Source organism: Xenopus laevis, chromosome 2S, assembly GCF_017654675.1.
Source record: "Xenopus laevis strain J_2021 chromosome 2S, Xenopus_laevis_v10.1, whole genome shotgun sequence".
Taxonomy (NCBI): Eukaryota; Metazoa; Chordata; class Amphibia; order Anura; family Pipidae; genus Xenopus; species Xenopus laevis.
In genome coordinates, this window is record NC_054374.1 from 143,275,910 (window position 1) to 143,420,088 (window position 144,179).

The 144,179-nt window shown below is 37.1% G+C and overlaps 1 protein-coding gene across 21 annotated transcripts; it reads left to right on the forward strand.

Annotated features, from left to right (window-relative positions):
* The first annotated feature begins 3,922 nt into the window (after window positions 1–3,922).
* On the forward strand, window positions 3,923–58,093 carry postn.S (periostin, osteoblast specific factor S homeolog). Of its 21 annotated transcripts, XM_018250219.2 has the most exons (30): window positions 3,925–4,174; window positions 6,937–7,035; window positions 22,229–22,293; window positions 26,200–26,357; window positions 26,977–27,141; window positions 27,726–27,872; window positions 28,182–28,323; window positions 30,098–30,310; window positions 31,084–31,218; window positions 31,428–31,576; window positions 33,379–33,515; window positions 36,616–36,746; window positions 37,651–37,781; window positions 39,064–39,166; window positions 39,417–39,484; window positions 40,109–40,154; window positions 41,585–41,605; window positions 41,785–41,877; window positions 43,514–43,612; window positions 48,245–48,343; window positions 49,422–49,517; window positions 50,357–50,455; window positions 51,083–51,181; window positions 51,340–51,438; window positions 51,560–51,658; window positions 52,243–52,320; window positions 53,823–53,903; window positions 55,598–55,675; window positions 55,769–55,810; window positions 57,221–58,093. In XM_018250219.2, exons 1-30 carry the CDS (start codon window positions 4,050–4,052, stop codon window positions 57,256–57,258), a joined length of 3,135 nt encoding a protein of 1,044 aa, XP_018105708.1. In that variant the 5' UTR covers window positions 3,925–4,049; the 3' UTR covers window positions 57,259–58,093. The 21 variants fall into 21 exon arrangements, with proteins under 21 accessions (XP_018105709.1, XP_018105715.1, XP_018105714.1 ...); XM_018250220.2 differs by lacking the exon at window positions 55,598–55,675 and having other exon boundaries at window positions 3,923–4,174; XM_018250226.2 differs by lacking the exon at window positions 51,340–51,438 and having other exon boundaries at window positions 3,924–4,174.
* The last annotated feature ends 86,086 nt before the right edge of the window (window positions 58,094–144,179 follow it).

Sequence of the window (144,179 nt, forward strand, 5' to 3'; positions counted from 1 at the left end):
GGCGCATTTTCGCCAACAAAAATGGACGCCGGCATCAAAAAACGGACGCCGGCATAAAAAATTGATGCCGGTGTCAAAAACGAGACATCAAATTCACCCATCACTATGTATAATACGTATCTGTGCTGTGGAGTAGCTGCAATACAGAAGACCCCACAGATGTAGGGTGGGGGCCAGGGCCAGATTTAAATAGTGGGCGTCCCTAGGCCCACTGCCATTTGTCGCCCCTGACCCTCCCCTTTATTTGTGCAAATTTTCATCATCTGGATTGGAGCAATGGGGATTGGTGCACTGGAAATTTAAAAAATTTATGTATCCCCAGTGTTTTGAACCAATGTGGGTGTGGTTGGACAGAATGGTTGGACAGAATGCCGCCCTCCTAAAATCCTGCCACCCTAGGCCCCGGCCTAGGTGGCCTTTCCACAAATCCGGCCTTGTGGGGGCCCAGGAGGCAGAGGAAGCCAGATTGCAAGATCTGCTGAATAGCAGTCCCCCATACCCTATCCTACCTCAAAGTTTGCTGTCCACCCTAAACTACCACCAGTGGGCAGGCACAGCAGGACATGGGGTGGCTATAAAGAGGGACATTGTATACCAGGACACCCTCAGAGTTTTTTTTCCAGGGGCCTGGTGCTGTCAAGTTTTTTCACTGTATCTCTGATTATAGAACAAATATTGGAAAATTCAATAAATACTATAATATGGCATCTGTTATCCAGAAAGCTCCAAAATACAGAAAGGCTGTCTCTTATGGACTCCATTTAATCAAAATAATTCACATTTTTTTTAAATTGATTCCACTTTTCTCTAATATTTAATAATAATAAAATAATACCTTGTAGTTGATCTAAACTAAGATATAATCATCCTTATTGGAGGAAAACCCAACCTAATGGTTATTTAAAGTTCAAATTATTTTCTAGTATACTTAAGGTATGAAGCTCCAAATTACAGAAAGAAAACCATTATCCAGAAAACCCCAGGTCCGAGCATTCTGGATAACAGGTTCCGTACCTGTATAGAACTTTCAACTATTTAAAGCAAGAAGATACTACTTAATTTCACTAAAGCCTTTATCCAACTTGCCCGTGTGCCCTGCAACTTGTATTTGCTCTTTTAAGTTATCAAGACCCATTATCCGGAAACCCTCAGGTCCTGAGTATTCTGAATAACAGGAGACATACCTGTAAATGAAACTGACAATTCATGCCGCGAGAATGGTCATGACCAGCTACAATTTCTCGGCAAGCCTGCCATTTGCAAAACGATTCTTCTCAGGGCCGGATTTACATATCAGGCGCCCCTAGGCCTGCTGTTGTTTGTCACCCTGTCCCCTCCCCATCCCTTTATTTGCACAAATTTTCGGAGCAATGAGGATTGGTGCACAGGAATTTTAAAAATATTATCATATCTCCTGCGCATTCCCAGTGTTTTTAAACCAATGTGGGTGTGGTTGGACAGCATGCCGCCCCCTAAAATCCTGCCGATTTAGGCCCAGGCCTTGGTGGCCTCTCCACAAATCTGGGCCTGATTCTTCTTGCTTTGTTGAAAGTTCTATACAGGTATGGTACCTGCTATCCAGAATGATCAGGACCTGGGGTTTTCTGGATAATGGTTCTTTCTGTAATTTGCATCTTCATGCCTTAAGCCTACTAGAAAATCATTTAAACATTAAATAAACCCATAAGGATTAATTATATCTTAGTTGGGATCAAGTACAAGATACTGTTTTATTATTACAGAGAAAAAGGAAATCATTTTTTTAAAATCTGGATTATTTGGATAAAATGAAGTACATGGGAGACGGCCATTCCGTAACTTGGAGCTTTCTGGATAATGGGTTTCCGAATAAAGGATCCCAAACCTGTACCAGAATTGTAATGTGACAACAGACCCTTGCAATGTGCAATATTTGCCAGGAATGGTTGTGAAGGTGGGGGATGTGCACCATGGGTTTAGGATGGCAGAATTAGTGAGTGGGGTGCGGTGCCCCTGAGATGGCAGCCCAGGTGGGCTGCGAAAACCTCAGTTTGAAGTTGCACGCTCTTTGCACTTCCATAATGCAACACTAAGTGCATTGTGTCCTACCTTTCTTTTCTGCTGAATTGTACACAGCAAAGCCTATTGCCACTGGAGAACCCGGCAGCTACTGGCGCCCTGAATGTGGCAGCGGCAGCAAAAGAATCACATGCTAATGCTGTTTTAAGTGACATAATCCACACTCCGAAAATGCCAGCCAACTTGCATCTGAATGCATTTGCACATGCAGTTGCATTTGTTTTGATGCATCGGCCACAACTGCAGTGGATACAACTCCCAATGGGTTAGCGTAAAACACACTGGGGTTCATTTATAAAGTTTGTGCATCGCAAAATGATTTTCACAGTGAACTTATTTGCCCTACACATGGTTATATTTATAAAGCTGGAAAAGAGTGGTTTATTTGATGTGCAAACAGAATTGCACATTTTCGTTTGCACTGCGAATATCCTTAAGGGCTTTTTAAATATGGCATAATCACAAATTGCATATATTTCTGCGAACTAGGGATGCACCGAATCCAGGATTCGGTTCGGGATTTGGCCAGGATTTAATCTTTTTCAGCAGGATTCGGATTCGGCCGAATCCTTCTGCCCTGCCGAACCGAATCCTTACCCTAATTTGCATATGCAAATTAGGGGCGGGAGGGAAGTTGCATGACTTTTGTCATAAAACAAGGAAGTTAAAAATGTTTCCCTTCCGACCCCAAATTTGCATATGCAAATTAGAATTCGGATTCGATATCCGGCCAAATCTTTCGCTAAGGATTTGGGGGTTCGGCCGAATCCAAAATAGTGGATTCGGTGCATCCCTACTGCGAACACTCTGCGTTTGAGTTACGCCACAACTTTGGTGCCGGAGAAAATCTTCTCAAGTTGCTAATTTAATTCCTATCAATGCTGTTTTAACACACAACGACCTACCACTGTGCCTGCACTCACGCAAACACCCATCTCCTTCGAGATTATTTTTGCGCAATGCGAATGCACAAAAACACGGCAAGATGGGCACAGCAGTGTAATATTTTAGCATTCAAGAAAAAACATGAGCAATACAACCGTTTACGGAAAAAATATGCCCTGCACGAACTTTATAAATTACCCCTTTTGAGATTCATGTCCTAAATTTGCCTTTGCCCTCTACATTGTGTTCATAAGTGACCAAGTTTCCAAGCAACTAGCATCTGGATACAGATCCATTTAGAAGCCTACGGATGCTAGTTATGTGCCATGTTTTTAAGCAAACTAAATTGAAGCAAATTATTGTAGTTTTTTTGGTTGCTTAATGTTGTAGTCAGTCTAAATGCCTTCCTTGCAGCTGGGGAAAAATGCCTACTTTGCAGTTGCAGGTGCAGCAAATAATAACTAACCACCCTGCCCACACCAGTTCCAGTATTTTTGCAAGTAGGATACAACTTTTCATTGTAGTATCCTACTTCATTTTTATGATATGGTTAAGGACAACAAACGATAATCTCCCAGTGGCAGCCACAGTGATCGCTTGTGTGAATAGATGCATAGAGAAGCATGGAATCTGTTTCACAAGAATTGTGCAGCTACAAGAAACTCTGTAGGTTGAATAAGCTCCACTTGATAATGTTTGCTCTGCATGCAGCTGTCTGTCTCTTATTAAAGAAAAATGGATGAAAAAAATGAACTAAAATAACTTTAAGGTGTCTGAATTTATTTTTAGCTCAAACGTTCGCAAATCCTTGACTCACAATTAAAAAAATCCTCTAAAGTAACTCTCCCCCCCCTCATGTCATTATCAGTTTATTTAAGCACAAACTCTATTTCCTGTGAAAGTCAGACGCTCACAAATACACACACTAATAGTGAGCAAGAAAAAGATCGGAGCAGCTGCTGAACTTGTACAGAGGGTGGTACATGCACCTCAAGTTGATGCTCAGCTTCCCTCCCACAGAATTCCAAGCTGTATATAAACCCTGTGCACTTCTATACTAATTGGCAGTCCTCCCTTTTCATAAGCAAGGAGCAGTCTGGAGCAGGATGATGAAGGGCTTATTTTTATGCGTGTTTGCTACTTTTTTGCTGTCTGCTATTGAGCAGGCAGAGAGTAATGCTTACTATGACAAGATCTTGACCCACAGTCGCATAAGGGCAAGGCAGCAAGGGTAAGTTCCCCTTTATTTTAAGAAGATATGCTCAATAACTTGTTCCTTCAAAGTGGCATTGCTAATTCTAATTATCAAGGAAAATATTTTATTCTTACTTTCCTTTCTTTTGTATTTCACACTATATATATTATGGGGCAGATTTATCAAGGGTCAAATTTCCAGGATTAAAAAACCCTCGAATTCGACCCTCGAAGTAAAATCATTCAAATTCGAATATAGAATTCCAAGGATTTTAGTGCAAAAGCTTCAATTGAACAATCAAATAAAAATCTTCGATCGAACTATGAAATTGTTCGAATCGAACGATTCAAACGATGTTAAGCGATCGATCGAAGGATTTTTATTTGACCAAAAAAAACTTAGAAAAGTGCTAGGGAAGGTCCCCATTGGACCTCGGTAGGTTTAAAGTGGCGAAGTATGAAGTCGAAGTATTTTTTTAAAGAGACAGTACTTCAATTATTGAATGGTCGAATAGTCGAACGATTTTTACTTCAAATCGTTCGAATCATTCGATTTGATCGAATTCGACCAATTCGATGGTCGAAATACCCACAAAAATACTTTGAAATTTGTATTTTTTTCCATTCGAATTATTCACTCGAGGTTAGTAAATCTGCCCCTATGTGTGTGACATGCATAACACAGACATTAGTTGGGAAAACTGTCCTGGGAAAAAGGATATAGTGCCATGATGCCAGCTTTCTAGGGACAGTGCCATGTTTTCATTATCTGCCTCTTAAAAAATGTCTGACTGGTAAGTTCCCAGTTTTTATATTTTTTACAATTGACCTACTGCCCAGATATATCCACATTTTGTCCTGCTAAGAATACATCCATGCACTCTAACTCTTAAAAGTCAGTACAATAGCACTGTAATAATCGCTTCTAGTATTGATGTCATGGATGAACATCTTGTATTTAATGCAGTTGTTGTATAGCTGTTAGGAACCAAGCTTATACTACTGTACAATAAATGTAAAGTACCATATATCAGAAGCAATATGACAGAGCGTATTTAAAACAACAGCGGTTATTACATGGATTACAATAAACCTAAAGCAGTTCTTTTGATGAGGGTAAAGTAAGGGCTGTACAATGCAGCCTGTAACTTCTTTGTCCAGTGGAGCAACTGCACATAACATTGCTCCGCTTTGTAGAGAAATATCTATCGCTGGGTGCTCTTTGGTAAATCCACCAGAAGATGTCACTTATGCTATAGATTGTTGTACAAGAGCACCAGGGGGTTATGGTGTGTGTTCAGCTTATTTTACATAAGTTATAGAGTAACACAAAGTGCCGAAAGAGTTTAATGCTCTCTGTTGCATATTGTACATCCCCCTCCATTGGCATTTCTTTAGCCGTAATGCACTGAATATAGTGGCACCAGAACAAGCTGTAACATGAGGAATTCCTATATCTGGGACTACCTACTATGCTCCTACACACCAGGGGTCTTCTTTCAATGAACATAAATCATCAGCATCAAATTTCTCTGAATTTATTTCCCCTATATGCTGAATACAGATAAAGCTTTTTTTCCAGGATATGGTTTTCTTTTTGCTTCAGATAATCTAAATATAATTTCTTTTAAATGGAAAGATTCACCATTTCAGGTAGAAAAGATGAGGGGGGATAGGGGGATGGGAGAAAGGCAGGGGCCCATACTATGGGGGAAATAATAGAAATTTCCATAGAATTATAAGTACAACAATAATTATGAGTCCCTCCAAAAACAGTCAAGATTATCAAAAATACAAAAAGTATATATTTAGGATATAGTAAAAAAAAATGGCCTAACACGTTTCGTGCCTGTTGGGGGCACTCATAGGCTGTTGTTCTGTGACTCTCTAGCTGTTGTTGAACTACAGAACCCGTCAGTTTTTAGTATCTTTTTTTTAAACCATTTTGCTATTCTTGGGTGCATGGGACCCAGGCCACTTGTTCTCTCTGCTCATTTTTTCCAGGATATGATTTTCTTTTTGCTTCAGATAATCTAAATATAATTGTTTTTAAATGGAAAGATTCACAATTTCAGGTAGAAAAGATGGATAGGGGAAGGGCAAAAGCCAGGGGCCCATACTATGGGGGAAATAATAGAAATTAGGGACACCCAATCTGTGACTCTCTAGCTGTTGTTGAACTCCAGACCCCGTCACTTTTCAGTATTTTTTTTAACCATTTTGCTATTCTTTGGTGCATGGGACCCAGGCCAGTTGTTCTCTCTGCACATTATGTGCTTTAAGTAGTTATTTATGCTGCATTACTTTAAAGCTTTGTCAGCAGAATTAGCCTTGTAGTTCTGCTGAATGCCAGTTAAACCAACATTCTGAAACGACAGTTAGCCACTATTTCTGGGGCTGTTTTGATCATGTTTGTTTAGCTGTGTTTGCCTCGCCATGCCATCAAAGACCACAGAACAGAAAACAGGTAATTGCCGTTCAAAGAAATTACCCCTTCAGCTTCCAGATAACAAAAGATAAAGTCATAACAAATGAAGTGGTTTAGTGCCCCAGTGAAAATGGGCGAGGGCTCCTTTTAAAGTTCTTTAAATCCCTGCCTTATACATTGCAGTGGTGCTGGCAGCCCCTGTAAAACATAGTGCTCATAAAGATCCCTTTGTCTCCCCCGTGTTAGTGAAACAGGATAGGGGAAGGCTAGTGAAGTGTTTATAGCAATTTAAATATGTCTTGCTGGTGTGTGTCAAGAAACTAAACACAGAGAGGAAACACATTTATTCTCTTTCTCTCTCTCCTTTTCAGCCCAAATGTCTGTGCTTTGCAACAAGTTCTGGGAACCAAGAAAAAATATTTCAGCACCTGCAAAAATTGGTACCAAGGGGCAATCTGTGGCAAGAAAGCGTAAGTTGAAGTTCATTTCCCTTTTCTGTGTGTTTGGACAACCTCCTATAAATCATAATCCCTTTATATATGTCAATTTGGGTATATGTATTCATATAAAGAGGAACAAAGGAACACAAGGACATGAGGGAGAAATCAGTGCCTCTCTAAGAAAATATCAATGATAAGTTCTTATTGGTTGGTTTCCTGTGGGTTGTGCTATAAGGAGAAAGTGATTTGCATGGAGAAGGCAGTAATAGTGATACTGTATATATAAATATATACAGGTATGGGACCTATTATCCAGAATGCTCAGGACCTGGGGTTTTCCGGATAACAGATTTTTCTGTAATTTGGGTCTTCATGCCTTATGTCTACCAGAAATTCATTTAAACATTAAATAAACACAATAGGCTGGTTTTGCCTCCAATAAAGATTAATTATATCTTAGTTGGGATCAAGTACAAGGTACTGTTTTATTATTACAGAGAAAAGGGAAATCATTTTTAAAAATTTGGATTATTTGGATAAATTAGGGTCTATGGGAGACAGCCATTCCGTAATTCGGAGCTTTCTGGATATTGGGTATCTGGATAAGGGATCCTATACCTGTATATATAAATATATTGATTATAAACGTAAGCCCATTATTTAGTTTCCCCGATAGCAAAAACACAACGTAAGCTTAAAGGAGAACTAAACTCTAAAAAGGAATATGGCTAAAAATGTTATATTTTATATACTGAACTGATTGCACCACCCAAAAGTTTCAGCTTGTCAATAGCAGCAATGATCCAGGATTTCAAACTTGTCACAGGGGGTCACCATCTTGGAAAGTGTCTGTGACACTCACATGCTCAGTGTGGCTCTGAGCAGCTGTTGAGAAGCTAAGCTTAGGGGTCGTCACTAGGTATCAAACAGAAAATGAGGTTGGTCTGTAATATAAGCTGATGATACTGGACTGATTATTAAATTCTCATGCTAGTTGCACGGGTTTTTTGTCCTGCCATGTAGTAATTATCTGTATTAATTACTAATCAGCCTTATATTGTGACATTTCTATTCTATGTGTACTGTATATTGTGAGTGGGTCCCTAAGCTCAGTGACAGCAGCACAGAGCATGTGCAGTGAATCAGCAGAAAAGAAGATGGGGAGCTACTGGGGCATCTTTGGAGACACAGATCTTTACTGCTAAAGTGCTGTGGTTGCCTTGGGCTGGTACAGAAGCACAAAACATAATGTACAACATTTCCAGCTACTTCTTTAGTTTAACTTTCCTTGTCCTTTAATGACTACAGCATCTTCATGAAGCTAACAGCATATCAAGAGTCGGTTAAAAAGGAAATTCTCATCACAATGTTTATAAAGACAATCAAATTGTCTATTTGAGAAGGAAAAAAAAACGTGGGAACTTTTTTGGGAGGATTGTCTTTTTATGACCATATTTTATATTTCATTATTTTATTTTCGTGACCTATAATTACTGCTCCACGTGTCACAACAGGTGTTGTTCTTCATCTACTAATCATAAAAAAGAAGTGTTCACCTACAATGGCATATGGCATTCCTGTATTTCTGAGCTATCTGTATAATAGGTTTCAGGACAAGAGATCCAACATATTTCTCACTTTCCATGTAATGCACGTAACACGGTCATGTCCGTAATTGTCCACTTAGCAACCTCTAACCAAATCTCACACGGAGGGTATATTTATTTATGACACCCTCTGTCTATAAGTGTTTGTGCACTAAGAGGCCAATTCAGTGTAAAGATTAATGGTCCTCGGCTGTAAGGCTTCTTCCCCCTCAGCTTGAAACATCTGTGCAAGCTTGTCCCTTGCCTACAGCAGTCTCGCTGTGATTTATAGCTGAGTGTGTATCAGTGGAGACCTTCCCTTTATGCCTACGTTTAACAGATGTTAAGCAGAAAGCTTTGAAGCCATGTGTTTTTAGCATAGCATGGGGCATATTTATAAAGCTAGGAAGTTCATTTGATGCCAAAAACAGCCATAGGTTCCCCTTACATTTCATATAGAAAAACTCTGGTTTAATATTATAATACTGTATGTTGTGAAATTTACACCACAATTTTATACAGTACTTCACTAGACTTGGTGAAGTTCATTGACAATTATGGGATCAAAGGTAGTAAACTTGTTAACAGAATGGTGTAAAAAGTGTGTTTACTATTTAAGCCTGTTTTAACACATTTTTACAAGACGTTAGTGACTTTTTATACAAATTTTTGCTTGCTGATTTACATATAAATACACCGTTTTTTTAGACTACTGTTGTAAAATTTTATTTTTGTGCTACATTTCTATACAGATTTTATTGTGACCCTCCTTTTCTGCCCCAGCCTTTGAACAGTCCCATCAAAATGGAAGTGAGCAGTGAAAGGAGTCATAGTGGATATTTATGGGGTGTTTCTGCCAAAAGATTGAACTAATGATTGGGATCAATGAACCACTTAAGACACAACACACACACTGTTATCATTACAACCCACTTCATTTTAAAGACTTTATGGGTGATGGGTGAGCTGTATGGCTTTATGGGACTTCTAACTTTTTAGTTATTGAAGCCCATAAAGTCATTTTTGGAATCCTTTTTACTGTCCTTAGTATAAGGATTGCTTGAACTAGATATTGTGTTATTGTCAATTTGATAAATGTTTCCTACAGGTACTGTATATATGGCATGAATGGTTTCTTTGACTCTGGCTAAGGTTCCCATTCACCATGTCTTTTTGGCAATGTTTTTGGCTCCTTATTGGAGGCAAAACAATCCTATCGGGTTTATTTCATTTTAAAAAGATTCTTAGTAGACTTTATAATTAAAGGAGAAGGAAAGTATTCTTCCACTTGGGGGTGCCAAATGTTAGGCACCCCGAGTGGAAGTATATACTTACCTGAAACCCCAGGCCGGTGCTCTTATCAGCAGAAAACTGCACCTGCCCGGGGTTCTTCCAGCGAGCACCATGGAGTAATCCTCTTCCGACTTCTTCTTTCTTCTCGAGGCTGTGCGTGCACAGTAGAGTGAAAAGCTGAACTTTAACTAAGAAGTCAGCCATTTCGTTCTACTGCACATGCATCTGCCCCAGGAAATTTGAAGAAAGAAGAAGTCGGAAGAGGATTGATCCGTGGTGCTCGCTGGAAGAACCCGGGCCAGTGCAACTTTCTGTTGATAGGAGCACAGGCCCGGGGTTTCAGGTAAGTAAATACAATCACTTGGGGTGCCTAACATTTGGCACCCCCAAGTGGATGACAACTTTCCTTCTCCTTAAAGGTACAGAGATCCAAATGACGGAAAAAACCCATATACGTAAAAAAAACCCCCAGGTCCTGAGCATTCTGGATAACAGCTACCATAACTGTTATGAGCAAAAAAAGGGAGGTACCCTCCTACCTATTAATGCCCGAAAGTATTGAAATTTAACTTTTTGAAGAACCAACTCTGTCTTGCCAAATCTAAATAGACCTGTTCTTCATTAATCCTAAGATCCCTATTTACCACCAGCAAATCACACACAAAAGGAATATGTATTAAATCATCACTTTAGGCTAATCCAGGAAAATCACATGCTTGAAAATAGCACAAGACAAAATGCAAAAAACATACTGTTTCATTTAAAGCAGTTTCTTATTTGAATTTCTTTTCATTCCTGGCCTGGACTTGCTGTAATTTTTTTTTCTTTTCCTTGAAGACATTTTGCTAGTCATGCCACTGGCTTTCTCAATTCAGAATGACCTGAATTATAAAAATAATTATGGTTATATACCCTGGAATCTTGCTCTAATCAGATATAATAAACACTGCACCCCTGTTTGCTTTAAACCCAGCAACACACTGAGGCAGCAACTGGTTCATCCAAAAGACCCAATACCAAAGCATAAGACATTGTGTATGCAGTGCAGTGCAGAGAGGAGTGCTCAGACTTATATGTGGGAGAAACTAAACAACTGTTACACAAATGTATGGTGCAGTATAGAAGAGTCAGCTCCTCTGGTCAGAATTCAGCTGTGTACCTACATCTAAAGGAAACACGAAACTTCTTTGAAGACTGCCAAGTTCACATTCTGGACAGGGAGGAGGATTAGTTCAAAAGAGGTGTCATAATTTGTATGGGAAAACAGAACAACCAATTTTGAACAGAGGAGGGGGTTTATGGTTTCGTAACACATCATAGCTTTAATCATACAATAAATACCTTATCTCCATGTGATCTCTTACCCCAAGCTGGTTATACTAAACAAATAATACTGATTGGAGTAATATTCCAAGGTATAGAACCACAAATATTGTTTTACAGATCTTTATAAATTCAGAATGCCAGTTAGATGACTAGCAAAACGTCTGATAGAAAAAAAATACAGCAAGTCCAATAGATTTGACTTATTACTATTGATATAATTGAATTGATCTCTTTATTGCCATTGATCATGTTAATATTATGTCACAGCCACTAGAGGGCGTTCCAAACGAATCCCCCTTATTAACAAACAATGGTGTAAACTGCAAAAAAAACTTAAAATGCAGTAAAACTCACATTTACAGGGATACGCAAAGGTTTTTAAGGAAAATAGAGTACAATTATTATGAAAATGTAGGAAAACGTACTTACTTAATTTGAGAAATGCTCCTATTGAATTGCATTAAACATTAAATCTGGGGATACCATTTTTATTTAATAAAAACCTCAGTACTGTAAGGAAGCTTTGGAACACAAAGAGATATAAGGGGTCAGGCATGGTGTTTGGGGAACACCCAGTCACAATCTTCTTGGTGGAGCACAGACCTACTAATCAAAAATCTACGGCTGAAGGTAGTGAAAGGCATCTGATTATTTTGCAGACTCTACCCAGATAAGTTGAGGCTTGTTTAAAGGAGAACAAAACCCCCAAACTAATGAACTACCCCCTACCCTCCATAGTCCCCCCCCTCCCTGTTCCCCCCGCACAGGTGTTAATACGTAAATGCCCCATAGTCTTTAATTGCAGAGTTGCCGCAGCGGAGCTTACGGTCGCCATCTTCACCACTTCGGGAGTCTTCGAGTCCCTTCAGCAATCTCCATGGCGGTGCATGCGCAGTTGTTTGGTACCACAAAATTGCTACAACTGCACATGCGCCAATACTTTGCTTACTTACTGAAGACTCCCGAAGCGGTGTAGATGGCGCCCGTGAGCTCCACCGCACTGACTCTGCATCGAGGGGTAATGAAAGACTTAGGTGCATTTACAGGTATTAACACCTGTGCGAGGGGGGGGCAGGGAGGATGGACTATGGAGGGTAGGGTTTTTCATTAGTTTGGAGGTTTAGTTCTCTTTTAATGCACTTTTATTGTCAGAACAGAACCCAAGCTGTGCACCCCTTGATCACCTCCCTGAGAGATTTCTGACAAAAATCAGGGTTATATCTATTGGGCAGGTTTCAAAATCCTGTGGGTATGGACCACATCAACCGCTTGATGGGGTTGTCTCCTGACAGCCTGGAAAGGTGTCCAAAATCAGATCAGTCTGATGGCCCAGCAACCCAGCGACCTTGCAAAAAGAGTCAATCATAACATGCAAGGTCAGCTTTACAGATGTATTTGACAATATTCCATCCAGTATATTTCAGAGGAATACACATATGTTTAAAGTAGTTTAATGTTCATTACTATATTATTCCCCCATAGAAATGTAAAAACAATCTCAAATAATAAAAAATGTGGATGAAATTATATCCTATGTGCTTCCCTGTAATGCAGTCACGATAAATCGAAGCAATAACTACTCAAATAAACAAACCTATAGCCACACTATACTGTATGGAAATGATGTAAGTGAAAGATTTACATAAACAACTTCCATCCGTTGACATCTGTGGTCCTATGACATTTGAGATATATTTTCATATACCAAATAGCCAAAGGGGAAATAAACACAATGGTCAAATTGAATAAGTGCCTGTGGTTGCGAAACGCGTAAGGTGGAGCATCAATTGGTCTGTATGCCTACTTTTTAATATTTATGCTAAATAAAGAGTGATTTTTTAACTTTGAGAGAATTGACTTGGAATATATTTTTGGACTTCAGGTCCTATATTGGCCCCGAACAAAAAAAAATTGTGCATTGCAGTGTGCTCGCCATTAGCACATGCGTGCGGTGGGTCTGTCTTTTGTGCATGCATGTGGTACATCTACCATGCGCAAGGCACACTGACTTTTGTGCATGCGCGCAGGGGCTCCAGAGGTTCAGAACCCAGTGGGCCCCAACTGCACCAGTCAGATGCTGGTCAGACGCTGGGTGCTCAGCTTGAAGACCAGTTAGGGACAGATTTGGGGAGAATGCCTCTATTCCACAAAAAATGGGAACTGAGGTCACCAAAAAATGTTACAAACAAAAAAACGGTATTTGAACAACATCTCTATTGCCTTCTGCATTTCATGCTCACTGAGCATGTAGTCATGAGCCAGGAGTGTGCATCAATTTGAAGAAGAATAAGAAGAACGGTGGGAGGGGAGTTTTTAGAGAAAGTTGACCCCATGGTGTGACCCTCCCTGCCCCCTGGAATCTGCTTCCTCTATAGTAACGTCGCTGTCCTTAAGTCTACTACAAAAACACTGTTTTGTTTTTACAAGAAAATCATTTTTAATTGTTTGCTTAAAATGGGATCTATGGGAGATGGCCTTTCTAGAATTTGGAGCTTTTGGATAATTGTGTTTTGGGTAATGGATGCCATACTCGTAGTAGTAAATTGCTTGTAGTATTAAATTGGTAATTGCCTGTAATTTAAAAGTTCCTGAAATTCTTTGTCAGTATAACTGTCCCTCATGTGCGACACAAGAGGCAATGTGAAATTTTAATTCCATACATGATGAATTTCTCTCAAATGTATACACTTTGCCAATTGTACCCCTTTATAAATTTGTTTCAATGCAAGACCTGTAGCAACATCTTCATTCTAGTTCATTGTGTTTTAAAGAGAAAATGTGATGCATTTATTTTGACAGTATTGTATAACGCCTAAAGTGGCTGAATCCATAAAATCTACCATAGCCCATCTGTGTGTGCTGGAATTATCAGTAGGCTTCAATCATTCATTCATTCAATCATAAATTCCCTTAGGCAGTAATCAGACAGATAGTTTATATTTGGTTTTTCCTTTGTTAAATGATTTGCCCCAAATAAAACATTCACAGAGCTGCTTACATGTTCTGACATACTTGTCTATTTCCTTAACCAAAATATCCATCTTCTAGTTACAGCATGTCTAGCCTCTCTCCCTCTTTAAGTCATGGTGACTTGTCAACTTCAATGAACTTCTAGCTGTGCCTTTGATACATAATTAAATAACATAAATGTTTAGATTGACTATGATTACCCTTACATGGACTTTTTGTTTCATACATAGCCAAATTTGATCGCAGTGAGGTGGCTAAACATTACAGGCAATTAAACCTGTAAGCTAATGCTGATGCCATTTGACAAAGAGACTGCACGTACATTCACGTCACTATGATAACAAATAGAACACCCATTTATAAGTTGCATTATAAACATGTCAGATCTTTATCATACCTTCATGCCTGTCTAAATAGGTCATATATAGTGATTGGCAAATAAATTCGGTAGGTGCAAATTTGCGGCGAATTTCCGCGTTTCACCAACGGAGAATAAATTTACCAAGATTCACTGGTGAAAATTTGTCAGCATCATAATTTTTTGGATGCGCGTCGGAAAAGTCGCTCAGGTCAAAACTGGCACTCGTCACATTATTCGGACGCCCATGGACTTTAACACCGGCGTCAAAATTGCGTGAGCGTCAGAATTGAGGCAGGTGCCAAAATTCGTGGTTCACTAATTTTTTGCAGTTTCGCAAATTTCGCTGGAAAGTCACAAAACGGGACAAATTGGCCCATCACTAGTCATATAACAAAAATTATAAGGAATCATTTAAGAGCCCTGATGCACTGCGCACATTTTTACCCTGTGTGTTCATACATTTTTCTGTACTACAATTTATATAGGTTGCCATTACTCATTACTAATGAAGGTAATATCAAATATTCCTCAAAAAATGCCCCAATAGGAAGCTCTTCCTGACAACTATGGCAAGACCCTGACAGCACTGCAATCCACTAATTCACATTGCTAGCTTTTATTATCTGGAAAAGGGAGGAAAGATAAAAGAAAACAAAATGCTTAAATAAAGGACTGTGAGGCTTAAAGCATAAATATTTGAGAACTGCAGATAAGAAATGACTCATAAGAACTCACTAGGACCTTGATAAATTGCAGTTCATGTTTGTGCTGAAACTTTATCTGCTCTCTTACTTCCTTGGGTTAAATATCTCAGGGGGATCAGATAAACACTTTCCAATGGGTTTGGAGAAAAAGAAGAAAGAAGAGCAATAAAAAGAAGAGAGAAATATGGGCTTTAATTATTTCAAGTTCAAAAAGAAGAAAAGAAAAAATTATGAACTTCAAATATTTAAGAGTTCCCAACATCAATTCTGACACAGTAAAGTAGTTGTTTGAATAGTAATGGAAATGTGGTCAAATGTTGTCAAAGCAGTAAAATATAATTGCAGCACAATTATTTGAATGGCTGGGCTACATCTTCAATGAAAATTATCACTAGTTGGCTAGAGATGACTTATTTTCTGACTTTTGCAAATGCAAAGCCTTACACATTTCATGCTCAAAGCATAATCATAGGGGTAAATTCACTAACGAGCGAAGTTTCACCAGGGTTAGCATCGAACATCTCGTACCACTTTACTTTACACTTTACTTTACTTTACTTTACACCAATTTACTAGTATGCAAAGTTTCATCCTGTTTAATCCTGCAAATTAAATCAAAGCAGTTCCGTAGATTTACATTTTGGAGGCAACAATGTATGTACTGTTGTATGTAGGGCACGTGGTTGTGACCAAGCGTGCATACCCCTGGTCACCAAGAAAACACCTTTGAGTCTAATGACAATATTATTTTAGAGATTTTTAGAGATTTTTTAGAGATAATAATGTGTTTGGGAAATGTACTGTTCTAGACCCTGAGCTGTATTGGTAAAAAGGCGATTTTTTATTAGCCCACAGTCTTCTGACCAATCCATAGACTTTGTGACATGACATCATAGTTTCACAATAGTTAGGTAGTTTTCAACAGAATTGTAGTATGGGATATGATAATCCCACTACATGCGTAACATTTCATAGCACTAATTTAAGTCAATGCTTGTTGGCATTTTAAGGTTCAATTCCTCTTGGAGGACCAACCTTTGTTCAGGGACCCACCTTAGTTTATAACAGTGCGGGAAAATTTACTATCAACAGTTCACTGATATCTCCAATAATATCCAGGGAAATAAATTATCTCACCCTAAATGGCCATCTAGCTGGGATTTCTGGGCAATATAGAAGAGCAAATAGATATTATCCCCAGACTACATCGTTAATGGTCCTTAGACTGAGCCTGTCCTGTAACTGTTCTTGACGCCCCACGCCACCACCACCAAAGTTTGGAAACCAGTAGCTCTGTATGAAACCTGCATGCACATTTAATTTGACCAATGTAAACAAAGTTGGAAAATAATTTTGCCATGTTATTCAGTTGAAAAGAGGGAAAAACTCAGGTAAGAAAACAAAACAAAAGTAAATGTAATATCTTTATTGGTTAAATATATTGGAAGTTTAAAAAGCCACCTATTATCCATGTCATTTTGCTCATCACGCAATTTGTCAGCCTGAAAAAATAATTTCAGAGTGGAAAACATGCAAAAACAATGGAAAAAAAAATATTTTGTTGAATGCTAGAATAACATATTCTAAATTTATGTCTCTTAGAGTTTAAGTCTGTGCAGTTTGTTGTAACTAAGTACCAAAACGTCTCTTGTATCTCAATAAAGTATAATTTCCTAATATTACTTAAGCTCCCCTTAAATCCCCTTGAGTCTTTGTCACAAACCATTCACTTGGCACTCCTGAAGCTGCAAAAACTACAGAAGAATCAAAATTCAAAGCTTATTTGATTTCAATAAATGTAGCTCTCGGGCTGGGGAATAGGTATTAGCTCTCAGGCTGGGGAATAAGGTTCATATTTCCAAAAACTACCTTGTAATGTATTTGTGGGCCACTAGCTATAGTCAGGTGATCCTAATGGTGACTAATAAAAGGGCAACATTTTACTTTGAAAGTACTTGAACTTAGTCCTCATGTAAAATTTTTAAAGAATTCTTAATGAACCGGATGAAATTTAGCATAGGGCTGGCCAGATATGAAATGACTTTGACGTAGTTGGCCAGCTTAAATATATTGCAATATATGGACAAACAATCCCTGTTTTATTTAAAGAGTAAGACATTTGTTGGTAGCTTAAGGCACAAAATGTCTCAATTTCTTAAATGTATTCATAAAGGGTCGAGTGCATACATTTGTCTATATGTATTTGTGGGCCATTAACATGCCATCAATGCTAACGACTTTGTATAAATCAGGCATAGAAATCTATAAATTTAGTCAACTGGGCTTATTTTTAGATTTTTTATTTTTATCAATCAACACCGATTACAACATTTTGTTATGGAAGTAGACACACGTTTGACTTTTTAGGAAGTATTTATACACAGGGAAAATTATAGTATTACATTGTTGTATCACAGTATTACATTGTTTGTATAGAAGATAAGTGAACATAAAATCCAAACATGTTTTGTATAAGCAAATAAAAAGTTGATTTAGAAAAATAGTTTGCTATGTACATTATAAAGCTTTCAATTATAGGGTAAAGTGATGTGTGCCTGGGGCTTAGGAAGACATAGAAGTAATAGGAAAATAAGCCCTACGACTACCACTGTATTTTTACACGTATTTAGTGCAAACATTTGGAAAGCTGCAGTACATTATAATGATCTCACCATTAATCTACTGCAAATTAGAGGTTTTCCAGACTTCAGTCTTTGAATGGTTGCCAAACTGTATTCCCAGTGCTCCAAAGTAGACTGTGTTCTTTTGTTTCAGAGTTTAAAAAAATAGACCTTTTTGTTTTATACATTTTTGATACTTCATCACACCATTTTCACTTAAGAAGAACATATGGTTTGGGATGGTTACTGTGAATGTGGGCTAGACATATACCCTCGAGACAAAGAAATTTGCAAACTTCAGGAATATTCAGGAAGCTACAAAGCAGCTTGTGGGTTCAGTATCTCTATAATTAGAACCCACACTAATATGATAAACTACAATAACTATTCAACATCGGTTTAAAAGGAAATAGACACAATATTGCTGATGCTTGATTGGAAGCATCTTAATTCCCATGTGAACTTGTCATTCTTGCAACACAAGATTCAGGTCTAAGGGGACACAATGTGTTTCCTGGATTTGTAATCATTATTAGAGGTCATTTTTCTCCTTTCACACACACATAAGTGCATTTCTTTAATGGAAACTTGCCAAGACTTGGAGAAGGACCAGGATGTTGAGGATCCGGTCAGTTAAATTAAGCCTGATGGTCTTTCCTTAGGCTAAATGTTTTAGTAAGTTCATTATTTGAATAATAAATATACATTCAACATTACAATTATGTAGCATGAGAAATAATAATTTCTTCTGCAGACTAATATCCTCAGATTCTTGAAGCATAACTAGAAATGTAAAGGTGTCACCAAAATGTGTCACCATTTGATAGACAGATATCAGACAGATATAAGGACGAAAGACCTACAGCTTATAAAGGGTGACAGTGCATATTGTTATTATGTATATTACTAGGCACCTTGACTGTGTCCTATAGTCCTAATGTAGAAAAAACAACCTTCTGAACTGGAATAAAAAAAAAGTAAGATATACAACATTAGACAGCAATTTTGGTCAATCCAGTGCCCCCTTTTATTAAGAAAAGGGCACATTCAGCCAAGTACAAATATTTTTCTGCTATGCTTCTTGCACATCTATTGGTTATTTCCATTTAAAATCTATTTTGGTTACTATGGGTTTTTTTCCCACTTGATCTTTGACTGAATGCACATAAAGATAAAGAAATCTGCCTTTTATAAAAGAAGATGATGAGCTCATGAGCCAGATATCCATATAGGAGGAGGCATATGGAATGTAACTTATCTCAGTGTTCATTTTTATTCTCGTCAACAGTTAATTATAATGGCATTCATCGTTCAGCACATAAGAAATATTGTGAAAAAAATCATTTAAACTTACTTTGGTTTCTGTTTATGAACAATTAACAGGCCCCTGACCTTGCCCTTATGATAAATGAGTAGGATGATTCCATATGCATGTACATTGTTACAAAAAAAGAAATATTGCTGCGGGTCCTGGGTCCCCATAGTTACATCACTGACTGCAGTCACACATGGCCACAATCAGTGGGGGAGAGGTGGTACACCGGTAAAGGGTTCACATGGCAGAGGCGGCCACTGGGTACATCATTCAACACAAAGAGGTGGTACTTGTGGGCAGTGGGCATAATTTGGGGTGATTGTGGGAAACATTTTAGCATCATGGGACAGGGTCAGAGTGGAATAGAGGACTGGCCATGCATATAGGGGCATTTTTTCTCATTAGAGCCCCTATGAACTTGTTGGAATAATTGAGGTATTAGTGATCCTTTTTTCAGTGATCTAACAGTATACTGTATATAATGTGCCTTTCCAGCTTTCATTTGTATTTTGCCTGACAAAGGTGTCTGCATGCTCCGAAAGCTTGCAATTGTTACTAATTCAGTTAGCCAATAAAAAGTATCACCAAACTTTACATTTTCTGCATTTTTTCAATGGCTAACACAGTACAACATCTTAAAACTGTTGAGGTGTCATTAATCCTGTTTGTTGTTTTGGTAGTGTTTAACACTAAACTGCACCGCACCACGCCAAAATCGCCCGTGGAGTTCTACCCTGAGATAATATTTTTACGGAAAAAAATTAAGTATCTACTACAGTTTTGGTGCATGAAAAAAATCAGTTCCCCTTTAGTTAGCCTGTCTAACATAAATGTCCTTTGTATAAAACTGTATTGATGGCCCTGTTAAGCGAGAGATTGTGCAAATATTAAACCCCAAATATAATATTAGATGCTCTGTAAACACGGATTGATAATCAGCCTCTGGAGGGCTGAAAACTTAATTATTTTCCGTAATCTTACCTTAACTGGCTTTTGGAAAGAAGAAAAACTTTGGCAACTCAGTTTATTTAGCAGAACAATCCACATAGGAGTTTATAACCATTGATAGAACATAGACCACCAAAAGAATAGTGTAAACTCACAATACTAAAAACAACTGTCCCTGAAAGCAAACGAAACACACAGTAAGACAGCAACTGGAAGGTATGTCCAGCTTTCAGCCTTTCTCTTAGTGGAACCCAGGGGAATATCTACATCCCTGAGTCTATGCATTTAGTCCCTACTTTTGGGTCATTAGCACCCAGGATCTTAATCCCTCTGACTCACCTTGTCGGAGCCTGGAACTGCTCAACTACATAACCTATCTATCACTCCTAGAGTGATCTGTGAAAGAGTATAACTACCCACTTTACTAAGGGCAAATCTTGGGTTCGACTACCCCTTCCCTTCCTAATGAACAGGGAAGTGCTCAAGCTAAAATGGACCCTGAGCACATTGTCACAACCCTTTTTATACTATTGCACAGTGCCATCTACTGGTCACTGTAGAAACAAAAGGGCATAATCAGAAAATAGGTTGATTGAATAGGTTGAGGATTTGCCTGCCAGTATTAGCTAGGGGTGGCTATTGTACATATCCCTACATTTGTCACCCAGAATCATATTTATAATACACAATGGCTTCTTGCTCTTTTGTATAGGCTCCTTGCACAGGACACTTTGAGCCTACTAGAAGTAATGCAGTGGATCAAATAGTGCCCACACTCCATAGTATCTTGCATCATCATTAGTGACAAAGGACATGTAATCCCCCCATATATTTTGGCTGTTGGCTACGTAGCATGCTTAGGTCTTCTCAACTCCTGATTAATAAACATCGCTGGTGTCCATGAAAACTCTGCCCTAGCTGTCTGCTTTTATTTTTTCTCCAAACCATCTCTCCTTAAACATTACAGGGATTAATCCAAGCAGGACTTTTGGTGAAAGTATGTTGTTTCTGTACAATGCTGCATTCTTGATTGCACAAACTTTACAGCATACATGTGTTGTTTGTTGAAGTAAATATCATAGATGTTGTGTCAGAAGGAAAATAGCTGCCTGGTGAAAGCAGCTATTTGTTTTAGGAAAATGCAATGTGACTATCAAATGGAGGGGTTATATGCAGGGCTGCTCCTGCCATGAGGCAAGGTTTGAACCTTGCCTCAGGTGGCAGTGAGCAGGCAGTAACAAGGGGTGGCTTTTGTAAATTTAAGAGCCAAATGAACGGGTTTCAACCCAGAAATAGGGCTACACTAGAGTGCTATTACCACCCACTGACTCTTTCCGACTCTCCAGTGCGGGAGAGGGGGTTGGCATCGGGGTTGCTGCTTCAGGCGGCATCAGCTCCAGGATCGCTGCTGGTTATATGCTGTACAAAATGTGCCATTTGGGTTGAGCATATGTGCTCAATTTAGATACATAATATGAAAATGTAAATGTCCTTTATGGCAAAAACAATGGAACTTACACTGTACATTTCTCTGTGCTACACAATACAAAATTATGTCTCCTACTCTACAGTATATATTCATGGCATGATGGTTTATTCCTCTTAATACTAATGCTTTAATGACCATTAAGAAATGTGTGTATTTTTCTTTGTCCAGAAAATAACATTACTTGCACGTATACAAATAATGTTAAATGTCACTGTGAAAAATAGAGGCAAAGGACCATTTACATATAAGAAGAATAACAACTGGGAAATTACTTTTGCCCCTTTACTGCCACATTCCTCCTCGATTACTGTCTCAGCATAACCCCAAAGTTTATAGCAAACTGTCATTCCAGAACATTCTGGCCTTTTTCAAGGCAATGTGTTTATTATGGTTAGTATTTTCCTGCTGCAATGGCCTCTGTCCCCAGGGCATAGTGTGGTTTGGGCAATACCGATAACTATAAAGAGATTGTGTTGAAAAGCCCTGATGTTTTAACTAGATACGTATACAGTATATACATATACCACTGAATTGAACTGTCCTTCAGTTTCTTGAACTTATTCCCACATGTGCAGTGTCACTTTATTCATTGTAACATTCTGTTTAACAGAACCATTTTATATGAATGTTGCCCAGGCTACATGAAAATAAACGGTGAAGCTGGATGTCCTGCAGGTATTGTTTTATAAATGGTATTCCTTGCTTATTAATGTGATTATATACTGTGGAATTTACAGTCTGCACATTCATGTTTTATCTTGTGCCAATATGTAAAGTTTGTAGGATTTTCTTATAAAATTATAAGGCTTGACATTATAAATGCTACTTCAAATGAGTCTTCCTTTGAATGATTTGCCTTCTTTTTATCAGGACTTTGTTAATTACTTTACTGGTCCATATGTTTCTGATTCTCTACAAATTCAGCATGTTTTTTTAAAATATCTATTCATACAGAAATGGTTCTCTATTTTATTTAAAAAATAAATAAACATTATAAAAACAAAGAAAGAATAACATGTTCGTTAGGTAATTGCAATGTTAGTCTATGACGGGTTGTTATGCTCAATTTAATGTGCCTGTGTGATCATCTTGAATTTTTTTAACAGAAACAGAACTAATGCAAAAAGAAGTTCTTTACGCAATAGCAGGCTGATACATTTAAGTATACTTACATGTCTATTTGGCACATTGGCTATAGTTTTGCTTCATATATGGTGTAATCAAAGGGTAAAAGAGGCTCTGAAGCCTTAGGAGAGAACTTGTAACATTAGAAGTTGGGCATAACCATTGTACTATATCAGCATCTGTGTATTCAGGGCCGCCATTAGAAATCACGGGGCCCCGTACAAAAAAATTTTTGGGGCCCCCTGGGCCCCGCCCACACTGACGACCAAGCTCCACCCCATATCCCGCCCACTCCACATCGCAGTTAAAAGACCACACAGACATCAGCGCTAAAAAAGTAACCCCCCCACACAAGTTGTAAAAAGCTATTGATGGTCAGGGCCCCCTTATAAAAAATTGGGGCCCCAAAAAAAAAAAATTTTTTTTTTTTTTTTTTAAAAACATTGGTGGCAGGGGCCCCCTTATAAGTTAAAAAAAACTTGGGGCCCCAACAAAAATTTTTTAAAAAACTAAAAAATAAACAAACATTGGTGGCAGGGGCCCCCTTATAAGTTAAAAACAAATTGGGGCCCCAAAAAAAATTTGAAAAAAAAAAAATTTTTTTTTTGAAAAAAAAAACCATTGGCGGCAGGGGCCCCCTTATAAGTTAAAAACAAATTGGGGCCCCAAAAAAAATTTTGAAAAAAAAATTTTTTTTTGAAAAAAAAAAAAAACTGGTGGCAACTTTTTTTTACAAGTTAAAAAAATTAAAAAAATTAAAAAAAAAAAAAAAAACAATGGTGGCAAGGGGCCCCTTATGAGTTAAAAAAAAAATTGGGGCCCCAAAAAAAAAGTTTTAAAAAAAAGATTGGAGGCAGGGGCCTATAGAATATTAAAATAATACATTGGTGGCCAGGTGATTAAAAAAAAAAAACAAACACAAACTGGTGTTCAGTAGGATTGAACTCATGGCTTCAGTACTTCCACTTCGCCTCCTTTCGTGACTTCGGGTCTTTTCACCGCTTCAGGACTTCAATTTCGGCTCTTTTCGTGACTTCGGGTCTTTGCGCTGCTTCAGGACTTCGGCTGTTTTCGTGACTTCGGTTCTTTTCGGCGCTTCGTGACATCGGCTTTTTCCGTGACTTCGGGTCTTTTCGGCGCATCGGCTTCGGCTTTTCGGCACTTCCGCATTCGGCACGCAAGAGGCAAGACGTACGGCTCGGGCGCTCGTAAGGGGGGCCCGGATCTTCAAAAAATGCAGCGCTGCCGGGCCCCCCTTCATGCCCGGGCCCGGTACGCTTGTCCCCCCTGTCCCCCCCTGATGGCGGCCCTGTGTGTATTGTCCAATGTTGTTTTTTAACTCATAATACTGTATTTGTAAGGCTTCATGCTAATGACCTGATTACTTTTTGTTATCTTTCCCCTGTTTTGGCTTTAATACGTGTGGCCACATGAACTTGGGGGTGAATAGAAATGTTAGGGGCAAAACAGAATGTCCAGAATGCCTAGATCTCAGGAGGAAAAACTCTGCCATTTGCCAGATGCATTTTAATTTAAGTTTAGCAGCTGTGTATATTTATTTTATGCATGTATTAATTACATATAGATGCTCCCATGAAATTTGGAGGCATCTGAACAAATTACTTAATCCTGTACTGGATGAACATTGTCAGTACTTCCCTTATCTTTCTCTGCTGACAATGACAAGTAGGGACCTATGTATTAAAACTCAATTTTTTTTGTTGAGTTTTTAAAGGGGAAAAACTTGAATATTTACAGGGAAAAAACTCTAATTACTTAAGATTTATTATGTTTTGAAGCTGCTAAAAATTTACATCGAAAATACTCCAGCTAAATCCTGTCAAAATCATGTAGAAGTCAATGACAGATGGTCCCTTTAACAACTGGAACATGTTTTTTACCTTCAGGATTCTCCACAGTTTCAGGCTCTTTTCACTGGTTTTTGTTAGAAAATCCAATAAATTCAAGTTTCCCAGGTGTTTTTGGAGCAAAAATGTGAAAAATTATACTATTCAAATTGACACTCAATTTTGTTGCGACTTTTTGTCACACTGATTTTTGCAAGAAGTTTTATTGGTAAATTAAGGGGATTCAGGTTTGGGAGTTTGGTCGCAATCTTTTTCTTTGAATTTCTATCTATTTTTTGGGTACTTCGACCATCGAATAGGCCTAAATTCGACTTCGACTTCGATTCAAAGTAAAAAGTTTGACTTCGAAAATCGAAGTACTGTCTCTTTAAAAAAGTTCGACTTCGACACTTCGCATCTTAAACCTGCCGAATTGCTATGTTAGCCTATGGGGACCTCCTAGAACCCATAGGCAACATTTGGCTAAGTCTTTAGAAGTCGAAAGAAATCGTAGATTGATCAAATAAATCATTCGATTCGAAGGATTTCATCGTACGATCGAACGATTTTCGTTCATCCAAAAATGTAATCCAATTCGATGTTCGATGATCTGCCCCATAATGTATCTTGAGATTTGGAAATGAAACCCAAATGGGGAAACATTTCAGATCAAAGAAGCGTTCAGCTTAGAACCTGACAACTTAGAATACACGTGATATATACTCTTCCCTTTAAAATCATTACAGGGCTTTAATATCAACAGGCAAAAATGACATCAAATTGGATAAATTAGAAATAGCAGAGCCCGAGGCCCCACTGAGCAATGTTATTAGTAACCTTCCCTGTTCAAAACCTACTTAAGTAAGTTTAAGTAAAGGTGTTCATAGACAAACAGGTTTTATTATACTAAACTATGTTTCGTATGATATTCAGTGCATGTAAGGTGGGACATGAGCCAACCAATATCAGCAAAAGACTGATACTGATCAGCTCTCTGATTGGACCGTTCGGAAAATGTGCTAGTGTTTGTTGCTGAATCGTCAGCTAGAGGTAGAATTCTATTGTTTCTACCTTTATAGCTGAAAAATTCAGGTTTAAATGTCTGCATTGAAAATTAAAGATCTTTCCTGTGACCAATGGTTGCAGGAAAGATCGTAACTGTACCGTCTATGGCAACCTTGAGGCATGCAAAAGTATTTGATCTAATATATTTCCAGTGTTGTGTCCTTTCTTATTACAAAAAAATGTAATCATACCTTCCTAATAAATGAATGCTGACCATGGTCTGCTAATTTATTATCTACATGGTCTTGGGAACTCATCAAGTACCAAGGGAATTGAGGTTCAAGCTGTAACTTTGCATGCAATTTGAAATGAGCGTCAAAAGTGAAAATGTACAAATTTTGAAAAAAAATTAGTTTTTGAGAACAACTTTCACAGGTTCTGTTTGTACAGAGTTTTTTGTTAAAAAACAGCGGACAAGCAATACCAAAATGCTCATACATTCTACTAAAATTTCAACTTTAATCATCATACAGTAAGCTAATCTAAAAGAAATCTGTCCCTCTTGCAATGAGTTTGATCTATTTTTCCTGTTTCATCTTACTAGTTGCTCCCATTGACAATGTGTATGGCACCCTTGGAATTGTGGGAGCCACAGCAACGCAGGATTATTCTGATAGATCTGAACTGAGAAAGGAAATAGAAGGAGTTGGCTCCTTTACTTTCTTTGCACCCAGCAATGATGCTTGGCAGCTGTTGGATTCTGTAAGTTTGTATTATTGTGTTTAAAGTTTAAACTTTCTGCTTAAGAAACCCCTTTATACAAGCATTAACAAATCATCTAGCTCTTAGCTTTTTCTTTCTAAACGTCTGCATTGTTTGTTTGTTTTTTACTTACCATACGTGGTAATAATGCTTGGCAGCTGTTGTATTCTAGAAGTATGTAATTTTATTATTTATATAGACTTTCTGCTTCAGGAAATTCAGAAAGAAATCAGCATATAACTTTTCCTTTTTACAAGTCTGCATTGTGTTTTCTATATATAAATATATTCATTGTTATCATTGGCATAACTAAGAGCTACCTCTTTGGTAAATGTAACATTATACAGTATAAAGCATTTCCTACCTCTCAGCTGAATTGAAGAAACTTTAGGGACAAACAGTGAATTATATTCAATATTACTCTGAAATTCCAGTTGCTTAAGACTTATTATCATTACAAGATACTTTATATAAAACTGGATATTTGGAAAAATATCTCCTTTAACAACCTGACAAAATGTAGTTTAAGGTATTAAGAAAATACCTTTATAACAGAATTTAAAAAATGATGGAAAAAATGGTGCTAATGAAGTGTTTATTTCCTTAATATTGTTATTAGGAAGTGCGTGATTCATTGCTAAGCAATGTGAATATTGAACTGCTCAATGCTCTTCATTATCATATGATTAACAAAAGGATGTTGACAAAAGATCTGAAAAATGGATTATCTGTGACATCTATGTTCAATAATCAAGAACTAGTAATAAACCACTACCCAAATGGGGTAAGTACCAATCAGTATGATTTTCTTCATTAAATCAGGTACAAATCTGCATTCCTGTTATTTACAGTTGTTTTCCAAAGAGTATGCTGAACAACAACAGCAGTTCCCCCTTTAAGCTAAAATGATGTATGTTATCTTTTACTACAACTATAAAAAACGTTTCCTTATTTAAAGACTCAGGGGTGTCTATTATGCAAGAGAATATTGAGGGAGGTGTCTTCTAAAGTCAAGCAATTTTTAAATTTGGGCTTTTTAAACAATTTTGACTTTTTGCATACTAGAATGCAGCTTTACTGGGATCAAGTTATTTCACTTAAGTTAACAGGTTTTTCTGATTTCAGCCCATTTTGTAGATTGGAACTCTAGAAAAACCTGTGTTTAAGTTAAGTTTTTCCAAAATTTTAAAAGAGTTTGAAAAGTTCCAATTTAGTAAATCTAATGCCCCATATTTCTCCATTCATATTTTTTCTTGCTAAATGCAAAATGTATACTTGGCTCAAATCATTTTCATCTTTCAGTCCTAACAAAACTAATTTTAAGATTTAAATTGACATGTGATTAATTTCTAGTGTTGATCAAAACAGGTTGTCACAGTTAACTGTGCAAGAATTATCCATGGAAACCAAATCGCAACAAATGGTGTTGTTCATGTCATTGACCGTGTTGTGACAGCAGTTGGAAATACCATCGAAGATTTCATTGATTCTGAAGATGAATTATCATCCTTCAGAGTAAGTGTGCAAGGGCAACGAAAACAAATACTGTCAGTTAAATCTATAGATGTATTTGCCAGATGTAGCAATATCACTAGTTTACAATATCCTTTGTGCTTTAGTAGTAAATTAGTAAATATATATTTTTGTTTAGGCTCAATACCCCTTAACTGGCATGAATTCCTATAGCATAAGTGGATAGACATAAATAAATTAAATTATATTTAATTTATTAATAGGATGCACTTAAATAGTCTTAACAAAAGAAACATCAGAATAATTTATGCCAAAATGAACTATATATATATATGTGTGTGTGTTTTGTAGGAGGCTGGAGTTGCTGCAGAGGTATTGGAACAGCTTGGCAAGTCAGGTCACTATACCCTTTTTGCCCCAACTAATGATGCTTTTGAAAAACTTCCAAAAGGTGTTCTTGACAGAATTATGGGAGACAAACAGGCAGTTAAAGGTATGGCTGGGATTTATGATGGAGTAGCTATAATTGTAAAGATTAATTCATGTTATAAGAGCAATTGTTCAATTATAAGCTTTATGTAGTGATTATCACTTACCCTGGTGGTCCAGTGGTGGCATCTTGGGTGCCTAAGGACCCGCGCGCCTCGACGTCATTTAAAGGCGCAGGCGCGCTGGCGTGGTGACGCCAGCGCGTCATGGCGCCGAATTTGAATTGTATAAAAAAGCTCATTAGGGCTGTGAGACCTTGCCCGTGATAGGATCTTGTTCCTGGTGCTTTGTTAGCGATTCTGATTTCTGATTCTGGTTTTGACCCCTGCCTGGCTTTACGATTATCCTGACTTCTATATCTGACCCTTGCCTGAATATCGACTATCCTTCTGCTGAACCCTCCTGTCTGATCAGTGTCGGACTGGGCCGGCGGGACACCGGGAAAAACCCCGGTGGGCTCCGGGCTCTTGTGGGCCCCGCCGGCCCAGATCCGCTACTTAGTGGGGTGGCGCGACCCCACTTTGTTTGGGGTCGCGGTAGAATAGAATGGCTGCGCATGCGCACAAACGCGTTTGTGCGCATGCGCACTAGCCCCCTGCAGCACTCCGGAGCGGCAGTGGCGGCTGGAGGGGGCCCTGGGGCAGTAGCCCCGGTGGGCCCCATGCCTCCCAGTCCGACCCTGTGTCTGATTGATTACCCGGTTTTGACCTTGGCCTGCCTGATTACGATTGACTTCTGCCTGCCCCGACCCGGCCTGTACTGACTACGATTCTGTTTCCTGTTTTGTACCGTGACCTTCGGCCCAAAAGACTCTGCTACCTGCCGTGCCCCTTTGCCAGCCAGAACATCTTGCCTTGTACCCCTCGTTAAGTCCAGGCGGCACCCAAGTAAGCTGAGGGCTCCTCCCGAAGCCCAACGGTGGTCACACTACTGGTGAAGCCGAGCCGAGACCAGGGTACTTGGCACTTGTTTTGGTATTGGGTGCCGGCCGTGACATTTTAAAAATAAATTGAAAAGGATACATAAAAGGGGACGGAGAATAAAAAGGGGAATTACTGTGCACAGCTGTTACATAACTATATAATCATCTTTGCGTACTTCACCCCATGGACCACCTCACAGTTAGTGTCAGTAATTCTGTCTGTACACAAAGGAAACTTTGCATGGCAGTCATTGTCCTATTTTGTATAAAAAAAAAAGGATTTAATTGTACAGTTCTGTAGAGAGCCAGTAATTGCATTAATTCTCTGTTCATCTTTCAAATGAGGGGCACTGCCATAAGGCAGGTCGAGAGATTTGTCGCAGCAAACCGCAAGTTACCTGGGGTGGCAAAAAGCCACTACTGGTGACTTTAAAAGCCAAAATTCTGATTCTTAAATTGGAATTCTGGCTCCTCTAGTGCAGAAACCACAATTGCACTCTCCACACTAGTGATACCCCCTCAACTCGTGACAAAGCTTCTGAAGGTAAGTGCAGGGCTGATGGGGGACAGCAAAGGAAAGGCTGCCTCAGGGTAGCAATGGGTATAAAATGTCCCTGCTGCGTTCAGCCATTCTATTCTACACAGGTTCTTTGTTATCTTCTAAGTATTTATTGAACCTGTTTTGTATTGTTCTATACAAAAATAATGTTGCTATTGTGTGTTGGTCTAAGGTTAATAATTTCATGCAAAACCCTTTTATCTTTTGATGTTACTGGTCCTTTGAAGAACATATGGACTTAAATATGACTTTGAAATTACATTGTACTAAAATTGCTTTCTTTTAAATTACTTTCAGCTCTTGTGAATTACCACATCCTCAATACTGTCCAGTGTTCAGAAGCCATAATGGGTGGGGCAGCATTAGAAACTCTGGAGGGAAGTTCACTGCAAATAGGATGTGATGGTGACAGTTTGACAGTGAATGGCATTAAGATGGTAAATCGTAAAGATATTGTTACAACTAATGGAGTCATTCACTTGATTGACCAGGTCCTGATTCCTGACTCTGGTGAGTAATTAACATTTTATTTTTTGTTAAGCATAAGCAACTGAGGTTTATAAGGATTTATAACTTGACTGTTTTCATTTACTTCTGTTACAGAATTGTAATGCAAATAGAAATTATTATTTTTTTTGCATTTATGGTCGCAGCTTAACAAAATTGTTTTAAATAAAGACACTATTGCTCATATACATAGGAGTAGGAAGTAGGAGGTGCAAAGTTTAAACACTGGTGTTAGGGGCCATGTTTTTGTCCCACAATCCTTTTTTGCTCATGAACAACTCTTTGCCCCACCAATATGCAGTGAAAAGAGTTGAACCCAACTGTGAATGCTTGTAAATGCTTACCATTGAAAAGGCAGAACATAAGCATCATGTAGGCATCCACTTCAATAACCTTTATCTGAGCTGCATTTACAAGTCGCATATGTTAAGTGTCTTTTACCAAAGCCCTTAAAAGGAATTCAGAATAGAGCACTATTTACCTTGCACATTGGCAGAGAGCAGAAGCTACATTAGGTGGATTCACCCCCTCTTGAAGAGCAGATTTTCAATTTGGAGCTTAGTGCAATATTCCTTGTGCACATTGCTTGTTAGGTGAGCACTAAGGACCCCTTAATGTGCTAGCATTTATACCAGGAAAGTAAATAACCAATGCTTACTAACTGCTACCTTTTGGAATAAGCAAAGAAGCTGCTGTAACCAATTATATATTTGGTCTCAATTATAAAGCAAAATAAATTGCAAGAAAATGTAAAACATTTTTGTTTATTATTACAGCAAAACAAGTCTTGGAGCTTGCAGGAAGTCAACAAACTACTTTTACTGATCTTATGGCACAGATGGGTCTTGCAGCATCTTTTAGACAAGATGCAGAATACACACTCCTTGCACCTGTAAATAATGCTTTCTCTGGTAAGCTTATATTATCGAGTCGCATCTAATATAGCTTTATGAAAGCAAAGGATAATGTAAAAAAATAGTTTTGATTAAGATTATGCTTCTACCTGACAGTGCACATTTTCTTTTCACATAACTTTAAAATAATTTAATATATATTATCTTGAAAGAGAGAAGATATGTTATAGAGTAATTGTCATGTCACCCATGTTATTTTTCTACAGATCAAACCTTAAAAATGGATCAGCGTCTTCTTAAATTGATCCTACAAAACCATATTCTCAAGACAAAGTTTGTTCTTAATGAACTGTACAATGGACAGACATTGGAGACATGGGGTGGAAAGATCCTTAGAGTGTTTGTCTATCGTACTGTAAGTTCACTTGCTGTCTCTCTGTAATGGTTAGCAATACATATTATTAAATCCATTAGGATAAACAACTTTTGTTAAAAAATGAACATGCCAACACAGTTAGCAATATTATTTATTTGTTGCCAATAGAATAAGTTTAAATAGTTAGAAGATGAAGAAAAAAATCTCTTCCACTGATTTTGAAAGTCCAAAGTTTGGCCTTCCAGAACTAATAATTTCATCTTTTGTGTTTCCACCAGAAGTGGCGCAAAAGTCATGCTTCAAGCTCAGTAAAAAAAATATGCTTTGTTGAACAAAATGATCATTATAACTCATATGGTCCTTCATTTAATGTAACTGAATGGAATCTCAAGTGGTTGCTTGGCTCTAGTAACAAATTTCAACAAAACACATAGCTGGTTTTGCCTAAAATTATTGCACAAATAATACAATTTCTGAAATCTACCATTGCAATATTCTTCCATTTTTATTTGTTTCTGGAAATATGTCAAGGTTTAACACATTGGATATTTAAATACTTTAGAAATTTTCCATATTTATTCACACATAAATTAAACATTAATTTATTTTATGTATATTAATGTTGCATGAATTTCATTCATTGAAACGAAAATACCCTCAAGCAACATTTGTCAGTTTAGTTATTTCTGAATATGATCAGGAGGTGTCTGAAGATAATTGTGGTGTTACATGCTGTAACAAGATAAAATAATCCTGGAGCCTAATGTAATGTAAGATAAATGTGACTGATATGTACATGTTTTCAGTCTGCACATTTACAGTGTTTAATGAATACTCAATCAATGATCAATATTTAGGGGCAGATTTACTAAGGGTCGAATTTCGATGTACAAAAAACGTTGAAATTCGACAATCGAATTAAAAAACTTTGAATTCGAATATCGAATTCAAAGTTTTTTCGGCATATTTTGTAATCCTGCAATCGAATAAAAATTTTATTCGATGTGTAAAGATTTAGAAAATGGTTGTAGAAGGTCCCCATAGGCTAACATAGCACTTCGGCAGGTTTAACTTGGCGAAGTATTGAAGTCGAAGTTTTATTAAAGAGACAGTACTTCGGTTATCGTATGGTCGAATATTCGAACGATTTATACTTCGAATCTAAGTCATAGTATACTATTTGATGGTCGAAGTATCCAAAAAATTACTTTGAATTTCAAATTTTTTTACTTCAAAAATCCCCTCGAATTCACTTCGACCCTTAGTAAATCTGCCCAATAATTTCCTTTAACAGAAACACACCTTCAAGCAAAAATATTTTACTATTTTGAAAATAAATTCTCCGGAACAATATTATTAATATTTGTTATTTTTTCATATGTTATTGAATAATGTATTCAAAATTTAAGAATCATAATAATCCCATAAATTTAACATTTATCAAATGGCATCTAAAGCTTAGTGAACATAGTCAAATTTGTAAAAATGAATGGAACAAGGCAAATATTTGTTGCTATCAATTCTCTTTTACAATTTAATTTGAACAAGTTCTTCTGATTTGAGTTTTGTGCGTATGCTAGTGATCAAGAAAAAAATCATAATTCTGTTAAATTTAATTACATTATATTTGTGATTTTTTTTCAAGTTTTGACAAAACGCAAATTCAAAAATAAATAATTCTACCTTTATGTCTTCAGTATTAAATTTAAGTTTCCTACTGAGAATCCGTGTAAAAAAAAACCTCAGTATGCTGGTTTTACTAAACAAAGTGAATTTGTATTATTGAGGCTAAGCAGGGAATGATGAAAAATAAAGTCAAATAAAATGTTTTTGTACCACAGGCTGTCTGCATTGAAAATTCCTGCATGCTTCGTGGAAGCAAAGAAGGAAGGAATGGTGCAATCCATATGTTTAGTGAACTTATCAAGCCAGCAGAAAAGTCATTATATGACCTCTTAAGCCTTGACAAACGGTTCAGGTAACTTTTTTTAATCATATTAGAACAAAGAAGTTGGATAACAATAATCTCAAAGAACTACAGAATGAATTCAATTAATTTTAAAAGCAATGTACATAGAGTTTTCTAGGCTCACTAAGCCACTACCATTTAGAGCTTATTCAAGTTTTAAGGACGGAAAAAGAGGGACCTAAGTGGATGTCGTATCATCAAAAGGAGGCACCACTAAAATACATTGGCTTTCCTTACTCAGAGTCCAGTTATAAACCTAATTGACTGTTTTATATAAAAAGTTGAGAACAGAACCAAAAACTGGTCAAGGTGATGGTCAGTAGAACACTCCATGAGCTATAAAGTTAAAAAGAGATTTATGATCGTATCCACATACGTGGGTTCTCTAAAATAAATGCAAAGGAGAGTACATATTAACACAATTCATGAAGGTACTTGTGTCCAAACATGCTCCTGGTTGTCAGTGTGTTCCTTCTGCCTCTTATGATAAATGATGGACAACTGCACCCATTGATGCTAGGGACTGTAGCTACCACCACCCTGGAAGTGACTGTAGCTCCAAGTCTCCAACAGCATGTTCTATCAAGAATGCAGTTGAAGCATGCACCACTGAGAGCATGGCCAATATTACACTGGACTTAGGGGGAAATGCTGCATTATAGGTAAAAAAAACAAATTATGGCATTTTGTGTCCAAAATATCCCTTTGCACACAACACTAGTGGTTGTAAATGAGCCCTGTAGTATAAAACAAAGTCCACAAGTTCAGCAAAAATGTGGATAGAATTTGCCATGTTTCTACACACAATTTTTTACCTTGGGTATGCAATTTAATATCTGAAAAACTATTAACCAAAAAAGCAATTTTTGTTTTAAGTAGCCTTAAGGCATAGTACTGCACATTAGAAAATAATGTGAAGTACAGTACTATCTAAAAACTCTCAAGGGTTCTGCATAAAGGATTCATACTTATACTAAGATCAGGTCCCTTCTAGATTTTTCTTTTGAGCATAAATTGGCTAGATTCTGGTTATCACAGGATTACAATCACATGTAATGTTTTATTTATATATTTCTCCATAGGAAGGAATACTACCCATTATTTAGGGACACATTTACCTAGGGTCGAAGTAAAATCCTTCAACTTCGAATATCGAAGTCGAAGGACTTTGATCGAACGATTAAATCCTTCAAATCGAACGATTCGAAGGATTTTAATCCATCGATCAAAGGATATTCCTTCGATCAGAAAATTGTTAGGAAGCCTATGGGGACCTTCCCCATAGGCTAACATTGGCCTCGGTAGGTTTTAGGTGGCGAACTAGGGGGTCGAAGAATTTTTTAAAGAGACAGTACTTCGACTATCGAATGGTCGAATAGTCAAACGATTTTAGTTCGAATCGTTCTATTTGAAGTCGAGGGTCGTAATCGAAAGTCCAAGTAACCCATTCGATGGTAGAAGTAGCCATATTCGACCCTTCGAAATTCAAACTAATTTTCCTCTATTCCTTCACTCGAGCTAAGTAAATGGGCCCCTCAGTTTCACAAAATATGAATCTTTAAAGCTAAAATTCACAGTAGTTTGTCTGGTCCTGTCTGATGTTTATGTTATACAAATACAAATTTATGGCTTATACGCATTTGTTTCTGGAATAGCAAAATGTCTAACTTGCAAAACCATATCCCATGTAACTCATTACTGGCTACAAAAAGAGACAGCGGTTAATTGTTTGGGGAAAAATCGTTGATCAAAATGGAGATTTATAATAATCTATGTGTGCTCAGCAAAATGGAAATGCTAGAACATGATAATGTTGAAAAGAGCAAAAGGAGTGCCTTGAGTCATTTGTTGGACATGAAACCCGCTGAACAGGCATTTTCCAAAATATATTCCTAGAGAACTGGTTAACATGACACCATATGAAAAGTCTGAATAATTAACCACTTTTGGCCTAAGGTTTCTGGATTCTATACAGACTATGATACATTTCTTGGAGAGAGATTTTTATATTTTGGTTTGGCTGAGCTTATTTAGGCAGTCAGATTTTTGGTTTATCTTATACCTTTAACAGATGACCAGTCTGACATCTGTAACCACTCCAGGCAGTGTTAAAATGACTGCGTTCAGATAGATGAATTATACAGTACCACTGACCTAATCCCACTTAACCACACATTTCATACATGACATAGTGTCTATGAAAAATAGTTATATCATGTGTGAATTCAAATGAATACTGCATGCTTGATTCCTATTTCAGATGCTTGTTGATTCAACTAAATTGATCATTCTTCCCATACTCCAAGCCCTGAAATTACATTTAAAACTCAAGAGGCACAAAATTAACTGTGTCTGGAAAAAAAACATTTGCAGAACTAGATACGAATAACAGCTATATATTATACCTGAACTGACTATTAGGGGCCAATTCATTAACTTCGAGTGAAGGAATAGAAGAAAAAAAAAATTCGAATTTCAAGTGTTTTTTTGGCTACTTCGACCATCGAATGGGCTACTTCGACCTTCGACTATGACTTCGATTTTGAATCGAAGGATTCGAACTAAAAATCGTTCGTCTATTCGACCATTTGAAAGTCGAAGTACTGTCTCTTTAAGAAAAAACTTCAACCCCCTAGTTCGCCACCTAAAAGCTACCGAACCCAATGTTAAAAAAATCGTTAGACTATTCGACCATTTGAAAGTCGAAGTACTGTCCCTTTAAGAAAAAACTTCGACCCCCTAGTTCGCCACCTAAAAGCTACCGAACCCAATGTTAGCCTATGGGGAAGGTCCCCATAGGCTTGGCTACGTTTTTTTGGTCGAAGGATAATCCTTCGATCGTTGGATTAAAATCGTTCGATTCGAAGGATTTAATTGTTCGATCAAACGATTATTCCTTCGATCGTTCGGTCGCAGTATTTGCACAAAATCCTTCGACTTCGATTTTCGAAGTCGAAGGATTTTCATTCCAAGTCGAATATCGAGGGTTAATTAACCCTCGATATTCGACCCTTGATGAATTTGCCCCTAAGTATTTGAATGCTTAAGGGACTTGCACAGAAGTTAAACTTTACACGGTCACTTACCTCTTTTCTTTCAATGTTCACAGCATTTTCCTGAACCTGATTGAATATGCCGGCTTGAAAGAACTTCTCTTGCAACCAGGAGCTTGGACTTGGTTTATTCCAACTAATGATGCCTTTAAAGGACTTAGCGAGGAAGAATTGGAAATCTTAAAACGTAAGTGGTTCTTAGAGGGTTGTATAATAAAAAATGCTATGGCTCTGATGTATCAAGATTCAAAATCTGCAATTCAAGGGGGTAGCTTTTTTGCACTAAATCCCACAACCTTAATTTATAGCTTTAAATCAAGTATTTTTTAAGCTTAAAAAACTCAAATACTTGAAGAAAAATCCATCTAAAAGGTTACAAGGTTAATAGGAGCTATCCTATGAAATATTTATTTATTGGATTGTTTTTGATTTTTTTTTAATCTTGTAAGATCACAGATTCAAGATTTTTATAATAAATACACAAATACTCCAGTTTATTCACAGTAGAAAAAAAACCTTTAAAAGTACACAAATTAAAATTTTGATAAATAGGTTGCCTAGTAACTCATAGCATCCACTCAGGAGGTAGTATTTATTGGTTGCTATGGGTTACATCTCCTGGGGAAACTTAGTTCCTTTCATTACATGAGGATGAAACATCTACTTGAAAATGTTTAAAACTATTTTGATTCAGGTTAATACATCAGTAGACATGATTCATCTGTTAACTTAAAAGCCTCCATCCAGTCTCAGATTCAGGTTCATTGGAACCCTGGTGCCTTAAAGGGCCAGTAACACCTTTTTTCATATATTCCCCATGCAGTGAGTATACCCCACCACATTCATACAAGGTGCTGGGTGATGATTACCATTTGTGGAAGGATGGAAAGAAAATGTACTGATTCTTTGTTGGTGTTATAGTGTATCTATGTGTCTTACTTGCTTCTTTCAGAGTCCTCTTCATTTCTATGTGTGCCCTGCAACATACATACAAGCACTTTAAAATGTGATTGGGTGATTTGATGCCTTTAGTAAAATATAACAAAAGTAGAATTTTTAATTTTATGTGTTATTTTATTTTCATATATCAGGAGACAAAGTTGCTCTTCAGAACATCCTTCTGTATCACTTGGCACCAGAAGTGTTCATTGGTGGGGGATTTGAGCAGGGTGTGACAAATATTCTTAAATCTCTTCAAGGAAGTAAAATCATGGTTAAAGCAGTAAGTACATTACGTATGATCTATTACAATACTGTGAACTGGTAACTGGAAAACAGTTTGAAGGGAGTACAGTCTCACTTGGGAAATAATTAGCATTACTGCCCAGAAAGAGGGTGTCCCAGTATGAAATTGAACTATACGCTGAGAGGGTTGAGACCTTGGATCTGGGTGAAACAGTTTGGAATGCTGCAGATTAAAAGAAAAAGACCCTGTGAAGTTGTACTTTTATATTTTGGCCTAGAATCCCAATAGGGAACCAGTATTAGAGAAAAATACCCTGTGTATTCATTAAAGCCCAAGTGCGGTAAGGGTTTTGTTTTATTTTTGTACCAGTTAGATCACAGAGTCTGGAAATGTAAATAGTAAATGGATTTTAATCTGCTAAAAACTGTCTGTTCGTCTGATCCTGCTCATAATACCCAGTGAGCATAGTTTTATTGGATACAATGGTTAAAGTATTTTGAGTAGAAATAAATTTGCAATCATTCTCTGACACTCACAGCTGACTTTTCTTTGAATCTGTAATTCCCTAATTTACCTACAGTACGTCTACATGTTTCTGGCTTGAAAAAACTACAAAAGGTTTTTAGAGTCTTAAACATGTAGAGGTCTTAAGTCCCCTGGAAGAGTTATGCAGAAGACATGACTCAAGTTTCTTGCTTATCATTCTGGAGGACCTTTATTGGTGCTACACATTTTCAATGTTTCAGGTTTAATTCTTTTTCTGGGTTTTTTAATACTAAAACTACAGGATTTAGACTGATATATATAATCACCTTCTTTTCTCATTGGCAGTAAATGGATGGGTATTTCAGACGTTAAAGGTGTTATAAGGTCAGGTGTAAGAGCTACCAGACACACATCTGTTGGTCTCATTTGAATTAACATGTTACATTTAATACTGCTTTACTTATTCAACTATTATACTTTTGAATATCAGAATTACAGTCTACAGATCTGTAATATCTTTACACCATATACTGTAATAACCATAATGCATCTCAGTAACTTGTCTTGACTTGCCTTTAAATGTAAATGAATTTCCTTACTGTCAAATTATCATAAGCGAATTCCTGTTTGGCTTGAGTCCCTATTAGCTACAGTAAAAAAAAGGAAAGCAATGTTTATTTCAACTGTATAATAGCACATTTAAAGCAGCTGCAATGTAACTAGATTGTAGGTGGTAGGATATCTAGTTTGACTTTGATGATCATATTTAATAGAATGAACCTTCTTTGGAACGTTTGAGGTGCATTCAATAATTTAATATTTAATCTTGTAGATAAATAATACTCTTTCTGTGAACGGCGTGGTCTCAAAGGAACCAGATGTTATGACAACCAATGGAGTATTTCATGTTATAGATAAACTACTTTTCCCTGCAGGTTAGTACAGTAAAATATTCTATTAAGGATATGGCATAGTGGTTATAAATAAGAAGAGTCTTGTTTATAAAGAAGAAATGCATCAATGGAAATGAAGGGGGCACGGGAGTAGAAGTGAAAAAAAAAACATGAAAAACTTGTAGAAAAGATTTCAAATGGAAAAGCATGAATAGCAGTAGTAAACTGCAATAAATACCAGCCATCTATGTAAAGTATAACAAGATTTAATTTCCTTTTTGTTTATTTACAGATGTTTCCCTTGGTAATGAACAACTTATGACCATTCTTAATAAAATAATCAAGTATTTTACAATTAAGGTATGTGACTACAAATAGCCATTTTGATTGATACAGTTGTATTATCTCTATAATTCAAGAAAATGTTATTACCACTAGAGGTTTTGATCTAGTGCTGTCTATGCAAGATTTCTCAGTTGACCCAAATAATATGGCAGCAGTAATTAAAATGGAATGCAAAGATGCATGAAATGTCTATGTACAGTATATTTTTTTATGTTCACAATCATACTCTCTTGTTATGGTACAATAAAAGACATCTGACATATGAATGAAACCTTATAATGCATTATCATAAAGCATGCCACATGTATCCCATGTTGTTTGCACCTATGATTTAATTTACAAGTTTGTCTAAACCCCCCCAAGATATTTTCTTTGGATGTTTTCTAGTTTACGTAGAGCACTTCAGTCTGCATAATTCGAAATTGTTTTAAATATTTTTATTTCTAATCTAATGATATTCTCCAAATAACTAGGAGAATGAAAGGAGGGGCATGTACATACAGTATTTTAATCTCTTTTGATATTATTTACTTACTTTATAGCATTTACATTTGTAGATTTTCCAATATAGTTATTGCTCTTGATATGGTGGATTACTCTTTAGTGATGAAAAGTAATGTATGTCATGCTTTTATCTAGTTTTCTAGGGGAAGCAAATTCAGTGAAATTCCTCTCACTAAATACAGTAAGTAACATTTTCGTAAACAATATGAGATTAGTAGGTTTAGTCAAATAAACCCATACTGAACTGAAAATGAATAATACAGATAACTTTCTAGACATTGTCTTTCTTTGTAAAGTAGCCAATATCCTATACTTGTATTTAGACAAAGAGTCCTTGTTAAACATTACTGAAAATTTCACCCAGAAAATAAAAACTGCAATGTAGATCAATCAAGTATAAACTGAGGATGGAAGTGTTATTAAGCATCAAAAACAGAAAAATACGAAAGGGAGACACCAAATCAAGGAATTTGCACTTCAAGGGAAAAGGGAAAAACACAACTCCAACTAGATAAAAGGATAATGGGTGTAACGGGTAGTTCAAGTCAATGATTTTTTTTAGATATCTTGAATATGTTGACTGGTAAGAAATAGTGTAGGTAATAGTAGACACTAGGTAGGAAGAATAAACATAAAGACTTGGTAGGAAAACAGAGTTCATAAATCAGTAATGAAATAGCCGAGGACTTTTGTGTTGCATTGAAAAAGGGCAAGACAAGACAAGTAAGTGACAGAAAATAACAAGTACATCAACTGGAGGCTTTCACTTGTAAGTGCTATAAACCAAATCAAACAACATGTTAGTACTCCAAAGCACATACAGTAATTTAAACTTGATTTTAAATATAATGAGGAACAGCCCATGAAAGATGCATGGAATTATGAGAAAACAAAGGTGGTTCTGTTAAAAGCAGATGAGTTATCCAGGAGTGAAACTGAAATTTGCATACAATTATATCAGATTATGTCACAATAGAATCCAGTTTATTTTGGAAGTAACCATCATGAAGAATCTGCAATGTTATTATGGAACAGCTGTTTTTCATTTGTGTTAGATCATTCAAAACGATGAGGCTTATTTATTAAAGGTCGGATTTTTGTGGTTTTAGAGATTTTTGAAACCACAACTAAACTCACAAACTCTTAAACTACGATTGTCATTTAATTTATTATATAAAAATATAAAAAGAGAGAACGGAAAAAAAGATGAGCAAATTGTTAAAAAATACCAAAACATCAAAACTCTCTAAAATTTAGATTTTTCCAGGCCAATTTCTAGCAAAGAAAAAATCCAAAAGCCTCTAAAAGTACGAACTGGTTTAAAGTGGTCTAATAGGATCAGTGCAGCTCTTATTGACTTCTGTAGTACCTCAACAACTTTCACTTGGGAAGTTTTGCCTTAGAGGTTTTTGTGGTTTTTACATTTAATAAATCAACTTTTTAGAGCTTTTTGAAATTATAGGAAACCACAAATTCACTGTGGAAAAAAAATATTTGATTGTTTGTAAATGGGCCCCTATATGATTAATGTAACTTTGCAAAGATTGTTAGATGTGAATGCATTTTAAGAAATGGCAAAATTTAATGTATATTTTTTTTTCTTTCCTTTAGTTAAAAGAATCATCATTGGAGGTAAGAGCATAGCTTTCAAAATCCTCATTACCCAAAGCTTCATTTTGTCATAGTATAAAAATTGTAGGCATCAACTTTATATATCTAAAGTAAAATTATGATTTTTCCATTGGTCTCTATAAAACAGAACAAAGTGATATTGTTTATTAAAATTTCTAAATTTTGCTGCTTAATTTCAGAGCCAATTGTTACAACAGTCACAAGGATAATCGAAATAAAGCCAGAAATTAGAGTAGTTGGAGGTGAAACCATTACTAAAGTTATACGTGGAGGTAATTTAATTTTTTTTTATCCCTATTAAAACAGCAACAAAATCACATTGGATATTAAACATACGGTACATATAACAATGCTTATGCATTCCTGCATGTTGTGTGCATTAGCTACTCAGGGCCAAACTTCAGGTAAGCAGAAGACTACTCCCTTTCGTTGCCCCCGACCTGTCAACCCATTCTGCTCTCTTGTCATAATTGGGCAGAGGCTTGCCAGGGGGACCACCCCTTAAGCCAAGCACTGTTGTTTGTCAACAGTGTCAATTTTGTGTTTTAAAACCTTATAAAATAAGTAATACAATAACTCCTAGCTCCCAAGACCAGAGTATTATATAATTTTCCTAATGAAGACCATCTCATCTGAAAATTATATTTACACCACTATCAACAGTTTCCCATCCACATTTAGGGGAAGATCAAAAACAGACCTATTCGACCAAAAAAAACTTCAAATTAATTTCAGTTGGTCTTTTGAATTCAAATTTCGAAGTTTTTTCAATTTGAAATTCGACGCTTGATACATACGCCCCTTAACATCATTCATTACTTCTAATTTGATTCCATTAATCACTCCAAATGTCTCTTACTCCTACAACAGATTTTATATTTTCTTTAAATGATGCATGTGCATTTCTTTCTTCGTGAACTGTATATTCTAAAGATTTATTAGAAAAAATAAAAAATGTATTAGCTATTATAGGAGATGGAAAGTTATAATAACTGATATGTGCCAGTGCCACCCCCAGTGATTATAATTGCTTGCAATATAATCGCCACTACTCCTATTATCTGAAAACTGCACTGGCCTGGGGTACTTCTGTAGATCAGTACATTGCAATCTTCTCAAATTTTTCCTTCTTCACATCAGGTGTACATGAACAGTAGAATGAAAAGGTGTACTTTAAATAAAAATTTGACCTGGGGCTGCTGAGGAATAAATAAGGAATGTAGAAGGAAGTAGAAGAATTACAACATGGTGCTTGTACAAAAGTAACACTTGGCACAAACCAGTGATTTTAAAGGGATCCTGTCTCAGGAAAACATGTTTTTTTTTTCAAAATGCATCAGATAATAGTGCTACCCCAGCAGAATTCTGCACTGAATCCATTTTTCAAAAGAGCCAACAGATTTTTTTTATATTTCATTTTGAAATCTAGCATGGGGCTAGACATGTCAGTTTCCAAGGTGCCCTCAGTCATGTGACTTGTGCTATAATAAGCTTCAGTCACTCTTTACTGCTGTACTGCAAGGTGTAGTGATATCACGCCCCCCCCCCCAGTTTCAATAGAACATGTGAAGGCAACCAAATAACAGCTCCCTGGTAGATATGAATATCACTCAAAGGTATGATACATGTCCCATTGAAACTCCTCCAGCTACATAGGAGAAACAATAGGTTTTCTAAAAGCAGATCCATTGTACAGCTCTGGCTCATTCGGAAAGAACATGACCAGGCACATTGACCTGAGATGGCTGCCTACACACCAATATTATAGTTAAAAAATAAAGGAATACAATTTTATATGGTAGAGTGAATTATTTATAATATAATTTAGAAAAACAAACTACACTATAAAAATCACGGCAGAATCCCTTATCTTTCCTTGTTTTTATTAAATTTTTTTGAATTTACCAGATCCCTCGATTACTAAGATCACTAAAGTGATCGAAGGTGAGCCTGAATTTAAACTGATAAAGGAAGGAGAAACACGTGTAACAAAAGTGATCCAAGGAGGTAAAGTAACTAGCAGACAATTTTGTGCTGAACCCATTAAATACTCTGATTCATATTTATGTCACATTGATTGAAAAAAATTGAATTGCTATTTATTAACGCAACTCTTTAAAGGAGCACCCCCATATGCAATAAAAACCAATACGTTTGCCCAGGAGCAGTAACCCATAGCAACCTATAGGATCTTTGCTTTTGAACAGATGACCAGTGATTTCTACCTTCTGATTGGTTGCTATGGGTTACTGCTCCTGGGCAAACTTAGTGCCTTTTATTACATCACCTCTTGTATGTGTTCTAAATGAAACCTAACCAAGAGATCATTTATATCCTTAAATGTGACCTATCAAATAATATTATGAAATTGGTAAAGACATGTCTAATATTACCTTTTTACATGTTTTACCTTGATCCACCATTTTGTTATGTATTGTGTGTCTTTTACTGAACAAGAAGAAGAAGTGTTGGAGTAGTAGACTCCCTGTCTTTTCATTGACCAATGACACCTAGCATGCATATGTACCCTTTACAGAGCCTCATATAAGCCATATGGTCATTAAAATAGTAGAGTTTCATTATAACATTATCCAGGCTACATATTATAGGAAAAGTATCGTTTTCATACATATGTAGTGTTTTACATATACTGTAGGTGGTAGGTACTTTAGTTTTTGTAATTTTGTTTTACAAAAACAACAACCAATCCCGGGAGAAAAGGCCAACAAACAACATAGAGACTCAAACAAAGGTATCTATTTTAACATCAGAGTATTTTCATATAAGAATATAGAAAAATTGTTTTTATTGGAGTAAAGTGGAAGTGTGGGTAAAAATTTGCCAGCTCCACAATGATTTATTTCAACATTTTCTTTAGACATGACTATACTAGTTATAAAAAAATATTCCACAAGTAAAATACTTCCCATTGCAGTATACAGTATTATGGTAGAAACCACACAAGCAGTTTAGACTATTTTTTTTCTAATGAAAGCTTACAGCTTCTATGGTATTTGAGCACACTATATCTGAACCAGAAAAAGTGTCAGAAGAACAAGACATTCTATTTCCCAAAAAATCCAGTCCAAGCCTGGCATGGCTAAAATGTCACATGCTACTTCTACTTTTTTAATATCTTTGTTCATTTGAACAAATTTGGTTTTGAATTTGGTTAGATGTTTAATACACAATATATATACCAAATACTAGTTCTTCAGCATTGTTTCGGAGTTGTTCTTAAAAGTGTGTGTAAGTTCAGTTTGGAGGCACTTTATCTCTACTATTCTACTATGGGCCCATCTTAGAGAGCCAGTCATATTTCCTTCCATTTATATGCTTTATATGTGCATACGTGAGGTGCAAGAGAAACTGGCTTTTGCAGACTGTGAGATCTTGCTCATAACATGCAAAAAATGTATTTCATTCCACAAGGCACTATCCCAATTAAATGATTGTAAACCAGTTGTGTACCAGAAGCCATCCCTTCAGACTAGAAGAAAAGAACTTTCATTTGAAGCAGCATAGGTGGTTCTTCACTGTAAGAGCAGTGAGGTTGTGGAATGTACTGCCAGATGTTGTTGTGATGGCTGATTCTGTTAATGCTTTTGGATTGGATGATTTTTTGGACAAGCATAATATCCAAGGCAATTGTGATGCTAAAATCTATATGTATGTGAGTGTATAAAAGGGTCAGTGTCAGTGTGTGTGGATGTATGAATGCTGGATTTCATTTGGAGTGGTTGAACTTGATGGACGTTGATCTTTTTTCAACCCAATTTAACTATGTAATTTTAAGGAACCCAACAAATTACTCAAAATTAACAGAATGCAAAAATAAAAATAAAATATTTTCAGTCAGTTTCTGTTCATTCCATTGGCATTTTTAGAGGCATATTTGTCATCAAATAGTGAAAGTTAGAGTTCAATAAATCCTTTAGGCCTCAAAATATGTATGTATATTGCAATGCATTTCACTGCATTTTCATGCTCTTAATTCTGAAAAATCCATCCTGGCTTCATTATAATCTAAAAAGGAACTAGATTTTTCTTAAAAATTGCTATGGTTAACATCTTAATCCCTTTTTCTATTTTTAATTTTAAAAGTTTTACCCTGTGACATACTATTGAATATATCAATATATGGAGGCACCTGGCACTGCCCTCTTAGTATGAGCCAATACATATCAACACCTTTTGCTTCTGCTACGGATCCTTCTAACACATGTTTATCAACTAGTAACTTTATGAATTTGAGGAAGCAGCTATGCAGATTGGTTGGACACTAAAGTGACAATCATCTCCAAAAACCTAATAGATATGTTTCAAAGTTGTAAATTTAATGTAATTATATGCTGGAAAAAGCTTGTGGAGGCAGAGCAATATCACAAAAATCTATAACATGTCAATAAATAATTATACATCCTAACTATTACATTAAACTGTTTTATTATATTGGCTTTGTATTTCATTCACTTAATAATTCAGGAATAAAAGCAAATACTTGAATTTCCTAAAACGAATAAACGTTTTTAAAAAGCCATAAGATACAAATTGTTTTGCAGTAATTGTTGCAGAGATAATCAAATAATGGGGTTTATGTAATAAGAGGCCTACTTTTGCCCAGGTATAGTAACCCATAGCAACCAATCACCAGGTAGCATTTACTGGTCACATCTTATTGGTTGCTTTGGATAACTGCTCCTGGGCAAACATAGTGCCTTTTATTACATATGGGGGAAAATGTTTATAAAAAGATTTTTAAACTTACATAATAATGAATTAATATGGTGTTAACAATTAAACTATTTTATCAAGTTCTTCTAACCTTTTTACCCTTTAAACTCAAATTTTATCAGAACCTACAATAACTAAAAAGTTTACTAGAGTGGTTGAAGGGGAACAAGATTTGAAACTGATAAAGGAAGGTGAAACTCGAGTGACTAAAGTCATACAAGGAGGTTAAGTTATTTAGAATGTGGTTTTGATTTTGATTTATTTTGAAAAGTTAGTACTATGTATTTTTAAAAGACGTTTTTATGATCTTCACATACTTTATACTAAAGGTATACAAAAATACAAATAAAAAGATAAAACGTTAATAAACAGTTTATAAAATATATTAAACAAATCACACTATTTGAAACAGACTATTATTTTTTTTTATTTATCATAACAACAAACTGTTAAAAGTAAAAAATACTAACATGACCTACACATCGTCACTTTTTGTTATCAATTTAAACTCATCAGAACCAATAACAAGAATCACTAAAGTGATTGAAGGGAAACCAGTTTTTCAACTGATAAAGGAAGGTGAAACTCAAGTAACTAAAGTAATACATGGGAGTAAATCACTTCTTCTGGTACTACAATTTTTAATATGTTGCCTTAAGCATAGTATTAAAGTGGACCTGTCACCTAGACATAAAAAGCTGTATAATAAAAGTCCTTTTCAAATTAAACATGATCTCCAAATTCTTTTATTATTAAAGCATTCATAGTCAATGAGTAAACTCATTTAAAAATCTCAGCTGTCAACCAAATATTGCCTGCCCCTCCTCTATGCCTTGGGCAATTACTTTCACTTTACATTCAGCACTTCCTAGATGTCACTGCTCTCTCCACATTCCCCCAGGTCTCTTAATCATTTAATTGTGTAGCCAGTGCATGGGGATGGACATCAGGTCCCCCATTCTGGTGCAAAAACAAGATTCTGAGATGATGCAAGGCTTGTCTTAATACCAGTGTCCACAAAATGGCTCCTGCCTGCTTGCTATAATTCTGAATTCCCAGACTGAAGGAAACAAGATTCAAATAATTTATATAGTGTAATTAAAGTTCATTTTGCTTGGCTAACATGATAAAATAGGATTAGGAATATTTGTTTTGGGTGACTGGTCCCCTTTAACAAAGATGCAAAATGTTATTAATCAAGGTATAATGCCTTAAATGTTTTCCTAAATTTAAATCCAACACTATTTTGACAAGAAACAATCTAGAAAATTATCTTATAATCCTTTTTATCTCACCTACCAGAAAGTTTCTGGTTCTCACAATTATTATACTATTTGTTCCTTTTAACATTTTAAAGGAGAAGGAAAGGTTAAAATTAAGTAAGTCTATATAAATATACCAGTAAACCCTCAAAGTAATGCTGCTCTGAGTCCTCTGTCAAAAGAAACACAGCATTTCTTTCCTTCTATTGTGTATACATGGACTTCTGTATCAGACTTCCTGTTTTCAGCATAAACCTCCAGGACAGGGCTTGAGCATGCTCAGTTTGCTCCTCTCCCGCTTCCTTTCCCCCCTCCCTGCTGTAATCTGAGCCCAGAGCTATGAGTGAGCAGGGAGAGACAGGCAGGAAGTGATGTCACACCAAGCCAATATGGCAGCTGCTATCCTAAACAAACAGAGAGCTTCTAGAGCTGTTTACTCAGGTATGGTAAAGCATTCTGCAGAATAAATATAGTGTTATAGCTTGCACTATTGTGGCTAATTTATTGGCAGTAAACTGTCTCTGTAGCTTTCCTTCTCCTTTAAAGTTGGCAAAAGCATTTAATAAGATGCAAACACATGCTATGTTCATGTCCCCTACCTGTAAAAATTGGTATTGATGTTTTATTTTTTTTAATTTATCAGAACCCACAATAACTAAGATTACTAGAGTGATTGAAGGGGAACCAGATTTTAAATTGATAAAGGAAGGCGAAACTCGAGTTACTAAAGTAATACAAGGAGGTAAAACTATTTCTAATGGCACTTTCATACATCTGAATGTTAAAGATAAACTTTGTTGTTTAGTTATTTGCAATAAATTGTAATACACTAATACTTTATAAAAAGTTTATAAACAGTATATAAAATATATTAAACAAAATTCAACATTGCTTTGATAAGTCACACTTTTTGACATAGAACTATTTATTCTATTATCACATAATCTGATAGAAAGCAAATTATGTTTACAGATCATTCACCTTATCACTTTGGGCCACATTTATTAAGGTTCGAATAGTACATTTGAATTTTAATTAGAATTTTCAAAAAAAAATTGGTGTCAAAATTCACACATTCTAATTTTAATCCCCCTGTTCCAATGTAAATTTGAATGTGAGATTTATCACAACTCGACCATGGAAACATAATGTAATTATTCAACACCTAAAATCTGTCGAGTTCATGTACAAGTCAATGTTTTTCAGAGTTTTAAGCCTTTTGGAGATGTTAATAGCCTTTCTGACATTCAAGTTTTTTTTTGGGGAGAAAAACTTGATTCGTACGAATCAAATATGATTCGAATTTTTGGGTCGGAACCATTTGATCGAATATTAGTCATTTTAATTTTTTCTTAAATAACTTCCCAGTCAAAGTGTGAGTATATTCGAATTAAAAAAAATTCACATGAATTTGAAATTCGACCTTTGATAAATGGCGCTCCCCACGATTTTAAATTTGTCAAAACCTACATTAACTAGGATCACTAAGGTGATTGAAGGGGAACCAGATTTACATCTGGTAAAAGAAGGCAAAACTCGAGTCAATAAAGTAATACAAGGAGGTAAAGTAATTTTTTCTGTTACTACAAAATCTAATATGTTGTCTAAAATAAAGATATACAAAAGTGCACATAAAGCACTGTAAAAAGTTGATAAACTGTGTATAAATGATATTAAACAAAGTTCAACCTTTCTTTAACAAGTGACACTATTTGAAATAGAACTTTACTTTTTATTATCACAATGATGAAACCATTAAAAAGCAAAACATACTTACATGACCTTCATCTCATCAATAATTATCACTTTAAACTCATCAGAACCAATAACTAGGATCACCAAAATGATTGAAGGAGAACCAGATTTTCGCCTGGTAAAGGAAGGCGAAACTCGAGTCACTAAAGTAATACAAGGAGGTAAAGTAATTTCTTCTGGAATTTAATTTTTTAAACTCGAGTGACTAAAGTAATACATGGAGGTAAAATAATTTCTTCTGGTACTTCAGATTTTTTAATTTGCTGCCTGAAATATAATATAACGAAGCTATAAATGTATATAATATTTTTCTTATTGAAATGTAAGATTTGCTTTGAAAAGAAAATTCAATCTAGAAAATGCTTTCATAATCCATTTTTCTTTACCCACTTGATAAAAGGTCTCTGGTTCTTTTAGCAACTAAAGACTTAGGGGCCCATTCACCAAGCTCGAGTGAAGGATTCACACACCCTCGATATTCGACCCTTGATGAATTTGCCCCTTAATTTAACATTTCAATGTTAAATCATTGTAAAATGGAAAATTCTAAAGGGCTTATTTATCAATGTTCAAATTCAAATTTGCTCCTCAATTGGATTTTTTTTTAGCTAAAACTTACAAATTTGTTAAACTCACAAATTAAACTTGAATGTTAGAGATTTATTGAGCACCAAAAACTCTAATTTAAAAATTTGGTTTCTAAAAGCTTCTAAGTTCATGTTAAAGTTAAAGGGTGTTGTTTATGTGATTTACATTTTTTTTTTAAAATATTTGTACACCCATTGAAATTGATGAGAAGAAATCAAATTAGATGTAATTGAGTTTGATTTCTGTTTTTGATCATGTTTTTTACATATAATTTTTTTATAAATAAGCAAACTTTTGAGTTTATTCTAAAATTCATATATATGAATTCTGAAAAATAAAAATAAATCTTACCTTAAGTGTACTTACTTACTTACTTACTTAACCATACCTGTTAATGTTTTTTATGAATTAGAACCCACAATAACTAAGATTACCAGAGTGATTGAAGGAGAACCAGATTTTAAATTGATAAAGGAAGGTGAAACTCGAGTTACTAAAGTAATACAAGGAGGTAAATCTTTTTCTAATGGCACTATCATAAATCTTTTTTTTAAAGATCAACTCTACTAAATATGTGTATAAAATATATAACATAAAGGAACCTTAACACCAAAAACAGAAAGTATATCAAAGTAATTAAGATATAATTTACTGTTGCTCTGCACTGGTAAAACTGGTCTGTTAATTTAAGAAACTCAACTATAGTTTATATAAACAAGCTGCTATGTAGCCATGGGGGCAGCCATTCAAAGCTGAAAAAGGAGAAAAGGCACAGGATACACAACAGATAACAGATACGCTCTATATTATACAATCGGATTAATGCTTATCTATTGTGTCTCCTGAAACTGAATGGTTGCCCCCATGGCTACACAGCAGCTTGTTTATATAAACTATAGTTCAGTTTCTGAAGCAAATATGCCAGTTTTACCAGTGCAGGGCAACAGTAAATTATATTTTCAATCCTTTAAAACACTTTAATTTTAAATGGTACTGTTACTTTAAAACTCAACATGGCTTTAACAAGTTGCCAGATTTGATAAGACTATAACATAATAATGATAACAATTATACAAAGCAAAATATGCTTACAGGTCCTTCACCTCATCACTTTTTGTTATTAATTTAAATTTATCAGAACCTACATTAACTAGGATCACAAAAGTGATTGAAGGGGAACCAGATTTTCGCCTGGTAAAGGAAGGCGAAACTCGAGTCACTAAAGTAATACAAGGAGGTAAAGTAATTTCTTCTGGAATTTAATTTTTTAATATGCTGTCTAAAATATAGTTTTGCAAAGCTGTAAAATGTTACTAAACTTTATATAATATGTATTGATCATTGCTAAATTAGATATATCACACCTATTAATTTGTCTTGCCTTTAATTCATCAGAACCCACAATAACTAAGATTACTAGAGTGATTGAAGGGGAACCAGATTTTAAACTGATAAAGGAAGGCGAAACTCGAGTCACTAAAGTAATACAAGGAGGTAAAACCAATTCTAAAGGCACTTTAGAAAGTCTTTATTTTAAAAACAAACTCTCCTAAATGCCCTTTACTTCACAGATGTATCATGCTTATTCAAATGCCTTTTTTCTTTAATTTATTAGAACCCATAATAACTAAGCTCACTAGAGTGGTTGAAGGGGAACCAGATTTTAGACTGATTAAGGAAGGAGAAACTCGTGTGACTAAAGTAATACAAGGAGGTAAAGTAATATTTGGTAAAGCTTTCATAATTCTTATTTTAAACTTTCCTGAATATTGCATTTAATATATGCTGTAGGTATATAACAAGTGCTTATTATGAAGTTGTAAAAAGTTTTTAAACAGTGCATAACATATAAATAGAAAAACAAATAGTTTTGAGGAATATAACCACACAAAATATATGACTTCAGAATGCATCAAAACTAAAGTTATTTAATTTGTTTTAAATTCATATACATTATGGAAATATACAATTCTCAGAATTATTTTACATAATCCAGGGCTAAACTTTCGAGTCAATTTCTTGCCTATTAATAAAGTGGTATTTTTGCATCCACTTTGTAGAACCAATAATGAAACCTTTGCAAAAGTCATTAATAGTTTCCTGAAGGATTAACAGAAGGTGGAATGAAAAAAGAGAGACTACTTCAAGGTGCCTAATAAATATACTGGTATTTTGTTTCAGAGCCGCTATGGAAGAAGATAAACAGCGTACTTAGTATTTTGTTAAATTTCTATGTACTGCAAAAGCAAAGCTTGTTTGGTTACAACTTTGATAATCTTACATTCTATAACTTCACAGGTCCCGAAATAACATATACTCGTGTATCTGGTGGTTCAGAAACAGATGAAGAAATGCTCAAAAAGTTGCTTGAGGGAGGTTAGTATTTTTTAAAATAATAATTACTGAATGATCTGATTTCTGAGCTGCCATATAATTACAATCTGAATTAAGTATTAATCACCCTTGTATTATGATTTTATTCTCTAAATACAGTATATGGTAAATCAGTTTCAAAGCTTAGGTAACTGACAGCAGCCTAGAGCATGTGCTAGGAATCAGCAGAAAAGAAGATTGGGAGCTGCTGGGGCATCTCTGGATGTACAGATCTTTCCTGATGATGGGCTAACATCACCTTTTGCTGCATTTCTAGCCAATGGTACATCAAAACATTTTTAGAATGACAGCATTTTCTAAACAAGAGATAAAGAAAACATTACAATTGGGTTTCCATAGCTCATATGAAGATTTGTTTATACATTTTATGACTGGAGCCGAATCCATCATCAAGCCCAATACCCTATTGAAAGAGGAACATTTACTTGGAGGAATTAGTCTTGGTGACCACTCTATCTATCTATCTATCTATCTATCTATCTATCTATCTATCTATCTATCTATCTATCTATCTGTCTATCCATCATCTATCTATATATCTATCTAGCTGGCTAGCTAGCTAGGTAGCTATATTATTTAACCACTTAATGCCCTCGTATATAAGTTTCAAAAGGTAATTTGCAATCTGCCACAAAAAAGACTCTTTTGGAAACTTTATGGCCAGATCATTATGAATTTAAGACTACATTTTGCAACCGATACAAAAAAGATTTGAAGGGGTATGAATAATTACTTTCAGAGTTCTTACCTAGACTGATTTACATTTGTAACTCTGGAAATGATTCCCCTAATGAGAGTGAGATGCTGATTCTGTAATCTGAACTTTTATCTAATTTGCAAAATAATTAAGAGCATATTCCTCTGTCAGTCATTACCATTTGTTTTTCCTGCAATAGTGATGGACAAATCTGACCCGTTTCGCCAACTATTTGCGAAACTTCACAGAATTCACGGAAATGCATCGAAATATGGGCAACAAAATGTATTTGACGCGTGACAAATTTCGAGAAAGATTTTTGACACATGACAAATTTTTTCACCAATTGGAGACTATGGGCATCATTTTCACAGTGAAACTTGCCAACTAATTTTGCTCATCACTACCTATAAACATTTAATACTGTGTGCACAAAATGATGTGCAGATTTATATATAGTATATACTCTATATCATATTCATGGTAGAGAAGTATCATATAGTATCATTTATATAGCTGCTGGCAAAACCTATATGCAGTGTCAAGAATTACAGCTTTCATTTAAAAAATCAATACAAAACATGTTGCTGTTGACTGAAATGGTGATCGCTCAAAACAAATCTGAATTGTCTTTTAAAAATGTCTAAATATTTGTTTTTTTAAAAATTCTCAAAATTTTACTATTGGAGGGTTGCTGTTAAACTTTTCATAAAATAAATTATCTACTACAAAACTTCAAACAATGTCAATATCTGAAAATTGATGACATAAACATGTATCCTGTCAGAGGTCACCAGGGTAACCAAGTTCATTGAAGGAGATTCACAGATTCTCGAGGATGATGAACTGAAAATGCTTCTCCAGGGAGGTTAGTGGGATGTTAGCATTTTTGTAGAGGATCCTGGTGATGGAATTTAGTGTAATATATTTTTTAAGACAATTTTTTTAATAATGAAAAGGGATCTAATCAAGTAACTTTATATTTTGCACACCTCTAATTCATTTTAAAAAAAATTCTAACACTATTTGTGGCACAATGGATATTTTGAACTATGCAATGTTTCTTTAAAATGTATAATTTTATATAAAATTTATAATTTTTCTCAAGTTTTATAAATATTCATTTCCCCTCTAACCACTAAAAGCATGTGAATGTCAGCACAGTTAGTTTACAAATACAGCTCTACATTAATTTATGTAACCTTTACATAAACTGTAACTATATAATTTAACTCTGGATTATACAATGTTATATATTTTTATATTTAAAAAAAAGCTTAATCAAGGTATGGCAAGATGTAAATAGAAACCAGTTACACTGAACATAAGTCTAATTTAATTTAATAAATAATATATTTAAAATGTAATTTTCTTTTTTGTTGAATGATGAAAGGGACATTTTTTATGCACATGATACCATCCCCTGGACTCTGTAGAATAAGGGGCAGATTTATAAAAGGTCTAGGTGAATTTTCCAATGAAAAAAATTAAAATTTTGAGCTTTTTTTGTATACTTTAAATAGTCCAAATTTGAATGTGAAAAAAATTTAAAGATTTGAATATCTAAATTTATCATGTACTGTCTCTTTAAAAATTCAACATCGACCATTCACTATCTAAAACCTGCCGATTTGCTGTTTTAGCCTATGGGGGACCTCCTAAAACCTACTTGGAGTCAATTGTTGAAAAAATCGAAGTTCTTTTGGGAAAAACGTTGAATCTAATTCGATCGAATGCGATATTCCTTCGATTTGTAGAATTCGAATTTGCCCGAATAAGGACCTATTCGATCGAAAACTAACCTATTCGACCAAAAAAAACTTTGACTCAATTTCGGTTGGTCTTTTTGAATTTTGAAGTTTTTTCAATTCGAAATTCGACCATTGATAAATATGCCCCTCAATGTCATGAAGAGTTTATTTCAACGGTAGAGTGTTCTGTTTCTCCATGCCTCTTCAGATGCAAGGGGAGGAATAGAGTTCAAAAGTGCTCTATTACCACTGTTTCATAGAAAAATAAACTGGCTATAATGTATAAAAAAAATTACAATGTAAAAAGATATGTACACTGGCCTTCGGAACAAAAAAGATCTACACGTGAAGGAGCACAAAACAGTACATGGCATGTCACTGTGTTTGTAATCTACTGAGTGTGAATTAGATGGAGTATATCGTAGATTGTAGGAATGCTCACTGATTGCACTTGCATGCTATACTCTTTTAAGCCTGAACATGTGGGTGGTGGTTATTCTTAAATATCTAACACACTGTATGACAAAGTACCTTCAAAGATTGTGAGTATTTGGAGATCTGTGGACTATTCCATTTGGTTTGTGACAAACAGTAAGAAAAGGATTTGTTGGACAGTAAATACATTTGTTTCATGACTATAAAATGTAAGATCATTCCTGTGAATGAATAAATATTAGTATCTGCAATGATACTTCATGGAATGAGATAACTCTTACATTTTGGAAATATGAAATATATTTATTTCATATTTTAATATATCTTGTTACCTTACTTAGTGAGCATCTTTTCAAAATCAACATTTGTATTCCAGGTACCCAAATCTCCAAAGTTACCACAGTACATGAAAGCGAAATGCCAGAAAATGTGCAAATATCAAAGATTATCAAAGGTTAATCTTATACTTCAGTTACTAACTGCATGTACAAACATATTGCAAATGTCTCTTTTCAATAGTCATACCCACTTTATGTAATTTTTTTAGAACCCCAGGTTAAAAAAGTACAGACTGGCCGAAGAACACAAGGTATGCCTGAAATGTATAACATAGTATGTTGTTACTATGCTACTGTATATACATGATACTCTAGCTAGAACTCCATTTCAAGATCTGTCTGCTTGGATATCAAACAGACATAATTCCAGTAAGATTACTATACTAAGACTACTATAAATAGTAGTATATGTGAAGCCATGTTGGGGCTGAACCAGAAGTGTCATCAAAAAGTGTTGTAGGTAGCGATCCTCTTCCAGCTTCCTCTTTCTTCTTGCAGCTCTGCATGCGCATTAGAGTGAAAAGCCAAACTTTAAATTAAAAGTCGGCTATTTCATTCTACTGCGCATGCGTCTGCCCCAGGAAATTTGAAGAAAGAAGTAGCTGGAAGAGGATCGCTCTGTGGTGCTCGCTGGAATAACCCTGGGCCGGTGCAGTTTTCTGCTGATAAGAGCACTGCCCCGGCGTTTCAGGTAAGTAAATACAATCACTTGGGGGTGGCTAACATTTGGCATCCCCAAGTGGAAGATGACTTTCCTTCTCCTTTAAAGAGATTTAATTAATTATACTTGCACTTAATGAGAGTAACAAGCCCTTTATTTTCATGGCAATCTATATTAAAATTGTCAGTCATTACTAAATAAAATGAAAAAGAAGGGCAACAAATGTATCTACAGTATCAGCAATTAAATCTCTTTAACCTACATTGGCTTGCCTGTTCTTTCTATGATAAAGTTGTTGCTTTTTAAGAGCTTTTGCAAAGCTAAATGAAATGCAAGTACATATTCACTCAATCATATCCTCAACCTGGCAGGATGAAATGGAACACTGGACAGAGTAGGTGGCTAAGATTTTTCCAGTTATTCATAATTTTTTTTGTTATGGTACAGTATGTTCAGCTTCATTTTTGCTAACTCAGAACAAACTCAAGTTCCATAACTGAGAGCCAAGAGCATATGTGGTTTCCCTGTTCAACACTGTAACAGGAGAGCAACTCATAAGGAAATATACTAGATATACATGTGCTACTGTTATTATGCTTAAGCTGATTCACTCAAAAGCAAAAGGTGGAGAAATTATGGTGATTACTCTCAGGAATAAAAGAAAAAATTGTCTAATGCAATGCATTTCTGGAATAATCATTGTCAGTATGAATTTGGCAGTTTATATTTTTAAATAAAAAAAAATATTGACAATAGTACCTTTCTTTGAGTAAAGTATATTTTTTATCAATACATAGTAAAGAATAATTATATAACTTTGGTCTGTCCTCTGCAGATCAGTTGCACAGTACAATGTATTTATAAGGACTATATGCCAACCTAGAACAGAGGGCTGCAGAGCAGAAGGGCAATATCCACAATTCTAGGTGATAGAGACCAGCTGTACATTTAGCTTACCTTTATATGAAGGGCAATAAATATATGTTTTTTAATTGCACAGTGAGAAGAAAAATGAGACGAAGCCATCAACAATCTTAAAGGCCGGATTCCTGAAAATGTTAAATGATTTGGGAATAGGTGCTATGTGAAAAACAGCAACTGGCATCTTTTATAAATCGTTTTATATGTGAAAAAAACAGTTTTTCTGCTGTTCAGAAATGATGTAAAAAAAAAACATGTTCTGTATAGAGTGCTTGATACAAAGTTTAAGGGCAAAACATATGCACAACCATTAGATAATTTTCCTTAATATATTACATTCAATAGCAAAAGTTGTTCTAATAAGCCATAGTGTAGGGGCAAGCAACCTTTGGTTCTTCAGCTCATATAGATTTACATCTTCTGTTATCTTCTAGCAGTGATTTTGGAAGTTGTAGCTCAAGAACAGTTGGAGGGCGCAGGACACCCACCAGTGCAGTAGCATTTATTAATATAAAGACAAAAAAAAAGGTTATTGTTATTGGTTCTGGGGAGGAGCAGTGGTTAAAAAAGTCAAAAACAATCTTTTAGTGCTTGAGCCACAAAGACCCATTAAACAGAACAATAAAAATGTTCAACTACATTAAACTCATTGGTGCTTGATATAGAAGCTTTAACAAAATTTTTTTTAGAAAATGTCCTGATTCAGTTTATGAGGGCCTGTTTGTAAATTAAGTAATTTTTTATCTCTGATTTTGTATGCATAATGTGACATTTGCTTTTTAAAATTGTGTTCAGAAATGTTGCAATGCAACTATGTGTGTTAGGGAGGAAATGTTTACTAAAAGTTCCTGTGCCTTTTTCATTTAAGGTACCTGGCTTAAAAGTCTATTGGGTGTGCTTGTATACCTCTGTTTCTAAAATAAATACTCAATAAAAATTTGGTTGAATGATATGTTTTGGTTGTTTTATTTGTCGAAACTATATGTGTTAACTCATTTTTGTATACCATGATTTGTACAAATTGATCATTAATTCGTTAAAATAGAAACTTAATTAATTGAGTGAAATTATGAGTTGAAAAAGTAACACAAACTGAAAAAATCCACAATTGAAGAATACCTTGTTACGATATAAAAAGTATTACATTTTTTAATGTAGGAGACTGATTATATGCAATAAAAAATGTTAAAAAATTTGATTTTAGTGAAATGAAAATATGATGAAAATAAGTATAGTACAAGAGCAAGTTGGAGACATACAAATTGCTTTGGAATATAATACCCTTAGATTTGACAAACATTCTTCATCTCTGTATTTGGAGAAATAACAAGACTGAATTTAAATGTAATACTGAAAGTATTAATGTACAGTAGAACCCTGTTTTTCAGGGGAGCAGAAAATGTAAATTTGGTTCTGGAAATTTTAAAAAAAAGAACTTCAAACTTTATAAATAATATAAATTGCCCTTTACACATAAAACATTACATGACAAACACAGATTTTGTCAATAAAAAGGAATGATTTATCTTCAGATATATAAAATTGATTAAAAGGAGGGTATTTGAATTTTTATATAGGAGAAAAGAAAGAAAGTATCCCCGTCTTTTTGATCAGAAAAAATACACAAAAAATATATGTTATCACTATATAATTTGATTTCAGTTAAACCATTTGATCGCGTGATTCTATATATGTTGGTTCCCCCCTTGATAATTAGTCCCACAAAGTGCTAGTGCTTGACATAATTAAATAGCATTAAATAGAATACAACCAGGACACAATTGATTTTTCTTTTTAATATTGTGTATGCTTTGTAATTTCTAACTCATAAACAATTCATTTAACATTAATTGATTGTTAAATTACTAAAAATCAACTAAAACACCAATAAGGGTGATAAAGTGCCAACAGATTGTGATCAGTTCACTTATAAATCAATTAAAGTGCAATTATTAATATCTCTGATTCCAAGAAAAGGTAGGAAAAGGAAATTGGTAGATGGGTGGAGAAGTCCCGTATTTTCTAGCTGATTGTTTTACTAACTGTGGGACCCCACAAAGAAAGAGAAGTCAGTGCTTATGGAACTGTGGTCTCAATTTTAACTAACTGGATTGAGAAGCTATCTTTTCTAAAAAAAACACACACATTCCAGAGTACTTATAGTGAAAACAGTAGAACAAGAATGCAGATAAGGAATCTCATTAATCTGGGCTAAGAGAAGTGCCCAGATCACTATAAAAAAAATTTTCTTAAGAGAACCCCCCAAAGTTTTATCTAAAATGGTATAAACCGTTGAGAAATAGCAAGCTGATTTTGTCTTATCGAGTACTGATGTCCATATTTACATTACAGTTCATCTTTAATAACTGTTGGATAATAAGGCCTAGCAATGTATAAAATGTTTATGTTATGGTAATGGTTATGGTAATACTTCAGTCTGTTTTGCAATATTGAAAATTTAACAAAATGTATGATAATTAAAAAAACAATATTTAACACCAGTTGAATCTCATTATCATGGAGGAAGGTACTATTTTTATGATTATGCATTTTAACTTTTTAGGATACCAAGATTCTAATGCTGGTCTATTGAAAGGTATGGGAATAAGCTATTTTGTTCCCCCAAATTAAGTTTATCAAGAGCTATCACCAATTTGTCTCTACAATGCTTCTTATGGAAGAAGAACAACTACTAAAAACACACCAGACTGAACCCCTGTGATATTCATTGGCTTCTGTAGCACCTTGACAAACTTTACATAGTGAATTAAAGGCTTTTGTAGTTTTTACATTTAAATTTCACATTTTTAAAGCTTTTTAGAGATATAGAAAACCATGACGTTTTCGAGATTTGATGGGAAAAAAAATCACAATTCGATCATTAGTCGATGGGTCCCTAAGGGCGCTTTATGAATATGTGATGGATGCCAACTGGCCCAGGTATTTCATACACAATTTATTTTATTTAATGCATCATATTTTGTGAAAGTCACCTGTAGCAGTACAAGCTCTGGTCAAAATAACGCAAAGTAAAGTGCTTTATAAGAAATGTACAGTTAATAAGAAATTGGTTGAGTAGCAACACCATGGCCTAATGATAAATGTAGGGTGCTAGATGTATTTTGAAAGTCTCTCCAATTCAGTTACACATCAAAACACACCTTTACAAACACTAATGAGTACTTTACAACTCCAAATTAGAGAAGCTCCAACTACTTTTTTCCTTCCCTGATCATAAACTGCCTCTAAATACAGATGATAAAAAGTAATCACATCTTTACCATCAGGGATACCTCCATTCCCATATGGGGCAGTAAACTTCTATATTTATATTATTATTGGTCTGGCAATTAAGCACCTTATAAAGTAACAAAGAAAACAGCAATGATCTTCCCCATGTCCTATAAAATACAAACTTAAAAAAAAACTTTTATTCTCTTTGCATCCTTCCTCATTTTAAAAAAGAAACATGAGGAGTGATCAGGTAGTCAAGAAAGTATGTTTAGATCCAAATGGGAACACAGTAAGTGGCTATTAATGGTAAAAAAAAAAGCACCTTAGAACTATTTGGATTAAGCTTATATTGTTGCCTTGCGTTACCATACTTCAAAAGGTAAATATAGATTAAAGGGCCTACCGGTATTTATCATGCTGTGTAAATAGTGGAGAGAAACATTACTGGCTATGCTGCCCATAGCAACCACCTTTTGTTATATTTTGTATTATAAAGGTGCTATTTGTCAAGCGACGCTATTCTTCTTTTATATGATTCCTCACTAGATCTAACATCAGAAGGCAGAATCCATCACAAAATTAAAAGTGGTGAAGGTAAAACTTATGAAGGTGTGTATTTTGATTTAACCAGAAATATACACCTTAAATTTAAAGGGTTGCTACGACCCTTTGACATTAACAAGGCTAAAGATAAGTTCCTGAGTAAAAAGTGGTATAAAAATGGTGTGTATTTTGATTTTACACCATATCAGATTAAAGTCAACGAGGACAAGTCATTGGGTAAAGTAGTGCAACTTTATACTTATTTTCACACCCTTATTTTACTCAGATTCACATTCATTACCAAACTTGATAAATACACAATTCTAAACAGTGCAGAATAGTGTTAAAGTGATGATCTATAATGTATTCTCAATCGTCTTAATTCCACATACTATAATATACTGTTTGGCCTGCAATGTATGGTAGGTGTAACTTACTGTAGCTTCTTTTTTTACAGCTTACTGTATCTCAATTGAGTCACCAAGATTGCCTGAGAATTGTTTTGAAATGCTGTAAGCTATGAGAATATAATTTTAAAAGTCTGCTTAACAACATGCAAGTATTCTCAAACCAAAACAGCCCTATTGCCTCAGGGTGATTTGCATTATATTTTCCATTTAGAATCCAGACACTCCTTTTATCCTTAGATGTACAAAACTAGGGCATTTAAGGTCTTAAATGTTTGTTAATATATTAAAAATTTATCGTGTTCCAGCTAATTGTATATCTTTCTAAATTAATGCCACATTTATGCAGTAGAAATAAAACAATGCATTTACAGATTGACATTCTCAAAGGCTTTCTCTTAAGTACCACATACTTTTTATAAAACAAAACAGTAGTAACAATGGATTTCATATGTTGGAGTTCTTCTCTGTAGTTTTTAATCATTCTTTATTATTTTATTGGGTAGCTTTAGTTGCTAAATATTCATGGTGCAATGTAATTGGATATTACCATTAAATTGAATAACTTCAAAAAAATGGACCATCTGTTTCATCTTGAGCTTAAAGGGCATGTAAAGGCAAAAAAATAAAATCCCATTTTTACTTTCTTTAATGAAAAAGAAACCTATCTCCAATATACTTTAATTAAAAATGTGTACCGTTTTTATAAGAAACCTGACTGTATGCAGTGAAATTCTCCCTTCATTTACTGCTGTGGATAGGAATTGTCAGATGGTCCCTAACTGCTGAGCAGGGAAACAATCATACTTATGAACAGCGGGGGGAGCCCGGCCTTACTTCCCAGCTATGCAGAACTTTAGCAGCTTTGTTTATGACGATCCCTAAGCAGCCCAGACCACACTGAGCATGTGCACAGTCTTAGTCTTGCAAAGATGTTTAACAAAGTTACAAGATGGTGACCCCCTGAAGCCAACTTTGACAGCATAAATTATTTGTTTGATTAGGCTTGTGGTGCAGTAAGTTCATGTTTATATTTAGTATACAAAATACAGCATTTCTAGCCTCATTCTATTTTAGACTTTACATGCCCTTTAAAGGACCAGTAAAATCAAATTTTTTTTAAAAAAATTTGTTAGTATACAACGAAAAAAACACAAAGAAAAATTAAACTTTGAAATCACTAAGTCTTTATTAAGAAATAACTTACCGAAATTTTGCTTGCACTCCTCTTCAGAAAAGGCGTCAGTGTGGTGATCCATCATGCGACACTCAGTTTCTCCTCCTTGGCTATCTCCTATAAGGAAGGCAGGGAGGAGAAATCGAGCGTTGCACGATGGATCGCCAGATCGCCTTTTCTGAAGAGGAGCTTAAGCAGAGCTTCAGCAAGTTATTTCTTAATAAAGACTTCAAAGTTTCATTTCTCTTTGTGTTTTTTTTTTTCGTGTATACTAATGAATTCTTTAAAAAATTTGATGTTAAAAGTCTTTTAAAGGGGAACTCTTCTCTACATTTTCTAAATATTATCAATTAATAATTCTGACCCATTTCAGTTCCTCTACTCTCTCTTCCTCTCAGCATCTATTTCTCTTCATTCTGTCTTCATGCAGGAGTTGGGAGTCTGATTCCAAATTACAGTTAAGTCTAATACAGCCTTTGGGGGCCTCATTTTGCCTAGAAAATGTCTTAGAGCTCGGTCTTAAAATCACCAGAAACCTTGTTTCCCTATATGCAGGGGTTGAGCCATATTGTTTGTGCTAGAGTCAGTTATTTGAGTTAGCTCTAATACATCTGCTAGGAAAGGGAGCCCCTAAATAATATATTTGATTGGCATGTCAAGGAAAATTTGACACCCAACTCCTGTATGAAGACAGAATGAAGAAAGAACATATGCTGAAAGAGGGATAGAGAAGATACACTTGATTATTTCAGAAATGGCACAGGATTTTTAATTGGTTATATTTAGAAAGTCTCTTATTTCAATATCATAATGCTTATATTTAATTTTCATTTTCACAATAGTTTCCCTTTAAGTTTTCCCCAAACCCACTTTTATCAGTTATACTGGCAAGAATTCCAAAAAAAAAGACAATTACAGATGATATCCTTTAAAATGTGATATTTATATGGTGCAACATATTTCTGCAGCTCTTTACAGATACAGGTATGGGATCCGTAATCCAAAAAACTCCGAATTACAGAAAGGCAATTTCCCATAGACTCTTAGACATTTTATCCAAATATTCCAAATGTTTTTTAAAATGATTAAATTTTTCTCAGTAATAATAAAACAGTACTTTGTACTTGATCCAAACTAAGATATAATTAATCCTTATTGGAAGCAGAATCAGCCTACTGGGTATATTTAATGTTTACATGACTTTCTATTAGACTTATGGTATGAAGATCCAAATTACGGAAAGATTCATTATCTGAAAATAATATTAAAGGTTGTCCTGTCTAGGTGAAACACAAGAAAATAGACAACACAAAAAAAGGACTGTCCAGTATGTGACCCAAAATCCTGTAGAAATTGTAGCCAAAATAGCTACTGATAATCTGTTTTAATTGTTTCTATAGCAATACTTTACTATGAGAATATTAGCAGTCTTGTATTTCCTCAACTGATAATTGATGGGCACATTGCTATGATCAATGTGGTTTTGGTAAAATCTGCTGTTGGGTCAAACAGAAATAATACAGATCGTTTAGAAACTCAACCAGCAACTGATACAAATTTGGCTAGCTAAGGCATTCTTGTCATCTATTTACTTGTTCTATGTCTACAGTGACTATTTAGGGGTCTCCATTTTAAACCTTGTTATCCAACTTCAAAATAAGAGCAGTACATTTGACTTTTATTTTTTTTTTAATTAAAACTGTTATTATATTTTCAATTGAAAAGGAGTAGAGATAACAGTCAACAGGTTATTGTTAGTGGTGTAAGGGTACAAAGGGCACATTGTAGTATTGTTCTGGACATAAATATGTAATTGCAGCTTATTTTTCTTTAGAAATATCAGTCCCGTTCATTACTTTCGAATATAAAAAATAGTAACATGGTTGATACAGTTGGGAAAGATGAAGTGTATAGAGAAAATAAAAAGAAGAAGAGAAAAAGAAATAGTGTAAGAGGGAAAGAGATAAGGGGGAGGCTGTTATCACTTATCACATCATTCATGGGTGCCAGAAAGCACAGTACATTATTCCAGGTAAGGGTAGGACCCACGAACAATTTTGTCGTGATGATGGAGGAGGCAAGCTTGTTGTTGTTACATTTGGTCCGTAGGTTGGTAGGTAGGTAAATTCCCTTAGGAGGGCAGCTTCTGGCCACCATTTGGCCACCATTTGGCCACCATTTGGCCCTTCAAGTATTTATTCCACATATTATAGAATAGGGTACCTTTAAATTCCTTGTCTTTGCATTCCCATAGTTGTTTTGGGGTGGCCGTTAGGAAGTCCAAAATCCTAGGATGGTTTTAACTGTGGTTAATTCTAGAATGTCAGCTACTCTAATATTGCCTTTGGCAGTGTTGTCGGTGGGTTTGGGATATAATCCCAGTAGTATTTCTGGATTTGTTCGAGTCACAGGGATGCCACATAGATCTATAATATGTGATATAACTACATCCCAAGGTCTGCCTTGGCATCTTGAAAGCAGTTATTGTTTAATAAAGGGAGGAAATATGATAGTTTGTATGTACCAGATAATTTAGTTTGTATTGTTTGCCAGGCCTTAATTGTGGCATAGATGAGTGGGTTGGAAATGGTACGGAATCTAAGAGGGTAGGGAGTGTAGTAGATAAGATAAGGAGAGATTCAGTATGAAATGTTGATCTCTTTGAACGTCGGCATATACACTTACATTGTTGTTCCAGTCTGTGGCTATGTGCATGAGATCTGCTAGGTTGTAATGTTTTAGCAGTAGTTATGGGCGAATTTGCGCCGTTTCGCTTTGCCGAAAGATTCGTGAAAGTCGTGAAACGGCAATATATTTGCGAAACGGTGCCGGCGTCTCGTTTTTGATGCCGGTGCCCGTTTTTGACGCCGGCGCCTGTTTTTTTGATGCCGGCACCCGTTTTTTTTACGCGAATTTTCGCAGGCATTTCGCAAATTTATTCTCTGGCGGTGAATCGTGCGAATTCGCCCCTGGCGAATAAATTCGCCCATCACTATTTACCAGAGGTAAATTAAGCCCGCCATTATTATTAGATTGTACTAAATTTAGTAATGATAACACATGGAATTGCCATACCTAGGTTGGCAAAAAAAGCATTACGTAATCAACGTAGGTGGACAATTCCATTTCTGCAGTGTCGATTTTAATAACAGAGAAAAATTGCCTAATAGTGGATCAAATGCCAGGTTGAATAGTAATGGTGATACAGGACTGTCCTTTTTTGTTTCTTTGTGTATGGTGAATGGTTTAGAGCAGTAGTCCCCAATCAGTGGCTTGTGAGCAGCGTATTGCTCACTAATACCTTGGATGTGGCTGCCAGGGACCACAAAGCAGTTGCTTATATTTGAATTCCTGGTTTGAGGGCAAGTTTTGGTTGCATGAAAAGCAAGTGTACAGTCAAACAGAGCCTCTCTGTAGGCTGCTAGTCCACATAGGTGTTAACAATAGTCAATCACAGCCCACAATTGGCACCCCAGGGAACTTTTTCCATACTTGTGTTGCTCTTTTTTTATTTATGAATGTGGATCAAGAGTAAAACAAGGTTAGTTATCCCTGGTTTAGAGTTTACCCCTTGTGTTGAGATGATGGCTTGTTGGGCCTTATATATTGTTGTGATGAAATTGATGAACCAGGGCCAATGTTTTGAATTATTAAGGACCTAAGCAAGTGTGGCCATGGGACTTGGTCAAAAGCCTTTTCCGCATCTAGGCTAATTGTGGTGTGAAAAACCTCTGTATTTTAACACTGCTGCTAAAAAGTTTTCAAGGTTTTAAACAAAAATTCTGCCCTGAAAGAATACGGTTGGTTCTGAGGAGCTTATTTTGGGCAGAATTAATTTGAGTCTATCTGCAAACACTTTGTTTAAAATCTAATGATCCATGTTTAATAGTTAAGTAGGCCTGTAGGAGGCTACGTTGATAAGGAAGCAATATAATAATATATTTAAAAAATCTAATTTTCCAAACTTAGGTGAATAGGATCGCCCCAAAACAAAACCGAATCGAATTTGAGTTTTAAAAACTCTTTCTCTTGAAATGCTGCAAACAACTCCAAATTGACTAAAACACCAATTCGGCAGATTTTAGGCGGCAAATAATCAAATTTGATTTTCTCAAGGGCCAGTGTATGAACTCGAATCAAAATGTAATAATTCTGATTCTTGGTCAATTTTACTAAGTTTAAGGAGATTTGCCTTTTGTAAGAATGTATGTCCTCTGGATGGTCTTTCTCTGCCCCATAAAGTTCTGATAATATTGTGGAACGTTTGTGATTATTACTGTTTATTTATTACAAAATTCAAATCTATAAAAACTAACATTCACTTTTAATTTAAGGCATTGGAACTGGCTTACTAACCAATTAGCAAATTTCTCAAAACAATTAGAAAAGGAAAAGCAAAGATATAACTGGCTGCTATGATCCGATGCAATGTAGCATCTATATTAGTAAATCAGCCTCCATATCACTGTTGTGTAATATTTGAATTAAAGTAAAATCACATCACATGACATGGAAATCAAGCGACACCCAATGCGCCTATTGATTAGGCCAAGATACTTGTTCATCATGTTAATGTCTATGCACCAGCATCACAAAAGTTAGTACTAGTGCAAAGAGTACATTATACGATGGGGGGGATAGTCTTCAAAATAGCCCTCACTTCTGGTGGGGAGGACAATATTTTGGTGACTCGTTTTTGACGCCAGCGTCCTTTTTTTTAATTTTCGTGGCCTTTTCGGAATTTTGTTCGCCGACGGCGAATCACGCAAATCCGCCGAGAATTCGTGCCTGGCGATTGAATTCGCCCATCACTACCCTTAAGCATCCTGAGACTAAGCAGTAGATCTTGCAAAACAGGATTTGCAGAATGGCAATCTATGGCTATGGAAAACAAATCATGGTGTCGTCCAGCAATTTATCAGTCTCACTGGGATTTTCTAAGAAGATCTCTATAAAATAATGGATAAATGTGATATATGTATCATATAAATAAGGCTTCATGGTGTTTATATTGATGGCTTTAAGGATCCTCTCTCTTAGCTTACATATCAGAAGGGTAATTGCAACATTGTGTTGAGACCAGCAGGAGCACAGTACAAAATGATACGTACAATTAGTCATAAATAGGACTACTTGCAGCACAGTTGGTTACACCGCAAGACTTACACATATGGTCCATATGGCATTTTTAATAACATTTCATTGATTTCCATCACTATTATCATATATTATATGACAAGCTGTATCATGAAAATGCAAAGATGACCCTCTCAGTGAAATACAGTATTTTATTTTCACCATTTGTAATGTCCTAGATCATATAGAATAATTGTAAACAAGCATCTAATCGGCCCCTATATTAACACAAAGATTCCTTTTAACCTTACACAAGTAGTTTATTATTATTTACTGGGTTATTTATTAAGCTCCGAATTTTTCTGGTCGGACTTTTAAAGGGAAAATTAATATTTTTTGGAGACAAAAAAAGTAAGTTTTTCTTGATTAATTAAACACCGATGGTGTTAAAAGTCAGAATAAAAAAGTACTCCAACTCAGATCTGCTGAGTTCATGTAGAAGTCAATGACAGATATCCTGATCTGCCTTGGGTTTTGTTCAATAATCCAAAGATTTTGTGCTTTTCAGGCGTCAAATCCAAAAAAGTCGCAGCTTGGGGTGACAAATCTGAAAAATTTGTATAATTTAGATTTTTTTCAAGATTTTTTTTCCTGCAAAAGAATATTTTAGAAAATGTATTGATAAATAAGGGGAAAAAGTTAGTGGGGATTTGGTCGGAGTAGTTTTCAGAAAATAGTGAGAAATTTTCAGGATTTTCATAAATAACCCCCTTAATGTTATGCTTTCATTTAAGATGGGGGTTTGCCATTCTTCGCTGGGCAATATGTTGGCACTCTATAAATACATAATAATAATCATAATTCATAACATTACAGTTAAAGGAACAGTAACATCAAAAAATAAAAGTGTTTTAAAGTAATGAAAATATAATGTAGTGTTGCCCTGCATTGGTATAAAAGCTGTGTTTACTTCAGAAACACTACTATTGTTTATATAAATAAGCTGCTGTGTAGCCATGGGGGCAGCCATTCAAAGGAGAAAAGGCTCAGGTTACACAGCAGACAGCAAATAAGCTCTGTCTGTCTAATGGTGTTATCTGTTATCCATTAGTTAACCTGTGCCATATAGCCATTTTTCAATTTCCGCCATTGCTCCAGAGCAGCTTGTTTATATGAACTATAGTAGTGTTTCTGAAACAAAAAAATCAGTTTTACCAGTGCAGGGCAACACTACATAATATTTTCATTACTTTAAAGCACTTTCATTTTTTGGTGTTACTGTTCCTTTAATTATTGGCTAAAACGAGCTGTCACTTTTCATAAATGTTTCCTTTTGAACTGCAAATGCAATTTTTATTGTGTCTAAAAGAAATTTTAAAAGGAGGATACAAGGTTAGTTTTATTGATTCCACAGATTTTTGGTTATCCAGCCAAAACCTTACTTAACTTCACTCTTAGGGGCAGATTCACTGACTGGTGAATTTTTACCAGCGTCCCCTTCGCACCCATCGCAACACTTCGCCAAGTACAAATGCATTCGGATGACTCTAATTCACTATTATGCAGAGTTTTGTCCGGGGAGCTGAACACTGCCAACTTTTTGCTAGCGTTATAAAGCGAAGATACGTTAGCACTCATTTGTGCCTAGTGATCTTGCGTTAAGGTCAATTTGCATATGGTGGGTAATGTAAAGTCTTTATTATAAATGTTGGTGCTTGAAGTTACTACTTTTTCTTACAAATGTCCAGGGACCATAATAAAGACAAGAGAGTTAATATAATGCCCTACACATGAGCCCACTGTAAAATGAAAGTTCCATATGTTATGAAATGTCTGGAGATAACCAGTTACCCAAAAAAAAAAGATTAGGACGTTTGCAGGCAATTCCGCTTCAAAAAATGAAAAGTCGCCAGCGTTTTTGGAACTTTAATGTATTTTCATCACACAGCATATGATGTAAGTGACAGAAGATTCAGGAAGATCTAGCTATTTTTAAGCACTTTTACACTGACACACTGATACAATTGAGACAGGAACATTCAACTTTAAACTTAAATTTTGGTAGAACGGTAAAAAATAAAGAATGGAAATCAATTGAAAAAAGTCTTCGTGTTTATGGTGATCTGAAAACAACTGAGCTGAAAAGGGTGATTGGCAGGTGATCAACCCGTTTAAGATGTTATTTAAAAATGGGGAAGTGAAGAGGAGAAAGGTGCAGAATGTATAGCTGCCAGGTGCAAAATAGCCCTGTACTTAATTCCTGCCATAGTGTTAAAAGGGAACTCCACAAAAATATAACTTGAGCTTTTTGAAAAGTAAACATAATTTCAAGCCTATGATTAAGTATCTGAATGATATGAAATGTGTAAGGCTGTATCCTTGTATACCGAAATAAAATGACTCATGATTTGACAAGTCTGCCTGGAGGATTGGTCTTTGTAAGTGCCTACTCTTTTTTTCTACATGGAGGTCCGCTCCCCGGTATACCTGGACCTCCTCTCACAACTGGTGAGTTTCACAGAGACCAGACTTTATATATATATGTATATATATATATATATATATTATATATATATATATATATATATATATATATATATATATATATATATATACATATATATATATATATATATCCAGTATACTACTGCTATCAACTATTGTTCATTGTTCGTTTTGATATAATTTCAAGCAACTTTGCAATATACATCAATTAAAAAATATGCAGCCGTTTCATGATTTTTAATGGTTTGGAACAGTTCCCTAAGCCTAGCCCCCTGCTCTCCTGCTGATCTGTCTACTGTCTGACTACTTTGCTGAGCTGGCTGACTACTGTTAATTTGTATCAACAACCAGCTGTCCTCAGCCTGCATCCTCCAAACCCCACCATTCTCTGCACACGTGATTTCAATAAGGAACAGAACATTACAGTGCAATGCATTGTGGGTTATGTAGTTTCTGCATGCTGTCTGTAAACTGTGGAGAAGTTGTTACAATTTGTAACATCAGTGTTTAGTCCCTCCTTCCCTGCCAGGATTTCACATGATACGAAAGAGAAGAACTGTTAAACAACTGGATTTCAGCATAGAAAATGGCATTTATTCATACTTTTTGAAGAAACAGGTAACTGTGGTGGGTATATTATGGGTTTCTGTGTTATGAATACAAACAAAACAAAGGAAATAGTTGTTGACTTCAGGAGAACACTAGGGGATCATTCTCCACTGTACATTGACGGATCTCCGGTGAAAATTGTCAAGAGCACCAAATTCCTTGGGGTCCGTTAACACCAGCTCTATAGTGAAGAAAGCACAGCAGCGTCTCTACTTTCTGCGAAAGCTGAAAAAAGCCCACCTTCCACCACCCATTCTCACTATCTTCTACAGAGGGTCTATTACATAGTTAGTTAGTTAACTAACTATGTAATAGACCCTCTGTAGAAGATAGCACCCACCCTGCACATGATCTCTTTACCCTCCTGACATCCTGTAAAAGATACCGCAGTATTTGAGCGCTGACTTATAGAATGCGAAACAGTCTATTTCCACAAGCCATCAGTTATCTCAACTCCCAAGGACTGAACTGAATATATTCATAAGGAACTGAATTGTCCACTTTGCCCAGCATGACCGTGTACTAGAGTTGTTGTATAGCACCGGGGGAGGTTCTGGAGGAACGTCATTTCATTTCTACTATGTACTTTATTTACTGTATATGGCTGAAATGGCAATAAAATCCACTTGACTTGACTTGTTATGTGGGCCTCTCTATCAAATGTTGGTTTGGAAGGTGGATTTCCTCATTAAGTAAAGGCCTCTTGCATCCTGCCACCCCTAGAACCTCTCTACAATAATAAATAATGCACAAGCTAATGAGTGTTGCAGGGGAAGCACAGGGTGCTTTTTGCTACAGCTTTTGTACATTGACTGCTTAATTAAGGCCAATAAATGAAGAAAGCTGTTGAAGTTTTTCTTTGTTTCAAAAGCCTGTGTGGGACGGGTAAAATGAGTAAAATTGTTGAGGTTTTTCTGCTCAAAACCCAGCATGCAGGGTTTCCTTAAAGATTGCTTGTGCTGAAAAGCATAAGAAGTTTTAAATAGACCCCAAATCATTCTGCATGTTATTCCTTGATAAATAAACATAAGTACTCAAATGTCTAAGAGAATTTTAGTTCAAATAGTATTGCTCAGTAAAGGCAAAAAACAGAACTGCCATTCTCGATAGCAATCTAGAAACAGTATGGGGAGGATCGCTCTCATAAGAATAAACACACAAAGAATAAACACATTTATTCAGATTAATAAATCTGTCCATACAAAAGTACTAAAGTATTGCAAAAGCAATATAATCAAAAGAAACTCTGAACAAAAAGCTTAAGTGGTCTATATATCATTAACATTTTAGGAAAGTTGAAACAAGTTTAAGCAACATGGATTTATTCTACCCTGCAGCATTTTTTAAGTGCTGGAAATGTTGCGTCTCATGTTCTTAACATAGAAACTGTCATATTTTAAAGAATGACAGGCAAATAGATATAAAAATTCTTGTGAAATGGTTTAGGTTGAATCAATTTTACTTATGAATTAGGAATACAGTCTATTTTCTTTGCATTTGCTGTAGGTAGTGCTGAGACCCTCAGAAAATTACATACATGTTTATAATATGTTCTTTGGAGTCATGTCGGTAATAACAAGTACAAGTACTATCTCCCATAGAGCCCATTTTAAGCAAAGATTGTTTCTAAATTTTAAAAATGATTTTCTCTTTCTCTGTAATAAAAATACAGTAGCTTGATGGAAAGTAAGTTGAATGCATCCATATTGAAGAAGCTATTTTTTTTAATTCTTGTTGTTGCAGCATTAAGAAAATTTGCAAGGGATTACAGTAGAATTTAATATGTGATGTGGTTACTCTTCTAACAACTAATTTGTCGTGCTGAGGTAGCAGAAATTATTTTGTTTCATTAGTTAATCAAATACAACCTAGGTTAAAATGTTGTAATTATTTAATAATAATCACAATTACAGTACAAACGTTAAGTAAGAATACCTGGTCTAGCGGTGCAGAAAGTGTATTAAAGGAATGACAATATAATGTAGTGTTGCCCTGCTCTGGTAAAACATGTGTTTGCTTCAGAAACACTACTATAGTTTATACAAACAAGCTGCAGGGTAGCCATGGGGGCAGCCATTCAAGCACAGGATTAACAGTTCATAAAAAAACTCAATTTCTGAAAAACTCCATTGTATACTAAAGAGCTTATCTGTTATCTGCTGTGTATACTGTGCCTTTTCTACTTTTTCAGCTTTGAATGGTGCCCCCATTATTGTAGAGTGTCTGAAGCAAGCACTTCAGTTTTACCAATGCAGCACAACAGTACATTATATTTTCATTACTTTAAAAGACTTTTATTTTTGTTACTGTTCCTTTAACATTCAATATATAACCATGGAGAAGCAGATTTATTGAATTTAATTGATTAGATGAATGTAATAAAAATAATAAAGACAATAAGAGCACAATACATTCATCACTTAAGGAAATTCAGTCTGTACTTTTTATGGTATACTTTTTATTACTAAATTACACTGTGTACATTGCACTTAATGTATTTTACTATTTAAAACTTTATTCATTAATCCCTAAATGTATTTTTTGTTGTAATGTTGGTGTGTAGGCAGCTATCTCAGGTCATTTTTCCTGGTTATGTGCTTTCAGAAATCTAGCACTTCACAATGGAACTGCTTTCAGATAAGCTATTGTTTCTACTACTCAATGTAGTGGAAGAAGTTGCAACTTGGGTTACCTGGACTTTTTACTATTGAGTGCTGTTCTCATATCTATCACTAGGTGGGGCATGGGGGAATTTTTAGCAAGTGGTAGGGAGCTGTTCTCTGGTTACCTTCCCAATGTTCTTCTGATGGGCTAGTGGGGGGGGGGGGGAGGGTGATATCACTCACAAATCACTGCACAAATAGCAGTGCAGTAGTAAAAGGACTGAAGTTTATCAGAGCACAAGTCACATGACTGGGGCACCTGGGAAAATGACAACATGTCTAGCTCCATCTCCGGGTTTCAAAATGTAATCATCTATTTGCTCTTTTAAAAACAGATTTCAATGCAGGTCTCAGCTGATTGGGCATTATTAACTGATGTATTTTGGGAAAAAAATGTGTTTTGCCATGACAGAATCTCTTTAAGCCTTTAGGGTCTGGCCATGCGAGCAGATTCAGGGATATTAGTCGCCCCAGTGACAAATTTCCTCTTCATCGGGGCGACAATCTCCCCGAACTGCCTTCCTTCTGCCCTCCGCCGGCTAAAATGAAAATTGCCTTGGGGAAGGCACACGTGGCGCTTCGTTTTCCGAAGTCGCCTGAAGTTCCCTCATGAAGAAACCTTGGGGCGACTTCAGAAAATGAAGCGCTGGCGGAGGGCATGGGGAAGGCAGTTCAGGGAGATTGTCACCCCGAAGAAGATTTTGTCGCTGGGGACAACATGGGGCCCATTCACTAAGCTCGAGTGAAGGATTCGAATGAAAAATACTTCGAATTTCGAAGTATTTTTTGGGTACTTCGACCATCGAATGGGCTACTTCGACCTTCGACTACGACCTTCGACTTCGATTCGAACGTTTCGAACGAAAAATCGTTCGACTATTCGACCATTCGATAGTCGAAGTACTTTCCCTTTAAAAAAAACTTCGACCCCCTACTTCGGCAGATAAAACCTTCCGAAGTCAATGTTAGCCTATGGGGAAGGTCCCCATAGGTTTGCTAACCTTTTTTTGATCGAAGGATTTTCCTTCGATCGTTGGATTAAAATCCTTCGAATCGTTCGAACGAACGTTTAGCGCTAATATCGAATAATATCGAATATCGAAGTCGAAGGATTTCAATTCGAGGGTCGAATTTCGAAGTATTTTTAACTTCGAAATTCGACCCTTAGTGAATCTGCCCCCTAATCTCCCAGAGTCTGCTCGTGCGACCAGACCCTAAAAAGAAGAAGAATTTACTATTATTGTTTATGTTTAACATAGGACAGTATTATACTGACTCAAAATTTCTGGAATACATTACAAGTGCAAATTTTAAAACAATATTTCAAAACTAGTTTCAAAGGGAAAAAATTGCCATTTTATTTCAAATTTAAACTAAAATAAAGTACTGTTCTGCATTCTAAATATACTTTGCTTAATGGCTAACAGAAGACATTTGTGGTTCAATCGCTGTTAGCCTGAAATCGAATTTCCATGATTTGCTGCAAAAAAAACCCCGAAAAAGTACAATTTCCTGTTTTATGGTTATACCCATGCAAGTACAGTATTTACAATGCTACACTTGTGGTGTATGTGACATCAACACACATTCATTGTTGCTGATTTAGTAACTATGGCAGCCAAACATGAAATTTGTAATTCTGTGAATTGCTCAATGGCAAATAAAACAGTTCTTCCGATATCCTTTGCTAAATAAGTGTTGACATCACATAGTTTAACAAGTAACACTGATATACGGTCTAATTTTCAGGACGGAAGGAAAAGATATTTAAGAAAGGTCTGTTAGGCTCCCCAGGCATCTTTACAAGTAAACAGTACTATGTGTATTATTAAAATGCAGACGTATATTGCACTACAGTTCAGAGATATACTGGTATGCAATAGGAAGATCTATTCTGTGTAGCATTAAAACTTAGAGCTCAATGAAATCTATGGAGAGTTAAAAGGAATTTTTGGCAGGGCAAATAGCAAGCAGAACTGACAGGTAGAATGCAGTATTACTGCGTGCAGCTCCCGGCGGAGTGTTTATGGTGACGAGTAAAATAAGAATTTTTATTATATCAGTCTAATATAAAATAGACAGAACTACATAATACATAACATATGAAAAAGAGGTTTCAGCTTCAGCTGCTGAAGCAATATTTTTTTAACAGAGGAAGCATAAGTGAAATCCTTCCCTAAAGATCGTACTGCCACATAACTTCATAAAAGAACTGTGATACAGGGAGGATGATTTAATAATTGTGGAATTAGATTTTTTTTTTCTCCAAAACTCGTTTGTGAAAAAAAAACTTGATCCCCTCTTATTAACTCTTTTTTCCCTCAGCGACTAGAAAAAAAATGGTATCAGAAAAATGTGTTCACATTTATTTTAAAAAACATAATTGTATCATCACGAAAATCACATTATGCCGTTCGTTTTAACAAATCCATAAATAATTGTTGAGTTTTGAATGTTTACCTACCATTGACATATATGTAGAAATGTGCTGCCGAATGTTTTCATTTAAATTTTAGAGACTTTTCAATTGATTTCGGAAAACTCAGGTTATAAAACATTGCATTTTCTTAAATCGTGGCAAAAACGCAAATTTCAATTTTAATAAAACTGGCCGAAGCTACAGTTTACTCCAATAGGGTTCTCTCTTTAATCAGTTTTAGCAGCACTTCTATTGATACAGATAGAGAACAGTTTGATGAGTACATGGCACATAGGTTTAGCACCTGTATTAGGGTTTTGATTTACATTAAAAGAGAAGGAAACCTAGTCGGCGCAAAAACCCTCCCCCCTCCCCTGTGTTGCTTCCCCTCCCTCCTCCCCCCTGGCCTACCTGTAACGCTGGGCAAATGCCCCTTACTTATTACTTACCCTTCTGCGCAGGTCCAGTCTACGGAGTTCACCGACGCCATCTTCTTCCAAGCGATCTTCTTCCTGCTTTGACCGGCGCATGCGCAGTAGGAGCATTTCGCTGGTACGATCTACTGCGCATGCGCCAAAAGTTACAAAGTGAAATCGGAAAACTTCGTGACTTTTGGCGCATGCGCAGTAGATCCCCACCTGCAAAATGCTCCTACTGTGCATGCGCCAAAACGCCGGTCAAAGCAGGAAGAAGATTGCGTGGAAGAAGATGGTGCCTGTGAACTCCGTGGACTGGACCTGCGCAGAAGGGTAAGTAACAAGTTAGGGGCATTTGCCCAGCAGGACAGGTAGGCCAGGGGGAGGAGGGAGGGGAAGCAACACAGGGGAGGGGGGGAGGGTTTTTGCGCCGACTGGGTCTCCTTCTCCTTTAAGGTTATTCTAAAGTCATAATGGGTGATTTACCAAACCAATGGGTGCAAGATCCACAATGCTGCTCTGTACCTTGCGCCTCTGAATGACACACAAGGAACAGAGCAGTGACAAGAGAGGCGATACCTACATGCCTCCCCTCCAGCGGCCCTCTTTATCACAAGCAGTGCTCAATTCAAGGTGCATTCCACAGGTGTCTGATTTGACGCAGTGGGTGCAGAATAATATATTTTTTTGCACAGTGTGACATTGTTATTTACTGCTATAGTTCATATTCTTTGTCAACCATGACCAATTTATGTCTCATAACAAAAGGATAGTTTAAGGCACAACCCTTTGTTATGTGGAATTACTAGATAAATGGCAAGAATTACAAGCAGAAATGAAAATAGATGATGCTAAGATTATTCATGTAGAGAACATAAGGATTAGTTTGCTCCGTGGCGTAACTATAGAGGAAGCAGACCCCGCAGTAGCAGGGGGCCCGGACTATGGGGTCTGCTTCCTCTATAGCAAATAAAAAAACCCTCCTCCCCAACTGCTCTCTTACCTGGGATGCAAGTCAAGCGGGAGTGGGAAAAGTCAGGGTGGGGAGTGGGCGAGTGGGCAGGGGGAGGCAGGATATGGGCAGGGCGGAGGCGGGACGGGAAGTGGGTCGGAGGATGGGGATCGGCGCTGAGCCCTTCCAAAGACTTTTTTGCAGGGGCCCCAGCGCACTCTAGTTACACCACTGAGTGTGCTTATACATCAAGATGTGCTGCTAGACTCTGGGCCTATACTTATAATAGGGAACCAATGTCTGGGGCATTGTAGAATAAACAACATCTCAGTTAAACACATTTGGACACCATGCTAAGTTGAAATGCATTGGATACGACTGCAGTATTTTGCCAGCACCCATGTTCCATAATAAGTGTAGGTCCTTGCATTTGGGCCACATTTCATGTACCTTTAAACTAGCAAAGTACATTTTACAGGCCCACTATAATGGGTGTGTGTATGTAGACCAAAGCTATTTTTCAGATAAGCATTCATCTGTGTGATACACCATAATAAGCAATAACCCTATTTGAGGTCTGAATACCATTTAAAAACACAGAGTAGGCTCCACAAGAAGACTAGAATACACATAGTTTAGAAACAGTTTAAGGTTCATTTGTATTTGCACTTGATATTCCAAGGGTTTTATTATGGGATTCCTGTAGAAATGTGTGTGTACAATGGCAACTATACAAAGCCAATTCTGTTCAGTGGTTATTCACCAGCTATTTTTGGACCATACACTTACATTTATGCATTGTAGAAAAAAATACAAGCATTATGAATACTGGAGCCGAAACACAAATATGGTAACTTTCTTGCTTCCAAACCAATTTCATGGAATTTTCCTTGAGCGGCATTTCACAGGTTGTAAAACTGAGATGTAATGACTGAATAGGGCCAGAAGTCCAAATTAATAGCATCTGACTTGCTACTTGCATTGCTATTAGGTAGCTTGTTTTGGGGGAAATTCTGGACAAAATTTAGCTTAAAAATCAATGGGTGATGTGTACAGAATAACTGTAGTGACAGAGTTAAGAAATAATATATATGTAAACTATTTTTTTTCTCATTTGATGGCCATCAAGCATTCCATAGATTTCTTGTATAGCATTTAACAGTATAATGCGATGGGAAAAACCAGCTCCCTATAATGTGAAACTTTAGTCCAACTGAGAAAAAACAACAAAAAAACAAAAAAAACAAAACAAAAAAAAATATATAGTATGTTGTGTCTTAGTATGTTCCACCAGCACCTCACACTTGAATATAGCTTCACCAATAGTTTACAGTCCTTAACATTTCCCAAATGCAAAAACCTGGAATGACCCCAGTTAGCCTTGCTCTTAATGTGTCTTCTCTGTAAACAATATTAAAGAGCAGACTTTCTCAGGCTTCATTTAACATTCCATGATGTCTGTGCATTCCTATCATTTATTTATGATTGTAGGAGTTTGTGTAGAGTCTGGTCCCCATTATGTTTACCCTAAATAAGGGTCCTGCATGCACTATAAGTCACCTTCCTACTTTCTGATAACAATGAACAAAGTACAATATACCTTGTACATTGCAGTGTTTGGTTCAGCACTCTGAAGTCTTTGAAGCATCTGTAAAACGTTTTCATTCCAGGAAACTGAACCTTAACCTTTGACTCTGGTTCCTTAATCTTTTTGTACCAAGTGGGTTGTGGGAGCACTCCAAGGCTGAGATTGCGAACAGGGCCATCTGATTCCATTCCTGATTCCAGATTCCATTCTGTTTTGTAATCCTTGTCTGTTGAATTAATGTTGAAGCCTGTTTATGCATTAATTAGTGCAAAACGCCATGTAAATAACTGGTGCTATACAAATAAATGACAAAAAAGTATTAGGGTGGAGTTGTTACTATAAATTTAAAAAGCAGTGTGAAAACTGCTAATATAGTAATATATAGAAAAGAAATTTGAAATAACTTGCTCAGAAGAGCACACATTACGTAATAAAAACTAAACGTTCTAGACCCAAACCACTTCAACCATGGCATACTGTTCATACAAAAGTGCTCCAAAGACAATCACGTGCACTTGAGCGTCGCTGGGGCAAATCCCGCTTAGAATCAGACTTTTGGAGCCACAAATCTGCCCTACGCTCCTACAACACCAGCCTTTCCCAAGCCAAACAAACATATTATACTCAACTCCCTTTCTAAAAAACTGGCACAACTTTTCTCCTCTTTTCCCTTCTCCACCCCCTCCATGCCCATCTGTCTCTGCTCAAGATATTACCGAGCACTTCAAAAACAAAACTGACACTATCAGAAGTGACATTACTCAACCCCCCCTAGACTTCCATCACCCTCCCTCAGTTTTCTCAGTATTGTCCTTCTTAAGTTTTGTAACATAGTAAGGTTGAAAAATGACACATGTCCTTCAAGTTCAACCTTTTAAATATATATATAACCTGCCTAACTGCTAGTTGATCCAGAGGAAGGCAAAAAAAAACAAACATGAAAAGCCTAAAGATTTACTAAAGGGCAAAGTGGCTGTCGCTACCGACAATTCACCAGAAATCTCATCCACAGGGACATCACCATTTTAATTCAACAGGCGTAGATGACAATTCGCTAGCAAAATTGATTCAGGGAGACAATTCCACATTTTCACAGCTCTCACTGTAAAAAAAAACAAAACATCTGAATATTTAGCTAGAATCTCCTTTCTTCTAATTGTAATGGGTGCCCACATGTCAGCTGGAAAGACCTACTGGTAAATAAAGCATTAGAGAGATTATTATATGATCCCCTTATATATTGATACATAGTTATCATATCACCCCTTAAGCGCCTCTTCTCCAGTGTGAACATCCCCAATTTGGCCAGTCTTTCCTCATAGCTAAGATTTTCCCATACATTTCACCAGCTTAGTTGCCCTTCTCTGTACCTTCTCTAATACAATAATGTCCTGTTTGAGTGATAGAGACCAAAACTGTACAGCATATTCTAGATGGGGCCTTACAAGTGCTCTATACAGTGGAAGAATGGAATACCGCTCCTCCCTTGACTCTATGCCCCTTTTAATACAGCTCAAGACCTTATTTGCCCATGATGCTGCTGACTGGCATTGCTTGCTACAGCCAAGTTTATCATCTACATGGACTCCAAGGTGGATTTGCAGTCCCGTTAAGGGTATAAGTGGCTTGGATATTTTTTACATTCCATGTGCATGACTTTACATTTATCAACATTGAAACTCATCTGCCACTTAGCTGCCCAGATTGCCAGTTTGTCGAGATCCTGTCGCAAGGATTTTTTCGTTTTCCAGGGTTGAGCCTCTTCCTGTAGTTATTTTGGGTGGGGTTGCCCTGTTACGATTTCACCTGTGTTACTACTTCCTAAATTGTCCCTTTGATTAAGTGTGCATGCGCACAAAACGTGCCAAGCCTATTGTTTTAGATGGATAAATAAAATCAAGTTTTAAATGACATACGACTGATGAAAGGTGTGAAAAAGCTGTTTTTGTTTTGACACTACCAAATGCAGACAGCACTCTATTGTGCCACACACGCACAGGGAAAGGCATTGCTTAAAGTGCAAACAATGGCCACAAAATCTTGATGGTCATAAATGAGTCCTCCTGATTTTAGATGTGTTATTGGAGAAACTTTCTTAATGGAGGTAAATGTTTTCAGAGTGGAGCACCTTATTTTTTCCTTTTCTTTTGCTTTTTCTGGAATGTAATATATACACTACATAACTACAATATAAGGAGAAAAGATCACATTGGTTAAGCATACAGACATTGGTTATAATGAAGATTGCAAAGGCCCTTACTGAAGCATCTAGTTATGGAAGCCATCTCTGGGGATCCATCATCTGGAGAATGCTTTTCTCATTAAATTCCTTTGGTTTTGCATACTTTTTCCATAGCAGTTTTACAAGAGTTTATACAATATTTAGGCCGCATATAGAATTTCCAGTTGGTCATTATTTGTCTGCTTGGTTATGCTGAGCTCTATGGCTCACTACTGTATATGCACATATTGCTATTTGAAAACGTCTTCAGAAATGCTTTATTTATAGCACTCAAGATAATTACAGCTGTGACCCCCTCTGCCTTCATATAATAATGCATTTTCAGTCTGCGTTCAGAAATTTCCATTCGTTCTTTCTTCTTCTTGACCTCCACTTAAACTGAAGACCTTTGCAAAGAACAGAGCATTGTAATATAATGTTAAAGTAATGTCCAACTGAAAATGAATTCATTACCTGTGAAGTCATACAGTTTTGGCTAGCAGTGATGCATAAAATACTTGAAATTTTACAGCATTTTAAAAGTGATGATTACAAAATATGGGCTTGGTAAAGGCTACATTTTGTTAAATATTGTCTGTATTAAATTGTAGTCCTTTGGGGTTAACACTTAATTAGAGAATTCAAAGATCTTTACGTGTCCAGGGTGTGGTATCATGAATGTTTTATTTATTTTGCAGTAATATATAAAAATTTTAGTTTGCCAATAGTGATTAAAACTGTTGGTATCTTAATTTTATATCTAGAGCAGAAGAATAGTTTTGAGTGCTCTGCTATTTAGTTGAGCACAGGTGTCAGATTAAAGGGCAAATTTATCAAAGTGTGAAATTAGAGGTTAACACTAGTGATGGGCGAATAAATTTGGCAGTTGCAAAATCACGGCAGTTTCTGCGTTTCGCTGCCGGCGAATACATTTGCTGCAAAAATTCGCTGGCGATAAATCCGCCACGTCAAAAAAAATTTGGGCGCGCGTCAGAATAGTCTTGTTCCCTCCTTGAGGTTAAAAAAAAAATGATGTTAAGCCATTTCCCTTAAGTATAGTGATTGATTCATCCTACGAAAATAGACTGTGGGATCCAGACCCGAGCAAACTAATTTCTGTAATATATAAGTCCCTGATACCTAGCCTGGGGAAACCCTTTGACAAAGTGAGAAGTAAATGGGCTGTCGACATGCCCCACTTGAGCGATGAGATGTGGGCAGAGGCAACTGAGGGGTTATATGACTATCTAATCTCCACCAAAGATAAGATGGTACAGTACAGAATCATTCACAGGACTTATATCACACCGCTAAGGCTAAAAGTAATGGGCAGGAACCCTACCGCTTCGTGTCCAAAATGCAATTCTCCAGACTCAGGTTTCTTCCACTTGCTGTGGGCATGTCCGGTGGTATATAAATACTGGGCAGAAGTAGTGCAATACATTAATGAGCAAGTCCTCTTACCTGGCATTCTTGCCCCGGAGGTATGCTTGCTGGGAGTACTAGAGGACACGGCCCCACTGATTAAGACCCGCACCCTACTAAAATCACTGTACTTCTATGCCAAAAAACATGTGGCAATGAAGTGGATGAGTCCCCTTCCCCCACAGGTCCAACAATGGGTCAGATTAGTAAACAGTATTCTGCCAGCTATTAAATTAACCTATCTGGCGAGACGGTGCCCCCAGAAGTTTGAAAAGGTTTGGGACCCCTGGCTGGATGCCAATCCAGGGGTTACCCTCTAAGACTACATAGGTAATTGCCTCATGTAGCTACTCTCCCAATGCCATTTATTCCCCTCTGAGTTAAGTTTCCTCCCATTGACTATTGGAATGTGCCTTACTGTATACTCCTGCTGTGTATAACTTACTATTGCCCGCTAAACATGTCATTTTATTTGTATGGTCATAGCATTGCAACTTTGTGTTTGTGTGTTTTGAAAATGTTAAATAAAAACCTTTTAAAAAAAAAAAAAAGTATAGTGATTGATTAATGCAAATAGAAACAGTCCCCCTGATGCAGAGAAATAACATTCCTGGGATATAACAATACATTTTAAATGCATTATTTATAGTTTCATAAACATAGCATTTATTTACTGCTGAAACCAGCCGTTTATGTCGTGAATCACTGACTGAGCTGTTCAGGTCAGCAGTTTGATAAATTCCACTTTGATAGATCTAAACTTTAGAGGCCTATTTATTAAAGGTCGAATTGTAGTAGTTTTAGATGTTTTCGAATCTACGACTATTTCTCTAAAACTATGAATGACATGGAATTTATTAAAAGATCCAAATATAAAAAGTATGAATGTAAAAAAAAATGCTGAATGATGCTCTAAAAAATACTAATCTCCAAAACCTCTAAAAATGTGAGTTTTTCAGACAATAAGTAGCAAAAAAATTCTGAATTGATTAAAAATAGTCCAATAGGATCAGCGCAGCTCCCATTGACTTCTGTGGGATATTGACTCAGTTTTGTATTAGAGGTTTTTGTGGCTTTTACACTTAATAAATCTTGAATTTTTAGAGAAATAAAAAAACTAATATTAAAAAATACAATTCATGACAAAAATAGGAATCCGAATTTTAGTAAATGGGCCCCTTAGGGGCCCATTTACTTAGCTCGAGTGAAGAAATAGAAGAAAAAATACTTCGAATTTCGAATGGTCGAATACGGCTACTTCGACCATCGAATAGGCTACTTCGACCTTCGACTACGACTTCGACTTCAAATCGAACTAAAAATCGTTCGACTATTCGACCATTCGATAGTCTAAGTACTGTCTCTTTAAAAATACTTTGACCCCCTAGTTCGCCACCTAAAACCTACCGAGGCCAATGTTAGCCTATGGGGAAGGTCCCCATAGGCTTCCTAACAATTTTCTGATCAAAGGAAAATCCTTTGATCGATGGATTAAAATCCTTCGAATCGTTCGATCGTAGGAATATCGCTAAATCCTTCAACTTCGATATTTGAAGTCGAAGGACTTACATTCGGCAGTCGAATATCGAGGGTTCCTTAACCCTCGATATTCGACCCTATGTAAATCTGCCCCTATGTGTAGTCAAAAGGTGGCAACCCTATCTCCGTATGGTATTTAAAGGGTTTAGGGAATTTGGGATTTAATTTTTCAGTTTTCCCACAATTCTGCTTTTCATAAATGAGGGCAGTTTAATACCCTAATTTACATTACACAATATGTGAGGAAGCCTGAAAAAAATACCAGTGAATCAAAATGACCGCTTCATGAACCTTTCTGGTCTAGCTTTATGGTACAATTCTAGACATAAAAAATCTCAGAAAAAAATAGATATTATTGTTTATAAATAGTGATGAGCGAAATTTTGGCTTGAAAATTACTCCCATAGACTCTAATGGGATAAAACATTGTCACACGTCAAAAATTTAGTGTGCAATTCGTTGCGCATCAAAAATTATTTTGTCGCCATTAGACTTCAATGCATTTCAGTGAATTTCCACCATTTTGCAAATTTTTTGGCGAAACAGGTCAGATTAGCCCATCACTATTTATAAAACAGTTTTAATGACAATTCAGCTCAGTTTGATGACTTTATATCCCTATGCTTGTGTTTCTCTGTTTATAGCCATTGTTTAACATCAGTGCAATGAATAAGGCTTGTGCTGAACATTCTCTTTGCCTATTGTTTAAATCACAAAATAATCTGTTTTTTTTTTTAATTATTTCTTTAGCTAAACAGGACAAATAGAGAAATTGTAGCTTAATTGAAATCTCACTTAACCCTTTGTTGTAACAGATTTATTAACAGTAGTGAGCAGTGGAGTCCATTATTTAGGGGGATTATCAGTGCTCTGTGAATCTAATTCTCACCTCCCAAGGACCAAACATTTAGTAGTTTCACTCTCCCTGCTTAGCTCAAGAAATAATAAAAAACATAGTATTTTGTTGATTAAAACAATGGACAAAAGGTATGTTTAACCCCTATTAGTGATGGGCGAATTGCCGCGATTCGCCGCCGGCAAATAAATTTGCGAAACCGCTGCGAAAATTCACCAGCATTAAAAAAAAAACATTGATGCCGGTGTCCATTTTTTTGCCAGCGAATTTGCGCCACCGTCAAAAAACGCCCGCCGGCATCAAATACGGATGCCGGCATCGAAAATGAGACACCGGCGCCGTTTCGCAAATTTTTCACTGTTTCGTGAAATTCGCGGGAAATATTGAATATTGGTATCCTGCCCCATTTAGCATAAGACTCCATAGTGGAAACTGGAAGCAATCTTTGTAAAAAAAAACAATATTCCTTGCATCAAGGGGACAAGTCATATGCAAAGTATTTCCATGTGTTCCAAGTTTGCCTTGTGGATCAGAGATGAGCCTTAATTAACACCAATAATCTGCATATAATTTGCATTAATACAATGAGCGGATACTTATGTTTAGTCCATGTAGTCCAACAATACTGTTTTTTTTCATCAGTCATAAGACCACACATTTTGTCCTGTAATTATTTGAACAAATGGCAGGAATTTTGTAAACTCCATGCAGATGTATCATTCACATAGAACTCGCAAGCAGTCCAATATGCATCAAGTTATGTTCCCTTTTTATTTACTTACATCTTGACTATATTACATGGAAACCGCCATTGTTTTAATTATATTTCAATTTGAAAAACAAAAGAAAGAAAGCAAAATTCATTGCTTGAAAGATGTAAGAAAAATATTAGCAGTATTTTTTTAAATTCAAACAAATATTTTAATGGATACATTTGTAAATTTTACAGCAAATCATTGCAAAAAACTTTTTTTTTTTTAAAAAAAGACCCCACCAAAATGAAACATATGATTAACATTTGTTGTCACAATATAAGCAAATTGAGGCAAAACACTAGAATTAATTAGTACGACTTAAGGAGGCCTATTCGTGAATTTTTATTTTTCATTTGAAAAACTCATATAATCCAAGGTAAATGTGCACTTATTTATTTAAAAATTAAAATCTTGAAAATTTGATCCCTTAAATGTGAAAGAAAAACCTCAAACACACCACAATTGCATTCTACTCACCATTTTACAGCTGTGGAGGAATGCTTGCCCAAAGTGGGGGGGGGTCATGCCCCAGTTTTATGCACAAGTGGGCCAAGGTGATAATTGCTTCCTCGGCAATGGGTCCCAGGACATTGGTTGCCTGCTCTCACTTGCCCATCTATTGCTATCATGACAGGTGGCCAGCATGGCAGGTAGCCCTGTTGGTGGTGTTTTCTGCAGGGCAAGCATTCCATGTGATGTGTGTATCATGTGCATGAATGTTACACTATTGTTATTCTAAAATTGCTATTTGGTATAATGTAACATTTAATAATATTTTTTTTAATAAATCTGTGGCCTGTTACATTCCAACCTTGTTGTACTCATTGTCTGTGGATGTTGGGGAATGGTTTGCACGTTAAGAAAGGGTCAGTCTACCAGTTGACAATGCACAGTCATGACTCTTTGAAGTTTCACAAAATACTTGTTTGTTTTCATATTTGGTTTGTCTGAAAAAATACTAGCAGAGCCAACAGTTCCATCTGTTCAAAGTCACCCACTGCCAATTCCCTTTTCTCCTTGAAATCAGCAACAGACCAGAACTCCCTTCATCCCCTGTGACCATCCACCAGACCAGATACCCCTTACCACTTTGCAACCAATCGTTAGACCCAATCCCCCTTTTCCATTGCAACCAGTGGCCAGACCAGACCCCCCCTTCACCCTATGCTAGATCTAATCTTACTTACCCATGCCCAATGTTTGCCACAGCTCCCGTCAGCCCCCATCTCGAGAGTTCTGTGCGGAGAGAGCACTGAAGTTGTTTGAACTTTGCCATTTTCCCCACCCAAATAGCTCCCCTTCAAGTTGTGCCCTAAGCGTCTATCGGTAGATTTGTCGCATTACCATAACCTATAGCAATCATTCAAAGATTGGATTTCTATATAGCGAGTTTTATATCCCTGAGATTATTTAAAATATATATTTGAACTAGTGTATGTAGCACAAGAAGCTCTAGGTACACCAAAGAGTAGCTTGCTCAGGTAAATGTTGTGCCATTCATTAGTTACGAATCACAGGAATTCAAATCATTGCAACGATCAAGCTGCATTTTTGCAGCAATTCTTGAGTCTTTACCAACTTTTGCCAAATCTATTAGTATTGGTTAGGGATGCACCGAATCCAGAATCCTTCTGCCTGACTGAAACAAATCAAATTCTAATTTGCGTACACAAATTAGGAACGGGGAAGGAAATTTGCATATACAAAGTATTTCTACAAACTAACTCAAAAGGCACAGAAATAATTGTCATATATATTACAGAAAAAGCACTGCCTCGAATGCAGAGTATTTGAGGTTATCAAAGCCTTTACAGGAAAGGATGTTCTGAAGTAATGGAGCTGATTTATATCCCCTTTTATTTATGTTGCTTTTTTGGAGCAGCTAAAAAATAAATTTGAGTTATCACACTATGACATATTGTTGAATAATTCTACACCCATCTGTTCGTTTATACTGATATGAAATCACTGACAAACAACCCCTTGGACACTTCCTCACGATTCACTTTAGCATTTAGGTAATCTCTTCATTCTCATATCACAATGACCCAAAACAGTAATTCCAAAAACTTCTGGATGGACGGACATAATTTATTAGCACACTAAATAAACATTCTCCCTACGCTGTCTAAACAAGATTTCCTGGATTTTCCGTGAATCTCTGGCCATAACAATGCAAGCCAGTTGATAAGCAAAGCCTATATTACTTCATATATATTTAACAGTATTAGAAAGAGTTTTCAATTCAAATTCAAATTCTTAAAAATCTCAATTTCTATCTTATTTATGAAAAACTTGTTTGGTCAACTTAATTGTGTAAAATGTGCTCACGCTACAATAACATCTTACTAATGATTTTCAATGAACCTGCAAAATTCCCAAATTTTCTCAAAAGCTCAAACATTGATATGGTTAGAATAGAGAAAATAATTCAGCAGAAGTCTGGCAGCTTTTATTCACATATGTATATCTCTCTAAATTCAACTTGAATTTGAAATTAATTTGAAAACCTTTTCTTTCATTGAAAATTAATAAATGAGCCCCTTGGAGTATGTTTTTGGCAGTGTGCACAGCTATAGTGGAGGGTGGGATAGGACTTGCTTATTGACAAAAGCGTTAATGCTGTTTTTGTACAAAACTAGTTATTCTATACATGTATTACTTTCAAGGTTTATCCACCATTCCCTGTTCTATACTATACAAGGGATTTCTGATTTCTGAGATCAATTTCCCTCTTGATTCTGTGATAACAAGAGGAATTATAATTTAGCAAACCCATACAAATAAAAAACATAAGCTTGAACTAAGGCCCTTTCGTCCTGCACAAACAATAGCTATTGTTGTACAGAAACCGTAATTTGCCAGGGAAAGCTAAAACGAAATAATTTGCTCTGTGCCATGATTTTGGTTTGATCATGCACAATTTTAGTGATGTTATTTTAAGTATAATTCTGCCAAGTTTGAACTTTCACATACTGCAGTAGGATTGCTTTCACATTTCACTATAGAAGTATATTATAGCAACATCTGCCAGGAATATAAATCTGGAACAGATCAAGATTTATATCTAAGATGTACAAAACTATTATATTAGGACATTAAAATGCTGCTTTTCTTCAAATTGTCCATATCGTGGCTTGAAATACACAGGGGGATGTACTAGAGAGATATCCAGTTTATCAGTGTTTTTTATTTTTATGGAAATATTATATTTTTATTGTATTACATTATTTTATTGTATTTTTATTGTATTTTTCCACCTACCATTCGATTTTTAACTTGGCAAGAATAAAAGTACTACCAAATAGCCAGACATTAGGAAGAAAGCATTCAAGAAGAATGTCTTTAAAAATAGCTTTAAATAATTATTAAAAGAGGTGCGCAGGCCAACACAATTGTTTCACTCCAGACTTTGCTGTTTAGGTCAGTAGCACTGCAGGAATTTAACCTTTAGGAGCAGTAGCACCCTATTATTCCACTTCAACAACATCAGTCTGTGAATTCAATATAAGAAAAAAGTATAGGTAGAACCATGTGAGATTGGGTACCATTAACAGATGAGTGACTATGCATTCTATGATTAAATTATGTAGCTGAATCCACACTATGCAAGTCAGTTGGCAAAACAATAAATGAATTGTTTGTAAAAGGAAATGAACAGGACGGCAGAGATTTTACATAAACACAAATTGCTTCATAAAACATCTGAATATCATGATCAATGGTGGGGTAATGTAATAACAGGGACAAACATTAGTCCGAATCTAGTAACCAGCAATGGGAGAATCTGAACTGTTTCTGATGTCTATGATGGTAATGTAATATTCGTCGTTATCGCAAAAATCATTTGCAATTCAAAATGCGAATAAATGTTCGCAAAGTGAAAAAATTTGCCTTTGCAAACACTTTGCCCCTCGCACGACAGTAAGATAACTATTGTGAATTTTATAGTTTGCAATAATGAGTGTATGTAATAAAATTTCGCATTCGCAAATCATTTTTTATGATAAAATAATTGATAAAACTGCAGAGCAGGTGTTAAAGGTTCACAATTAAGATTCACAATGCAATAAAAGCCTAATGAAGAATATTACATTGCAAATTTTTATTTGCCAAATGTTCCTCTTTTGCACAACAATTTTTTTTACCCATTGAAGTCTACGGTCTTTTGCTGCGAAATCTTGTTTACCTGAAAATGAACTTTTAGTTTGATAGAGACAGCAGCATTCTAAGATAGTCTGCAAACAGAATTATTTAACTGAACCATAGTCATCTGCTGCATGTATGTACTGAGCATGTTAGAAATAAAGAACAGTACCCATCAGCTTTGATATTGCTCTTCGGCAATCCAGAATTCCAGCCGGGTTTAGGGAATTCATACCAGCTAGACTGGGCAGCCTATGCTTTTCGTAGAATCAGTGATTTTATTAACCCACTGAGAAAACGGCTATATACATATGATGAAATCGCACAAAAATGTGAGTGGAGTACTGGAAAAAGGCTGGAATATCTTCAGGTTATGCATTATATAACTACGTTGTATGGGCGGCAGACCCAGATACTGTTATCTCCTTTTGAGAGGATTTTAGGAAGCAGCTTTCCATGTAAAGGCCTTATATCCCAATTATATAACTTGTTAAATGCTTTGCCCGATGCGCCATTTCCTACACATGCCTATATGCAATATTGGGAAGACGCATGGGGTAAGGAATTGACCCATCCTCAGTGGGGTAGAATATGGGAGAATGCACGTAGGATGACAGTATGTACCTTACAGAAAGAGAGTGTATACAAATCTATGATGAAATGGTACCTCACACCGGATAGGCTTTCCAACATGTTTCCGCATAGTAGCCCTTTATGCTGGAGAGGTTGTCAACTTAGAGGTACATTGTCCCATGTTCTATGGGACTGCCCGAAACTGACCCAGTTTTGGAAGGAAATTGTTGATTTAATAACATCGGTCTTACAAACCACCCTGAATATTGAGATGCCTCATTTACTATTAGCCCTCCCTATTACTGGACTTAAGAACGCTGCCCAGAAGTGGGTAAACCAGGTAGCGACGGTAGCGCGATTGGCCGTCACTTCCAAATGGAAGTCCCTAGAAATTCCATCAATTCGGGAGGTTACATACAGGCTTGAGAGCAATCGGAGATTCGAAGAAATGACTGCCCGAATATGTAATAAACTACCATTACATGACAAAATTTGGGGTAATTGGGTCTATTATGTCACGACCAACAAAGCGGACTCCCTGGATTGTTGAGAGAGGATATGCTTAAAACATGTATGTTACAGTGGTGGGCCGGGTGTCTCGCCTTTCTCATGCGTATTTAATGCCAAACTGTGGGGGTCCTTTCTTTTCACCTTTTCTGTCAGTTCTTTTTTTCTTTTTTTTTCTCGCTTGTTTTTTGCATATGATTCTTCCTTTGATGGACTTGTTTTATGTGAACAATGTACTGGCTAATGTTGTGCAATTCTACGCATGCATGGATACCTAGTACGGTTGGAAATGTCTGTATTTTTCTTTGTTTTATTTTTTCTTTTGGAAATCAATAAAAATTAAGTTACAAAAAAAAAAGAAATAAAGAACAGAAATTTTACAGCAGTTCCCATAGATTTCAGTCTTATGAAATTACTGATCCATCAGGGACCCACTAAGGTGTAACTTAATGAAAATGTTACCATTTGTTATATTCTCTGACACAGAGGTGTAATTAAAGACACTACGTTTGCCCAGGAGCAGTGGCCCATAGCAACTAATAAGGAGGTAGCATTACTGGTCACCTGGTTAAAAGCAAACATCTTATTGGTCTTCATTGGTAACTGTTCCTGGGCAAACTTAGTGCCTTTTATTACATATGGGGGAAAGAAGCATCAGAGATGCCTGATCGTCTAAGATTTCTGCATGGAAACTGTGTTGTTTTAGTTAGCTTCAGTCTAAATAAGAAATAAGAATTTACAGTTACTTTGTGATTATAATAAGTGCTCATGAACATGCTTTTGTAATACTTTGGTGTCATAGAAATCTTGTAGGAAAGTTCACTGTTACTTGGATACAGCCCAGTATAATAGCTCTATAAATTAATAAATCATCCTTTGGACGCCTAGGGAAATATTAGCCCCAGATTGAAGAAATGCTGAATTTTAGACTGTGCATGCCAACTCAGTTGTGTTTATTCTATAAAGGTCTTCTGATTTGAATTAAAATGTGGTACTTGTTTTCTGTTAAATAAAATTAAATGCAGCTGCTTTTAGAGTTATTTTACCTTCTGGTGAGATATAAAAATCTTTACAGGGTTAGACTGATAGATTGACTTAGATTGACTTAGATTGACTTCAAGGGGCAGATTCATTAAGGGTCGAATTTCGAAGTTAAAAATACTTCGAAATTCGACCCTCGAATTGAAATCCTTCGACTTCGAATATCGAAGTCGAAGGATTTTTCGTTCGATCGAGCGATTAAATCCTTCGAATCGAACGATTCGAAGGATTTTAATCCAACGATCGAAGTAAAATCCTTCGATCAAAAAAAGGTTAGCAAACCTATGGGGACCTTCCCCATAGGCTAACATTGACTTCGGTAGGTTTTATCTGCCGAAGTAGGGGGTCGAAGTTTTTTTTAAAGGGAAAGTACTTCGACTATCGAATGGTCGAATAGTCGAACGATTTTTACTTCGATTCGTTCGATTTCGTTCGAATTCGAACGAATTTAACCAATTCGATGGTCGAAGTACCCAAAAAATACTTCGAAATTCGAAGTATTTTTCATTCGAATCCTTCACTCGAGCTTAGTGAATCGGCCCCCATATGTAATACCAATTTTTGACTGATGTGCTATAAAAGGTACTGCCATTGGACTAAACTGACTGAAGGTGTAATTCCAATGTTTCAAGTTTGGTTGTGGAAAAATAATGGTATGGGGCTGTTTTTGATCATTTGGGGTAGGACCCCTAGTTCTAGTTCAAGAAAATTTCAAAGGTACAGCTTAAAATAACAATTATGACCTTTCCAAAAGTGGAAACTAGGTTAACTAGGGATCTAATTCAACCCATGCAGAGGTTGTGCCTGTTTGTTAAATCAGTAACATACTGGCTTCCTCACAGGCCTGCCCTGCAAAGCTTCAATACAAAAAAAACATGAGTAATAAGTCAAGGTTACGCCCAAGTTTTAATAAAGACGAAATAGAGTGGGTTTTTGTCACTATGTCATCTACAGCATTCTGTGTGAATACAGAGCAATAGTTCCAAGTACTTACATTTCAAGTAGCACCAGGAAGCAGTTCCTGAGCTACAGAAACCTTGAAAAAACAGCTGAACAGATAGTCCTAACAAGAACAATAAAACAAACAAATCATGGGCTAGTGCCCTACACTGGTAAAACTGGTGTGTTTGCTTTGAAAACACTGCTTTAATTTTTATAAACAAGTTGTTGTGTAGCTATGGAGGCAATTGAAATTGGGCTAAATGACACAGGTTCCATAGCAGATAATAGATAAGCTCTGAAGAACACCATTATATTCTAAATATTATATCTACTATGTGCTATGTAAAATAAGCCTTTTTTCCTTTGAATGTCTGCCCCCATGGCTATGTATTTATACACTACTATATAACTAAAGAACTCCTAACTTGGGTCTCCTCCTGCCTGTCCGCTATCTCTACTTGGATGTCGCAACGTACCTTAAATTAAACCTCTCTAAAATGGAAATGGTTCTCTTCCCTCCAACTAACACCATTAACATCCCGGGAGTATCCATCATACTATCAATTCCACTATCACCCCCTCTCCCCAGGCCCGGTGCCTTGGGGTTATCCTAGATTCTGTCCTGTCATTTACTCCTTATATCCAGTCACTTATTAAATCATGTCACTTCCACCTAAGGAACATATCCAAAATACGATCATTTATCACCCAAGATGCTTCCAAAATTCGTATTCACTCTCTCGTCATAGCACGTCTAGACTTTTGTAACTCTCTTTTAATTGGCCTTCCCCTCCAGAGACTGTCACCTCTCCAGTCCATAATGAACACTGCTGCGAGGCTCATAAACCTCAGCAACCGCTCCTCTTCTGCCTCGCCATTCTGTTACCCCCTGCACTGGCTTCCGTTACCTTTCAGAATAAAATTCAAATTAATGACCCTGACATTCAAAGCACTTCATAACTCTGCCCCACCCTACATCTCTGATCTCATCTCTAGGGGTTTTTTTCTCAAACTTAAATTTCGATAAATCAGCTTCCCAGTATTAAATAATGAATGCAATTGTTGTCATTTATTTTCATATAATACACAAAAGCCATGAATATCTTGTAAATTATAGCCTTGTAAATGGTGAGTACTGATGTCATCGGTTATAAAGGGTGAGTAGTGATGTAATTTCTGTCACATGACTCACTGAATTGTGTATTATAATAAATAAAGTACCCCCTGTTGCAAAATATGAGGATATTATAAGTTACCTGAGGTCATGAGTTCCATGACCTGTATAAAAACATATTCTAAGTCATGAAACTTCTGTAATTTATAATATTCTTATAATTTACAAGAGGGGGAACTTTATTCACTATTTTAAAACCTGCAATTATTTTCTAATTATTCATATACTGACTAAATCCTACATTTTACAAGTTTGTAAAATAGAAGGAAATGTTGAAGACAAGAATTGAAATGGAAGAGTTTAGAAGAGTGGTCTGGAATGCAGACAAGCAGATGTACTGTATATTGGAAACAATATAAATGGCTGTATTCTACTGGGGAAGTAAGGCTTAATATCATAGCCAAGAAGTAAAATATAAGAGTTAGATATTCTCGTTCAGTTTCATACATGGTCCAAACACAATTTGGTCTCCGCTCACAAAACAGGCATGTGCATCTTGGCATCTGCAATAATATGCTTATATATCAACAAAACCTTTATTTTTTTTCTACTTTGGATTTTGTAATGGCAAAAACCTTGATCTGAAAAATCCCTTTCTGGAACTTTATGAAAGGAGAACATTTTTATTTGCTTGTGTTCACAAATATATTGCCATACATTCTTGGGTCAAAATAGTCTGGACAAGAAGTTGATGGATTTAGTATGGTTGCATAGTGTTTTTTATTTATTTGATATAAATAACCAAAATATTTCATCTTCATTAAATCTCACTCACTCTTTTATTGGCTGTGGGGGGTGGCCTAGCCGCCAATGTCTAACATTTATCCAGAATGCTCAGGACCTGGGGTTTTCCAGATAATGGATCTTTCCATAATTTGGATCTTCATACCTTAAGTCTACTAGAAAATCATGTGAACATTAAATAAACCCAATAAGCTGGTTTTGCATCCAATAAGGATTCATTATATCTTAGTTAGGATCAGGGTTGGACTGGGCTGGAGGGACACCAGGAAAAAACCTGGTGAACCCCTGGCTCTTGTGGGCCTTCCTGCCTCGACCTCCCTTCGTCAGGTGTTCCAGCAAAGACATTGCGTGTGTGCGGTGGGGGGTCCAGAGGGGGCCATGGGACAGCAGACCCGATTTGCCCCGGGCCCCTCAATCTTACCCTGGTTAGGATCAAGTTTAAGTTACTGTTTTATTATTACAAAGAAAAAGGAAATTATTTTTGGATTTGGATTGTTTGATTATAATGCCGTCTATGGGAGATGTCTTTTCTGTAATTTGGAGCTTTCTGGATAATGGGTTTCCATATAACAGATCCCATACCTGAAATGGGCTGCTTTGATTTTTTTTGCCAGGTCTGCTTTTTACTCCCAGTCCAGCCCTATTTTTTCTTCTCTCCTTTTTAAAACATTTTGAAGAAAGTTACAGAACACAGTACAATAAGGAAGACTGAACTCCCTCCTTTGATGCTTGTAACTTTAGCTGAGTATTATAAACAAAGGACAGCTCCACCACTTCTGTAAGAACTTAAAAATAACCACGGGGTGCAAGACTCTTCACTTTTAGAGTAATTTAAAGGGGACCCGTCACCTAAAAAAATTATTCCAAATTCTATTTTATAATGTTAGTCAACTTTAATTACACTGTATAAATTATTTGAATCTTGTTTTCATCAGCCTTGGAGACATTTTGTGGACACTGTTATTAAGACAAGTCTTGCATCATCTCAGAATCTTGTTTGTGCACCAGAATGGGGGACCTGATGTCCATCCCCATGCCCTGGTTACACAATTAAATGGTGAAGAGAACGGGGGAATGTGGGGAGAGCAGTGACATCTAGGAAGTGCTGAATGGAAAGTGAAAGTAATTGCCTAAGGCATAGAGGAGGTGCAGGCAATGTTTGATTGACAGCTGAAATTTTTAAATAAGTTTAGAACAGCTATGAACACTTTAATAAAAAAAAAGAATTTGGATTTCATGTTTACTTTGAAAATAACTTTTATTATACAGCTTTTTATGTCTGGGTGACAGGTCCACTTTAAATAAGACACCGCTATTTTAATTTAAGTCTAGAAAATGTATACTGCCCCAAAACTTTGTACAAGATTAAATGAAATCACAGTTACCTGAATGTTTTACACATGAGACATAGTATACTCACACAGGATAGAGGAGACCCCATGAGGGACTTGCAATATACAGTATATGCTTAGTCTGTAGGTCTGCAAGTCAAATAAAGTACAATAAAAAAGAGTGTAAGACCCTGCTAATTAGATGTGGTCCTTGTTATTACATGATATAATATCCTTTATAGCAAGTTAGGTTGAAAAAAGACACACGTCCATCAAGTTCAACCTGTTAACTCTATTTTAATCTGCCTAACTGCTAGTTGATCCAGAGGAAGGCAAAAAAGCACAATTTCAAGCCTCTCCTATTTGCTTCAGAGGGGGAAAAATTCCTTCCTGACTCCAAAATGCCAATTAGACTAGTCCCTGGATCAACTTGTACTATGAGCTATCTCCCATAATCCTGTATTCCCTAACTTGCTAAAAAGCCATCCAACCCCTTCTTAAAGCTATCTAATGTATCAGCCTGTACCACTGATTCAGGGAGAGAATTCCACATCTTCCCAGCTCTCACTATAAAAAAAAAAACCCTTCCGAATATTTAGATGGAACCTCCTTTTTTCTAATAGGAATGGGTGACCTCGTGTCAGCTGGAAAGATCTAATGTTTGGCTGCACATAACAAATAAAAACAGAACCACAAAACAAACCCAGTACAATGGGGAGCATGAAACACATTCAAAGTTGTGAACTAAAAGGGGGAATGTGCTGAAAACTGTTCTACAATGTGCATCTTCTTTCTTTCACATTGCAAAGAATGGATTAATACAAATGAATTCACGGTGGGATATCTGCCCTATAAAAAACACTTAAAAACAATGGAAGGCTGATGACTAATGAAAATTAATATTTCAGATCCAAAAACAATAAGGAACATTAGCAGTGATGTTACTCATAGGATATTAGTCAAAGGATGTCTCATGTAACAAAGCCTACAACGTACTGAATATGAAAGCTGATACATAATTGATGGAAGTGTTGATGAGAGATCCAGCACCAAAAGTCAAGTAAGGATAAATAATGGAACAGTCAAAACTTGATTTCTATGCTACAGGGAAAGGAAAAGGGTGAGGCATTGTGTTAACAGTAGTCTAAAGCATTCAGTAATGGAAGACTTTTAAGCAGGCCTTTTATTGCTCGCATGTTTTTATATCTGAGTAACATAGTAACATAGTAAGTTAGCTTGAAAAAAGACACATGACCATCAATTCAACCTTTTAACTATATTTTAACCTGCGTAACTGCCAGTTGATCCAGAGGAAGGCAAAAACCCCATCTGAAGCCTCTCCAATTTGCCTCAGAGGGGGGAAAATTCCTTCCTAACTCAAAAATGGCAATGGGACCAGTCCCTGGATCAACTTGTACCATGAGCTATCTTCCATAACCCTGTATTCTCTCACTTGCTAAACACCATCCAACCCCTTCTTAAAGCTATCTAATGTATCAGCCTGTACAACTGATTCAGGGAGAGAATTCCACATCTTTATTAGACTTACAGAATGCCTGTCTCCCATAGACTCCATTTTATCCAAATAATCAAATTTTTTAAAAATGATTTCCTTTTTCTCTGTAATAATAAAACAGTAGCTTGTACTTGATCCCAACTAAGATACAGTTAATCCTTATTGGAAGCAAAACCAGCCTATTGGGTTTAAATAATTTTCTAGTAGACTTAAGGTAGGAAGATCCAAATTACCGAAAGATAGTTATCTGGAAAACCCCAGGTCCCGAGCATTCTGGATAACAGGTCCCATACCACTTTATTCCTGATTCTTCTCTAAGCACCAAACGTGGGGACACCACCAAGCACACAGGCTCCTACCTGCTGAATTTTTACATCAATTTTCTCACATCGTGGAATCTCGAATTGTATTAATTCAGTCCCTAAGGGTCAGATTATCAAAATATGAATTTAGAACTCATCACAGAAAAACTCACCTACCTTCCATTCATTCCGATAGTATTGTTAGGAGTGTATCGGTTGGCGAAAGTTCACCATTTGATAAATATGCTTTTAAAAATCACAAGAATGAATAGAAGGTGGGTGAATTTTTATTTGGTGTGCTCAATCTAACACTTTTATTTTGCCATATACTGTGTGAATTCTATAATGTAGCAACAAAAAACGCTAACCTGTATTCATACAAGTTTGGCTAAACAAGAGCCTACAGTTGCTAGATTTGCAGTGCACACATGTAATGCTTGTTAATAGTGAAAATTGATATATCAGCTGCTTATTCCTGCCCCATAAAAAAGTCTAATATGCCTCTGAAGTGTAGTTCTAACATGTCAATCAGAGTGGTTTCCAAAGCAAGCAATTTCTACACATCATAAAATTATAGGAAATAAAAAAAATTAGATATTGGTACTGTATACTGTAGATATTTTTAAATTTTTGACAAGATGAGGAAAGTTGGCAAAGATAATATTATGTCTTTTAAGTCGGAACCCAGGAGTTTCCTGGCAAACAATGAAAGAGGAAATACATAAGGAATATTTTCCAACAGCTCAGGGAAATCCCAGAATTCTGCGGTAGGCTCTGCTAAGAAAATGAGTCACTCCGGAACTGTCCTACAGAAGGGATTTGTTAACATAGACTATGAACTGAACACTTTTAGCATGAACTTGATCAAATGTGAATTAATTATACTTTATTATGCCTCTATAATGTTTATATTCTGGTACACTCATAATACATAGGGGCAGATTTCCTAAAGGGCAAAGTGGCGAAGTAGCGACTTTTCACCAGAAATCACATCTGCAGGGACATCACCAATTCACTATCAGGCGCATACGACAATTCGCTAGCGAAAGAGACCGTCGCTAGCGTTCCTTCGCACTCTATAGCCAGGCGACTTTTGACTCAGGCGAATGCTCGTTGCGCCGCCAATTCACTAAAGTTTATTCTTCATCAATGTAGTACCACAATGACCCGTTTTTCGTTTTTGGTTTATATAGGCTTGACAAAAAACGTATCGCTCTATTTATAAAGCTGGGTATTTTTAAGCCAGACTCACAGCACAACTATTTCTTTTTTACACCACCTTTTGCCTGGCACACCCATTAAAGTTAATGAGAAAAGCCATAAAAGCTGAATATTTTTTACCCCTGGTTATAAGGGGGGGACATTTTATTAATAAAAAAAAATTCTGTTCAGTCACTATTATATTTGGCTTGATTCAGAAAAACACGAGAATTGCGTTTGAAAAATAAAATAGTTTGAATGTTGAAATTACACCTTTTTAAAGAAGCCTAAAGATTAAGTTTGGTAAGTGGGGATCATATAAGACATCCCGGGACTGGGTGCAAATAACAGGCACTGCCATTTGTTTACACTGCCCTGCAAGTAGATAAACTGTCACTCCAAAACAAACCGAGTCCTGAAACCCCTTGATGAATACAGTATTGCCTACGGTCAGCAACATTGTATTTATGAGGAGTGGGCAGGGCAAGGTAAATAGGCACCTCTCCTATCCGTTGCCTTTCTAAGCAAAGAAACTGCATCCTGAAATGTTATAATTACATGTATAGCTATTTGTACAAAGTGAAAACTGGTAGTTGTGCATATATGTGCTTCTATAACATCTCCACAATATTGTGTTGCTCCTCTCTAATATTATGGTGCCTGAGCTTATCAAGCCTGAACATGTGCTTTACATTTGCAGCCGGCAGACTGTCTTGTGTACAGTATATGAGTGTTAGACATCTACTTATATCCCCCAATGGTCAGGGTAATTTTATACAGCAGACTTACATATAAATCATACTTTGGATCAACGTGAAAAAAGGAGGTCAGTTTATTACAGGAATTCCTCAAAGCATATCTTTTGGGTTTTTTTCCTGATCACTGAGGATAATTGTAAATCTCTAACAAATACACTGTCATCAATAATTTCATATACCGGCTCAGTGAAAAGACTTGATGTTTTAACAATGTCGTCAAATAGCACAGAGATAATCCATTCAATTCTCAGTTACTACATCAGAATCGTTCCAGTACATATGTTAGGAGAAATCTCCAGTGCCCAGAACAGAGTGTCATAATGTGTTCCAGTTTAGGTGAGGATCTTGTGAAAAACAAAGTAATTTTCAGTGGAAGAGAAAGGGCTCCGTGCTAAGAGGCGCAAGTTCATGCCTCTTAGAGCCTATATGATTGACACTTGCACCCCTGTCCATCAATGTCGCTGCTGTGAAATGCAACTTGGTACAGAATCATCCCTTTATGTCCTGATCTTCCTAAATGATATGCAATCTAGAGGCAGAAGCAGAAAAAAGTCATGCTCAGATAAAGTCAGCATCACATAGAGCGAGGTGCAACTATCATCATTAAGATCAAATTGTACAGTTTGGCTTTGTGTAACATTTACCATAAGTTGTGCCAAAAAATAAAAATGCTCTCCTTTTTTTTTTAACTGAAAACCTAAGATGATAGGGCTCATTGGTTAATGAAGTACAGCATGCAAAGCACAAAAAAAGTATGCAATTGGCATTTTTTTTTGCACTTACACACTGTGTTTCAGCATTCGCAAATAGCTGTAAGCCTGTATGGACTCTGCTTAGAAATGAGTGTGGCTTGTGTTAAGTCCAATTCAATTCTAAAGGTACGTTTGGGATGGGGCATATAGGCATCATCCCCTCCGAGCCCCTACCAAAAGTGTCTTTCTGAGGAACAAGGTATTAGCAGCAGAACACTAGGTAAGAGCGACAGAGCAGAGTGCAGAGCTGAATATAGAGTGGGGCACAGGTGCTTGACGAGAGCTAAGGGCAGGACCATATTTATATATAGTCACTCAAGGGCCTGTGCCTAGAGTGGTAGCTTGTGGGTGGCGGCCCTCGGGTACATTTGAACATTTTTTCAAAATAAGCTCGACTGGGGGTGAGGGGGTACAGATTCCAGTGTCCGGGGGCCGGAAGTGATGCTTCAGTGGGAGCACTGTAAGCCTAGGGTGGCACAGGACCTAAACACATCCCTGATTTAGGGGTACGCTCTTGGGGGGAAAAAATGTCCACGGACTCCCCATAACGGACATTCATAAGTGGGTTTCAAATGCAATGCGGTTTGAATAGTTTTCATGTCTTGAAAAAGAGAGTTTTGCATCTTGTTAACCCTTTATAAATGACCCCATTATGGACTTGCTTTTTGCTTATTTAAGTACGCCCAGTTTGCAATGAATGATATATTTATTAAGCTTAAGCTACTATCTTCTTTGTGGCAAGTGGACATTACATGACTCCATTGCACAGATCTTGGCTATCACAAACCAGTCCACCTTGATAAAATTAATAGTGATGGGCGAATTTGTCCCATTTTGCTTCGCCAAAAAATTCACGAATTTTCCGTGAAATTCCCAAAACGGCAAAAAATTTGTGAAATGCAAATTTTGAAGCCCATGTCAATTTTGGCGCTGGTGAATTTTCACAGAAGTTTCGCAGATATATTCGCCAGTGGCAAAACGTGGAAATTTGCCCCAATTCATGCCTGCCGAATTTATTCTCATCTCTAAAAATTAACAGTGGCACCCAGGAACTGGATATAGAGGGTACCAAAGGACCGCTAGGAATTTAAAAAAGAAAAAAAGTCAGAGCCTCCTTCAGAGGATGAGAGAATGTTTTACTTTTCTTATTTGTCTCATGTGCCTGGAACGTTTAAAACCTAAACTAACAGCATTTAACAACACATTTAAGATTAAGCCAAGATGGGGCTTATAGCTGTATAAGATTAGACTTGCTCAGGCCTATAGGTTGGATGGGGGGGCTAGAAACATTCAGCTAAGTGTCAAAACTGTTAGGCATGAGTGGTGATGAACAGCAGAAGTGTCTAATAATTCTACTTAAAATCTCTAATGAGACAATCTTCAGTAGTGGGGGTGCTTTGGGGTGTGAACATATAGCTGTATGCTGAGCTACATTGTGCTGTATTTGAAAAAAACAGAAAGATAGTAAACCCCCACACCCTCTAATGATGTAAAATGTTAATTACTTGTTTAAAGTTTTTCATATCATACAAAGAACCCATCAATTAATCAATAAATTAATTTAATATTCTAATAAATAGTATATTTAGAACAAAGTGCCCATGCTAGGATAAGAATGAATTGCATATAAATACTTGTAATAAGTTAATTTCGATGCTATTAAAAAAATTCAAAATTCATTCAGAAAAAAGGAAAAATGTAAAGCACCCACCAAGGGAATGATCAGGTGAAAAAATAAAAAATTATTATATTAATCTCACCCTGTTTGCAGTCTCAGACTGCATAGATATTATAGGTGTATATTTAAATTACTCGTGTTAACTTATTGCAGAATTATCCAGTGTCCATTAACGGATTAATTAGGGATCCATATACTTTATTAAGTGCTGGTGCTGAATTAATTGCAGTCACAAACTGCTTGTGGTTCAAAGTTAATGTTGTTCTACAGGTGCTAGTGCTAATCAAAATATTCAAGAGGTAAATTCATTCATACAAAAATTAATTGAAAAAAATCCTAAACCGTCATTTAAGGTAAAAAAGTGGAGAGGTGGAGAAAATAGTGTAGAGGTGGAGAAGTCCCAAAAACTACTGCCTGTTGTTTTCTAGGCCCTGGGACCCCACACGGGGAGAAAGTAGTACACTGGGGACTGGGGTCTCGTGGTTACCTTTCCTATCTCATTTAATGAGGTAAAATTCCCTAAAAAAACACAAATCCTTCAGTGCCACAGAAAGAACAGAGAATTGAAGAGAAGTTAAATGCTGTTCTGGATAAGGCTATAGGCGTTCAGTAATAAATTGTAGACTTCAAATTAGTTAAGCAGTTAAAAGAACTGCTTAACCAGAGCCTTCCCTTGTAATTGATTTTACTTTTCATTACATTCTTTTAACTGCTTAGACAGCAAACAAAAATGCAGTAGAAAGCCACAAAGGTTATTGTGACATACCCACAATACCTCAATTCTGATCAGATAGACCACAAAGTACCTAAAACATATCTTACTGAGACAATAGCCATTAAAGTGATCCACAGATTGGTAAAGTGCACTAGTACTCCAGAATTCCACCACAACTGAGTTAGATGTTTCTACTTACTCAATCAGACCATAATCATAAACAATACACATATAATAACCCTGTAGAATACCCTTTGCATCCAGAGTCGAAGTGATATTGCATTTACCCACAGTGGTTTTAGGAATGGGTTCTATGAAGCAGTTGATGGCAGTGAGACATCAACCTGATTACATGGCCATACTTTTGAGAAAGATAAAGGTTTTTCTACATCCTTATAGTGAGTGATAGTCACAAGGAGGTTAAAGTATGAAACTTGTCCTGTGTCGCACAACACTCGTGTCTTTTTTAGCATTACACTGAATATATGCAAGCCCATGGCAAGAATGTAAATGTTCTTTGCATGCATTGTCAATTAAGTTAATTATTAATAAAGGAATGTTTTATCCAAATCTGTGTTTGAACAAACCTAATTCATTTTCTTTACCAATCGTGCCAAAGAACCAAAGCTCTAGAGTCCCGCTCTGCTGTGTATAGCCTGTATCCGTTTAACTTTTACTTAAACCGTCGCATAATGAGGTTTTTTTTCATTCATTTTATGCAGAATATTTTGTCTTCAGGACATGGAGTTACTCAAATGCTTTTTTTTTTTTAACAATGTTCCAAATAAGCATAAAACTATAATATATGATGTGTTATTTTATGAGGTATGGGTTGGAGTCATGTAAGGAAAAGTTGTGCTAAGTGTATACTGGTCATGTTGGATTCTCCTTTTATTGAGTGATTTTCTTGGTGTGGACTGCTAGACAAAAGCAATGTTTCTGGACATTCTGTTTCATTGTTAACTTTTTCTTCACTGTCATAGCGAAGGAAACCCCAGTCGTATCGGTTTAATGTCTCACTTATGAAAAGCCAATGACAACTATTATCAGAATGCTTTAAACAGTATCAGGGTTAATTTCCCAAAAACTCATTTTACCGTAAGTAAATTATTGCTACATTTAGGCATACTAATTACTCAATTCTAAACCCCCCTAATTACTAAGCTTTTTTTGCATTCCTCCTCAAGGGCACAATTATGAATAGCTGCTGGGAAAACATACGTACATGTTTCTTATACTTGAAATACCCCGAAGTTGCCTCATGAGGAAACTTCAGGCTACTTCGTATTGAGTACATTGCTAGTCCTCACTTCAAAAATGCAGAAGTATTTGAAAAAGGGACCCAGGCTTAAACATAAATTTCATTACATTCACTCTCACAAAAAGACTTGGGTGCCAGTGCTTCTTAACCATGTCAGCTCCTACACATCACCTACAACTGTTTAAACTAGAAGGAAAAGTCTAATCCATGGGGGGGGGTTGCCAAATGTTAGGGCAACATCCAAGGACAGTAATGACTTGCCTGGTACTCCAGGCTGCTGCTTCTGTTAGCAGAAAACTGCGGTACTGTGTACTTGCAAGTGAGCAATCTTCTTCCTCCCTTCTTTTTTCTTCAAAATCCAGCTGTCAACATATGTACAGTACAATAAGAAAGTCATTACAATACTTGGGGGTGCCCTAAAAATTTGGCACTCCCCATGGATTGGACATCTCCTTCTAATTTAAATGCCAGCTGTGAGTGGCTGTTTTGGAAACAATGCACTGGAAGGCAAAAATGTAGATTATATGGTTCTGGCATTCTAATGGTGGCCATACACGGGGTGATAATAGCTTCCGACAGACCGAGTTGGCAGCTTATTAGCCTGGGTGTGGGCCATCTGACAGGCTTCCCCCATCGATATCTGGCCTAAAACGGCCAGATGTTGATCAGGCAGGGTTAAAAATCCCGTCGGATCATGGCCACATCTGTTCGTTGATGCGGTCACGCAATCCAACCACCCGTATTTCCTGAATTGGGTCCTAGGGCCCAACGATCGGATCATCCCGATATTGCCCACCTCAATGTGGATCTCTACATGTATGACCACCTTGCATACAATATAGAATCAATGTTTTTGACAGGGAAAGGGTTAACTAGTCTTGTTGAGCCATTTGTGTACTGTGTTGCAAACACTACCAGTGTTATACAAACAGAATTTTCTTCACTTGGGACAGAGATTTATTACATTTACAGAAAATATCATCAACTGGAAAAAAAAATGGGTGAACATTTCCAATGTCAATTCACCTCACATATGTAGAAGCTTGGACATCATTTCTGTTTGAATTGTACAAGCACTTTAGTTATTTTATTGCTTAAAACCACTTGGAAGGGAAAATCTTTTTTCTTTTTTTTTTTTTTTTAAATGCACGCATGCTAGAACATTTACACTGACAACTTGAACCAAACTGTATTTTGTAATATGAAAACATGCCCAAACAAAATACATAAGCGTCTGAAAAAGTTTGAGGGCTTTAGGATGATAAAAGATACTGGTGACATTCCTCCCAGGGACTGGTTCCGTCTGCTGTACAGTTCCAGGCCACCTCTAGGCCACCTTTAGGCAGTGTACAGGAAAAGTTGACAGGTAAAGGCGCCCGCATTAGAATGTCTACCGTTTTTTTTCCTTCTTTTCATAAAATGATTACAGAGTCATGTCTTTTCACGTTTCAGAATTTAAACTAAGACCTTCCATGTTTCAAATCAGAAGCATTGGACTGGCATGTCTGAGACATACATATCCAAGTATTTGGCTTTTTCATAGTTTACTAAGTATTTTAACCATTGTTCATCCCGCCTGAGTTAGAGAAACTCTTACATTTAGCTCAATCCTTTTTTGTCAACCTCTCCCGTTGACTTATACATAGTGATGGGCGAATTTATTCACCAGGCGCAAATTCACGGCGAATTTGTGCGATTCACCACCAGCGAATAAATTCACGAAACGCCCACGAAAATTTGCAGCAAAAATTCGCCGGCGTCAAATTTTTTTTTTAAAAAAAAAAACGTACGCCGGCGTCAAAAAAGGGCGCCGGCGTCAAAAAAAACGGCGCCGGCGTCGAAAACAAGTTGCCGGCGCCGTTTCGCGAATTTTTCGCTGCAAATTCGCCCATCACTACCTCAATTTGGCAGGTTTTAGGTAGCGAATAGTCAAATTCTAATTCTTAAAGGGACAGAGTTTGATAAATCTTGAAAATTGAATTTGATTTTTTTTTTAAAAAAACTCAAATCGAGTTTAGATAATTCCTTAGCTGAATTTGACAGTCTTGACCATAAAAAAATTTGAAAATTAGAATTAGAATTGAAAATTCGAATTTTCACATTTTTTTTTATGGTCAAAACTGTCAAATTCCACTAAGGAATTATCTAAACTCAATTTGAGTTTTTTTAAAAAAATCAAATTTAGTTTTCAAGATTTATAAATCTGCCCCTTAATGTATGAAGTATTACAGTAAAGAGCTGCTTGCTCTATGAAAAAATATATTGTTTGTGTATCTCAGATCCCTGTGGTAATACTGTTGAAAGAATTTGTCCTTGACTCTGCTTAGATAGATGGGCATACTGTGTGGGTAGATTCAAAATTCGCCGCGAAAATTCACCAGCATAAAAAAGATTTGGAAGCCGTTTCGCGAATTACACATCAAATTTGCGAATTTTTTTGCAAAACTGGACAAATTTGCCCATTAATATCAAATGTTATATCTATGGCATTTACAAAGACAATTTATTTAAATTGCTGCCAAAAACACCAGCCAGTTAGAAATTCATAGTAAAAACCATACCATTGGGATGAATGTTTAAAATGCTTTAAATTACTTATTCTTTGGTTATAAAAACTCCTTCTGAATATCACTGAATACATCAAATAGCTGTGCCAACTTCAAAAAGAAAAGAATAATTATAATATTAATAAATTCCTGAAAGATTTCTAATGATGTGGAAACATGGCAATGGAGCTGAAATAAAGCCACATGACAAATGAATAGTTATGTAAAATAACAAGGATTAATTTGAAGAAAGTTAAATGGCAGTTTGTCATGTGTTTAAATTTTCTCAAAGTTATTGGGCAATGTATTAAAAAAAATTAAAAATGTGACCACAAATATTTTTTAATTCAATTTAATTCAAATTTTCCAAACTTGAATTTCCAAGATTTAACAATTAAAAATAAATTAAGGAAAATTTGTAAAAAAAAATAATATTAATTTGGCATCTTAAAGTGGGGCATGTTTGTATATTCAAGGAAGGTGTATTTTCAACTTACATGCTGTTTTAAAATGTGTGTTTTTTAAAGGGGTGGTTCACTGTTAAGTTAACTTTTAGTATGTTATAGAATGACCAATTCTAAGTAATTTTTGATTGGTCTTCGTTATTTATTATTTACAGTTTTTGAAATATTTTCTGACTCTTTCCAGCTTCCAAATGGGGGTCACTGACCCCATCCTGAAAACAAATGTTCTGTAAGGCTACACATTAACAGGGGGTTAATTATCAAAGTCCAAATTTATCTCAATATTTCCTGCTACAAACTCCGATCAAATCTGCTCAGGTTTTTTACGCTTATTTATTATTACATTTTCCTGAAAATTTGCTTTGCGGGAAAAAATCTGATTTTCCCGAATTTTTCTGACTTTTTTATCTGATTTTCAAGATTTTTTCGTAATTTTCACCCGAAAACTTTGGGGTATTGCCCGAAATCCATCGCACATCAAAAAATCATTGGGACTTCTCCCATTGACTCATATGCAACCTCGACAGGTCTGAGATACCGGATTTTCAGATTCTGACTTTTCCATCCTCGGGGTTTAATAAATTCAGAAAAATCACAAATTTTTTGTGATTTTTGCATTCAGGGTTTAGTAAATAACCCCCTTATTATGATTGCTTATTTTTATTAATCATCTTTATTATTCTATTCAGGCCTCTCCTTCATTTGGACCCTAGCAACCAGATTGTTGAAATTGCAAACTGGAGAGCTGCTGAATAAAAAGCTAAATAACTCAAAACCCACAAATAATAAAAAATGAAAACCAACTGCAAATTTTCTCAGAGTATCACAACCCATTGAACAAGTCGATTTTATGCACAGATTTATAAATATACTCCCCCAGTTGAATTACTACTACTTGAAAGTTTTGTAAACAGCAGCGATATTTAGATATGCATAGGTCAGAAATGCAAACCATCCCTTTACAAGCAACAGTGTTATTATGACAGAGAAAAGAGTAATCATGTTTTAAAGTTAGAATTATTTTCTTAAAACGGATTCTGTGAGAGATTGCCTTCCCGTAATCTAGAGCTTTCTGGATAAAGGGTATATGGCTAAAATATTCCATAATCTTGACATTTATTGTTGCTTCCTTGCTAAATCACACTTTCACCCCTAAATGGGCAGAGTTCTTACTGCCATGGACAAGAAAACTCTTTGTATTTACACTGCCATTAAATCTTGCCTGGTCCCTCAAGCTAAAATGATATATTATTTACCTCCAAAACATTACCAGAAGTTTATGCACGTCTTCTGGTCTGGCTAAATCCAGGGCAGTCATTTTTTTGTCATAGTTTGCACCACTCTGTACATCATGTGCAGATGTATTCAGAGGGGTTGATAACACATGATTAAAATGTCATCGAAAGGAGAACATGTGGCTTTTTTTTGCACATTTGCTGCAAATTAAATTAAGTTATAGCCCTGGCACAGAGCCCAAGATAAAGAAAGGCAGATAAAGTGGAAGTGGCATTCTCAAACACTAATGATCATAAATCTTTATTAGGGTAGTGCTGTAAAAGTGATGCAAATAGAAGTGTGGGATTAAAAGGTATATAACCTTTGTAGTAAGGCTGTTTCAATACCAAATTATTAATCAGGGCTTTACTTGTCCTTTAAGGGCTTTTCATGAAGAAGCATTACTAGACAATACCCTTTTCTCGTGGCATAACCCTTAAAATTAACATTCTCAGCAAACTTTCACTTTCCATGAAGACTACATAGAAGCAGCGTCCGACTGGAACACCAGGGGCCCAACAAAAAACCTTAGACAAGGGGCCCACTATCTACTATTATTCTTCTTCTCCTCACTTAACCTCTATTCTCCTAGTATCTTTTATTGATATCTTATATTCTATTTTTTTTTTCATTTAGCCTCTTAGTTCTCATAGAAATAGGGGATGTCTATGAAATAGGCCAAATGTTTACCAGCATGAGGTCCCACTGACACCTGGGCCCACCAGGAGTTTTCCCGGTATCCCGTGAGCCAGTCCGACACTGCATATAAGCTTTGTCTTTGTAGGAAAAAATTCTTGACCACACCAATTTTGTGGCCACACCCCCTACTTACCATGTTAATTTTACAAAATTTGTCAGGTTATGAAAGTTTCAACACGTTTTCTGTGTTTTTTATGTGTTAATACAGTTTTGCTTAATGAAGGTGAGCCCTTTAAACTGCAAGTCACAGTTTCCCCAAGAGACCTGCTTATCTTAAATTGTTACAATTGTTTCTTTGCTTCTCTTAAATTGTCCCTTAAATTGTTACAAATGTATCTAAGTGCAACTGCTACGTATTCTGGGCTTGATGCCAAAAGCCAATTTCATTCGAAACTTTGGGGCAAATTTACTAAAGGGCGAAGTGGCCCTTTAAAATTCGCCAGCGTGAAGTCATTTTGCCACTTTGCCGATTTACTAACGGGCGCTGGTGTAAATTTGCTAGCGACGTGGACCTACTCTAGCGCTACTTTGCACCCTTACCCCATGCGAAGTTGCGCTATGGTGAAGGGACGTAACTAATTCACTAATTCACTAACTTGCGGATTTTACTGAATGTTACCTCTTGAGCCAGACTTGCCTTCACTACCTCAGACCATGGGGAAGTGCAATAGAGTAGATAGGGTTTGCTTCAAAAAAAGTTGACATTTTTTCGAAGTCCCAAAAATTTTTTTTAAGGGTGATAGGCTGAAAAAGATCATACATTTTTTTGGGGGTACCCTCCTTCCCCCCTACATTTCCTAACATATGGCACCTAAACTATACAGTGGGCACATTTATAGGGCAATATAACAACTCTATTTTATTTTATAAAGCTTTCCCAGGCTTGTGTAGTGTAATGTATTTGCTGCTACATATACCTCCATTGTACTTTAACTTTGTACTTTAATTTTTTAATTTTTGGAGAAGGAAAATGGGTCAGATTCAGCCATCACTAATCTTTTCTGAAAAATCAGTGAAGATCTTAGGACTTTTTTAGCAATGACCCGGTTGGACAGGGGTCATATGTTCTAAATAGATATTCAAAGGGCATTGCTTGGGGTAGTAGAAAAAAACGCTTTAAAAATATTCCCCCCAGCCAGGGGACAGTGGAGGGCCAGATTCCCAGGGCATTCATCACTGCTCAGTAGTGATGGGCAAATCTGACCAGCGAAATGCTGAAAATCCGCAAAAATAATTGAAGCCTATGGGCGATTGGGCAACAAATATTTTTTTCACCCATTAGAATCTGTGGTCGCCATTTTCATGGTGAAACTTGATAAACAATTTTGCTCATCACTACTGCTCAGTGCTTATACAACTTACATCCAGGGTATATCTGGCCTTTACACTTCAGCCCAGATTATGACTTGAAGTAAAGAAAAGGGCTCTTTTGCACCCTGGGGCCACAGTACACCCTAAATTAGAATTACTATTATTAATACAAAAGGTTATTGATTAAAGTAAGGAATAATGGCCTGGAACATAGTATTTGTACTGGATAGAGAATTGGACAAAGGATAGGATTAAGAACAGTGGTAGTAAATGGAACATTTTCTAATTGTACCATTGGTGTTAGTGGAGTACCACAGGGATCTGTACTTGGTCCTTTGCTGTTTATTAATAACCCTGAGGTGAACAGTACTATTTTTGCAGATGATACATAATTGTGCAGAACTATGGGGCCAATAACTATGAAACCAAAACAAGCAATCTATAAGGAAGCCCTGTGTGAGTCTACTAATCATGCAGAGTTTTGTGCCAAAAAACCTTGGCAATCTTTGTCATTTTACCTGAACGTACTTTTGGAACGAAGAAAAACTGCGGCACCTAAAAGCCTTGGATAAGCATAATATCCACTTATAAAACACTGACATATTTTTGGAGCACTGTAGAAAAGTTGTGTGCTAAATGGTGTGTAAGTTAGGAGAAGGGTAGGGGTAGTTTGTAACCTCTTTCTAACTGAGGAAAATAGTTTTTTGTAGACTAATGATCACAATTTCCAGCCCAGTCTTTAGATCCAATGTGGTTCCTTTGAAGTGTCTTAACCCTACATTTTTAAGTACTTAGTATGAGTGTGGTGTATATGCTTATTTGTTGTATACTTTCTCATTGGCTCATACAATAATCACAAAAATGCATTTCAATCAGTTTTAAACACATGGGTATAATAGAGCTGCTTTCACAACATCTATGTCTGCAAGTTAATTAATTAAACCGGATAGATATCTATACCACAATAGCAACAGGAAGTGCATTCTGTATTAATCATAAGGAATAAATATATGCATCAAAGACCCTATTTGGAGCTGAGAGTTTGGGTTTTTTTGTGTTAAGGTGCTATTCTTGAATGTTGTACACTCTTAGTTCATAGTAGAATGGACAGTCCTCTGGATAGTCCTCTTTATATATCTCAAGGGACTCAGCCTGTATTAAATTATTATATATATTAAAAGAGTTGGGACAAGGATGGAATCTGATGGAACTCTATTTTATTTTTTTAAAGGTTCCTTGGGCTTTTGTAATGTAATGTATTTGCTGCAACATATATGTGCATTCGCTAGCTCAACTTCGCTTTGCTTACCGAAGTAACGCTAGCACAACTTCGCCAGCGTTCATCACCCTGTACATAACTTTGCATGTTAGTTTATTAGCGTTGTCTGGGCGAATTTACGGCTGGCGAAGTGTTGCGATGTGAGCAAAGCAGACGCTAGCGCAATTTCGGCGCTTAGTGAATCTGCCCCATAGAATGAATGAGAGATATTTTGGGGAGGGCATTGTAACTTTTTTTACTTTGTGCCATTTTCCATATTTATTCGTGGAGCTCACAAAAACTGGGGTTGTATAAAGCTTTCTGGGGTTGTATAAAAGGATATTGTGCTGCATCCCTTACATTATTGGACAGTGGCTGTTACTATGACTATGCAAGACTCAAAGATTTCCGAATGCTTGTCTAGATAGGAAGTCTTTGTAGTTGCTGTAAGTTATAGCAAAAGGATCTTCACTTTTAGCGCATTGACAGTTAAGGGCATATTTATCAAGGGTCGAAGTGAATTTGAGGGAATTTTCGAAGTAAAAAAATTCAAAGTAATTTTTTGGATACTTCGGCCATCAAATAGGATACTACGACTTTGAATTTACTTCGAATTAGATTCAAAGTAAAATAGTTTGATAATCGAAGTATTGTCTCTTTAAAAAAACTTCGACTTCAATAGTTCGCCAAATTAAACCTGCCGAAGTGCTATGTTAGCCTATTTGGACCTTCTAACGCATTTTTCTAAGTTTTTTGTAGTCAAAGTAAAATCGATCGATCGCTGAAATCGTTCGAACAATTTAATCGAACGATTTTACTTCGACCGCAAACGGTCAAATTCGGTAAAAAGAACTTCGACTTCGAATATCGAAGTCGAAGTATAGCCATTCGATGGTCGAATTTCAAAGTATATTTCACTTCTAAATTCGACCTTTGATAAATCTGCCCCTTAATGTCTATCCTGATGTTTACACCTTTAGGCTAAGGCCACACTAGGCGATAGACGCCGCTATTGTGACTCCGGCGACTTTCGCTCGCGACTTTTACCCGCAATGCTTGGGGAAACTTTTTGCGTGGCGTCTAAAGGGGAATCGCGTAAAATCGCCAGCGTAAAACACGCGGCGATCTTTCTATTGTCGCTCGAATCGCCTGCGAGGCAATTTCGAGCGACAGTAGAGAAATCGCGCGTGTTTTTTACGCTGGATTTACGCGATCCCATAGACGCCAGGCAAAGTTAGCGAATGTTAAAAGTCCGACTGAATTTCCACTTCAAAATCGCCTGATCAAATCGCCGCTATGCTATCTGTGTCTTAGCCTTTAGAATCTAGAGATCACTAACTGTCCCAATCAAATTAGTAGCTGTTAATGAATGATGACATGCTCTTGCCTACCATATTCCTCACTATCATCCCTGAAGAATTGACTTTGATTGTTCATTCTTTATACAACTTTAGAAGGTCAACTACAGAGAATGTAATACCATGAACCCTGCACTTTTAGACATTTTCCACAAATCACCAATACGGCCATCAAAATCCCAGCCTCATGCAATTTGGGCTCCTTAGTGTCATTTTAACCATCTTAGCTATGGTATTAACATGTCCCAACATAGCCTTTTATCAGCTGGGTCTAATAGACAAACAAACCCATACAATTTAGATACATTTGCCCTGACACAAGCAGGCAGGATCCATTTTAGGTTTAAAGGGATTCTGTCATGATATTTATGGTGTAGTTTTTATTTCTAAATTACACTGTTTACACTGCAAATAATTTACTCCACCATATAGAATGTCCTTCCTAACACAACAAGTATATTTTTTTAGTTGTAATACTTGTGAGTAGGCAGCCAGCTCAGGTCATTTTGCCTGGTTTCAGAAAGAGCCAGTGCTGCACTATGGAACTGCTTTCAGGCAGGCTATTGTCTCTCCTACTCAATATAACTGAAAAAGTCGCAGTGGGACATGGATTTTTACTTTTGAGTGCTGCTCTTACATACCTCCCAACATTTTGGAAGTAAAAAGAGGGACAAAAAATTTTTCCCACACCTAGCGCAGCAATTTTTTTGACCACACCCCTTTCTATAGCCACACCCCCTAATTACCATGCTTGTTTTCCAAAATTTGGCAGGTTATAAAAGTTTGAAAATATTTCTCCTTATCTAAACTGTGTTTTTGTGTCTCAAAATTGTTACAAAGTATCTTATTTGCACCTGTTAGCTGTTCTGGGCTCTCTGCTAAAAGCCAATCAAGTGAGAAACTTTGTTTCTTTTTCTGGCTGTTCAGTGCAGAGAAAAGAGGGACTTTCCAGTACAAATGAGGGACTGCGGGTTGAGCTGTCAAAAGAGGGACTGTCCCTCCGAAAAAGGGACAGTTGGGTGGTATGCTCTTATATCTACCAGGAGCTGTTATCTGGTTACCTTCCCATTGTTCTGTTGATGGGCTGCTGGGGGGGGTTATATCACTCCAACTGCAGCAGTAAAGTGACTGAAGTTTATCAGAGCACAAGTCACATGACTCAGAGCAACTGGGAAACTGACAATATGTCTAGCCCCATGTTAGATTTAAAAATTAAATATAAAATAATCCATTTGCTCTTTTGAAAAACCGATTTCAGTGCAGACGTCAGCTCGAGCAACACTATTAACTGGTGTATTTTGAAAAAAACATGTTTTCCAAAGACAGTATCCCTTTAATCATGGCAGTCCGAGGTACTACTGACAAGGTAGCACAAGAATATACCAACATTGCTAGTGCATTGTAATTATATAATATGCTGCATTAAGGAAATATTGTTTATATATATTCTGTTCCCTACAAATGTTGTATTTGCAGTTACTAATAACACAAAAGCAAAAAGTATGTTTTGCCAAATTAAATAAATAAATATTAAAAGGCAACAAAAACAGTTGTGTGAATGTGTCTACTGAACAGAAGCCTCATTTGCATCAGGTCGTAAGGTCCATTCCACTGCCCTTTTCAGAATATTTTAGGTTTAAATTAAAACCATATTTGTTAGAGGCTCTGTTGTTCTTCCTGGGAAAGGCATACTGTGAGCTGGAGAAGATCTGTATTGTGCAATGTGTTTTAGGAGCTTTCCAGCATTGTGTGAATATGAGGGAGATAAATATTTGCAGCTGCTCTGTGATATAAATCATGATATATTCAAAGTCTCTCCATGTCGAGTTAACACCACAAGCAATTTTCAGACATGGTAAATGTGAATTAAATTTGTGTTTAAAAAACGTGGTGGTATTTTATTTCTTCATAATCGCCTAGTTATTTGTTTTACTTGTTTTTCAACTGAAAAAAACTACTCTAGAAGCTCGCAGAATGAAGCTAAAATTAGATTTCACTGTGACATTTTATGTAACCAGTTGGTGGGAGATTAGTCGCCCAGCGACAAATCGATTCTTCTTCGGGCGACTAATCTCCCCGAAATTACTTCACGCCGGCGAGAATCTAAATCACTGGCGGGATGGCACTCGGAAAGCTTTGTTTTCCGTAGTCGCCCGAAGTTGCCTCACGAGGAAACTTTGGGTAACTTCAGAAAGCCGAAGCGATCAGAGTGCCATCCTGCCAGCGATTTAGATTCTAGCCAGTGTGAAGTCTTTTTGGGGAGATTTGTAGCTGGGCGACTAATCTCCCAAAATAGAGGTGTGTCTCTGCCCTAAATTAGTAGCACAGGGCTGCTATCAGTAATCATGAAGCCCCATATCGAAGCATGGCCCTCACCCCATGGACCTCTATTTTTAGCCCACTAGTGACTTGAAAAAAAATACTGGCCTCCTTAGATTTTTAGGCTCCTTCCAAATTGATAACATTGGCAAAAAACTAATTTTTACCAGCCAGTCTGGTGTAAACACTACCTGGGTGATGGGCCCTGCTAATAAGTGAAATGGGTCCCCAATTAAAAAAAAAATAGCTAAAGGAACTCCAACTTACAACTTTAGAAGCCCATACACTTAGGACTTGTAATCGTGTCCGATTCTGTTCTATATCAGGCTGTACGGACATGGCCGGGCTTCCTCTAAAGAATCTGTGCCAACCCTCCCACCCCCTTCCTGTCCCCAATTAGTTCTGGCCTGTACCCCCTGATGATACAATGTGTACCTCACACCATGTATTTAATACAAGGTGCACGGTGCAGTCATTCCTCTGGGCAGTGGTGCATGAATGGGTACTAAGGGACTCACTTGCACTTTAATGAAAGGCACACTGCCTTCCTGCATTGCATTTTTCTGCACTCTATTTTCTGAAGAATGTAGCATTTAAATAAAGAAATATTAAGGGAAGAGATTTAGAATGGCTTATCACACCTCCCCGGGACCACATTTTTAAGCAGCTGGAAGCATCTGTAAGCAGCTGCATACTGCAATAAGTAAATGAGTGCAGACTTTTGGAAACGATAGTATGGCATCTTGCCACCATTTCGTGGTATTTTAATTTTCATAGAAAGTATGCATATTTAAACTCCGTTATTTGGAATTACGTATTATTATATATGCATAAATTGAAGTTCAACCTAAATATATCTAATGGTTCCATAACATCAGTGTGACTGCACATTAGGAGAGAAATGCTTTCTGGCAGGCTGCTGTTTTTCCTTCTCAATGTAACTGAATGTGTCTCAGTGGGACATGGGTTTTTACTATTGAGTGTTGTTCTTAGATCTACCAGGCAGCTGTTATCTTGTGTTAGGGAGCTGCTATCTGGTTACATTCCCATTGTTCTTTTGTTTGGCTGCAGGGGGGGGAGGGAGGGGGGTGATATCACTCCAACTTCCAACTTGCAGTACAGCAGTAAAGAGTGATTGAAGTTTATCAGAGCACAAGTCACATGACTTGGGGCAGCTGGGAAATTGACAATATGTCTAGCCCCATGTCAGATTTCAAAATTGAATATAAAAAAATCTGTTTGCTCTTTTGAGAAATGGATTTCAGTGCATACTTCTGCTGGAGCAGCACTATTAACTGATCCAATTTGAAAAATTTCCCATGACAGTATCCCTTTAAGTGCCCCTTCTCCAGTTTAAAGGACCCCAACTTGACCAACCATTCCTCATAACTGAGACTTTCCTGCTCTTCACTGGGCTTTCCCTATTTTAATAATGTCACTTTTGTGGGCTGGAGATCAAACTGCATGGCAAATTCTGGATAGGGTGTTGTTCAGATGAAAACCTTCTCCTCCCATTTAAATAAACATGTTTTAGACTTTATTTTTCTGGATCTCCAAAGAGATGGAGTGCCCTCTGAGCGAAAACCCCAAGCCTAACACTGTGTTTTGACAGATGCAGTACTAGCTCAGTGCAGTTTCCCTGTCACTGATTTGACGCCTCATTGTAGGCACCATGTAACTGTCAGTTTAAATTCTAAGCATGGTTTTTGGGGTGCTGGGTCTTTATCAGCTGTAACTACAAAAGCAGCTATAGAATTAGCACAGGGCTGGCACCCAAGGGTTAATTTCCTATGCTCAGATCTTTCAAATCAGATGGTCGTGCTCCCTGTGAACTGACAGCATTGGGAAGGAGACAGGTCTGGACTGGAATTTAAAATAGATACGGACCTATTTCAAGTACACAGTAAAACCCATATTTACTTTCTTCAATTCTTTCTTTATTTGCATTTTCAGAGTAAAAATGAAACAGTAAAAATGATGTGTCATTATGCACGTATCCAAGGTACTCTGATATAATGGCAATTACATAATGAATTTAGGCAATAGGAGAAAAGAGGTAGGGAGGGTGAGAACAAGGGCTGGTATAGAAGCACAGGGAAACTTACTTCTGAGCCCAGGGCTGCCTTAAAGATGGGAATAGTAGTGGAACACATTCATACTACATATTAAGTGAGATAAACTGCTTTGCCTTGTCACTCCCAGCCATGACCCTAGGGATAAGAGTGCCATATAAATTTAAAGGGAAACCAAATGTGTTATAAAGCATTGTGACATCCACATACCACTTCTGGACTTCCAATATAAGGAGAACAATGACCTTTAGTCCCAGCTCCCAGCCAGCATTATGAGATTGTTATAATTTATTGATTTAATAGTAGTAAATCAGCTTGAGAGGAGGCAAAAGTCACATGGGTTGGGGCAATATCCTGTCTGTTAAATTAATAGGCTTTTCGATCTGTCATTTACCAATATACAGTTAAGGTTATTTTTCATTTTAAAGTCAGGGCAGCCAAAATGAATCATCAATTTAGCTGCTGTAAATATATGTGTTATGAGTGCTCGAGCATATTTCACTACAAGCTATAGTTCCCCTTTAAAGAACTGTTTCCAGAAATGTAATTATAACCCAATCTCCTTATTTTCATGGCAGAAAAGAACCTTGTAACAGAAATATTTACAACACACAGAATATGGGGTGATTTATTAAATTCCAAATGCCAAAAAAAAAATTTCCCTATAAAATCGGAATTTTTAGTGGGAAAACATTTATTATACCCGACAATCGAAAACGTCTGAATCCGAAAATCCAGCATCTCAAACCTATGGAGGTTGTATATAAGTCAATGGGAGATATTTGGAAGATTATGTGGCTGCGCTGGAATTTTTTTTCGTGTTTGTCCCTGATCCGATTAAATCATGCTTTTTTAATAATAAGGTCAAATCGTGGATTCTATTTTGGTTGGACTTTTTTTATTAAAATAATCAGAAAAAATTTGATATTGTATGCATTGTATTTTGATTGTATTTTGATAAATAAGGCCCATAATGTTTCTAATACATTTTATATTCGATAATCTAAGTACTGTCTCTTTAAAAAAAATTCGACTTCAATACTTTGCCAAATTAAACCTGCTATGTTAGCCTATGGGGACCTTCTAGAGCATTTTTTTGGAAGTCGAAGAAAAATCGTTCGATCAACCGCTGAAATCCTTAGAAATGTTCGATTCGAACTCATTTAACCGTTTGATTGAACGATTTTACTTCGACCGCAGGATACCAAAATTTTGACTTCGATATTCAAAGTATTTTAATTTGATGGTCGAATTTCAAAGTATTTTTAACTTCAAAATTTGACCCTTGATAAATCTGCCCCATAGTGGATGTCTCAGTATTGTGGCTGGATGAGCAGGAAAGAATGACTTACACTGTAGTATCGCCAATGTACGCATGGGATAGAGTGAGGTTTTGTTTGAAAAACGCAGAAACTAATGCCTGCGTGTAAGAACCCTTAGGAAAGGGGAGGAGAAAATGAGCATTTACAAATGTAGCGGCAACTGCATTATTGGTAAATATGTAAAGCCGGCCCCAGCTTTAGGTGATGATTTACCGGCTACCTTAGGTACAGTCAACCTATTACAATCAAAGTTTGGGATTTCAGTACATAACAATGGGCATTTATGTTATTTGCTAGGAACAAGTTATAATTCATAAGGAAAAATTGCCAGTTGTATTTTCTAATTTATATTTTTAAATCAGAGATGCTGATTGATTTTCCAAAAATCTTGAATATATTGCAAATACTGTATTTAAAAAAAAAATATAACATAAAAACATATAAAACATAGTGCCACTATTTTAGTGCCACTAATTTATGTCATCTGTTACCACTTGTCATTCCAGTCCGTTGTAATCATGGAAATTCATAATTGGTTGTCAGAAAAACAAAACACAATTAAAGCAATCAATTAAGTACAAAGAGAACCCAGGAGTACGAAAAATGTTATGATTATATATAAGTACTATCATTTAATTCTTGATTGACAAGCAATTAATTTTTTTAAATTCCAATAATAAATACTGACCAATTTCTAATGCTAGTATACCAAAATTATGGGAAAAATAGCAAGGGATAGTTTGTTTTATAATTCATTTTAACGTAGCTTTGGAGGAAAAAATGAACATCTATAAGAAGAATCTGTTGTGCATAATTAGGTTTTTCATTTGAGCATGGCAGCTTGTACTTACGAATTACTTATCTCTATTGCATAGAGCATGTCATTTCCCCCCTTTTTCCACTGTGTAAATTCACATGAATGTATGTGTCGATATGTGTACTTTTCCACTACATTCCACAACCTCACTGTCCTCGCTGTGAAGAACCACCTACGTTGCTTCAAATGAAAGTTCTTTTCTTCTAGTCTAAAGGGGAGGCCTCTGGTACGGTGATCCACTTTATGGGTAAAAAGGTCCCCTGCTATTTGTCTATAATGTCCTCTAATGTACTTGTAAAGTGTCTCAAGGATCTTTTTTTCCAGAGAACCCCAACCTTGACAGTCTCCCCTCATAATTTAAGTCTTCCATCCCTCTAACCAATTTAGTTGCACTTAGTCTCTGCACTCTCTCCAGCTCATTTATATTCCTCTTAAGAACTGAAGCTCAAAACTGCACTGCATACTCCAGATGAGGCCTCACCAGGGACCTATAAAGAGACATAATTATGTTTTCATCCCTTGAGATTATGTCCTTTTTATGCAAGACAGAACTTTATTTGCTTTAGTAGCCACAGAATGACACTGCCTGGAATTAGGCAACTTGTTATCCACAAAAAACCCTAGATCCTTCTCATTTAAGGAAACTCCCAACACATTGCCATTTAGTGTATAACTTGCATTTATATTATTTCTGGCAAAGTGCATAACCATTTATCAACATTGAACCTAATTTTCCAGTTTGCTCATTTACCACTTATCTTTGTAATATATCTTTCAGCCAGTGTAAGGGGCCCGAAGGCTCAGCCAGGAGTAGCGGACCTAGGAGGAAGCACCAATCCAATAGTTCGAGGTACAGGCAAGGGTCTAGAAAGAGAGTGGTCGAAGTCCAGGCAATAAGGTCGGTTCAGGCAGCAAAGGTTCAGAATACGAAATCAGGCAAAGGTCAATACACAGGATCAGGAATGATAATCACAGGAAGCGCACCCACGAGGAAGAACCTATAGTAGGGCACAGTCTGCAGTGCTTCAGCATCTTTTATAGGCCTCCTTTGGCACCAAAACAGACGCAGTGGCGTCATGACGCTGGCGTCTTCATTATGCTTTTTTAGCACTACAAATATATTATGTAGGGCATATAGCCATATGTTTTTAAGAAATAATGCTGTGCCTTAATATGAAAGTCTTTAAGTTAAACAGGAAGGGGAAAGTGTAGTTGAATCTAGAGTAGACTGGTTTATGACAATCACAATAGTGTACTACAGAACAAGGACAATTAAGAAAGAACTACAAGAATGTTTTATGACCTTGAACTTGGCAGGAATAACAGACTTTCCAAATGCATTTAAATTAGTTCAATATATAAAGAAAAGCAGATAAAATAATCACTCATTCAGGGGTCTTTGTAAGAGAGAATGGACATTTGTACGAGACAAGTTCCTCAATTCTTTATGTAGCAATAGACATCATCTGTGATAAAACAATGGGACACAGCAGATGAATGAACATATACGTGTCATAAAATCCATTTTCACTTACGCCAAAGTTTAATTTATTCCACAGCAGAACAAAGCACATCTCTGTTCATTTCTGCTCTACAGATGACTATATGGATTAATTGCCATTGCAAATTGTATGGATTTAACTTGCTTGACTTTTGCACTTTAAAAACTTTTCATTCTGAAAGCCCAAGTCTAGTTTCCTGGTATTTATAAATATCATAACGCTAATGTAGTCAAATGGAACTAAGATGTCCTTTTAACAAAAGTATTATTATGGGAAATGTGATGTGATTATTTATTACAATATTCTTAAGAAAAGAAGTATCAAGGAATAGTATTGTCATTTGCCGATGGAGTTATCCTTCAAGTAATTTAGGTTACATGTATGGGATCTGTTATTCAGAAACCCATTATGCAGAAAGCTCTGAATTAAGGAAAGGATGCCTCCCATAGGCTCCAATTTTGCCACATTTTTAAACAGGATTTGCCTTTTCTCTGTAATAATAAATCAGTAGCTTGTACATGGTGCAAACTAAAATATAATGAATCCTTATTGGAAGCAGAACCAGCCTATTGGGTTTATTTAATGCTCACAGGATTTTCTAGTAGTGTGAAGATTATGGAAAGTTACCCCAGGTCCAAACCCCAGGTCCAGAGCATTCTGGATAACAGGTCTCCTACCTGCATCTTGACTTCATAATAATTACACAGCTTAGCAAAAGGGGATAGTTATACAGTATTTGCCATTGCCTGAGATATAACATTTCTGACTCCGTTTCATTCTCCCTTGAAAGCAAAAAATTAACTTAATACCAACGTCACGTGTTAAGCAGCATTGTGCAATAAATGGGTGTATACATTAAACATGCATGAATATGAAAAAAACAACAACAGGTAGAAGAGTATCTTGCTCAAAAGAAATTATAATTTAAAAGATTTTATCTAAAAAAATATATTTTTAATCTAAGAGTTTTTCTCACATATGGCTATGGCTGCCCATTGGTATATAAACGTACACATTGCAACTCTATGAGGCCTATTTACTAGCATTCTAGTTTTTTTTCATGAATCAACTTTAACAGCTGAATAAAAATTAAAAATCAAATTTTAGATAGTGTGGATGTAAAAGATCTTTATAATTCAAAAGGAAAACTTTTACTGATTATACTATTTATATAGATTTATTTATTATTCAGAAACTATTTTGGTGTGATTCAGATTTGGCCAAATCCTTGGGCAAGATGAACCAAATGCGAATCCTTAAAATAATGTTACTTTTCATAAAAAAACTAGAAAGAATAACATTTGTAACCAGTTCTCTTTAACCTTCCCCACCCGTTTGCATATGCAAATTAGGCTTCCGTTTCAGTTCGGTACCAGGCACTATGGGGCAAATTCACTAACAGGCGAAAATTCGCCAGCGATGGCTTCGCGAAAATCGCAACAATTCGCCAAGCATAAATTCGCCTGGACAACGCTAATTCACGAAGTTGCGCACAGGATACCGAAGGCTGGAAATTACGCTCAGCAGTTCGAAGTTACGCTAGCGTTGGCTAATTAGCATACAACGTGCAGTTAAAGTACAATGGCCGTATATGCTGCAGCAAATACATTACACTCCACAAGGCCAGGGAACCTTAATAAAATTATATAAAAGTTGTTATAATGCCCTACACATGTGGCCACAGTATAGTTTAGGTGCCATATGTTATCAAACGTAGGGGAGAAGGAGGATACCCGGAAAAAAAAATTTACGATACTTTTCAGTCTATCACCCTTTAAATAGGAAAAAACGCCAGCGTTTTTTGGGACTTAGAAAAATTTTAAACTTTTTTTTGAGGAAATCCTATCTACTCTATTGCACGTCGCCTGGTCTGAGGTGTGAAGGCAAATCCGGCGATAGAGGTAATGTTCAGTAAAATCAAAAACTTAGTGAATTTGCATAGTAACGCTCTTTCGCCAGACCGTAAATTCGCCTGGCGTTAGAGTGCGAAGTTGCACCAGAATCTATCTCCTTGATGCCAGCTACCGTTGGCGAAGTGCTGAAATGACGTCACGCTGGCGAATTTTCGCCAGCGTTAGTTACTTCGCCCTTTAGTGAATCTGCCCCTATATTACAGTGCGGCAGGAAGTGGTCATAGGCCAGTAGGCCAATAACTGAAATATATAAATGAAGTAAATAGTAGGGATGTAGCGAACGTCGGAAAAAAAGTTCGCGAACATATTCGCGAACTTGCGTCAAAAATGCGAACGGTTCGCGAACGTCGCGAACCCCATAGACTTCAATGGGAAGGCGAATTTTAAAAGCTAGAAAAGACATTTCTGGCCAGAAAAATGATTTTAAAGTTGTTTAAAGGGTGCAACGACCTGGACAGTGGCATGCCAGAGGGGGATCAAGGGCAAAAATGTATCTGAAAAATCCATTGTTGACACAGCGCTGCGTTTTGTGCTGTAAAGGGCAGAAATCACACTAGATTTCTAAACCTGTGTAATAAAATGCTTTAAAACGTCCGGCGTCTACATGCCAATCAAGTCGTGTAAAAGTTACAGCCTGTTCACACGCAAAGACGAAACGCGGTGCTTACTGCAACGCTAAAAGACGCAAAGAGCTTTAATGAATGATACCGTCAAGTGAGCAAATAATAGTTTTTAATTACTAGTTGCTTGTCACCTCCAGGATGTTCGTCCTGTTGGTGGCAATATTTCTGTAGTGGTGTGTTTATCAGTCACCGTGCTTGTGCGCACGTGCACGGTCAGGCAGAGGTAATTCAATGTACAGTGAAGTGAACCAAAAAACACTGATTCTGCAGTGTGGGCCCAGTTTTGGTCTACTTTATTGATCACCTGCGGTGACCATAAAAGATGCGATTTTGCCACTGTTGCAGAACCCTGAAAAATTAGGCATGTGTACTTTCCTGAAAAATTATGTTTTTTTTGTCGCAGCCACTGAACCAGAAGTCCAGAAACAATATGCCATATAAATGCTGAAAATATAAAAAATTTTTTGTGGCAGCCACTGCAGCACAGAGGCCAGAAAAAATATGCCATATAAATGCAAACAATATTAATTTTTTTTTGTCGCAGCCACTGCAGCACAGAGGCCAGAAAAAATATGCCATATAAATGCAAACAATATAAATTTTTTTTTTGTCGCAGCCACTGCAGCACAGAGGCCAGGAAAAATATGCCATATAAATGCTAACAATATAAATTTTTTTTGTCGCAGACACTGAAGCACAGAGGCCAGAAAAAATATGCCATATAAATGCTGAAAATATTCATTTTTTTGTCACAGCCACTGAAGCACAGAGGCCAGAAAAAATATGCCATATAAATGCTGAAAATATTCATTTATTTTTGTCGCAGCCACTGAAGCACAGAGGCCAGAAAAATATGCCATATAAATGCTGAAAATATTAAATTTTTTTGGTCACAGCCACTGAAGCACAGAGGCCAGGAAAAATATGCCATATAAATGCTGAAAATATTCTGTTTTTTTTGGTCGCAGCCACTGAAGCACAGAGGCCAGAAAAAATATGCCATATAAATGCTGAAAATATTCATTTATTTTTGTCGCAGCCACTGAAGCACAGAGGCCGAAACAATATGCCATATAAATGCTGAAAATATTCATTTTTTTGTCACAGCCACTGAAGCACAGAGGCCAGAAAAAATATGCCATATAAATGCTGAAAATATTCATTTTTTTGTCACAGCCACTGAAGCACAGAGGCCAGAAAAAATATGCCATATAAATGCTGAAAATATTCATTTATTTTTGTCGCAGCCACTGAAGCACAGAGGCCAGAAAAAATATGCCATATAAATGCTGAAAATATTAAATTTTTTTGGTCGCAGCCACTGAAGCACAGAGGCCAGGAAAAATATGCCATATAAATGCTGAAAATATTCTGTTTTTTTTGGTCGCAGCCACTGAAGCACAGAGGCCAGAAAAAATATGCCATATAAATGCTGAAAATATTCATTTATTTTTGTCGCAGCCACTGAAGCACAGAGGCCGAAACAATATGCCATATAAATGCTGAAAATATTAATTTTTTTGTCACAGCCACTGAAGCACAGAGGCCAGAAAAAATATGCCATATAAATGCTGAAAATATTCATTTTTTTGTCACAGCCACTGAAGCACAGAGGCCAGAAAAAATATGCCATATAAATGCTGAAAATATTCATTTATTTTTGTCGCAGCCACTGAAGCACAGAGGCCAGAAAAAATATGCCATATAAATGCTGAAAATATTAAATTTTTTTGGTCGCAGCCACTGAAGCACAGAGGCCAGGAAAAATATGCCATATAAATGCTGAAAATATTCTGTTTTTTTTGGTCGCAGCCACTGAAGCACAGAGGCCAGAAAAAATATGCCATATAAATGCTGAAAATATTCATTTATTTTTGTCGCAGCCACTGAAGCACAGAGGCCGAAACAATATGCCATATAAATGCTGAAAATATTCATTTTTTTTGTCACAGCCACTGAAGCACAGAGGCCAGAAAAAATATGCCATATAAATGCTGAAAATATTCTGTTTTTTTTGGTCGCAGCCACTGAAGCACAGAGGCCAGAAAAACTCAGGATTTACCTGGATTCAAATTAAACCAGTAGGGTTTGCACCCTAGTTTGTAACGGTGGTGGAGGGAGGAGGACGCTAAAGGACAGCTGTATGTGGAGTCATGTGGTGTGCAGAGAAGGACAGCTGCATGGGGAGTCAGAATCAGAAACTCAGAACAAGTCTTCCGGCGTGCAGTAACCCTCCGAGATCCACCCCTCATTCATTTTAATAAAGGTCAGGTAATCCACACTTTTGTGACCTAGGCGAGTTCTCTTCTCAGTTACAATCCCTCCTGCTGCACTGAAGGTCCTTTCTGAGAGGACACTTGAGGCGGGGCAAGACAAGAGGTTCATGGCAAATTGTGACAGCTCTGGCCACAGATCAAGCCTGCTCACCCAGTAGTCCAGGGGTTCATCGCTCCTCAGAGTGTCGATATCTGCAGTTAATGCCAGGTAGTCCGCTACCTGCCGGTCGAGGCGTTCTTTGAGGGTGGATCCCGAAGGGTTCTGCCGCTGCCTTGGACTGAAAAACATTTGCATGTCTGACGTTACAGAGTGGCCAAAGTGCTTTGTCCTTGCAGGTGCGCTCGTGGCAGGATTACTGGCACCTCTGCCCCTGGAATGTTGATGAGTTCCTGAAGTGACATCACCCTTAAAAGCATTGTACAACATGTTTTGCAGGCTGGTTTGTAAATGCAGCATCCTTTCAGACTTGTGGTATGTTGGTAACATTTATGCCACTTTATGCTTGTACCGAGGGTCTAGTAGAGTCGCGACCCAGTACAGGTCCTTCTCCTTAAGCCTCTTGATACGGGGGTCCTTCAACAGGCATGACAGCATGAAAGACCCCATTCTCACAAGGTTGGATGCAGAGGTATCCATCTCCGCTTCCTCGTTATCAAGGACTGCATCATCCACGGTCTCCTCCCCCAGCCACGTACAAGACCAGGGGTCCCCAAAAGGTCACCACTAGCCCCCTGGGAAGCCTGCTCCTGTTGGTCCTCCTCCTCCACAAAGCCACCTTCCTCCTCTGACTCCACTTCTGACACCTCTCCCTGCGTTGCAGCAGGTGCCTGGGTTCGTTTTGGTGATTCCGACCAGAAATCGTGCGCTTCCTGCTCCTCGTCACGCTGGTCTACAGCCTCATCTGTCACTCGTCGCACGGCACGCTCCAGGAAGAAAGCAAAGGGTATTAGGTCGCTGATGGTGCCTTCGGTGCGACTGACCATATTTGTAACCTCTTCAAAAGGGCGCATGAGCCTGCAGGCATCGCGCATAAGCACCCAGTAACGGGGGAAAAAAATCCCCAGCTCTGCAGATCCAGTCCTACCACCCAGTTCAAACAGGTATTCGTTGACGGCTCTTTGTTGTTGCAGCAGACGTTCCAACATGAGGAGCGTTGAATTCCAGCGAGTCTGGCTGTCGCAAATCAAACGCCTGACTGGCATGTTGTACCGCTGCTGAATGTCAGCAAGGCGTGCCATGGCTGTATAGGAACGTCTGAAATGGGCCGACACCTTCCTGGACTGCCTGAGAACGTCCTGGAATCCTGGGTACTTTGAGACAAAACGTTGTACTATTAAATTCAGAACATGTGCCATGCAGGGCACATGTGTTAAATTGCCCAGTCTCAGTGCTGCCAACAGATTGCTTCCATTGTCACACACCACTTTTCCGATCTTCAGTTGGTGTGGGGTCAGCCACCGATCGGCCTGTGACTGCAGAGATGACAGGAGTACAGATCCGGTATGGTTTTTGCTTTCCAGGCACGTCATCCCCAAGACAGCATGACAACGGCGTACCTGGCACGTCGAATAGCCTAGGGGGAGCTGGGGGTGCACAGGTGTGGAGGAGGAGGACCCAGCAGCAGAGGACGAAGAAGAGGAAGAAGACGAGGTAGAGAGCGAAGGAGGAGTAGAGGTGGTGGCAGAACCGCGTGCAATCCGTGGCGGTGACACCAACTCCACTGTCGTTGTTGAGCCACACATTTCCTGCTTCCCAGCCATGACCAAGTTCACCCAGTGGGCAGTGTAGGTGACATACCTGCCCTGACCATGCTTGGAGGACCATGTGTCAGTAGTCATATGGACCTTTGGCCCAACACTAAGTGACAGAGATGCAGTGACTTGGCTCTGCACATGGTGGTACAGGTGTGGTATTCCTTTTTTTGAAAAAAAATTGCGGCTGGGTACCTTCCACTGCGGTGTCCCAATTGCTACAAATTTGCGGAAGGCCTCAGAGTCCACCAGCTGGTATGGTAAAAGCTGGCGGGCTAAGAGTGCGGACAAGCCAGCTGTCAGACGCCGGGCAAGGGGGTGACTCGCAGACATTGGCTTCTTACGCTCAAACATGGCCCTCACAGAAACTTGGCTGGGGGCAGATGACTGGGAATGGGAACTGGTGGTCAAGGTGGAAGGCGGAGTGGAGGGTGGTTCAGACGGGTCAAGGCTGTTGGGCTTCCCAAGACTCAGTTTCTGACTGCACTCAACGCTTTTGTCAGAGGCACACACATTAAAAAAATCCCACACTGCTGACCTTTTTGAGGCTGGCAATCTGGCGGTAAAAGTAGAAGTCGGCGGCGTTGGCGGCAATGGCGGGTGCGTTGGCCGGCTGACCACAGGTGCCGATACATGTTGTTGCCCTACTGTTCCCTGCGAGCTGTCCTCCCTGCTTCTTCTAAGTCTTATTCTCCTCCTGCCTCTCTGACTCTCCGTCTCTCCATCTGAACTATCCTCCTCTTGCTCTCTTCTACTGGGCACCCACAAAACATCAATCTCCTCATCATCATTCTCCTCAGATGCATCAATTTCTTCTAATAGCTCACAGAAGGAAGCAGCAGCGGGGACCTCCTCGTCATCACTCATTATGTCCATCTCTGTTGTGTTCTCTGCCAGAATTAAATCTGGTGTAACGTCCTCATCTCCTTCATCTTCTTCTGCCAATAATGGTTGCGCATCACTCAGTTCAAGAAACTCATGTGAAAATAACTCCTCTGACTCCAGTGAAGAAGGGGCGCCGGTGGTGGAGGAAGTGTTATGTGGGGTGCCCATAGCAGTGGAGGATGAGGATGTTGTGGTAAAGTTAGAAACGGTAGAGGATGGGGTGTGCTGTGTAAGCCAGTCAACTACCTCTTCAGCATTTTGGGAGTTCAGGGTCATTGCCTTTTTAAAACTGGGCAATTTCCTAGGGCCACAGGATAGCATAGCAGCACGGCCCCTAGTGCCTCTGCGTGGCGGCCTGCCTTTGCCTGGCATTATTTTTAAAACAAAAACAACAACAACTCAGGTGGTGTTTCTGGAGACGGTATTATTATTGATATTTAGACAGAATGTGAACAAGCTCACACAGCTAAGTGGCAGTGGTTTGAAAAAGAAGAACACACTGGGCAAATAATGCATACAAGGTCAACGTATACACTACAGCAGTGGTGGATACGGAATATATTATTGCTGCTTGAAAAACGTCACTCAGGTGGTGTTTCTGGAGACGGTATTATTATTGATATTTAGACAGAATGTGAACAAGCTCACACAGCTAGATGGCAGTGGTTTGAAAATGAAGAACACACTGGGCAAATAATGCCTACAAGATCAACGTATACACTACAGCAGTGGTGGATACGGAATATATTATTGCTGCTTGAAAAACGTCACTCAGGTGGTGTTTCTGGAGACGGTATTATTATTGATATTTAGACAGAATGTGAACAAGCTCACACAGCTAAGTGGCAGTGGTTTGAAAATTAAGAACACACTGGGCAAATAATGCCTACAAGGTCAACGTATACACTACAGCAGTGGTGGATACGGAATATATTATTGCTGCTTGAAAAACGTCACTCAGGTGGTGTTTCTGGAGACGGTATTATTATTGATATTTAGACAGAATGTGAAAAAGCTCACACAGCTAAGTGGCAGTGGTTTGAAAATGAAGAACACACTGGGCAAATAATGCCTACAAGGTCAACGTATACACTACAGCAGTGGTGGATACGGAATATATTATTGCTGCTTGAAAAACGTCACTCAGGTGGTGTTTCTGGAGACGGTATTATTATTGATATTTAGACAGAATGTGAACAAGCTCACACAGCTAAGTGGCAGTGGTTTGAAAAAGAAGAACACACTGGGCAAATAATGCCTACAAGGTCAACGTATACACTACAGCAGTGGTGGATACGGAATATATTATTGCTGCTTGAAAAACGTCACTCAGGTGGTGTTTCTGGAGACGGTATTATTATTGATATTTAGACAGAATGTGAACAAGCTCACACAGCTAGATGGCAGTGGTTTGAAAATGAAGAACACACTGGGCAAATAATGCCTACAAGATCAACGTATACACTACAGCAGTGGTGGATACGGAATATATTATTGCTGCTTGAAAAACGTCACTCAGGTGGTGTTTCTGGAGACGGTATTATTATTGATATTTAGACAGAATGTGAAAAAGCTCACACAGCTAAGTGGCAGTGGTTTGAAAAAGAAGAACACACTGGGCAAATAATGCCTACAAGGTCAACGTATACACTACAGCAGTGGTGGATACGGAATATATTATTGCTGCTTGAAAAACGTCACTCAGGTGGTGTTTCTGGAGACGGTATTATTATTGATATTTAGACAGAATGTGAACAAGCTCACACAGCTAAGTGGCAGTGGTTTGAAAAAGAAGAACACACTGGGCAAATAATGCCTACAAGGTCAACGTATACACTACAGCAGTGGTGGATACGGAATATATTATTGCTGCTTGAAAAACGTCACTCAGGTGGTGTTTCTGGAGACGGTATTATTATTGATATTTAGACAGAATGTGAACAAGCTCACACAGCTAGATGGCAGTGGTTTGAAAATGAAGAACACACTGGGCAAATAATGCCTACAAGATCAACGTATACACTACAGCAGTGGTGGATACGGAATATATTATTGCTGCTTGAAAAACGTCACTCAGGTGGTGTTTCTGGAGACGGTATTATTATTGATATTTAGACAGAATGTGAACAAGCTCACACAGCTAAGTGGCAGTGGTTTGATAATGAAGAACACACTGGGCAAATAATACCTACAAGGTCAACGTATACACTACAGCAGTGGTGGATACGGAATATATTATTGCTGCTTGAAAAACGTCACTCAGGTGGTGTTTCTGGAGACGGTATTATTATTGATATTTAGACAGAATGTGAACAAGCTCACACAGCTAAGTGGCAGTGGTTTGAAAATGAAGAGCACACTGGGCAAATAATGCCTACAAGGTCAACGTATACACTACAGCAGTGGTGGATACGGAATATATTATTGCTGCTTGAAAAACGTCACTCAGGTGGTGTTTCTGGAGACGGTATTATTATTGATATTTAGACAGAATGTGAACAAGCTCACACAGATAAGTGGCAGTGGTTTGAAAATGAAGAACACACTGGGCAAATAATGCCTACAAGGTCAACGTATACACTACAGCAGTGGTGGATACGGAATATATTATTGCTGCTTGAAAAACGTCACTCAGGTGGTGTTTCTGGAGACGGTATTATTATTGATATTTAGACAGAATGTGAACAAGCTCACACAGCTAAGTGGCAGTGGTTTGAAAATGAAGAACACACTGGGCAAATAATGCCTACAAGGTCAACGTATACACTACAGCAGTGGTGGATACGGAATATATTATTGCTGCTTGAAAAACGTCACTCAGGTGGTGTTTCTGGAGACGGTATTATTATTGATATTTAGACAGAATGTGAAAAAGCTCACACAGCTAGATGGCCACTGGGCAAATAATGCCTGCAAGTGCACTACTATTGGTGCACTACTATGAAGAACAGCAAACAGCACTGGACACCTTAAAGAACAGTAAGATAAGTAAAATAAAATAAAAAATTATATGTATATTAAAAAAAAAATATTCTTGGGTTGGTGCTGCTGAACTACTAGGAGCAGCACAGTAGCACACCAGTCCCACTCCCCAACACAGCTAGACTAATAGCACTTGGCTGTTAAAGTAGCAAAGTAAAACAACAAAAAAGAAAATAAAAGCAGTCCTTACAAGGACTATTGGGTTATTACAGCAGTCAGCAGATGAGATCAGAAGAGATCAGTGCCCACAGCAGGCAGCTACATACAGAGCACTGCAGTAGAAGGTAGATTACTAGCCAGCAAAGCTACCCTAAAATGTCCCTCAAATCCCTGCAGACTTCTGTCCCTCCAATACAGAGCAGTATCAAGTAGATTACTAGCCAGCAAACTTACTATCAACTGTCCCTCAAATCAGTGAAATCACTAGCAGCTCTCTCCCTACACTAGCTCTTCCAAGCACACACAGGCAGAATGAAAAAACGCTGCAGGGCTTCAGTTTATATATGGAAGGGGAGTGGTCCAGGGGGTGTGGGGGTGGTCCAGGAGGGAGAGCTTCCGGATTGGCTGCCATGTATCTGCTGGTCTGGGATGAGAGGTCAAAAAAAAGCGCCAGGTAAGGCGAACCCAAAATGGCGAACGTCGCGCGATGTTCGCGAACATTCGGCGAGCGCGAACAGCCGATGTTCGCGCGAACAAGTTCGCCGGCGAACAGTCCGCGACATCCCTAGTAAATAGTATATGGGCATCTGCCCAGCAACTAGGGATATAAGGAAGTGTAGAGATTTAAAGCCATAGGGACATACTATACTAAACCTATGGGTTCCTACATATAGATACAAGGCAAGCGAAAAATGGGCATTGACACCAATGCCCTTGGCACGAGAAGAAAATGTCCATTGACTCCAATGGATTTGACCAAATTTCTACTTTCACAAATTTTCCCTAAACTGGGCAGCTTTGTTCATCACTAGAAAAATACCCTTTATCTGGGAGATCCCAGATCCCAAGAATTCCACATAAAACCACCTATACCTTTTATATACAATACACTACGTGTTCCACAATTAATTGTGTGTGTAGCTGAACATACATAAGTGCTCATTAATAATAGACCTAATTAGACAAGACCTAATTGGAAACAAACCATGTTAACCCTAATAGTAGACAACTATATGTAAAATGAATGCAATACAATAGATTCAATAATATTTAAATTGCTGCCTGCAGAAGTTTTAAATATGGAAATTAATGTTTTATGAATATCCTAAAGCATTATAGAGAGGATAGAGAGGATAGCAAATGCTAAAAGGCTTAGTCACCCCATGTTTCTATTGCCAGGACACCATTGATTCAAACACAGAGGTATAAGATAAAAATAACCTCTTGCAAAGATGAAATGGAAACAATTCCATCAAGTTCAGTCACTCCAAAACACTCTTTGAAGTGATCTACTGGAGAGCAAGCAGAAACTCCAATCAGCTGCCAGTTCCTTGTAGGAGGAAATTATACCTTTCTATTTTTAGATGCTTAGGGTGAATTTCATATTGAAATCATTTACACACACACACGCACACACAAAATCAGAATTTTTAGTGGAAAAAAACTAAAATTTTTCGAGATTTATCATATCCCAACGATGAGAAAATTCCGAAAATACTCCTTCTCAGACCTGCCGAGGTTGTATATATGTCAATGGGAGAGGTCCCTATCCTATTTGTTTCTGTGGTCTGCGCTGGAATAAGCCTGAAAATCCAACTATTTCTGGCTTTTCGGTCAAAAATCTGAAAAATTCGTACTTTTCGGGAAAAAGCCCAAAAAAAACAAGCGATTCTGGAAAAAAATCCGAAAAAAATTGATTTGGATTTCCATTCGATTTTATTGAATTTTTCCCTGATCCAATTAAATAGTGCTTTTTTAATAATAAATGAGATCAAATTGTAGGTTCTAGTTTTGTATGACTTTTTTTTAATAAAATAATCAGAAAAATTTGGATTTTAATAAATAACCCCCACAGTATTGTCACTGTAAAATCACTATAGGGTCATTATTTGGTTGAACTATGATACTGATAATGTCAGAATATTTTTATTCTGCAAAAATTATAGTGAAATCCTTATGGAAAGGTGAATGCACAATGACATTTTTTTGCCATTAAATGATAGTAATATCAAAATGGCAAAACCAAAAACTTGTATGCTTTAGATGGGTTCTTACCAGCAGTTTATAAAGAGAAACAATATCACTTGCTAAGAGTCTTTGAGGAAAATTTACTAAAGAGGGATGTGGTTTTTTTACCCAAAATTCTAAAAAATTAAATTCCGCCAATATATTAAAATGCAAAGAAGACAATTTGCTAGCAAAAAAGCTCAGTGCAAGAGACGTTTGGCAAGTTTCGTTGCCCAGACGTTAATCCGTAAATGTATTAACTTATTATTTTCTATATGTTACCCTTTTGCCAAAGTCTATTTGGTAAGGTTCCGGCTGGCGAATTGATAGGATGAAGCAACATCCTCAACATTATTATGTCAGTGACATCAAATCATGTACTCCAAAAAAGTCATAAAAAAAGACAAAACGCTGGTGTTATTAAATATATTAATGTGGGATTATGTTTACAAGTTGTAACTTGTTAAATATATGTTATTTACACTTTTTTAACCTTTGAAGTTCATGCCACATTTGTTTTAGATCTCTTTTGTCTTTATTTTGCTTCCTTGGACATTTTTAATAAGTGACCATCTCCAGCAATTTCACCAACATTACTAATAAATACATACATATGACTTTTATGTAGGCACCATATTAATTTGACATACGCGTAAGTATGTTAATGAAGTTTTTCTTGGAAGAAAGTAACATCAGAGTAAATTTGCAAGGAAAGTTTTGCGCTGACAAATTTTTCGCTGGCAAAAGTGTGTCAGCGTTCATTTGCCCAGATTTTTGCATTTTGATAAATACATGTTTTCTTGTGCAAAGGATGACGCTGTTTTCTGTAGCGAAAATTCACACCTAAGAAAATATGCTCCTATACCTATGACTAGAGAATATCCCCTATAAGTTTACAAACAGAATTCTAGATATAATGCAATATTAAGATGACCACAATTTTCAATGTAACGTAACACAAGTAACAGGACTAACTATAGGCATTTAAGTTCCTCCTCTCCCACTCTTAGGTTTAGAGGACAGAAAATCTCATTGCTAGAGCAGGGATAATTCAGGCAAAAATTGCAAAATTCTCTGTTTCCGTATCGTCACCACCCCTCACAATTCAGTGGCCAAGTAAAGGGCTATGGGGGGTAAATGAACTCACCCCTGGGGCATGGGGAAAGGTACACAAAATATTTTCCTATTATCAAACAATTTATTAAATATCCTATCACAGACTGAATTTCTAACAAAATGTACAAGTGGTTGAAAAGTTCCTTATGGAATCCAAATAAAGGAACAGTGTTGCCCTGTAATATTATGCGAAAATATTATTCAAAATTTACACCGCCCCCCCCCAAGAACAATGGAGAACTGCAACTGTTAGCTTTTCAGAGAACAAGAACAATTCATATATAGATCTTAGATGGTAGCATTTGGGAAACAATATCAAGGATTAGGTAGGGGGCACTGTGGAGGTAGAGGAGGAAGGTGAGTCCTTTAGGCAGGGACTGGCTGTGCCCATGGAACACAAAGGGTAAGGCAGGAACAGGGTGATGAGAGCGTAGTCTATCAGAGTGGAACAGATAGGAACACAATGTAGAGGGCAAAGATCAGGACTGGACAGGAAGAAGAGGGCGACAAGTTGTGACAGGAGCAGACTGGGCAGGAGCGGGATGGAGCAGGTGTAGAACAGGAACAGACGAGGAGAGACAGAACGGTGTGGGCGTAGAATCAGAACAGGCCGGTGCATGCGTAGAATCAGAACAGGACGGTGCGGGCGTAGAATCAGAACAAACCAGTGCAGGCGTAGAATCAGAATAGGACAGTGCGAGCTGAAAATCAGATTAGACTGGGGATAGGGAAGAAGAAGGACTGGAGCAGAATGACTGGAAAGCAGGAGAGGACTGGATAGCCGGAGAGGGTACTGGATAGCCGGAGAGGGTACTGGATAGCCGGAAAGGGGACTGGATAGCCAGAGCAAGATGCAGAGCGAGACGAAGAAAGATATAGACAGGGTACAAGGTCAGGTCAAGGTCAAAGCAGAATAAGGTTAAGGCAAGGGTTAAAACAGGACTGGAGCAGAACCGGGAGGGGAAGGCAAGGCAAGATCAGAACAAGGCAAGGTCAGGAGGAAAGGTTCAAGGTAAGACAAGGCAAGACAATGAAAGGAAAGGAAGCTAGAGCAGGAACCTTTAGCTAGGGACGATGCCACAGTGTTAGTATAGGAACTAATGCTCAGGCAAGAAGTGTTTTGAGGGCTGGCCTTAAATAGGGCAGAGTCAGCCCTGATTGGCTGACTACAAACCAATCAGGCTGCTGCTGGGCTAGGGCTGCAAAGGCCAGGTAACGCATTGAGTCCAAAACCCAAAGGTTCCTGACTTGAATCCCGGCAGATCCTAGCACATAATTAGTTATTCTGTTTTGCACAAATCTATGTCAGAAGTAATGTTTGTCCACAAAGAGTTTTCTCTTTGTTTTGCTGAATCATCAGGCCAGCTGGTTTCCTGATGACTGACCTTTGAAAACAGAAAGGAACAGGATATACTGGGACCAAAATAGACTATTTGTGTAAAAGAAGGAAGAAAATTTTACACGAAAATTGTGTTTACATAAATACACACCAAAGAGACTTTTTTTTAAAATTTTGGTTGCCCCATGGTACACAAATTTTTTTTTCAGCAACTGGATGTTTTGGACTTCATTATAAGTAACTAATGGCCTGGAAACACTTTGGGGGTTATTTATTAAAGTCTTGAAAAATTTTAGGTTTTTTACTATGAAATACGAATTGTGGGAAAAAAACTAACATTTCCGAGATGTATTATACCTTGAGGATGGAAAAAGTCAGAATATAAAAATCCTCCATCTAAGACCTGCTTTTTGGACAAAAAAGTTCTGACTCTTCTCTCTGGGAAAAAGCCAGAAAAAAATCAAACAATTCGGGAAAAAAATCTGAAATTTTCCCCGATCCAATTAAATAATGCTTTTTAATAATAAATAAGGTCAAATCTTGGATTCTAGTTTGCTCTGACTTTTTTTTAATAAAATAATCAGAAAAATTCGGATTTTGATAAATAACCCCCTTTATCATGGGCAGTTAACAAAAGTTCGATGTGTGTTCCAGCCACTGTTCTGAATATGAGGCTGAAATTTTTTTTTGCCCTATATTCTATGGAGAAAGACGGAAATTTGGACATTTACCAGACCATTTAGTTTATCTCTCGTCATGAAATGTTGCATATAATTCACGCATTATGAGCAAGATTAATGTAATGTTGCAGCTGGAAAACATTAGAAGGAGATTCAGTAAAAAGAATTTGCATTCTTGTCTTATGGAATTCAAGTCTCCAGAGGTGTTTGCTTCAGAGCGTGGAAAACACAAAAATTCTAACTTATTTCTCAGGAAAAATCGTAACACCAATTTACTTTTTCTTCCCATTGCTGGTCTACAATAGTTCTAAAGACACACGCACACCTGCCCTTTTTTCAGTGATTTCTATCCAGTTAGGGGAATAGTATTTGTCAGTCTGTCTAGTGAGATCCATGTAATGGTTGGGTAAATCATAGAAGTTAAGAGTTACCAGTTTTAGGTACCATGTCCTTGGTCCTTTAAGAATTTTCATACCAGGAATCATGTATTATGTTGTAATTCATATCTAGTGAGTTACATTGAAAAATGTATACTTGTTTTAATAAGTTGTCAGGATGGAGTGGCTCTAAGATAGCAGCCTGATGGGAACACTGTAACTCCTCAACAGCTTGAGCATCCTGATAATATTTATTATATGTATTGTCTTGTCTAAATTACATAGCTTAGTAGCTCTCCACCCCTTGGAAACTTTCTGGGAAAGCCAGGGCAAGCAATAAAGTAAGAAAACAATGTAGGGTTCTACCAATTTGAACGGTTATCTGTTTTCAGTCCTCTTTGGAGGGCTCAGCCCCAATGAGCAAGCTGATTCCCTTTTAGCTTCTCAACTTCTGACCCTAATTCAGTGGCACCTAATAAGGACCATCTGTCAACAATACAAAATGTGCGTACCAATGTGACCTCTTAATAGGAGACTATTAAGACTGATATTATTTTAAGCTGGATAGCCAAAGATTGCAGGATATCCAAAGCTTGCACGAGCAGATTGAGCTTCAGCTTTGCCAACTGAACTGAAGCAACCTTCAGCAGATATTAGATGTAATGTCATGAGTGGAGAAAATAAAAAAAAAACCCAGCTGTCCAAAACTTTGGGAGCTGGGGACTTCTCATACTTACAAGTCAATGAGAGAGAGACAAAGCCTAAACAATCATTGTGATATTTCTTAATTATTAGGGCTGCATGGACAGTGGCAGCAAGATTGAAAGGCCAAGTGACCTTCAAAGGCAGCCCAGTTTCCCTATTCCCGCATGAGATGAAGAGAGCAAAAGAAGGCTAATCTAGGTTATGGCTTAGTCAGTGACAAAATTTAGTTAATTGAATCACCAAAGGTGGCACATTGATGGTCATTGGAGAGCAGTGTATACCAGCACTGAAAAGACCTACATTGGGTCTACACTGCTTTATGGTTAAGTTAGAGCCAAATTCAAATTTTGCCCATAAAATTTAACAAGACTTGGAGCTCTACTCAATAGCCAGTTCTGGTCTCTGCTCTGAGCTGGAATCAGTATTGACTCATGGGGTCCATCTGTGTTTTGATTCCCATACCTAAACTTTTGGTGAGTGTTATATGCACTGTCTATTGGATCCAGTATGATTATCAGTCTGGTCTCTCCAAAAAAACTGAGCAACCTATTCCTGCTATCCTTTATAAACTTTTCATACAGATGTAAATACTGCCTGGTATTTATATGGTTTTTTGAAAGTGCTGGAAGTAGAGGTAGTATAGGAACGTTAAGACCTATATTAGCTCCATTAAGGCATGCTTTGCTTTACTTTCAGTATGAGGATACCCTGTTCTTATTGCCAGCAAACTTAATTCCAAATTTCCAAATACAGTTTTCTAATGTTTCTTCCAATATTGTCCTTTAATTTTATGTACATATACAGCATGTCAAACAATTGCTGACAATTACTTAAATATTTGTCAGATTTATAAATATTTAACCACAACTGGATATTTATTAGTAACAGTATGTTACCAGTAGGAAATAAATGTTTAATAGACATCTGTACAAGCTGTAAGGTTATGCATTAAATACAGAGAGTTAAGATCTTTGCTAACCACTAACCACAGAGTGACCGCCTTATCATGCCGGCCATCTTCCACGCAGCATTAGGTAGACATAAAGCTTAATTATCGACTTCCTGAGACCATTGCCCAAGGAGTTCACCACCCAACATGCACCAACAGTGGGGCCTAGTTCCTCACCCCTGGTAAGTACTCCTCTGTAAACTGTGACAATGTAACACCCTTGGATACTCTCCAGGCCCAAGTCAACTCCAATGAAAAGTAAGAAAGATGCTAGTGATCCCATTGATGTGCAGATCGCAGTAGTAAGTGGGAATAATGGTAATTTAAAACAACGAATGTGCCCAATTTCTGAACATTTACAACATTCTGATTATGGAGAAGCCTTAGTGCCTAGCCAAGTCAAACCTAACACCTACAAATTATGTTATTTTTAGATGATACCATTATTTGAATCTACCTCAGATCTGAATAGGCTAATAAGGATTGAGATTTGTGGGTACGGCGACGGCTTGGCACCCATCGCAACACTTCGCCAGGCGGAAAACCGCTAAGTCAGCGCTAATTTACTAAAAAGTTTCGTCCTGGCCGACAAACGGTGGAGAATTTTCGCAATGCGAGCAAAGCAAAGTGAAGATGCGCTAGTGTTCAATTCTGGCTGGCGCAAGGTCTTGCGCTCAGGCTAATTTGCATACGGTGGGAAATTTAAAGTTGAATGGACATCTTTGTGTTACATGGTGCATCTGATACATTACATTTACACTGATAACTAGACATGCCAAGGAAACCTTAATAAAGTCAATAGAGTTGTTTTAATGCCCCTACACATGAGCCCACTGTAAAATAATGCTCCCATATGTTAGAAAATGTATGGGGGAAGCCGGTTACACTAAAAAAAATTTTAGGACAAAAAAAAGGAAAATACACCAGCGTATTTTGAACATAGACGTTTTTACGCTCAGAAAATATGATGAAAGCAATAGAATATTGAGGAAGTCCTATGCACCACAATGCACTTCACCTGGTTTGTGCTGATGAAGCAAGTCTAGCGAAAGAGGTAACGTTCAGTAAAATACGCATTTTAGACGTTTTAGTAACGTCCATTCACCAGTGCGAAAAGTCGACCTGGCGATAGATTGCGAATGAGCCACTTCACCCTTTAGTAAATCTGCTCCTTGGTTTGGTATGTTCTCCAAAGATTTTAGTAGTGTAGCTATTATTGTGGGGAGGTTTGTTTTAGGGTGAAAGAGGACAATTAGTACAATACAATGGGGCTATAACAGAGTAACTAATGATGCAAAGGACAAGGATCACAAACTAGTTTGTGGCTGACATTTGTTTCTCTGTCCAGCTTAATTACATACATGTAAAAACAAATCAAAGTGATCAGCCACAAACTTCAATGGATATCAGTAATGGCCCAGTCTGGAATGTAAATGTTGTACCATTTCAAAGTACATTTTAAAGCAGTTTAAACATGAGTGAAGGGTTTTAAGTGGTTAAAGCACTCACAGATAGCCTTTAGTTCAACACAGCATGTTAACACGTCCCATATGTATTCCCCAAATAAATTTCAAAGTAAATGTATGAAACACCAGATATCGACCATTACAAGCTTATAAAGCTGTCCATCTCTACTGATGTGTGTACAAATAGCAAATACGTACATTGATGGGGGTTGTTTATTAAAGTTTGAAAACTAAAAACTGGAAATAATCGAGTCTTTTTATTAAACCTTATTTATTATACCCCAAGGCTGCAAAAAGTCAGAATCCAAAAATACTCAATCTTTAAAGGAGAAACAAACCCTTAATAAAAAACCCTACCCCACATAGACCCCCCTCCCCCCCAGCCTAGCTGCCCCCCCAGGCAAATGCCACTAACTCTTTACTTACCCCTCCGTTCAGATTCTGTCCAGCAGAGTTTACGGCAGCCATCTTCTTCTCTTTGGTCGTTTTCGGAATGAGAACGACGCCGCAGTTGGAGCAATTTTCTGTCCTGCGACAACTGTGCATGCACCAAAACTCACGAAAATTGCCGAAGTGCCCGTCTCATTCCGAAGATTACCAAATCGGCTGAAGATGGCGCCTGTGAACTCCGCTGGACAGAATCTGCACTAGAAATAATTCCAAATCCTATTTTATGATGTTAGTCAAGCAAAATAAATTTCACTTACACTATATAATTTATTTAAATTTTGTTTCTGTAAGTCTTGGAATTCAGAATCACATCAAGCAGGCAGCAGCCAATTTGTGGAGACTGTTATTAAAGGAGAAGGAAAGCCCCAGGGCGCAAAACCCCTCCCCCCCTCCCCTGTGTTGCCCCCCCTCCCTCCTCCCCCCTGGCCTACCTGTCCCCCTGGGCAAATGCCCCTAACTTGTTACTCACCCCTCTGCGCAGGTCCTGTCCACGGAGTTCACAGTCGCCATCTTCTCCCACGCGCGTCTTCTTCCTGCTCTGACCGGCGTCTTCTGGCGCATGCGCAGTAGGAACAGGTACCGGTACAGCTCAATTGCGCATGCGCCGAATGTCACGAAGTGAAATCGGAAAACTTCGTGACATTCGGCGCATGCGCAGTAGAGCTGTACCGGTACCTGTTCCTACTGCGCATGCGCCAGAAGACGCCGGTCAGAGCAGGAAGAAGACGCGCGTGGGAGAAGATGGCGACTGTGAACTCCGTGGACAGAACCTGCGCAGAGGGGTGAGTAACAAGTTAGGGGCATTTGCCCAGGGGGACAGGTAGGCCAGGGGGGAGGAGGGAGGGGGGCAACACAGGGGAGGGGGAGGGGTTTTGAGCCCTGGGGCTTTCCTTCTCCTTTAAGGAAAGTTTTACATCATCCCAAAATCTTGTTTATGCACCAGAATACCTGAAGCCCATTCATGACACTGGCTTCACAATTGGATGGTGGGTCGGGAGCAGAAATGTGAGGAGGGCAGTGACATCTAGGAAGTGCAGAATCGAAAAGAAAGTAATTGCCTGATTCACCTCTATGCCTAGTCATAGAGGAGGGTCAAGCAACATGTGATAGACAGCTGAGATTTCTAAATAAGTTTATAACAGCCAGTATGGATGTTTTAATGAAAAAAAGGATTTGGGTTTCATGTTTAATTTGAAAAGGACTTTTCTTAAACAGCTTTTTTTTGTCCGGTGACAGGTCCCCTTTAATTAATAAAAAAGGATCTTATTATTTAAACAGCTATAACCTTGCTGTGGTTAGTCTGGGGAAAACAAAGGGTGCCACTGAGTGTGTTGGGGTTACGTATATACACACATACATATTAGCCTCACTCAAGGGTGTGCTACATTTGGTTTGGTAATATGGCCAATTTTTAACACATCTTGATCCTTTATGCATATATGACTGATTGGGTGATTTTTACATATTGTAATCTTATTGCAGATGATCTGACATGTTTTAAATGTTAAGGGTCCAGGCACAATGTCTGTAAGGGCAGATGGGACACTAAAGAGTAGACTCATATGACTTGTAGCCTATCACCACCTAGGCTGAGTTGCTTGGATTTGGGGTAGAAATCAACTTGTCTCCATTATTTGAAGGACATTTCTCCTGCAGAAATACTGTACAAAGGTGGAAATGCTATAAGCCTTAACTGGTAAATTATAAACAATATAGCAATATATTTAATGCAATTATCCATTTAGTATACATCAGACGTAGATATTAAAATCAACTTGCTAGGAAAGGAGCGCCATTGTCTTAAGAATACCTACTAATGGGCTATAAATACAGAGATGAAATAATAACATTGGACTAATATTTGATTTAGAACCACTAACAGAAATTGAAGTAAGCAAATGTATGTCAAGCGTCATTAAAGTGTAGTCAGGCATGAGTTACTACCGCTATTAGAACCTGAATTGATTGTTATAAGTTGATATTTCAACATGTGTAACCATAAACATCAAAGAAAATGATCAAAACAAAGCATATCTTTAAAGAAAAGCATGGCATTGTGTAGGATATCCAAAGTACTATTCAGGTTTCACTTGTAAACAACATAATCTATGATAGTATGCTGCCGTAATATAGCTTTCAGATGAGTACTTCTGTAACTCAGGGCTCATTAGCCAGTAGCTCTAACAGAGCGGGAGTGCCTCGTTTACTGTCCCATCTTGAAAGAGAATCCATCAAAATGCCTCACAAAGTCAAAGCTTTGACAATGCCATTCAATTTTACAACTGATCCCTCTTTTAAGATCTCTTTCATGCTTTGTTTCTGATCTTGCGGCTGATGGGTTTTGGCACTACACATTCCTCTCATATGGTTACAATATGCTGAGATAGTGAAAATATAAAAATGTAGTTTATCCATCCTTTTCTGTTGCTACCAATATAAGATATATTGGAATTCAGTATAAAAAAACAACCTTTGGATTTAGTACTACACATTTTCCATTTAAACCCTTTTCACTTATTCTATTTCTTTTGTTTTAAGGCAAAATAGAGAAAAAAAAAATATTCCACATCTGCTTCAAATTGCCATTAGTCCGAAACTTGCACTGGAACCGAAACAGTTTACAGAGGCAAGCAATTAGAAACATCAGAATATATTACATGGCTTGTGTAATTCCCTGCTCACATTCCCCAAAAGAACAAGCGATTTTCCCCTTTTTTTAGGCTAATACTAACCTATTGGAAATATAATATGACCCAAGTATCAACTTTGTTAGCTGTAATAGCTTTGCAAACGTTTACATTCTTATATATTTGCATGGGGTTTGTTTGCAATGGCACGGTTCCAGGTAAATTACAAGGTCCAAGAAGTTTGATACAAAAGAAGAACTGTTAAAGATTTAGAACATACTAAGGATGGCCACATACAGCCAGAAAACATGGTAAAACAGCCTGGACATAACAGCAGTGGGTATTAACACATACTTTTAGTGTAATTTATTTCTACAGCATTTACATAAATAAACTTTGAAATTACTACAGCTGTAAATAATGCACAATTGTCAAAGCACTTTAACACCTTTATAACCAGAATTAGATATAGGGGCATATTTACTGCAATACCCAAAACATCTTGATTTGTCTTGAAAAATAGTATACCAGAGGCTCAACTAATGGAGATCTACAATCTGAACTGTAGTTCATTAAGGCGATGATATAATTAAAATTAAGCCACATCACTGCTGGCAGGATAATGTAATGATGTCATGTATTGTAATGCGCTTCATGCACCCTTGTGAATGTAATGAACAACCAATAGGCTGCACAAATATTAGTACAGTGCATTTCTTAGCTCTCTAACATGCAACATGATTCCAAATTCCAATACAGGTATC

Excerpts from the sequence above, each read along its gene's own strand:
- postn.S (XM_018250219.2), top strand. The coding sequence starts at position 4,050 with ATGATGAAGGGCTTATTTTTATGCGTGTTTGCTACTTTTTTGCTGTCT. Across the intron at positions 22,294-26,199 it reads TGAAGCTGGATGTCCTGCAG|TTGCTCCCATTGACAATGTG; the intron begins GTATTGTTTTAT and ends TCATCTTACTAG. Across the intron at positions 55,676-55,768 it reads AATATCAAAGATTATCAAAG|AACCCCAGGTTAAAAAAGTA; the intron begins GTTAATCTTATA and ends TAATTTTTTTAG.